This window comes from Panthera onca, chromosome E3, assembly GCF_046562875.1.
Source record: "Panthera onca isolate mPanOnc1 chromosome E3, mPanOnc1 haplotype 2, whole genome shotgun sequence".
Classification (NCBI taxonomy): domain Eukaryota; kingdom Metazoa; phylum Chordata; class Mammalia; order Carnivora; family Felidae; genus Panthera; species Panthera onca.
In genome coordinates, this window is record NC_138354.1 from 18,537,199 (window position 1) to 18,675,694 (window position 138,496).

A 138,496-nucleotide genomic window follows, 5' to 3' on the forward strand; every position below is an offset into this window, starting at 1 on the left:
CTTTGCCCCATGCACCCTTTGCCTTGTTGATTTTTATCTGTGTCTTTTTGCTTTAATTAGCTACAAACTGGAGGATAGAAATAAAGGGGGGGAAATGCAAGGCCCTGACCACTCTTTCACTCTTTCCCCAGCCATTTCTTAGGGTTGTGTTTGCATGAAGCAACTGTCAGGGAGAAATAGTGTCTCTACATGGGACAAAGAGCAGCTTCTTCCTACTTGCCATGAAACGCCAGGTTCCCCCAGCTCATTGTTCCTCCCCCACAGTGCAACTCTGTGTGTCTAGCATCCACTGGGCCCCTCCGTGTCGTCTCTGTGGAGCTTAGGAGGCAAAAGAGCCAATGCATACGTGATGCTCAGGTGACGTGTGCCATGAATAAGGTCTTTTGTCTCTGACATTGGAGTCTCTTGTCCTCTGCCAGCATCCATGAAACAACAGACTAATTTTTTTACTTTGTAAGTAGGGTAACCTTCACTTGCACACCTGACAGTAGGTATTATTTCCCTTTAATATAGGAGGCTCAGTGATATATTAAGGAACTGGTCCAGGATCACATATCTGGTACATCTAAGGGCCATGATTTCCAAGCCAGGTCTCACTCCAAACCTAGCTGCGAGACAAGGTATTACAACACAGAAACTGTCCTTTAAGACGCCTTGATGACTCAGCAAATCAATGATTTAGTTTTTATCTTTTTTACCTTAGTTTTCCTACCAGAGCTCTCATGTAACTTAGCTTTCATGCCTCATATTCTTCTAGTGTTCCTGGCATTTCTTGTGGTTCCTTCTAGTGTGTACACGTAGGAATTCCTTCTCAGTGTTTCTTGTGAAATGTACACGTTTTCCCAGATTCCAAGAACAATCCATCAAGAAACTGGGAAAGTGCAAAAAATGTATCATAATTCTCCTGTGAGCTAAAGCTTAACAATAAACATAGAGAAAGAAGGTGCTGGTTTGGAAGGGGTCATTAAAAGCAAGAGCAGGAAATGCTGACTGTGCAGAGTTGAAAGTGAATGTCAACACACCTGTGAAAGGGGCAGGAGCAACTAGAATAAAAGATATCACAACAGGGGCGCCTGGATGGCTCAGTCAGTTAAGCATCTGACTCTTGATTTTGGCTCAGGTCATGGTCTCACGGTTTCTTGAGTTGGAGCCCCGAGTCCCCGCGTCAGGCGCTGACAGGGTAAACCCTGCTTGGGATTCTTTCTCTCTCTCTGCCCCTCTCCCACTCATGCTCGCTCGTTCTCAAAATAAATAAATAAATAAAAGCTATCACAACAGGATCAGGTAATGTTACCTGTAGCTGTGGCCACGTTGGAAGCCTGTGTTCCTGGTCCTGTCTGCTGCTAATCAAGGGTCATTCTTGCAAATAAAGTGTTATATTCACAGGATACTTTGCACAAATCTATAAATGGTGTTAGAGAAATAAGTTTTGGAAGCAAAATAAGTTGGTCTCTTTAAAAAAAATTTTTGTTTAAATCTTTATTTTTGAGAGAGAGAGAGAGAGAGAGAGATACAAAGTGCAAGCGAGGGAGAAGCAGACAGAGGGGGAGACACAGAATCTGAAGCAGGCTCCAGGCTCTGAGCTGTCAGCACAGCGCCTGACGCGGGGCTCGAACTCATGAACTGTGAGGTCATGACCTGAGTGGAAGTCAGACGCTCAACCGACTGAGCTACCCAGACACCCCAAAATACTTTTTTTTTAAATTAAAAAAAAATTTTTTAACGTTTATTTATTTTTGAGACAGAGGCAGAGCATGAACGAGGGAGGGCCAGAGAGGGACGGAGACACAGAATCCGAAACAGGCTCCAGGCTCTGAGCTGTCACCACAGAGCCTGACGTGGGGCTCGAACCCACAAACCGTGAGATCATGACCTGAGCTGAAGTCGGACGCTTAACCAACTGAGCCACCCAGGCGCCCCCCAAAATACTCTTAAAGTACTGTGAGAGCTACAAAACTGTGGACTGTTGTGGTAAAATATACATAAAATTTACCATCTTAACCATTTTTAAGTATACAATTCAGTGGCATTAAGTACATTCACAATGTTTTATAACCTGCCACTATTTCCAGAACTTCTTCATCATCCCACAGACACTATGTACCCATGAAGTAATAAACAAATACGTGAATGTTGCATTTGCAATTTTGATCGTTATTACCAAATTGCTTTCCAAGGAGGTTGTATGAATTTACACTCCCATCAGCAATATGTGGGAGTGTCTCTACCACCTGTGAGAACACAGTGCGTCATTCATTGCTTCATTCAACAGATATTTTGGGCAACTGCCACAGGCCATGTAATGTCTGCCCTCATGGAGATTCGAGGCTAAAGAAAAAAATAAATAATGTCAGGAAGCGGTCAGTGCAGGATGAGGGGATGAAAGTGATGAGGGGGATTATTTTGGGACAGGAGTGTCAACAAACTTTTTTTTTAAGATTTTATATTTTTTAAAGTTATTGCTACACCCAACATGGGGCTCAAACCCACAACCCGGAGGTCAAGAGTCGCCGCACACTCCACTGACTGAGCCAGCCAGCTGCCCCAGCAAACTTATTTTTTAAATTAATTAATTTTGAGAGAGGGGTGGGGGAGAGAGAGAAGAGAGAATGAGTGGGGTAGGGGCAGAGAGAGAGGGAGAGAGAGAATCCCAAGCAGTCCGCCCCATCAGTGCAGAGCCTGATTCGGGGCTCGAACTCAAAAAAACTGTGAGATCATGACCTGAGCCAAGATCAAGAATCAGACACCTGGAGCACGTGGGTGGCTCAGTTGGTGAAGCATCCGACTTGAGCTCAGGTCATGATCTGGTTCGTGAGTTCAAGCCCCAAATCCAGCTCTGTGCTGACAGCTGGGAGCCTGGAGCCTGTTTTGGATTCTGTTACCTGTAGCTGTGGCCACGTTGGAGGGGCCATGTCTCTCTCTCTCTCTCTGCTCCTCTCCGGCTCGAACTGCCTCTCTCAAAAATAAATAGACGTTAAAAAAAGTTTTTTAAGGGGCGCCTGGGTGGCTCAGTCGGTTAATCGTCCGACTTCAGCTCAGGTCATGATCTCACAGTCCATGAGTTTGAGCCCTGTGTCGGGCTCTGTGCTGACAGGTCAGCGCCTGGAGCCTGCTTCGGATTCTGTGTCTCCCTCTCTCTTTGCCCCTCTCCTGCTCATGTTCTGTCTCTCTCTGTCTCAAAAATACCTAAAAACATTTAAAAAAATTTTTTTTAAGTTTTTTTTTTTAATATAAAAAAGAAAAAAAGAGTCAGACACTTAACTGACTGAGCCACTCAGGCGCCCCCCAGCAAACTTTTTGATCCTTACTCATCTGATAGGTGAAAAATACTATCATTCAATTTTAGTTTGCATTCCTCTATTAGGAGTGACTTTTAAAAAGTAGGCTCCACACCCAGCGCGGAGCCCAAGGCAGGGCTTGAACTCAAGACCCTCAGATCATGACCTGAGCCAAGATCAAGAGTCAGACACTTACCCAACTTAGCCACCTAGGTGCCTCTGATTAATTTTTCAAATGCTTTAAGAGATCCCTGTATTTTCTTTTACATGAATTGTCATTTATATTATTTTTTTGTTGCTAGTCGTTGTCTTCTGCATTTGTAGTTTTTAAAAAATTTTTAAAAATTTACAGTCAAGTTAGTTATCATAGAGTGTAACAGTGATTTCAGGAGTAGATTCCTTAATGCCCCTTACCCATTTAGCCCATCCCCCCTCCACAACCCCTTCAGTAACCCTGTTTGTTCTCCATATTTAAGAGTCTCTTTTGTTTTGTCCTCCTCCCTGTTTTTATATTATTTTTGCTTCCCTTCCCTTATGTTCATCTGTTTTGTATCTTAAATTCCTCATATGAGTGAAGTCATATGATATTTGTCTTTTTCTGACTAATTTCGCTTAGCATAGTACTCTCCAGTTGCATCCACATAGTTGCAAATGGCAAGATTTCATTCTTTTTGATTGCCGAGTAATACTCCATTGTATATATATGCCACATCTTCTTTATCCATTCATCCATCGATGGACATTTGGGCTCTTTCCATACTTTGGCTATTGTTGATAGTGCTGCTATAAACATTGGGGTGCATGTGTCCCTTCGAAACAGCACACCTGTATCCCGTGGATAAATGCCTAGTAGTGCAATTGCTGGGTCATAGGGTAGTTCTTTTAATTTTTTTGAGGAACCTCCACACTGTTTTCCAGAGTGGCTGCACCAGTTTGCATTCCCACCAGCATTGCAAAAGAGATCCTTTCTCCACATCCTTGCCAACATCTGTCGTTGCCTGAGTTGTTAATGCATTTGTAGTTCTTAAATAAGGAAATTAGTCCTTTGGGATATAATTTGCGAATATTTTTCTTAATTTGTCATTGTATATTGACTTCTTTTTAAAATTATTTTATTTTTAAATGTTTATTTATTTTGAAAGACAGGGAGAAAGAGCCAGTGGGGGAGGAGCAGAGACACAGAGAATCCCAAGCAGGCTCTGCGTGGTCAGTGCGCAGAGCTGGATGTGGGGCTTGAACTCAAGAAACCATGAGATCACAACCTGAATAAAAATCAAGAGTCAGATGTTTAACTGACTGAGCCACCCAGGTGCCCCTTTTTTAAATTATTTAAAAATTGAAAAAAAAGGTTATTTATTTTGAGAGTGGGGGGGGGAGGAGGAGGGGGAGAGAGAGAGAGAGAGAGAGAGAGAGAGACCCATGCAGACTCCAAGCCCTCAGTACAGAGCCCCACTTGGGGCTCAACCCCACGAACCATGAGATCATGACCTGAGCTGAGATCAAGAGTTGGATGCTTAACTGCCTGAGCCTCCCAGGTGCCCCTATTGTAAATATTTTTCTAGTGAAATGTTAGTTTTCATTATTCAGTGCCACACGTTGTGCTTTGACTCATATTGTTTCCTCCAAGTTCATCTGGGAAGGGTGGCGGTTTGCTGGGGAACCGCACAAAACATGGAATACTTCACAAATTTGCTTGTCATCCTTGAGCAGGGGTCACGCTAATCTTCTCTGTATCATTCCAATTTTAGTATGTGTACTGCTGAAGTGAGCCCTGTATGCCTATTTTTAATCTAAAATGAAAAATACTTTTGGGGTGCCTGGCTGGCTCAGTTGGAAGAGCATGCGACTCTTGATCTCTGGGTCATGAGTTCGAGCCTCATGCTGGGTGTAGAGACTACTAAAAATAAATAAACAAATAAAACTTAAAAAAATGAAAAATACTTTGAATTTTGGCCCTTGATTCCAACTGTTATAATTTCCCGGATTTTAATATTATAAACAAAACATTTGTTAGTTGTGCTGTAGTTGATTTGGGGGTACTGTAACTCAACATATAATTTCCCACCTCAGTGTCCAGGTTGTACCTTGCTTACTCTATCATGTTTTATACTTCATAATATTCTTTTGGTCCTTAAAAGAAAAAAAAATCATGTAGGAAAACGATGTGGAAAAAAAGAAACATGATGTGAGTAGCAAAATTTATATTTTTCTTTTTTAAAATGTTTATTTATTTTTGAGAGAGAGACAGAGCATGAGCAAGGGGGGTACAGAGAGAGAAGGAGACAGAGCGCGTGAGTGAGTGAGCAGGGGAGGGGCAGAGAGGGAGACACAGAATCCAAAGCGGGGCTCCAGGCTCTGAGCTGTCAGCACAGAGCCTGACATGGGGCTTGAACCCATGAACCGTGAGATCATAACCTGAGCCAAAGTCAGCTGCTTAACCAACTGAGCCACCCAGGTGCCCCCATTTTTCTTTTCTAGCCAATACTGGGCCCCTCTGTTCTGTTGCTTTTTCTTCCTCCACCTCCTTTCACTTATTCCACACTGCATAGCAAAAGATTAATGGGTGATAGTGATACAGTGCTTGTAAGGAAGGAACTTGCCATATTTCTTACAACAGACATTGTTGGACTATTTGCCAAGCACACTTGACTCGCTGGGGAACTTTTGTACTTTTTCTTGCAGGAAACACAGCCACCTTTGGAACTATAGTTTTCTTGGCCTTTGGGAGCAATGATGACTTCAGTTGGCAGCAGTGGAGCAAAGGAATCACTGATCTATCAGAAACTGGACGCTTTGTCATTTGGTGGCAAACAAGAGACAGGAATAATGCTAAACGAAATAATAGCAAACCTCTTAGGGTTGATATAGGTACTCACCTTTTACTTTTATTGTACACAGTATTTTCACAGGGACTTGCTAATGCATTTAAAAGGTTTTTATCTTTTGGAGGAAAAAAATAACCCAAATCTCCATACTATAGGCACAATAGAAGGACCTTACAACATTTGCACGTTAAGTCATTATGCTCCCATTTAGGTCACAGCACAGGCCACTCCCCAGCCACCGAGGGAGGAACTGATTAAATGGGAGAAATTTATTAAATAAGAGAAAATAAAATTTCCTTCTAGAAACCTTTACATTTATGATCAATTGATTTTGTTTCTTTCTTTTTGAAGTTGGCTCCACACCCAACAAGGGGCTTGAATTCATGACCCGGAGATCAAGAGTTGGATGTTCTTTTTTTTCCAACGTTTTTTTTTTTTTTATTTTTGGGACAGAGAGAGACAGAGCATGAACGGGGGAGGGGCAGAGAGAGAGAGGGAGACACAGAATCGGAAACAGGCTCCAGGCTCCGAGCCATCAGCCCAGCGCCTGACGCGGGGCTCAGAGCCTGACGCGGGGCTCAGAGCCTGACGCGGGGCTCGAACTCACGGACCGTGAGATCGTGACCTGGCTGAAGTCGGACGCTTAACCGACTGCGCCACCCAGGCGCCCCAAGAGTTGCATGTTCTACTGACTGTGTCAGCCAGGTGCCCCTATAAGCAACTGATATTCAACAAAAATTCGAAGACAATCCAAAAAGTGAAATAGTCTTTTCAACAAAGGGTGGTGAAACAACTGGATATCCACATACAAAAGAATGAAGCTGGATCCCTATCTTCAACCACAAACAAAACTTAACTCAAAGGAGCGCCTGGCTGGCTCAGCTGGTACAGCATGTGGCTATTGAATCTCGGGGTCATGGGTTCAAGCCCCACACTGGGGATAGACATTACTTACTTAATTTATTTATTTTTGATAGACAGAGAGAGAGAGACAGAGCACAAGTGGCGGAGGGGCAGAAAGAGAAGGAGACACAGAATCCAATGCAGGCTCCAGGCTCCGAGCTGCCAGCACAGAGCCCGATGTGGGGCTCGAACTCACAAACCGCAAGATCATCACCTGAGCTGAAGTCTGACACTTAACCGACTGAGCCACTCAGGCGCCCCGAGATTACTTTAAAAAAAAAAAAAAAAAATCTAAAAAAAAAATTAACTCAATATGGACCATAGACCTAATTGTAAAAACTAAAACTCTTAGAAGGCGGTGCCTGGGTGGCTCAGTCAGTTGAGTGTCTGATTCTTGGTTTTGGCTTAGGTCATGGGCCATGGAATGGAGCCCCGTATCAGGCTCTGCGCTGACAGCAAGGTGCCTGCTTAGGCTTCTCTCCCTATAAGTGAATGAATGAATGAATGAATAAGGAAATAAACACTCTTAGAAAAAAAACATTGGTGTCAATTTGCAATCTTGGGCCAGGTGGTTTGGTGTTAATTTGGATCTTGGGCCCTTTTCAAGTTTATTTATTTATTTAGAGAGAGAGGGAGCATGAGAGGGGTAGGGACAGAGGGAGAGGGAGAGAGAGAATCCTAAGCAAGCTCTGTACTGTCAGCACAGAGCCTGATGCGGGGCTTGAACTCACAAACTGTGAGATCATGACCAGAGCTGAAACCAAGAGTTGGATGCTTAACTGACTGAGCCACCCAGGTGCCTCTGGTCTGGCAATGGTTTTAGATGCGACACAAAAAGGACAAATGACAAAAGATATGCACTAATTAAATCAAGATTAAAACTTGTGTTTCAAAAGATACCTTGGAGAGAATTAAAAGACAATCTACTGAATGGGAGAAAATATTCCCAAATGAAAGGGATTTGAATCCATAAACTCTTACACTGACGCTAGACAAAGACATTATAAAAAAAGAAAATTCTATGGGGCGCCCGGGTGGCTCAGTCGGTTGCACATCCGACTTCTGCTCAGGTCATGGTCTCACAGTTTGTGAGTTCCAGTCTCATGCTGGGCTCATTAGCAATGAACAATCCAGAAAGGTAATTAGGAAAACAATTCCATTTATAATAGCATGAAGAAGAATAAAATACTTAGGAGTAAATTCAAGTAAGGAGGCAAAAGACTTGTACATTCAAAACTACGAAATACTGCTGAAAGAAATTAAAGACCTAAATAAATAGAAAGATATCCGTGCTCATGGATTGGAAGACCTAATATTGTTAAGATGCCAGCAATACCCAAAGAAATCTACAGATTCAGTGTAATCAAATCAAAATCCTAAAGGTGATGACGTTTTGAGAGAGGTGGTGGTTGCAAAACATTGTGAATGCTCTAAATGCCACTTAATTGTACTTTAAAAATGGTTAATCACAGGTGCCTGCCTCTGGCTCAGATCACGATCTCACGGCTCGTACGTTCAAGCCCCGCGACGAGCTCTGTGCTGACAGCTCAGAGCCTGGAGCCTGCTTCGGATTCTGTGTCTCCCTCTCTCTCTGCTCCACCCCGCCCCTCACCCTGCTAAAAAAAAAAAAGCATTAAAAAAATTTTTTTTAATGGCTAATCATGCTTTGTCTAGGCAATATGCAGTTTGCTTCTCTTTTCTTTTTCTCCCAACATTTTATTTTGAAAGTTTTCAAACACACAGTAAAGTTGAAGGAATTTTACAGTGACCACCCATATATTTACCACCTCACCTCATTCTAGCATTAACATTTTACCATACTTGTACTTGCCTTATCATGTAACTATCCATCTCTCTACCAGACCATTTCCTTTTTTGATGCACTTCAAAGAAATTGTCAACATCAGTACACATGACCCCTGAACATTTCAGCATGCACACTATTAGCTAGAAGGCAATAATATTTGCTTTACATATTTTTTAGTTAAACTTACATAGAATAAAATGAAAATAAATTTTAAGAATTTGCTAAGCTGGCACAAAAACAGACACATAGACCAATGGAATAGAATAGAAACCCCAGAACTAGACCCACAAACATATGGCCAACTAATCTTTGACAAAGCAGGAAAGAACATCCAATGGAAAAAAGACAGTCTCTTTTACAAATGGTGCTGGGAGAACTGGACAGCAACATGCAGAAGGTTGAAAATAGGCCATTTTCTCACACCATTCACAAAAATAAACCCAAAATGGATAAAGGACCTGAATGTGAGACAGGAAACCATCAAAACCTTAGAGGAGAAAGCAGGAAAAGACCTCTCTGACCTCAGCCGTAGCAATCTCTTACTCGACACATCCCCAAAGGCAAGGGAATTAAAAGCAAAAGTGAATTACTGGGACCTTATGAAGATAAAAACCTTCTGCACAGCAAAGGAAACAACCAACAAAACTAAAAGGCAACCAACGGAATGGGAAAAGATATTTGCAAATGACATATCGGACAAAGGGCTAGTATCCAAAATCTATAAAGAGCTCACCAAACTCCACACCCGAAAAACAAATAACCCAGTGAAGAAATGGGCAGAAAACATGAATAGACACTTCTCTAAAGAAGACATCCAGATGGCCAACAGGCACATGAAAAGATGTTCAACGTCGCTCCTTATCAGGGAAATACAAATCAAAACCACACTCAGGTATCACCTCACGCCAGTCAGAGTGGCCAAAATGAACAAATCAGGAGACGATAGATGCTGGAGAGGATGTGGAGAAACGGGAACCCTCTTGCACTGTTGGTGGGAATGCAAATTGGTGCAGCCGCTCTGGAAAGCAGTGTGGAGGTTCCTCAGAAAATTAAAAATAGACCTACCCTATGACCCAGCAATAGCACTGCTAGGAAGTTATCCAAGGGATACAGGAGTACTGATGCACAGGGGCACTTGTACCCCAATGTTTATAGCAGCACTCTCAACAATAGCCAAATTATGGAAAGAGCCTAAATGTCCATCAGCTGATGAATGGATAAAAAAATTGTGGTTTATATACACAATGGAGTACTACATGGCAATGAGAAAGAACGAAATATGGCCCTTTGTAGCAACGTGGATGGAACTGGAGAGTGTGATGCTAAGTGAAATAAGCCATACAGAGAAAGACAGATACCATATGTTTTCACTCTTATGTGGATCCTGAGAAACTTAACAGAAACCCATGGAGGAGGGGAAGGAAAAAAAAAAAAAAAAAGAGGTTAGAGTGGGAGAGAGCCAAAGCATTAGAGACTGTTAAAAACTGAGAACAAACTGAGGGTTGATGGGGGGTGGGAGGGAGGGCAGGGTGGGTGATGGGTATTGAGGAGGGCACCTTTTGGGATGAGCACTGGGTGTTGTATGGAAACCAATTTGACAATAAATTTCATATATTAAAAAAAAAAAAAAAAAAAAAAAAAAGAATTTGCTAAGCATACACCCAAACCTCCATCAAGAGATAGAACATCACTATCACCCTACAAAGTTCCCTCATGGCCTTTCCTAGTTAAACCCATTCCCCTCCCTCCAGAGACTACTGCTCTAATTATGTTGCCACTACAGATTCAATTACGCTGTCATAAAACATCACATAAATGGAATCCTAAGTGTGTGTTCTTTCATGCAGCAAAATGTCTTTATTGCTTCTCTTTTAGATCTTCAATTCTAGAATTCAGAGCTAGGAGAGTGCTCACATCCCCAACACAGTATTTGACAAAGCTCAGAAATTGCTATTCATTAGTGTTACCTGTGTTAGTTCCCCACTGCTACTGTAAGAAATTACCAAACTAAGAGGTTTAAAATAACACAAATTTATTATCTCACAATTCTGCAGGTCAGAAGTCTGAAAATAGGTCTTCCAGGACTCAAGTCAAGGTGTCAGCAAGGTCGCATTCTCCAAACTCTAGAGAATCCATTCCTTGCCCTTTCCAGCCTCTCGAGGCTGCCCCGAGTCCTCGATTTGTGGTCCCTTTCCAGCAACGCGTCACTCCCACCTCTGTTTTTGTTGGCACATCTTCTTTGACACTGATCTTCCTGCCGCCTCCCTCCCTTTTTGTTTACATAACTCATTTATTACAGGCTAGCAGTGTTTCAAATGAAGAAAGACTCCTCCGGTCCTCAGAATTCACTGTGACAACGGAAGTGGTCTTGTAGGTCCAGACACCACCGGCTACTCTTTTCATGCAGGCACTACGATGCCAGATCCCCACAGTTCACGTCTTCACCCTTGTTTTGCCACAGAAGGAGCAAACGTACTTGGAGTGCTGGCTTATTTCAATTTTCTTCACCATTTTCCTGAGGGAGGCAAATGGGTCCTGTATTTACCGACAATTCTGACCTTCTTGGGGCATTTTAGCCATGTCACTGCAAACTAGGTCTGAGCCCAGAGAGGACCCTCTTGCCTCCCTTTTATAAGGATCGTTGCGATTACATGAGACCCCCTGGGATAATCCATGATAGTCTTCCCATCTCAAAATCCTTGGCCTAATCACAACTGCAAAGTTCTGTTTGCCGATGTAACATATTCACAGGTTTCAGGGGTTAGAACATGGACATTCTGGGGTCCACTATTCTGTCTGCCATGTCACCTGAATAAATAAAAGACCTTAAAACCATGCTTCTCAAACCGGGTAGCCTGAAGATAGAAAAGAAATATGGTACATATTCTGGATACGCTTCTTATGGATTTGGGAGACAATTTTACTAACTTAAATTAATAAATGGCTTAAAACACTAGACTTCCCCTCTGAGTCAGAAATTCTGCTTCTATGATTTATTCTACAGACACGCTCATATATGTGCCTAAAGAAGTATATCTAAGGCGGGGGGCAGTGCATGTGTGGCTCAGTTGGTTGAGCATCTGACTCTTAATTTCAGCTCAGGTCATGATGTCAGGGTTCCTGAGTTCCAACCCTGAGTCAGACTCTGCACTGACAGCGCAGAGCCTGCATGGGATTCTCTCTCTCTGCCCGCACCCCAACCCCAACCCCCCTCTCTCTCAAAATAAATAAATAAACTTAAAAAAAAATCATATCTAAGGATGTGATTACATTATTTTATGGCAGTAAGACTGGAAAAAAACTAACTGACCATTAACAGAAAATGAACTAGATAGGGGCACCTGGGGGGCTCAGTCGGTTGAGCATCTGACTTCAGCTCAGGTCACGACCTCATGGTCAGCTGTGCTGATAGCTTGCTCAGAACCCTGGAGCCTGCAGGGGATTCTGTGTCCCCTCTCTCTGCCCCTCCCCCGCTCACGCTCTGTCTCTGTCACTCAAAATTAAATAAATGTTAAAAAAAAAAATTTAATAAATTTTTAATAATTTTTTTTTAATTACAAAAAAGAAAATGAACTAGACAAACTGTTCCATCCATAGTGGAACACTATGTACGCAGCCATTAAAAAAAGCAGATCTATATGTACTGAAATTGAACAATCTGCAAGGTGCATCAAGTGAGAAAAGAAAGCAAAGTGAACAGTGTGTTTATTATACTACTTATGAAAGGAAGAAAATGTATCCTTTCATGTACCTAAATTATCTCAGGAAGGACACAAGAAACTGGCAATAGAGGTTGTCTCTAGGAAGGGGGAAGGGGAGGGGAGTAGAGGAAGGAGACTTTTTTTTGTTTTAATTGAAGCATAACACACATATGTAAGTGTACGTACAGGTCAATTTTCACAGTCTGAACACATCTGCGTAACCAGTGCCTAGATCAAGAAACAGAATATTGGGGTGTCTGGGTGGCTCAGTGGGTTGAATGTCCAACTCTTGATTGTGACTCAGGTCATGATCCCAGGGTTGTGGGATTGAGCCCCATGTCAGGCTCTGTGCTGGGCATGGAGCCTGCTTGGGATTCTCTCTCACTCCTTCTGCCCCTCCCCCTTGCTCACAGGCATTCTCTAAACAAAAAGAAAAAAAAGAAAGAAAGAAACAGAATATTACCAGCACTGGGGCGCCTGGGCAGCTCAGTTGGTTAAGCGTCTGGTCATGATCTCATGATCTCAGATCAGCTCAGGTCATGATCTCGCGGTTCCTGAGTTCGAGCCCTGAATCAGGCTCTGTACTGACAGCTCAGAGCCTGGAGCTGCCCTCAGATTCTGTGTCACCCTCTCTCTCTGCCCCTCCCCTGTTCATGTTCTGTCTCACTCTCTCAAAAATAAATAATAAAAACATTAAAAAAAATTAAAAACAGAATATTACCAGCACTTTATTTTTAAATGTTTATTAACTTTTGAGAGACAGAGCGTGAGTGGGGGAGGGCCAGAGGAAGAGGGAGACACAGAAACTGAAGCAGGCTCCAGGCTCCACACTGTCACCACAGAGCCAGACGAGGGGTGCCAACTCACAAGCTGTAAGATCATGACCTGAGTTGGATGTTTAACCAACTGAGCCACCCAGGTGCCCTGCTTTATTTATTTACTTCAAAGTTTATTTATTTTTGAGAGTGAGAGAGAAGGCACACGAGCAGGGGAGGGGCAGAGAGAGAGGGAGACAGAGGATCCCACGCAGGCTCTGTACTGTCAGCACAGAGCTGGACATGGGGCTTGAACTCATGAACCATGAGATCATGACTTGAGCCAAAATCAAGAATGGACACTTAACTGACTGAGCCACCCAGGCACCCCTACTTATTTATTTTAAAGTAATCTCTACACCCAACGTGGGGCTCAAATTTATGACCCTGAGAGCAAGGCTCCACTGACTGAGCCAGTCAGCCACCCCATTATCAGCACTTTACAAACAAAAAGCTTGGATTAGTTTTGCCTGTTTTTATATTTTATGTAAATTGAATCACATATTACATACTATTTTTGTGTCTGGCTTTTTTTGCTCAACAGTATGTCTGTAAGATTCATCCATATTATGCATGTAGTTCTAGATTATTCATTCTCATTTCTAAATAATATTCCATGAATAGTATTCCAATGATTTATTTATTCATTCTTCTACTGTTGTGAATAGGTTGTTGGCTACTGCAACTAATGTTGCTTGAACATTTGAGTACGTGTCGTTCAGTAAACCTATGTATGCACTTCTTCTGATTATGTGAGTAGGAGTGGAATTGCTGGGTCATAGATAGGCATGCAAATCTTTAGCTTTAGTAGATACGGACAGTTTTCCAAAGTTGTACCAATTTACACTCCACCTGTAGTATAAGAACGTTCAACATGTTCAAAAGTTACTTTTGACTATGCACTCTATTGAATTTGACTATATTATGAAATAGAATGCATATCCACATGAATTGTATAGCTAGATTATGTCTTCAAAGTGGTTTCACTGTACGGATGGACAGCTTTTTGTTATATCCGCAGAACTTTCCTTCTCTGCTCCCATGAATACTACTTGGTTGGAAAAGTTTGAAAAACAGATTAAGAGGTGATTTGATTCATTTCCCAGTTTGATTACTCATTTATGAGCTGTAATTCGAACACAAAATTTCTGATCGAGACAGGGTACAGTAAGTGCTTAGCTAAGCACTTGGCTGAACCTGGGAGCCAGATGATTTTGAACCTGCTTTCTGTCCCTCAGCTGCTGCGTCTGTGAAAGGCAAGACATCTGTGACCTCGGGGCATGGGCCAAATCAAATACCGGGTAGGAATCGTTTCCGCAGCTCGCCCGGGCTAGCCCTGCCCAGGGTACCCAGAGCAGGTTGGGGCAGGCCAGCCCTCACTTCCATCATCTCCAGTTTTCAGCCTTTGGCTTTTACTCACCTTCAAGCCCGGGACATCTGCACCTGCTCGTAACAGGTCTCATGTAAGTAGAAGGCAGTAACCTCAAACCGTCAAAAACACTCTTTTAGATCCTGTCCCGGAAAAGCCAGGTCAAAAGAAAGCCTACTTAAGAAGAGAGAAAGAAAGAGAAAGAGCCTACTGCCTCTCAGCGCGCGCCACCTTCCAGACAGGTCGCTCCTTCTCCTCAGCCTTTCAAATAGGCCGCTCTGGAGAGACCAATCACAGCCTTCCTTCTTCCCCTAATCGCCGGCGCCGTCCAATCAACGTACGTCATCTACGACTTGCTGCCCTGCAGGTCCAACCTCCCTTCTGGTTTTCCCCTCGGTGAGGAAGGGCAGACCGGAAAAGCAAAGGAGGTTGAGGCCGAAGAGGCGCCATGTTGGTTAAGGGCAGGGCCGTGGCCGTTCAGGACTTTTTCAGAAGAAAGCTAGCAAAGCTCTAGCGTTTTCACATCTTCCAGAAGCCTCTCTTGGCGTAGCACTGAAGGGTTTTTCCATGACGCCTCCCGGGGAGGCCGGGCGTGAGAAAGCAGCCCTGGGGTCGTGAACTTCGCGGACGTGGCCGTGTACTTCTTCTGGGGGGACTGGGGGTGTCGGCGGCCAGCGCAGAGCGCCCTGTACCGGGACGTGATGTGGGAGACGTACGGCCGACTGGGCGCGCTCGGTGAGGCCCGGCGGTCCAGCTAGGGGGAATGACGGGAAGGGGGGGGACTGATGTCCCCAGATTCGAGTGGGATGGAAGTGTGGGGCACTGAGGAAGCAGCCTCATCCTTCCCTCTTGGGTTCTCAGCCGAACCCAATGTTTCCCCTCCGTAGGATTTTCAGGCCCCAAACCCGCTTCTATTTCTTGGGTGGAAGGAGAGGTGGAGGCCCAGGATCCAGAGGGTGAGACCCCAGCAGCTGTCATCAGAGACGGGGGAAAGGTAACGGGTGGGTACTTCACTCAAACCCAGTATTGGCACCTCTTAGACGCCCGTCCCCTAACTCGAATCTATAGCACACACTGTCCCCTCCAAAGCCCCATCGCGTATCCCTAAACCTCCTCTCCAGAAGGTTCCAATCTCACTGCAAAATGGCTCATAGAACAGCTAAATAGCACTACTTAATCATACTGGGAAACCCCAGTCTAGTACAAAATAGTGCTTGAGTTGTCAGGGCAGCAAAAGGAAAGGAGAAACACACACCTAATTTGATTTTTCTTGTGTAATAAAATGAAGATAAATGTTCCTTTTAGGTATTAATATGTGGACCACAATGCAAGGATAATGTCATTCATCAGAGATTCTAAAATAAAACATGTTAGGGTTCTTGGGTGGCTCAGTCGGTTAAGTGTGGGACTTTGGCTTAGGTCATGATCTCCTGGTTCAGAGTTCCAGCCTCGAGTTCAGCTGTGTGCTGAGAGCTCAGAGCCTGAAGTCTGCTTCAGATTCTGCATCTCCCTCTCTCTCTGCCCCTCTCTCACTCATGTTCTGTGTCTCTCAAAAATAAACATTAAACAAACAAACAAACATGTTTTCTCTGCTGTCACGTCATAATAAATGCTCGTTCCCAGGTCTTCCTGTGGAACCTGGAGTACAGTCCAAGTGTAGACTATTTGATGACATCCCCTTACTGGGGTTGGCCCAAGGGAGGTCATTTAGTGGCTGTTTTGCAAAGGGGTCATAAATAGTTTCAAGGTTGTAAGCTCCACAAAGGCTGAGACCATCACCACCCTCAGTGCCTGACAGAGTAGGGGTTCACCTCTGTTTATCTCCAGCTTTCAGAGCTTTCATGTGTTAACACCGTCCAGATGATGAAATTTGCTTTTACTCCAGGCTAGCTTTCTGGGTTTGATGAGGCCCCAGTCTCGAAGAGCCCCAGTCCAGCAGACTGCCGTATATTCAGACATTCATGCTGCTTCCCAGGTCAGGCCACCATATGGAATATACTAAGTTTGAAGTTTTATCTTTTATCCTGTCTCAGGATCCGGGGATGACAGTGAGGAAAAAGAACTGAACAAGAGTCCAAAACAAAGAGACGTGCATGAGGAAGTGTCTCTCGAGGAGTGGTTACCATCCAGCAGGCCACCTGGCCCCAGTCACAAAGCCACCTGCCCAGAGCTCTACTGGACTCTGGGAAGAGCCCGATCTAGCCTTGGTTCAAGGACATTACAACCCACAAATCACCCTACTCTTGCCCAAACTGTGGCCACAACTTCAGCTACCCCTCCCTCCTGGCCAACCTGGGGAGCGGCCCTGCCAGTGTGACCAATGCCAGGCTCGTCTCTCCCAGTGCAAACATCTGCTCCAGCATCAGCTCGTCCACACAGGTGAAAAGCCCCACTCTTGCCCTGATTGTGGGCAGCGTTTCCACCAGAGGGGTTCCCTGGCCATCCACAGGCGGGCTCACACCTGGGAGAAGCCCCCCCCCAGACTGCAAAAGTCACTTCACTTACCCCTACCTGTTGGCCATCCACCAGCGCAAGCACAGAGGGGAGAAGCCCCGACAGCTGTCCTGGCTGCAGCCTCTGTTTTGCCTACACCTCCCTGCTGGCTGGCCATCCTCAGGTGCACACATACAGGCGCACACACTGTGTGGACTGTGGCCTCCGCTTTACCTATACCTTTCTCCTCCTCAGTCACCGGCACATTCACTCTGATAGCCCGCCCTTCTCCTGCCCACGATGTGGGAAAGGCTTTAAGCGCAGGTATGCCTTGGAAGCCCATCAGTGGATCCATCGCTCCGGCGAGAGCCTGAGGGAGTAGTGGCCTGTGTTAGGGCTTTCAGAGCCGATCCCTGTTTTGGGAGGCCTCCAGTTCATTTCCGGTACTTTCCAGGTATATTTCAAGAAAGTGGGTGATGGAGCTCACAAGTGATGATTAGAGTTTTCTTTGGAAGGGAAAAGGCCAAGTTTATGCATTTGCGGGATAAGGAGTGGAAAGAAAGGAGGCATTTGAGGAAAACAAAGCTCTGAGTTCAGAGGGCAAGCTGATACCTTGGAAGGAGGCAGGAATCAAAAGCCACTTGAGGGCTGAACCCATTTTCTGAGGCTTCTGCTCCCAAGTCCCATGTGGAGTTTCTTCACTGCCAATCATTTCCCTAACTAGCTTTTCCCCCTGGGTTGTTCTCTCCCTTAGAGCATTCTGCTTTCTGGACTGTAGCTCTCCTGTTCCTCAGAGATGAGATCCTCTGGACGCAAGAGCCTATGGAAGGAGCCTGCACCCTCTCCGAGGACCCTCTGAAATAGAGGGCACACCTTGGGCCCATCCCCAGTGGGGGAAGCTCATCCAAGGATTCTTTTAGCCAGTGCAGGTGAGACACTTGGCAAGGAGACATGCAGTGTCAAGCCACTGTTGGCACTCTTTGGTTATAAGGGCCTAAAGGTGACGACAGGGAGGAGAACAGTGGCTTCAGCTGGGAAACTGCCCTGCCCTGTTCTCACTCTGTACATAGCGCACTAAAGTATCACGCTTAGCTGAAAGGTTTTTTTTCCCTCTTTTATGAATTAGTGATTACGATGTTGTGTGTTTTTGTTTTTTTTTTCCTCAGATATTCACATGTTCTCTGGATTTTACACCTTCTGAATAAAGATGTGTTCTTGGACCACAGCAGGCGGAAACAAAATGCTGGGACTTTTGTTTAAAAGAAAGAGTAGGGGCGCCTGGGTGGCGCAGTCGGTTAAGCGTCCGACTTCAGCCAGGTCACGATCTCGCGGTCCGTGAGTTCGAGCCCCGCGTCAGGCTCTGGGCTGATGGCTCGGAGCCTGGAGCCTGTTTCCGATTCTGTGTCTCCCTCTCTCTCTGCCCCTCCCCCGTTCATGCTCTGTCTCTCTCTGTCCCAAAAATAAATAAAAAACGTTGAAAAAAAAAAAATTAAAAAAAAAAAATAAAAGAAAGAGTAAATTACCGGTGATAAGGGTTGAAATCAAGGCTTAGTATCTCCAGTCTAATTTTTACTGTAACGTTTGTATGTGTCAACAGTTAAAAGGGGTCTTTGTGACCCACTTAGATCCGCTAGCCCTATTTTCGATTAGGAAACTCTTGAAGGAATAAGCAAGGAAGTGGATGGGACTAAGCATGTCTGCATGCCAGGCATGGTGCCAGGGGATTCAAATAGCTCTTTGAACAAAAGACTGCTCTCAAAACCCCTGGGTTCCAAAAATGATTATTTTCTAAAATGTTTATGTATTTTGAGAGAGAGAGAGAGAGAGAGAGAAAGCATGTGCAGGGGAGGGGCGGGGGGGGGGGGGTCGGGGAGAGAATCCAAAGCAGGCTCCACGCTCAGCAGGGAGCCTGACACGGGCTCGAACCATGACTAACAATATCACAACCTGAGCCGACATCAAAAGTTGGATGCTTAACCGACGCTTAACCACCCAGGAGCCGCCCCCCCCCCCCCCCAAATGATTATAACTGGGTGTTATTTTACCTCACCACATAGCCTCTCCTGAATTGGTAGACATGGATTCCAGGCTGGGCTCAGTCCCAAGTAGCTATGGGCCTTAAGCATGTCATTCAACCTTTCTAAGCCTCAGTTGTCTCACTTGTCAACCTCACAGGGTTGTTGGAGATAAAACGTGAAAGCACCTAGCATGTCTTCATAGTCTGAAGTGACTGAGTGCCCTCGTGTCACCGTATGACATTTTTTCAAACATTCAAAAGAGTTGTAAGAATTTTATGGTAAACACTCGCGCCCATCATTTAGATCCCACAATTAATCCAGATTCTAAAATTATGCTTTATCACATGTCGATCCATCTCTCTAGCCCCTGTCTGTTCGTTTATGCGTCGTATTTTATTTCACAGTAAGTTGCAGGCCTCATTACCCATCATTCCTCAGCTCTTCAACATAAGGCTGAGCTGTACGCAAGAAACTTCGGCGTTCCGTTATAACTAAAGCTATCTTCTGCATGTTTTATGAATTCTCATAGTCCTATGTGATCGAGATTCTGGAACAACATGTTAGTGGGCAATCAAAACATTTTGAAAGCGAGAGCATCTTTGTATTTTTATGTGTGGCAGGAAAAACAACATGACCTCAGCCACTTATGATGAAGCACAGTTTTAGTCTTGAAGGTGTGTTTCAATCCGATTAGTTAACACCCAAGTTTATTGTTTAGCTCTATCTCCTTCTTAAGTTTTCTCTATCCCTCGTGCAAAAAGAAGTGGTTTATAACATTGTACGTGAGTACACAAAAGTATTTTTTGGTCCAGGTGAAATCCTTTGTAGTTTCTCTTTAGGTAAAGTTGATTCTCTGCTTGGAAGGAGACTCCTATCTGGAGGCACATTTTTCCTTACTCTATTTCTACACTATTCATCACTGTGAGTGCAGTGAGGCCCCTCCAGGACTCAAGGTTTGGTTTTTTTTTTTTTTAACGTTTATTTTTGAGGAAGAGAGAGAGAGACAGAGTGAGCAGGGGAGGGGCAGAGAGAGAGGGAGACACAGAATCCGAAGCAGGATCCAGCACAGAGCCTGATACGGGGCTGGAACTCACGAGCCGTGAGATCACAACCTGAGCCGAAGTCGACGCTGAACCAACTGAGCTTGGGGCACCTGGATGGCTCAGTCGGTTGCGCGTCTGACTCCGGCTCAGGTCGAGATCGCGCGGTCCATGAGTTCCAGCCCCACGTTGGGCTCCGTGCCCATTGCTTGGAGCCTGTTTCGGATTCTGTGCCTGCCGCTCTCTCTGACCCTCTCCCGTCCATTGTCTGTGTCAAAAAAATAAATAAAGGTTAAAAAAAATTTTTTTTTAATTCTTTTTAATGTTTATTTTTAAGAGAGAGAGAAACAGAGCATGAGTGGGGGAGGGGCAGAGAGAGAGAGGGAGACACAGAATCTGAAGCAGGCTCCAGGCTCTGAGCTGTCAGCACAGAGCCGGACATGGGGCTCAAACTCGTGAACTGTGAGATTGTGACCTGAGCCAACGATGGACACTTAACCGACTGAGCCACCTAAGCGCCCCTCCAGGACTCAAGTTTTAAAAAATTATAAAATGAGCAAGTAACTGTTGAGGTGATATCAGTGGAAGGCACACCAAAAGCCAGAAGTATTCCAGTGAAAACCAGCAAAGGTGGGGCAAGAAAATACAAAGACGGAAAAAGGCACTAGCTTGGGCAGCAATGAATAATTTGTGAACACAAGGGGGGAGGGGCGGGGACAGCAGGTGCTAGCGCAGGCAGGACAGCCAAGCAAGGAGTGGTTCCAAGACCAGACAGTGGACTGCCATCAACAGAGAGGAGGGTTTTGTTAATCCAAGGACCAAATGGCACCTGCCTGATTGCAGGAATATTCCCAATGGGATAAAGCTATCTAGTATCTGTAGTCCAATGCCACAAACCATTAAGCTGATCCATCTCGACTGAAAAACTAGGAGGATTTTGAATCTAGGAGGCAGAGGATACAATCCAGGACAGTGGGGAAGTAAGACCCTGGACGACAGCTAAGGCCCAGTCCAGTCTGAGGGCTCAAGGAGGGAGGTTTCCTGGGTGGGGGGGGGGGGGGGGGGGGGGGGGGGGAATGGGAATTTGAGGTTTGATGCTATCCCTGGTAGTTCAGAACAACTTAAAGAAGCAGAAAGGGCAGATGATGCAAGGAGAAAGGAAATATAATTAGAAAGTTTTTAAAAGCGGGTGCCTGGGTGGCTCAGTCGGTTTAAGTGCCTGACTTCGGCTCAGGTCATGATCTCACAGCTCGTGGGCTTGAGCCCTGCATTGGGCCCTGCGCTGATAGCTTGGAGCTGGAGCCTGCTTTGGATTCTGTGTCTCCCTCTCTCTGCCCCTGCCCCGCTATTCTCCATCTCTCTCAAGAATAAATAAACATTAAAAAAATTGAAAAAAAAAGTTTTTAAAAGCAAACAATGACAATGGCAATATTACAATATGTAAATGTACCAAATCAACATGTTATACACCTTACATTTACACACTGCTATATGTCAAATACATTTTAATTTTAAAAAAGCAAACACTGACCAGAAAAGAAACATAATCACAGCATGTATAGGAAATTTCACAAATTTATTACCTCACATCTGGAAAAAAAGTGAGCAAAATGGGGCTAGAAACCAAGCAAGTATCATTGCAGGATGCTCACAAACAATTTCTAAAATGAGTCTATCAAGAAACAAGAAAAGCATATTTTTAAAAATGAAAGCTCCGGAAGAAGTGGCTAAGAGTTAAAAGTATATTGATCCAGGGGCACCTTGGTGGCTCAGTCGGTTGAGTGTCTGGCTCAGGTCATGATCTCCGTGGTTCATGGGTTCGAGCCCTGAGTTGGGCTCTGCACTGATGGTGTGGAACCTGCTTGGGATTCTCTCTCTCTCTCCCCTCCTTTCTGCTCCTCCCCTGATCCCACTCTCGCTCTCTCTCAAAATAAATAAATAAACTTAAAAAAAAAAAAAAAGTGTATTGATCCAGTTTGGGAAGATGAGAAAGTTCTAGAGAGGATGGTGGGGATGGTTAAGATGGCAGTGAAATAAGTCAGACACAAAAAGACACATGCTATATGGTTCCACTTACAGGATGTACCTAGAATTGGCAAATGCATAGACACATAAGGCAGATTAAAACTTAACCAGGAGCCAGGGTAGAGAATGGGGAATGACCACCTAGTGGGTTCCCGGTTTCCTTCTGCAGTGATGAAAATGTTTTGGGAGTAGATAGTGGTGATGGTTGCACAGCATTGTGAATGTAATTAACACCACTGAACTGTAAAATTAAAAACGGTTCAAATGGCAAACTTTATATCTTGTGTATTTTACAATTAAAAAAATAATGTAACATACAAAACCCATTAAACTGTACAATTTAAATGCAAGAGGTATCTATTGAGCTAATTTAATCTCAAAGCTGTTAAACAAAATGCCTTATACAAACGTTCACAGCAACACAAAAGGTGGAAACAACTCAAATTTCCATCAGCTGATGAATGGGTAAACAAAATGTGGTATACATGTGTCCCCTCACTTTTCAAAAGCTCCCATTAGGCCACTTCACTTTAAGAAAAACCTACGTTAAGGGGTACCTAGGTGGCTCAGTTGGTTAAGCGTCCGACTTCGGGTCAGGTCTTGCGGTTCATGAGTTCAAGCCCTGCGTTGGGCTCTGTGCTGACAGCTCAGAGCCTGGAGCCTGCTTGACATTCTGTGTCTCCCTCTCTCTCTCTCTGCCCCTCCCCTGCTCGTGCTCTGTCTCTCTCTCAAAAATAAACAACCATTTGAAATAATATATTTGTTAAAAAAAACACAAAAAAACCTACATTAGTACCCATTTTCACTAACTGAAAGAAAGCCAAAAAGAATTTTTGCTTTTACAGAGGCAGCTTGCACCCCAAGCAGCAAGAGTGGCCCCACCAAGCTCCTTCCCAGGGAACTACACTCAGCCCCTTGGCATCAAGCTACTATAGCTTTGAACTGTGTGAGTATCTGTTCTTGATCTAGATTTATTTTGTGCGTCCTATGGTATAAGTAAAGCCTAAGAGAGGTTATTTTTGGGGTCTGGAAATGTTTAAAAAAGTTTTCCATGTAAGTTAATGGTAATTGTTTCTTGGCTTTACACCATTTCTGGGTGGCTCAGTTGGTTAAGTGACCGACTTCGGCTCAGGTCAAGATCTCACGGTTCGTGGGTTCGAGCCCCACACTGGGCTCTGTGCTGAGCACTTGCTTGGAGCCTGGAGCCTGCTTCAGATTCTGTGTCTCCTTCTCTGTCTGCCTTTCCCCTGCTTGTGTTCTGTCTCGCTCTGTCTCTCAAAAATAAATGTAAAAAAAACCTTTTTTTTAAAAGAAAGGTTTCATAGAAACATTCTACTATCAGATAGCAGGGAAAACCTATATCCATACAGTAGAGTATTATTCAACCATAAAAGGAGTGAAGCACTGATAAATGCTACATCGATGAATCTTGAAAACTTTTTGCTAATTTCAGAAATCAGACATGTAAAGGCCACAGATTGCAGGATTCCATTTCTGTGAAATATCCAGAAAAAGTAAATGCATAGAGACAGAAAGATTCGTGATTACCATGGGATGGAGGAAGGGGAGAATGAGGAGTGGCTGCTCAAAGGGTTGGGGGTTTCCTTTAAGGGTGATGAAAGTAGTGATAATGTTTGCATATTATTAATGTACTAAATGCTATTGAATTTTAAGGTATAAAATTAGTTTTTGTTATGTGTATTTTACCACAATCAAAAATTGTGTAATGACTGGAAAGTGTGTACAAGGAGACATTCAGGGGTGACATCTAAGATGTGTATTTTGTTTTGAGTGATGGCTAACACGGTTGTATGCATTTGTCAAGACTCAGCGAATTTTACATTGAAGAGCTGTGCGTTTTACTTTATGTACATATAATTCAAATTAACAAAAGAGTTCAAAGTGGTCTTTAGGGAACAGAGTGAAAAGGGTAGGGGAGCTGCCTTTTTCATTAAAAACCTTTGCATTACTTTTTAAAAACCATGACTATTAGTTAATTTGGAAAAAATTAAAATGTAATTAAAAATGTCCCCATTCCGATTCCAACCTCACCAACCAAGTTCTCCCCCTAAGCTCCAGTCCAGAGACTGACAGCCGTCCCGCGATGCAAGGAGTCGGGCGCGATCCACAGCCGTGGTCCCAACGGTAAACGTGTACCTGGTTTCTACCTCGGCTGTACCCCAGGGCTTGGCCAGAGCATTTGCGTCTCTGGGGCTGGGGACCGGATTCCAGATCCTGCCGCGGGAAGGCGAGGAGGGACAACGTCGAGGACACAATGCGCAGCTCCACACGGGCCGAGGGCCGCCAGAGGTTCCATAGCCAGCCGAACCAGGGGCGCTTTCCAACGCTCCACTCGCCCGGCCGGCCGGGCGGTGCGGCCTCTTCCTGCTCTTGGAACCAATCACCGGCCGCCTGGCAGTGCAGGCAAAGAGCGGTGCTGGAAGCCACGGTCCGTCCATCCTTCTTGAAGGCAGGAAGGCTCCGCCCCTCAGCCCACCTCTACCCAGTTCCCATTCCGCCCCGTCCCGCCTATCTCCTCTCCCACCCCACCTGCAGCGGCCATTGTGGTTGAGGGCAAGTGGCCGCTGAGGCCGGAGAAGCCAGATAGGCGCCATGTTTGGTATGATCAAAGAATGGCGCCCTTAAAGAATCCAGAGACAACTGGAGCCAGGATGTCGCCATATTTTCTGAAGACACCTTCCGGGTCTCTTAACCCGGCTATCTAAATCCAAGCTGCCATGAAGTGAATAAACACCGAGGGGTTTTGTTTGTCCCCATCACACCCCCCCGAATCCCTAGCAGCCAGTCCCTGCTACCTCGGTGCCCTCGACTGCGTCCGGACGCTAAGGCTGGGCGGGGCCCCGGCCTCCGGAGCCCTTCCTGTGGACGACGAAAGCTGAGGCCGCGCGCGGGGAGGCAGTGGCCTGGGGGACAGGGCGGCCGCTGCTCGGGGCCGGGAGGCCCCATGGCGCCGCCCCCAGCCCCGCTCCTGGCGCTGAGACCGGGGGAGACCGGGGTTGGTTGTAAGAAGCCTGGGGCCGTGAGCTTCGCGGACGTGGCCGTGTACTTCTCCCCGGAGGAGTGGGGGTGTCTGCGGCCCGCGCAGAGGGCCCTGTACCGGGACGTGATGCGGGAGACCTACGGCCACCTGGGCGCGCTCGGTGAGGCCCCGGGTCAGAATCCCCCCCACCTCCTCCTTCACTGGGGTTCACAGGGGAGATGACGTGAGGACCGAGAGGATTGTGAGCTCTAATCCCGCACTATTCCACCAACAGCACCACAGCCACCTCCATTCCCAGGGCTTCAGGTTAGGGAGTGCTTCCATCCCGCATCCCCTTCCTTCAAGCAGGAGCGTTGCAGAACTTGTCCAGCTTGAGCATAAATTCTGAGGAGGTGCCCTTACCCTGGCAGGGGGATGCCATCTTCCCAGGACAGCCTCTCAGGCCAGCACTGTGATCCCTGTTCTCTCCCAGGATTCCCAGGCCCCAAACCAGCCCTCATCTCTTGGATGGAACAGGAGAGTGAGGCTTGGAGTCCCGCCGCCCAGGATCCTGAGGAGGGGGAAAGCCTGGGAGGAGCTCTGAGAGGTGAGGGATTGTCCCAAGTCCCCCCCCCCACCCCCACCCCCCCCTTGGCGCTCCAGGGCTTCCTGTTTCACAGAATTTTCTTTTGAATCCCCACTGCCAGCGTCCCTAAAGGAATTAAAGAGACTGCCAATGTTGGATATTAAAGAGGAAAGAAGACAGACCTGGTACAAAGTTTTCAGAACTTGGGACAGTAGTCACGTTAGGACCAGAGTAGGAGAAGTAGGAGCCCAAGTCGAAGACTCTGGTTTCTAGGTCCCACTTGGAGAAAACACCAGCCATTCTTCCCTTTTCAAGAACAATTAAAAACCCCTAGGAATGGAAGCGGCTTCAGGTCTGCCTTTCACATTCCTCAAGCAAGGCAAAGTGGTACAAGAGAAAATGCCCAGTAATCAACTTGGTTCCCCCCCATCACCATCCCCTAGCTGAATGCTCTTGTGCAAATGTTTCCTCGTCTGTAAAAGTCTTACCCTACAAAAAAAAATTGAGAAAACACAACAGTGATAGCTACTGTTTTCTTGAGCATTTACTAAATGCCAAACATGCTTCTACTGATTTAATCCTCCCGGAGACCATGTGAAGTAAAGAAACCTTTGAATCCCATTTGCTACATTGAGACACCAAGGCCCAGATAAGTCACTCTTCAAAGCTTGTGTTTTAATCGCTGGACAGTACTTTTCTGACACTTCCTAAGTAAAAGAATCCTATAACCTGAGACGGTGGAAGCAAATGTGTTTTAAAACGTATCTTAATTCCTGTTTCCCAGGAGGCACCCCAAACAAGAAGGAAGAGGCACCAGAGGAAGGGCCAGGAGCCAAGGGACCCAGAAAGACTCCTGGGAAGGAGCCTTCTAAAGAGCTGGTTAAACACAACCCTGACTGGACCGTAAGAAAGGTTTCGGCAAGAGCACAGCAACCCACCAACGCTGCCTGGAACCAGAGCACAGGTGTGCAGCCCTCGGTCCCGGTGCCCGGCGTGGACACTCAGGACAGCCAGCGGCGTCACGTGTGTGCAGACTGTGGCCGCCGCTTCACCTACCCCTCGCTGCTGGTCAGCCACCGGCGCATGCACTCAGGGGAGCGGCCCTTCCCCTGCCCCGAGTGTGGCATGCGCTTCAAGAGGAAGTTTGCTGTGGAAGCCCACCAGTGGATCCATCGCTCCTGCTCTGGGGGGCGGCGCGGTCGGAGACCTGGGATTCGGGCTGTGCCTCGGGCCCCGGTGCGAGGGGACCGGGACCCGCCGGTGCTGTTCCGACACTACCCGGACATCTTTGAGGAGTGCGGGTGAGCTGCTCCAGCAGGCTGGGGTGGAGCCTGACCTTGGACTGCCTGGGCCCCCCAGGGAGGCTCCCGAGTCAGGGATTTGGGAACCAGAAATTCATCCCTTGGGCTTCCCTCGAGGATCCCTCAAGTTTTCAAACTTGTAAAAAGAAAAGTGCCTGTAAAGATTCAAATAGATTAAACTTGATGCTACTCCCCTCTCAGGCTTTCTAAAAAACTGAAGAGGGTAGACTTTTCTCAAAGTGTTCATCTCAGCAGCACATGCCACCGAGATCTTTCTGGGGTCTCAGAAACCAGCCCTTGCTGCTTCTCTACAGAGGAAGCAAATGCTGAGGGGACTAAGGCCTGGGGAGGCCCCAGGGGGTGGCGAAGCCCTGGCTAATTGACAGCAGCAGGGAGTCTGGGAAGTGAAGTGGGTGGAAAGAACACAGATGCACGGATCTAGTCTCTGCAACTTGTCCCCAGGTACAGCTGGTAAGTCACATGCCATCCCTGAGCCTCAGCTCCCTCACCTGTAAAATAGAGATTCATAATATCTACCTCAGAGGGTTACTGTGAAGGCTGAAATTTTAACAAGGTAGTATGTACAACATAGTAATTGTGCAATAAACATTTGTGGGAAGAACAAATTATTGTTGATATTTTATGCATTTTAAGGAAAATGTAAAGAAGCCTGCTAAAGAGGCAGGGCATGGATATCAGCAGCCACATTTTGCAGATGAGTAAACTGAGGCTCTGAGAGAAAAAGTGATTTTCTCAAAGCGTCACTGCTATAAGGCAGCAAAGCTGGAAACTGACACAGTGCCTAGAAATCTGCCACTTTATTTTTCTTTTTAAAACTTATTTATTTATTTTGAGAGAGAGCGAGCGCGAGCAAGCGAGCGGGAAAGGGGCAGAGAGAGAGAAAGGGAGAGAGGGAGAGAGAGAGAGAGAGAGAGAGAGAGAGAGAGAGAATCCCAAGCAGGCTCCATGCTGTCAGCACAGAGCCTGACACCGGGCTCGATCCCACAAACCGTGAGATCATGACCTGAGCTAAAATCAAGAGTCGGACGCTTTACCAACTGAGCCACTCGGGCGCTTCTATCTACCACTTTCAATGCGCAGTCCTATCTGGACAGAAAACAGATCAGGGGCTCAGGTGTGGCTGAGGTGAGAAAGGAGGCCTGGGCGGAGGTCTAGCCCTGCCTTCCTGGGGGAGTCTCAGCAGGAAACAGAGTCCCATTAAGGCCGGTGACCTTGCACTTAGAAAGTGCCATCAACATTCAGTGGCCATATGTTGAGTGGCTTCTGTGGGAGACTGCTAGGTGGTAAGGGAATTCTGGGATAAAGTAGGCTGATCCCATTCATTCATTCAGCAAACACCCTATAAGGCCTCTGTGGGTTTTTGTGCTGGGCTCCAGGGACACTCAGACTCACTCGGATTCAGGTCCCAAGTTCCATGTGGGAAGATAGTGATTGGGGCTGTGATGGAGGAAGCCCAGAGGCACCACCTAACCCATCCTGGCTGGTGATACACCAGGAAATGCAGCTTGGAGGAGATGGTTGTGCTTCCCATGACATGAGTAGGAATTAGAGTAGAAATAGAGCAGAGTAGGAATTGATATGTGTGGGAGATTTTCAGGCAAAGGGAGCCTTGTTTCATAGAAAGGATAAAAAATCGGCACGGTGTGGAGTAGAGGTTAAGAGCATGGTCTCTGGAGTCAGACTGTCTAGGATCGGACCCTGACTCACTTGCTTTTTTTTTTTAATTTTTTTTTTTTAACGTTTATTTATTTTTGAGACAGAGAGAGACAGAGCATGAACGGGGGAGGGTCAGAGAGAGGGAGACACAGAATCTGAAACAGGCTCCAGGCTCTGAGCTGTCAGCACAGAGCCCGACGCGGGTCTTGAACTCACAGACTGTGAGATCATGACCTGAGCCGGTTGGCGGCTTAACCGACTGAGCCACCCAGGCGCCCCCTGACTCACTTGCTTTATAGCAGTGCAGTCTCTAGCAAGTCACTTCTTGCCCCGCCTCTCATGTGCCTTAGTTTCTTCATCCATGAAACCTGGATAATAAAAGCACCTACCTCATAAGAGTGGTGTAAGGATTAAATGAGAGGGTACAGGGGCCCCTGGGTGGCTCAGTCGGTTAAGAGTCTGACTTTGGCTCAGGTCATGATCTCACAGCATGTGAGTAAGGGCCCTGCTTCAGGCTCTGTGCTGACAGCTCGGAGCCTGGAGCCTGCTTCGGATTCTGCGTCTCCCCCTCTCTCTGCCCCTTCCCTGCTCACGCTCTGTCTCTCCCTCAAAAAGAAATAAACATTAAGAAAAGAAATTTTTAAATGAGATAATACAGAAGAGAACCTGGCACGTTAGAGTTTAATAAACAGTGGTTATTGTTATTCCAAAACAATACAAAATAGTATGTGAAGAGGGCAAGGAGGAGACCTGGACAGGTCTTCTGATTCAAGGAAGGTTTCCTGGAGGAGGTGGTTCAAACTGGCCTTGAAGGAAAGGAAAGATTATCAACCAGACGAGGCATGTATAGGGAGTGGTCAGGGGCTCCACCTGAGTGAAAGGTAAAGAACCAGGTACAGAGTCATAGAAGACACCTGCAGTAATCTGGGAAGGTCACAGATCCCAGCGGGAGGGCTTGGGGTTTACCCTGTAGGCACTCAGGAGCCATAGAAAGGTCTTGAATAGGAGCAGGGCTATTTGACTAGTGCTGTCTGAAGATGTCTTTGTAAAACAGTGTGGAGCGTGAGTAAGGAGACCGGACTAGGAATCCGTTCGGCATTTGCTCCCAGGTAAAGGTGAGCGAGAGCTGCGATCAGGCTAAAGACTTTTTCTTTTCCTTTTTTTTTTTTTTTTTTAAGGTTGGTTTATTTTTGAGAGAGAGAGACTTCAAGTAGGGGAGAGGCAGAGAGGGTGAGAGAGAATCCCAAGCAGGCTCCATATAGCACGGAGCCTGACACAGTGCTCAATCCCACTAACTGTGAGGTCTTGACTGGAGTAGAAACCCAGAGTCAGAAGCTTAACCGACTGAGCCACCCAGGTGCCCCCAGCAAGACTGTTTCTTGCAGCTGCTCTGGTTTGCTGACTTTTGAATTGGGGAGAAAGATACTCAGGAGAGGCTTCTGCCATAGAATCTGCATGGCTCGGTGACTGACAAGATGAGCTATGAACAAGTAAGCCCCAGAGGGTTCAAGCATGGAGAACTGGAGCAAGGGAGCCAGCAAGTGGGAAGGCGTAGAGGCCAAGGGATGACCAGTCCTAGAGAGGGATGAGTCAAAGAGAAAGGGAAGCTGGAGAGAAGAGGCCCCACCAGGGAGGGAGGAGCAGAACCAGGCACAGTGTATCAAACACAGAGTTGCCCAGGGCAGCTTAAGGCACAGAGGGAGTGCTGTCTGCTTTCTTTCTCATGTATCCATTTAACAAGTAACAAATAGTAAGCATTTGCCATGAACTAGGCACTATTCTGTGTGCAAGATACTGCAGGGAAAACAGACATAGGAACCATTTTGGAACTTACTTTTGAGAAGCGTGGGGAGAGACAAGTGATAAGCCAGTACCTAAGTAAGACAAGGTATTGTAACTAAATAATAAGTACTACAAAGGTACTAAGACAGAGATGTGCTTAAAGTGCCTGTTGCAGATGGGTACTTAGGCCAGGCCTTGGTACAGAGGAGACCTCTGAACGGAGTTCCAAACGATGAGAAAGAACCAAGGGGAAAGGGGTCAAGTGGCAGGATGTGGGAGTGGGGGAGCGCAGGGTTTCAGAGGCTGGGAGTCGGGGGCAGGCAGGGGTTCCCAGACAGACGGAATAGCGGACGCCATGCTCTGAGGTAGGGATGAGTTTGGGTGAGGTGCAGAAAGGACACTAGTGGCTGGATGGAGGAACTGAGTGGAGAAGAATTACAGGTGAGCTTGGAGGAGGGGGAAGGGAGTGGGTCACAGGACTCTGGCTGGCCACGGTGCCAAGTCTGGGCGGATTGATTCTAAATATATTGGGAAGCCACTGGGTTATGATTTTTTTTTTCTTTTTTTTGCCTTGTGATAAAATATACACAACACATTTTACCATTTTAAACATTTTTAAGTGTACAGTTTACTGGCATTAAGTACATTTACATTGTGTGCATCCATCACCACCATCCCATCCCTCTCTAGAACTTTTCCATCTTCCCCAGCTGAAACTCGGTACCCATTAAACACTGACTCCCGACTCCTTTCCCCAGGCTCCTGCAACCACCATTCCACCTCCTCTATGAATTTGACTGCTCTAGGGACCTCATAGAAACCACTGGGAGGTTTTGTTTTGTTTTGTTTTTTAATGTTTATTTTTGAAGGATGGGGGGAGGGGCAGAGAGAAAGGGAGACACAGAATCCGAAGGAGGCTCCAGGCTCTGAGCTGTCAGCCCAGAGCCCTACGTGGGGCTGGAACCCACGAGCTGTAGATCATGGCCTGAGCTGAAGTCAGACACTTAACCGACTGAGCCGCCCAGGCGCCCCACCGCTGGGAGGTTTTAAGTAGAGTGTCAAGGTGATGTGATTTGCAAACCCATTCTGGCTGCCCTAAGAATGGGCTGCAGTGGGACAAGCAGAGTGGAAATGGAGAGTAGCAGAAGGACCAGAGGTAACCACTGAGAATTAAAAGGACAGGACCTGTCTGTGGGCTGGATGTGGGGGCTGAGGCATCAGAGGAGCCTGGAATGATGATAAGGTTTTGGCTGAGTGAGGAGGTGGAATGGAGGAGCCAGTTCCTGGGGGGGGCCCTGGGGTAGGGGGTGGGGGCGACGACAGGGTGGACTGCAGCATTTTAGAGCTGGAAGGGAGAGCTTGGGAGCTGGTTCCAAAGGTTTAAGCAGGGTTTAGGAAGCTGTGGGTGGAACAGGTTTCTTTGCTGAGGAGGGGTGTGGGGAAGAATGCTTGTTCTTTCCAGAAGCTCTCCTGTAAATACTGTTCCACAGAATACGCTCTGAGAAAGGCTGAGGCCCGGTCTTAAAGACCTTATTTAAGATCACACAGTTGAATTAGGGGCAGAGGTAGGCTTGGAACCCAAAGCTCTCGATTTCTCAGTGGGTGAGCCTGCTCTTTTCACTACACCAGGCTGCAGCGTCAGATGGATGGGACAGGCAAAAGCTGGAAGCCCAGAGACCAGCCAGGTGACCCAGGCCCAAACCATCAAGGGCCTAAGCAAGAGGAGCCCACTGGTGACAGCTGCAACAGAGTGCCTTTTGGGAAGCCTGTCACCCTTCCTCCAGAGCAATTTCACATACCTCCTAAACACCTGAATGACACACATATATATTTTTTGCCCTGACATGACCCTTAAATACAACCCTTTTACTTACTTTCAATACTTACCAGAACCTGTCATTTTTTTTCTCTTTACATTTATATGACAGTATGGAATTGTACATGCGACCAGAAACAGCTCTTCTGCCCTCCTAACCACCTCGCATTACAACTGCATCTTGGTCACCTGGCTTGAAACCCTACCTCTCTCTGGTTGCTGAGGTTGTACGTTCAATTGTTTGAGGCATTACAACATGAGTTCTGGAGTTAGGCTGCCTGGGTTTGAATCCTGGCTTCACCACTTACTAGCTGTGTGGCCTGGGGCAAGGTCACCCCTCGGGCCTCAGCTTCCTGATCCAGAAGGGCACTTATATTTGAGGGATTGTAAGGGTTAAATGAGTTAACCGGAGGAAGCACTTAGAACAGTCTGGCATACAGTAAATGATCAAAGTAACATTATTGATGTCTTAGTCGTTATCACAGAACCCACTGCAGCCCCTGTACAGGCTGCCATTGTTCTCTTAGAGGAGCCTGGGCTTGGGAAATCCAGGAGCACCTTCAACTGGAGTATCAAAACAGTTGAGGGGCGCCTGGGGGGTCGACTTCAGCTCAGGTCATGATCTCACAGTCCGCGAGTTCGAGCCCCCCCCATCAGGCTCTGTGCTGACAGCCCAGAACCTAGAGCCTGGAGCCTGCTTCAGCTTCTGTGTCTCCCTGTCTCTCTCTCTGCCCCTCCCCTGCTCATGCTCTGTCTCTGTCTCAAAAATAAATAAAAATATTTAAAAATTTAAAAAACAACAGTTGAGCCATGTCTTTCAGTAACTCATCTACTTTTTATACAGTCATCACTTAAATGGAGAATGCTGTTCATTTTCAGTAGGTCAGCAGGGGTCAGTACATTCAAAGTCTTCAGCTGCTTTTCTGGAACAGGCCTGGAGGAAGCAGGGCGAGATGGTGGAAGAGGCTCGAATTTAGTAGGAGTCTCAAGACCTGGAGTCACTAACGGGTTGCCTGACCTTGGGAACAACTAGGTTTGTTTCCTCTTCAGTCAAATAGCTGAATTCTAAGGCATCCAGAGGCAACTGGCCCAGTGTCCTCCGTTAAAGACACAGCAAATGGGGGCGCCTGGGTGGTTCAGTCGGTTAAGCGACCGACTTCGGCTCAGGTAATGATCCCACGTTTCATGGGTTCCAGCCCCGTGTTGGGCTCTGTGCTGACAACTCCGAGCCTGGAGCCTGCTTCGGATTCTGTGTCTCCCTCTCTCTCTGCCCCTCCCCTGCTTGCTCGCGCTCTCTCTCAAAAATAAATTAAAACATTAAAAAAAAGCTTTTAATAAAAAAAAAAAAAGACCTAGCAAATGTATGGAAATACCACAGACAGGCTATATCTGGAGGCATTTAAGAAACGGTGAGGAGGCGTCACAGAATATCATGCTGTACCTTGCAAATGAAAAAAATATTTTTGAGCAATGAACTAACTTGCTAAACAAAATCTTTCTTGTAAGACCGGAATGGGCCCTCTGACCTGGATTGAGAGAAGGTCACCAGGCCGGCAGCTCCTAGTCCTGGCCCCCTTTCCCTCCGTAGGACCCCGGGCCGCCGCCGGCGCTCACGCACCGGAGCCTCTTCCCCTTTGCCTCGCCAAACGGGAGCACAGACGCCGAAGCGGCCACGGCCATCTTAACTATGGGCAAGAGGGCCTCCCAAGAGAGCTGGCGGAACAGCAGAAGACAACTCGAGGGCGGAATACACCAGGTTATTACCACCAGACCCATAATGACGCTATTAAATGCTTCGCTCTAAAATTGGAAGACGCTGGAGTGCCACCATCTTTTCTGAGGGCGCCTTTATTTTCTCGGACCTGGGACCACCAAGTTCGCGTAACGGACCGTTTCTCGCCGTCCTAGAGCGGCCCCGCCGAGGCTACTTCCGGCCGCCTAGGCCCGGAAGAGCCCAGCTCCCCGGAGGCGGAATCCCGGGCGTCTCTCCTTGGTGGGTGGGGGTGGGGACCCCGACTCTGTCCTTGGCCCAGTTCCCGGCGCCCTGCTGAGGTGCCCGCTAAGGCCGGTCAGGAAGGAGAAGGGGAGAAAAGGCCGAGGGTTGCGAACTTCGTGAAGGTGGCCTCGTATTTCTTCCCCGAGGAATGGGGATATCTCTGGCCCGTGCCGACGGCCGTGTGCCGGAACGTGATGCGGGAGACCTACACCTACTTGGGTGCGCTCCGTGAGGTCTGGTCGTCCCGCATCTCAAGGGAAGGGGGCGGGTGAGGTGCGTAAGTCTGGGTGCCAGACTCGCCCCCACTTCTCCCCTAGGTTGGGTTCGTTTCCCGTGATCCCCGCCAGATCGGCCTGAAACGTATAACTGATCCTCTTCTACCCGACACCTCCAGTGGCTCCCCAGGACTTACGCAAAAAGTTCAGAACCTGTGTACCATAGCGTGAAGGCCCGTGGCATGCTAATCTCCTCTTCCAATTCAAACCCAATCTCTCCCTACAGGCGAATGATCCCATGGGTTCCAGCTACATGAAATCTGTGTTTTGGAGGACAGACATCTAACTAGATGACCCTAATGCAACATCTTTTGTGAGCTCTTCTGTCTCATGTAGGAAGACTCAACTGCAGCTTTTTAGCTCTGTAGCTCTGCCTGAAGGTCTCCCTACTGCGCCCCCATAGCTAATAGGTGACATCGCTCTCCCTTAGTTTAAATTTAGAGCTTAGTGTAAACTTAGAGCAGGAATCTTATCTTGGTTCACCAACGTCTCCAACACCCAGAACATCTAGAACAATGCCTGCCACACAAGAGATGCCCAATATGTTTTCTTTAAATAATGAGTTGTTTCTTGAGTGCTTTGGGTTCTTCCCCAGGACTCCCAGACTCCAAACCAGTCCTCATCTCCTGGGGGGAGCAGGAGGCCCAGCTGTGGGGTTTAGATGCTCAGGATCCCCAAGAGGATGCCAGAGAGAAAGAAGGATGAGAGGTGGGGGCAATGTCTCAGTTCCAGCTGGAAGGGAACATGTTTTGTTGAACAAGAAACACCATCTACGTGTTCCTTACTACTTTTTGCTGACCTGAATTTATGATTACCCACTGGAGACTGGAGTCTTGACCTTCTCTTTCTCAATTGACTGTGGCATCCAGTGGTCCCATGGCCAGGTCACAGTATGAATCATCCAAACTCTGACAGTGGCAGTGTCTGAATTAAAGCTTAGGATGGAGGCCGTTCACCTTTTTGTCCCCAGGTGCCTGTACCTTGTAACAGCTGCTCCTCTGGATGAGGGTATCTCTTCGGGTTGGTTTCAAAGTAGAAATGGCCCTGACTTGTGACCCCCTCGATTGTGACCAACACAGTCTAGGTGGGTGCTTCCAGGGGCTAGGTACCCATCTGCAGTTGTGAAGGTTGAGTAGAGTTTGAATCTACTGTGTTTCACAACAGCCACTCAGAAAAATGATACGTTTGGAAGGGGTCAGCAGAAGGAGTCTATTTGGGAGATGTCATGAGCCCCTGGGGTGAGAGACACTAGCTTGGCTTCGAGCCTGTGGCCAAGGGTGCCTGTATGTAGCCAGGCCTTTCCCAAGCCCCAACTCTACACCCAGCCTCAGTGTCTGCTACTCACATAGCACCCTACACCAAGTGCAGGCATGATTTGGCATGACCTTTCACCTGGAGAGGGACTCTGTGCCTGCAGCTAGTGTGGCCACTCCTTCTGCCATAGCTAGTACCTTTCATGCTCCCTGCTGACTCACACAGGCAAGCTGTTTTATTCCTGTCTCCAGTGTGGGAGGTACTTTAGTCAGAGAACCACCAGGAGACCCCGGCCTGGTGCCATGGACCTCAGGGGCTGACATGGGTGTGAATCCTGCCCTGGGTTCTTCCTCAGGAGCATCCAGACCCCTCTGTGGGTTTTCAGCACTCCCAGAGCTCTTCTAGGCCTGTGTGTGAGAGGCACCACCATGAGGAGTGGCACTGACAGATGAGAAAACCCCATTAGTCTTATGGAAATCTGTTTTTCTTTCTTATGTCCTTCAGTGGTGTGAGAGGCTAGGAGGAACTACGGCTCAGTCGAGTCCCTGGGCAAATCTGCATGCTTACCTTTTCCAGGCTTTTCGTCTTTTCCTTTTCCCCTTTTCTGCTGTGATCAACTCTACTTGCCCAGCTCCTCCGATGTGGGGAGACGTGTCCACCAGATACAAGGTGTTGGGCGCAAGGCTCAGGGAGGCCTCTGGAAGGAGGCAAGCAGAGAAAAGCTCCAGACTAGACCCCAGACCTGCTGAAGGGAAGTGCATTCCCATGAGGTGTGTGAAATGCTGTGATTTAGCTGACCAAAGGAAAATGATCAAGTCTTCTTAGGGAAGGGTATTTATGAAGGCAAGTAGGGACACAGAGTAAGCTGTCAATTAAATGTGTGGAGGGAGGGGGGTTCAAGGTAGAAATGATGGAGAGAGTTGGTGCCGTTTGCTGTGATAAAGACCCCAAGAGGAGCAGGCTGGAGGACCAAAGGGATGAGTTCAGTTACAGCCGTGACTAGTCCAAGGTGCTAGTTAGTGGGACATTCACGCAGGGCAAGGGCGGCAGGAGGCTCTGTGATGAGGAGTTTATGAGCCAGGCTGGAGCTAGAGGTAAACAGACGTTAGAGAGGCCTCCTGCAGGGCAAGTGGGGGAGAGTAAGCTTGCAGAAAGCGGGTCCTTCTGACCTTTTACAGACCCTATCCTACTCTCCCCCAGCTGCCCCCACCATCTCCTGAAATAGAAGCTCCCAGAACATCAGGCTCGAACAAGCGTCCAGTAGAGAAGGTTCTCTTTTACCCCACTACATTTTTCTCCTTTCAACATTCGGAAAAGGCTGCTGTCATCCAGTGACGGGTGGAAACCCATTTAGGAACGTGGAATTCACAAAGGCAGAGCGGGCGGGGTCAGGCCGGACCTCCCGCCGCGCCCGTGCCTTCTGCAAACCCTGGCGGGGCTGAGACTGCGCCTCCCGGCGTGACGGGTGCGGGAACCGATGCGGGGCAGTGGTGGCCCGCCGCCCCTCCGTGGGCCGGGCGGAGCGGGCCGCCCTTACCGGCATTTGTAGCCGTCGCGGCCATTTTGGCTGAGGGCTCGAGGACAAAGCCACCTGGAGACCCCGGGGGAGGCGTCATCTGGGCACGGTTGCGTAGGAGCAACGTTCGCGCGGCGCGTTGCCGCCATTTCTTTCTGATGGTCTGTGTCCCTTCGGCTGGCAGCTCTTGGTCGTTGGCCAGCGGGGTGGGCCCTCGAGGGGCCGGCTGCCGCGCTCCCGGCCTTCCGGCCCGCACCCCGGCCCGGAGGCTGCTTCTGGCGCGGGAGGCTCCCCGGGCCCCGGCCCGGCACTTTCCATGGCGCCGCCTCCGGCCCCGCTCCCCGTGGGGGAACCGGACGCGGCCGGGCGCGAGCGGAGGAGGCCGGGCGCCGTGTGCTTCGCGGACGTGGCCGTGTACTTCTCCCCGGAGGAGTGGGGGTGTCTGCGGCCCGCACAGCGGGCCCTGTACCGGGACGTGATGCGGGAGACCTACGGCCACCTGGGCGCGCTCGGTGAGGCCCCGCCTGCTCGCCTGGGCCACCTCCCCGCCCACCCCGCCCGGCCTCTGGGCCGGCTCGGGCAGTGGGAGGCCCTAGGTCCGGGAAGTCGGGACCGCAGGGGGAGGGCCTCCCGGCAGCGTGGGGTTTGCATTCTCCTCCCCCAGGGTTCCGAGGCACCAAGCCAGCCCTCATCTCCTGGGTGGAGGAAGAGGCCGACCTGTGGGGCCCGGATGCCCGGGATCCGGAGGTGGGAGAGTGTCTGACGACGGCAGACACAGGTGAAGTATTGGGTTCTGCGTCTCCTGGGACCTCCTCTGGGCCTGACCCATCCTGCTCCCCTGTGCCAACACCTACCCTGCTTCTCATTTTCTTCCCTGAATTGCTTTCCCAGCTGAGGTTACCATGCCGGCCTCTGCCTAGGCCTCTCCAGCGAATCTGTGCCCCTCACCACTTGTTGGTCCCTAAGCTCTTTTGAGCTTCACATCATCCCTCCTGCCATTTTCCTACCCTCCAGCTTCTCTGCCGCCTTGTGTTTCAGTTTTCTTTCTTTTGGTTATATTTTTGTGGCATCTCCATTCTCTTGGCTTCCACTGTTTTCTTTCTGCAGTTCATCCTTGCACCGTATCCTGTCCCTGTGTACTTGTCAATGCCAGCCACATTCATCCCTCTCTTGTACTGTTCCTGCTGCCTGGACAGCATCCTTAAACATCCACTCCTCCTCCGTGATCCAGCAAAAATGTCCTCCCCTCCCCCATTTCCCTAACTCTGAGGTAGAATGTACGGTGCCCTGTTCCTTCCTTTTTTGTCTCTGCGTCTTTTCTGTCCTCTGCAGCTTAGGAAAAGGTGTCACTCTGAGCTTCCCCGCCTGTACTGAACCGAGTCCCAGAAGCAGCAGCGGTGGGTCCAGAAGGTGGCTCTGTATCTAAGAGGCTTCTCTGTCACCATTTGGGGTTTGGCTTTAAGGACCAGGACAAGCCAGAGTCTGAGCTCTCTCTCCCCTTACCTCCCGGCAGATTCCAGAAACAAGGAAGAGAAAGGACAAAGAGAAGGGACTGAGGCACTAGAGAAGATCCTCTCTGCGGAAGCTCGGCCTGCTGGGCTGACGACTGTGAAACACCCTTCTGCTGGGCTCCCTTATGGCTTGGAGCAGCCATCCAAGGCACCTCGCCGGGGTCGCCCCCCACTCTGTGCCCATCCCCCTGTCCCGAGGGCTGACCAGCGTCATGGCTGCTACATGTGTGGGAAGAGTTTTGCCTGGCGCTCTACCCTGGTGGAGCACCTGTACACCCACACGGGTGAGAAGCCCTTCTGCTGCCCTGACTGCGGCAAGGGTTTTAGCCAGGCCTCCTCTCTGAGCAAGCACCGGGCCATCCACCGTGGGGAGCGGCCCCACCGCTGCCTGGACTGTGGCCGGGCCTTCACCCAGCGCTCTGCCCTCACCACTCACCTTCGGGTCCACACAGGCGAGAAGCCCTACCGCTGTGCCGACTGCGGCCGCTGCTTTAGCCAGAGCTCTGCCCTCTACCAGCACCAGCGGGTCCACAGTGGCGAGACTCCCTTCCCCTGCGCGGACTGTGGCCGTGCCTTTGCCCACGCGTCAGACCTTCGGCGCCACGTGCGCACCCATACGGGCGAGAAGCCCTACCCATGCCCAGACTGTGGGCGCTGCTTCCGACAGAGCTCCGAAATGGCAGCCCATCGGCGTACCCACAGTGGTGAACGCCCCTACCCCTGTCCTCAGTGTGGCAGGTGCTTTGGCCAGAAGTCAGCCATGGCCAAGCACCAGTGGGTCCATAGGCCTGGTGCTGGAGGGCACAGGGGCCGGAGTGCCAGTGGGTTGCCTGTGCCCTTGGCCCCTGGCCAAGGGGAGCTGGACCCACCTGTGGGCTTCCAGCACTACCCGGAAATATTCCAGGAGTGTGGGTGATGGTGATGGTCTGTAAGATGGCAAGGCAAAGGGTGAAGGTCTAGGCATTGCCTGAGGCCCAGGCTTAGCTCAGGGGCTTGAACCTCTGTGGCAGCTCCAGGGAGGTCACAGAATTCTGGACAAGAGGTGGACCTGGGGGACGAGGACCATCTTATCTTAGGCCTTCACAAGCTTGATCTGTTGACACCTTGCTCCCAGATTCTAGAAGCCCCCTTTGCTGAGTTAGGGCTGAGGTAAGCACTTCCACAAGACATCCACTGTGGGGGAAGAAAAGACCCGTTTCTCAGCCTAGACGTGTCAAGAGGATTGAGGTAGAAGAGAACTTTATTCTACCCGTTGTCTTTTTACTGCAGGGCTTAAAAACTGATGGCCGTGTACTGAATCTGGCTCGCAGCAACATTTAAAACATTACTTTTGGCCCAACCAGCATTTTCAAGTGTCCCAAATTCTTGGTTAAGATTTAAAAGGATATTGCGCGCAAAAATTCAGGTTTCTGGGCTCTTTTGAAAAATCCAAAGATTTGGCAACTTGACCTGCGCTCCCACGAAACCTCAATTGGAGGAGCCTAGGAGCAGCTGTCCAGCACGCCCACCACTCCATGTCACCTCCTGACTAGCATCAGCTGGCACTTGTCATTACTTGTCCATGCCCCTGGGTAAAGCAGGCCCTCTTTATCTGGCATTTCCCCCTCATTTTACATGACCTCTTGGTTTCTTCTAGTCATTTGAGTTTGCAAACCGGTCCACAGCATTCATGTTCTCCTGAATCAGGGATTCAGGTAGCATGTATGTGAAAGGGTGGCAGGAGAGAAGTAAAAGCAGGCTTTATTTCAGATGTTTGCTGTATCACATTCTCTGATTTACAAAGTACTGTCTTGTCCATCAACTCATTTTGTCCTCATAACCACCTGAGGAAGGAACCATCTTGCTTGGAAAGGACAGTCCAGTCAGGAAGAGGCTGTCAGGATTGTATATTTTGCCCCAGACCGAGTGGTATCTCTGTCAGGCCACGGTATGACTCTCAGCTGACCGGCAGTTCCTGTGTTTGAAGAGGAAGGCTCTGAATGTGCCCTCCAGTCTTTCTCGGGCCACCCTGGGAGAGCCCTTTTGCTCAGGCTTTAAGCCACCCTCGAGCCAGCGAGGAGGGCCTCGTCATCTTTTTGAACTGGAAGGGATCTTGGCTTTTCCATCCTTTTTTCATCTGGGGACTCTGAGACTGGGGGAGGCCAAACAACCTGTCCAAGGTCACATACAGAGTGATATTCCAGGGTTCTTGGTCTACAGCTGTCTTGGCCACAGCACTCCTGAGTTCCTTGCCAGTGTCTCAGCCAAGGTTCTGGAGGCATCTGCTCACTCCCTATAATGGCTCTAAGCAATGACCTGGACTAGGGACAGAGGAACCCAGTATCGGTGAAGCCCAGGCACAAGATGACTGACAAAACACACATAGCAGAGCAAGGCAAGAGAGAAACCAGCCTAAGATGAGAGTTCCAGGGCAAACAGAAGCAAAGCTTGCCTCTTCTCCTTTTTAAGTACTGCCCATCACAAACAAAGGGGTCAGGCCAGGAACATGTGGGATTAGCAGCCAAGGGACCCGTGCTCATCTTTATTCCCAAGCTGTATCACCTGTGACTCCATTATCCACCTACTACCAGTTCCTCTGTGGTCAAGTCCAGCCTTGCCCAGGTGATGAAGCAGCCAGCCAGGAGTGGACCCGTTCCTGCCTCTGGCCAGGATGACCCTTCACCTTCGCCTCAAGGAGTAATACCAGGGTCTTGTGTCTTCTGCTAGCCTGTATGCACTTGCTTTCTTCACCCAACTCAGCCCCAGTCGTGTCTGGCCTACGTTAGGAAGAAACCAGATTTGTTGTAAAGGAAGAGGTAGAAAATTTGGTGAAAAGACACTGTTCAGGTGAAGTAATCAACTGACTTGATTCCAACTTAATCTTCAAATCGGACCTTACCAAGACCTGACTTACCCTAAATTTTACTGGGAGGATTGGCTTATGCGCCACCTTGTCACAAGGGGGACGTGAAGTGAAAAGAGCACCTTGGCAACAGGAGCTACATTTGTATCAGCTTTTAATTCCCTAGAGAAGCCAGTGTACAACCCTTCCCTTGCCTAAACCCTCAGCACTGCCTGGGGAAAGCCCAGCCTGCAACACCAGTTGTCAGCTCAGCTTCAAAGCCAGATCTGGACCCTGCCCGCAGCTTACCAATTAAAGGTACCATAATTACTACTTTCTCTGAGTGCTTTGAAGTTTGCAAGGCTTGCTTAGGGGCCCAAAACCAGACCCAGCTCCTCTGCTTCCTGCCTTTGTGACCCAACGTTCCACCATTTAATCTAATTAAAAATTTTTTTTAAAAAACATTTATTTATTTTTGAGAGACAGAGACAGCACAAGCAGGGGAGGAGCAGAGAGAGAGGGAGACACAGAATTTAAAGCAGGCTCCAGGCTCGGAGCTGTCAGCACAGAGCCTGACGCGGGGCTCGAATTCACGGACCGCGAGATCATGACCTGAGCTGAAGTCAGCTGTCTAACCAACTGAGCCACCCAGGCGCTCCTAATCAATTTTTTAGTGTAATGAAATAACTTATGGCTCAGCCTCACTCTGTTCTCAGCTCCTCATTTCTTGGCATGAATACCGCCACCAGGGATGGAGCTCCCTTTTCTCTCTGCTACCACAGGTCTTTGAGGCTCAGAGCCTGAACAATTTAAGCCAGGAAAACAGTTTTCCTAGGGCTTCCTGGTGCATCAGGAGAGACGCTTGTCTGCACTGGACAAAATGAGCCCCATCCACGTAGCTAGAGTGAAAGGTTGAGGTCATGACCACGTGACCCATTCCTAGCTTGTCCAAGGCATGTAAAATAAGGACAAGTATTGACTTGAGCTTTTAAAGACCCCTAAACAGTTTTGAATGTTCATGTGCATCTTTCTAGGAACAGGATGTGCAAAGATGTTTACAAGCCAAAGAAGCAAAAACCTGCTCTAGGGCAGTTTTTTTTTTTTTTTTTTTAATGTTTATTTATTTTTTGAGAGAGATGGGAGTGCAAGTGGGGGAGGGTAAAGAGGTGGGGAGACAGAATCCAAAGCAGGCTCCAGGCTCTGAGCTATCAGCACACAGTCTAACACAGGGCTTGAATTTGTGAACTGTGAGATCATGACCTGAGCCAAAGTTGGATGCTTAACTTAGCCATCCAGGCGCCTCTATGCCAGAATTTTTTCAAAATAAGGCCTTTCTGCCACAGAATCCCATGCAGTAACTTTAAAATGTAGCTAGCTTCCTGGGTTCTGTCTCTAGCCTATTGAATCAGAATCTCCTGGGATGGAATCTTATGCCTGGTAATGATGTGCTGAGCAAAACATTACTTTCTAGCTGCTCTTAATTTTGCAAAATGTGTCAGGTCAGAGGATGACCTAGCCATACACAAAGACTCCCATTTTCTTTGTTTGTCCCAAAGGGGCCTGTGCCATGGCTGAGCTTTTCCTGGGGACCTGAAATCTTGAAAATACAGGGGCATCTCTTGTAGCATCTGACAGAAGGCCTCTTAGAGGGCTTGTCTGTTGCATGCAGGGAAATGACAGTTCACGCAGAAGCCCCCTCACACTGAGAAACTTTGCTCGGGTGTTGGCTAAGTTGGCTGGACCATAAGCCTTGGCCGCACAGTCAATAGCTCTGCCCCAGTGCTGCTGCACACCAGGGATGATGCTGTGGACAAGGTGCCCACCCCCCCACCCCCACCCCCAATTCAGGACACACACACAGCTCTTCCTCACCAGGGCACAGTGATAGAATAAGGTCAGTGGACTCCTGCCTTGGATTAGTTGGTGCTGGGTCAAGTTGGAACCTGCATCAGAGGATTCCCTGTGCTTAGAGCCTCTCACTGCTATGGCTGGTTGCTTCTCAAAGGTCCATTGCGTGGATAGGACTGGTACTGGAGGAGCCTACCAGGAAGTCAGCCAATCTTTCACTCTAGGCACTAGTAAGACTGAATTTCCATGGGGAAATGCTATGGTGCCAGAGGAGCCTGAAGCCCTGGCCTGACTCCTGCTACACGTGGGGCTTGTGGAGAGTATAGGCGATGGGACCACTTCAGAGCTGTGGCTGGAGGCCTCGCCACACACTTTGCAGGGAACAGCTGCTCTCCTGTGTAAATTTTCTGGTGGGTAAGCAGCTTGGCGGTCAGAGAAAAAGCGTCTAATGAAGGAGACTTGTTCTCATTTGTGTGAGTGCGTGAGTACTGTATTCTGCCCACGTGGACCATCTAGTGCTGGGCGGTGTGAGCCATCCTTGCCAAAGGCTTTAGGATAGGTGTGGAGGTGGAAGCTGTTCCTCTGGAGGGGAAACTACTCCTGCTTTATTTCTAGGAAGATAATTGTGATTCTGCTTGTAAGCCTGCTTTCTCTAGGCTTTTACCGCTTGGAATTCTCCAGATTCTTGTTCTCATCTCTTTCAGGAGAATAGAAGATGCCATCTTTCCTCCTAACCACTTTCTTCCCTTCATTTGTCTGAGAAGGCAACAAGAAAACACAATCATGGCTCCTGATCATGCATACAGGGAGAATTTGGCTCATCAACTGTCAAGAACACTACCAAAATAGTTTCAGCAGCAAGGGTGAGAGAAAAAAAAAAAAGGGACAAGCATTGGATCCTATGAAGTTGTCTTTCCAGAGTCACTTTTTCCTTGATTCAGAGCTGCACGTAGGGCAGTGTTCCTCAGGTTCCCTTCCTCTACAAGCTTCTATCCCAAGTCAGACAGGACTGGAGAGTTCTTAGCTCCCTTAAAGGCCAGATGGTTCTCTCCTTCTCCTGAACTCCATCACCCTCACGTGGAAGTAACTCCCATAGGATCCCTGTCTCCCTGTGAGAAAATCCAGGAACTAGGGACTAAGGATCCCACTTCAGGGAAGGTGGAAGGGAGAAGCAGGTGATAGAAAAGAAAGCCGCCTCCTTTCTGCGGGAGGATCCGCCAACTGGCCCTTTCAGCACCAGAAACGTGTGGGAGAAAGGAAAGTGCTGGGAAAGGAAGTATGCGGGAGACCGGGGTAGGAAGGTTGTGTGTCTCCAGGTCCCTGGCTTTCTTCAAAAAGGCGAGACGGAATGAAAGGTAAATAGGGGCGGGAAAAGTTCTGAAAGCATACGCCCGACTCTAAGGCAGACGCCAAGCGCCTCCCACTCAGCCCGCTGGCGCTTCTGGCCGCGGGGGTAGGTGGAGCCAGCCTCCGCCCCCTCCACCCAATCAGAAAGGTGCCTCGCGTTCCCTGGCGACCATTAGTGCCTAGCAGTTGGTGTAGAGGGAGGAGGCGGGACGATCGAGCTCTACCGGCCAATCGCTGTAGTCCCTGGGAGGTAGAGGCCGTGTCTCTGGAAACCGGAGGCGGGGCTGTTTCCCTGGCAACGATCCTAGCCCTCCCGGAGGGGGTAGGGTGGAGATTAGGAGGAACCGAGAGGGGAGGGGGCCAGGAGGAGTCGGGGTGGGCGCGCCGATGTGGAGAAGTAGAGTTCGGGTTTGGGGGTGGGAGGGAGGTCCCAGACTCAGGAGCACAAGACGGGAAGTCCGTCCAGGTTCCCGAGGCGCGGCCGGAGCTGACCCTAAGGCCCGAGAGGGGAGGGGAGCTAGACACCGCCCCCGCTGGCGCCGGGAAGCGTCGCTCCTTCTCGCTGACCTTGGTCTCGCTTGTCGCCTCGCCCTTGGCCACAGGCACTGACGGACGCAGGGCTCTGGAGACGGATAGATAGGCTCCTGGATGGACGGAGACCTAGGGGACAGCACACAAAGTGCCCCAGCCTTTCCCGCCGGCTCCAGGGCGCCCCGTCATCCCCCACCTCAACCACGGGGCCATCCAGCCCAGGGTTAATGCCAACGAGTTTCCACCTCCAGCCGCTCCTAGAGAGGCCGTGGCGCTAGCCAGCGGGGGAAACTGGCCGCGGACGGACACTTCCTGTGCGGGAGGGGGAGGGGGTCGGACAGCCGCAGCCCAGCCGGGGCTGGGGGGCCAGACGGCGGGGTCGCGGGCGGGGAGCGACGTTCGGGGGCGGCAGGGCGAGTCGTGAAGACCCTCATCTCCGAGGCCACGACGCTCGGGGGCCTTTGAGGGCCCCAGGGCAAGGCGAGACCTTGTGGGTGGGGGCGGGGCCGCGGGTAGGGGAGGGGCCCGGCCGGCCGGAGAGGCCCAGGGTCAAGACGTCCGGCCTCAGGGGCCCGGGCTGGGCAGCCGGGTCCCCTGGGCGGCGCTGAACAGGCGGGCGGCGAGGGCCCGGGTCTCAGGGCACTCAGGCCTGGTCGCAGGATCGTCCGCCATCGCCGCCGCCGCAGCACTGGGAGCCGGCGGGGATGGAACGGGAGGCGTCGCCGTGGGGCCTCGAGCCCGGGGATGTGCAAAGTCCTGATGAACTGGGGAGCCCTGAAGGGTCCCTCAAAGGTGAGGGAGGGAACGCCTCTCCGGGGAGCGTGCCTGGGAGCGGGAGAGGGGGCTGTGGGCCGTGGGAGGGGTAGAGAGCCGTTGGCTTGGACACTTGGGACTTGGAAGAGGCGGGGGCGGGGACTGGATGTCCTGGGTCGGCTAAGGGGGAGGTGGGAATTTCAGCACTTGCTCAAGGGCCAGCGACCCTGCTGGAGGAGGAGGGAGAGGTTTGTGACAACTAGTGTTGGGACCAAATGACCTTCCAGGCCCCACGCAATATGGGTTTTCTGTAATTCTCTGATCCTGCAGGCAACGTGAGTGAGAATGAGGAAGAAGAAATGTCTCAACAAGAAGGCACTGGGGACTATGAGGTCGAAGAGATACCCTTTGGGCTTGAGCCCCAGAGCCCTGGGTTTGAGCCACAGAGCCCCGAGTTTGAGCCCCAAAGCCCCAGGTTTGAGCCTGAAAGCCCAGGTTTTGAGTCCCGAAGCCCTGGGTGTGTGCCCCCAAGCCCTGAATTTGCACCCAGAAGCCCTGAATCAGATTCTCAGAGCCCTGAGTTTGAGCCCCAAAGCCCTAGGTATGAGCCCCAAAGCCCTGGGTATGAACCCAAGAGCCCTGGATATGAACCCCGGAGCCCTGGGTATGAACCCAAGAGCCCTGGATATGAACCCCAGAGTCCTGGATATGCACCCCAGAGCCCAGGATATGAGCCCCAGAATCCTGAGTTCAAAACCCAAAGCCCTGAATTTGAAGCTCAAAGTTCCAAATTTCAGGAAGGTGCAGAGATGCTTCTGAATCCGGAGGAAAAGAATCCCTTGAGCATCCCCTTGGGAGTCCATCCCTTGGACTCCTTCACCCAGGGGTTTGGGGAGCAGCCCACAGGGGCCCTGCCCCTAGGGCCACCTTTTGAGATGCCCACAGGGGCCCTACTGGCTACACCCCAGTTTGAGATGCTCCAGAATCCCCTGGCCCTAACCGGGACCCTTCGGGGGCCAGGCCGGCGGGGTGGCCGGGCCAGGGGTGGGCAGGGCCCTCGGCCTAACATCTGTGGTATCTGTGGGAAGAGCTTTGGGCGGGGCTCCACCCTGATCCAGCACCAGCGCATCCATACGGGTGAGAAGCCCTATAAATGTGAGGTCTGTAGCAAGGCCTTCTCCCAGAGCTCTGACCTCATCAAACACCAGCGCACCCACACGGGCGAGCGGCCCTACAAGTGTCCCCGTTGCGGCAAGGCCTTCGCTGACAGCTCTTACCTGCTTCGCCACCAGCGCACCCACTCTGGTCAGAAGCCCTACAAGTGCCCGCACTGTGGCAAGGCCTTCGGTGACAGCTCCTACCTCCTGCGGCACCAGCGCACCCACAGCCACGAGCGGCCCTACAGCTGCCCCGAGTGCGGCAAGTGCTACAGCCAGAACTCTTCCCTGCGCAGTCACCAGAGGGTGCACACTGGGCAAAGGCCCTTCAGCTGTGGCATTTGTGGCAAGAGCTTCTCGCAGCGCTCGGCACTTATCCCCCACGCCCGCAGCCACGCGCGTGAGAAGCCCTTCAAGTGCCCCGAGTGCGGCAAGCGCTTCGGCCAGAGCTCTGTGCTGGCCATCCATGCCCGCACCCACCTTCCAGGCCGCACCTACAGCTGCCCCGACTGTGGCAAGACCTTCAACCGCTCCTCCACGCTGATTCAACACCAGCGCTCCCACACGGGCGAGCGGCCCTACAGGTGCGCCGTGTGCGGCAAGGGCTTCTGCCGCTCTTCCACGCTGCTGCAGCATCACCGGGTCCACAGCGGGGAGCGGCCCTACAAGTGCGATGACTGTGGAAAGGCCTTCTCGCAGAGCTCCGACCTCATCCGCCACCAGCGGACCCACGCAGCTGGCCGCCGCTGACCTGGGACCCCTCCGGGGGCGGGGAGGCAGTGGGCTGACGAGAAGGGGACAGGAAGCTAGAGAAACCTTTAGAAGGAATAGTGGAAAAGCTGGAGGAGGTTGGAGGAGTGGAGGGCCAGGGTGGAGGAAGTCACGAGCCCTGGAGACTTATGGGAAACGGGCTATGGAGAGGGGTTGGAGAGTGGCCAAGCAGGCGGTGGGAGGCTCTGGGAGAGATCCAGAAAAGAGGTCAGCAGAGATCTGGCCTCGGCGGCAGCATGCCCCTTGGTGGGTGCCTGGCTTGGCGAAGTGCTAGGCAGGGAGGGGGGAGGGGGGAGGGTTACTTAGAGCGGGGTAGCTTAGATTGGTAGCTACTGAGACCCTCGTTGAGTCAGGAAGGGGTGAGGGTAAGTGGGGTGGGGAGTGGGACCCTGGGGTGGGGCCTGGGCCTCGGTGCAAACCCCAGCCTCCCTTGTCTTCCTCAGGCTTTGGAGCCCCTGAATTTGAGTTCAATAAAAACCTTTATGTGGTAAAAGAGACTTGTCCTTAAAATGTGTGTATGGACAGTGGCCTGGGCAGTGGGAGACACTCGGTGGCAACTATACAGTGAAAGCCATAGGGCCTTGTTTGGGAAGTGCTTTTATGTTCCACGTGTCACGAGAATCTTATAATCCGATGCTCCGGAGACATGAGCTTCCCATATCTTCCCAGGTTCATGTCTCATGCTTTGAATCCTGCACACGGAGGGCGCTCAGTGTGGGAGGTGCGAGAAAGCCTTCAACTCTGTGGGATATCCGTCTTACCAAACAGGGTCTGGTCTGTCCTTGGACCAGAGAACAGACCCCGTTCTCGTATCCAGGCCTAGAGCCTGGGTTCCATCTCCATCGCTCTCTCCTCTCCCCAGCGGGAACCTCTAACCCTCACTTTGGGCGGACCCTGAGTCACCAGAACTGCAGGGAGTGTGTGCAGTTCCGACCCCACCTGTAGGGGGCACGTGCGGGACCAAGCGTGAGGATTGGACAAGTCTAGCCTTTAAAACCCACCCACCTGGGGCACCTGGCTGGCTCAGTCAGTTAAGGGTCTGACTCTTGATTTGGCTCAGTTCGTGATCTCGCGGTTTGTGAGATAGAGTGTCGGGCTCTGAGCTGACAGTGTGGAGCCTGCTTGCGATTCTCTCCCTCTTTCTCACTCTGCCACTCCCCTGCCCTCTCTCTCTCAAAATAAATAAACTGAAAAAAAAAAAGACCTACTCCCCAGGCTGTGCCTGATTTGCTACAGCTCTGCCTGTTTGGGGGAACCCCTAGACCTATTGGGATCACCTTGCTCCCACCCCACCTTTAGCCTACTTTTCTTTCGTAAGCCTCAGCCCTCCTAACACTTGGCTCTTAGGAAAGGACGAGGAGTTGGTGCTGTGGGTGAGCCTGGGAGCTCCTGGGGCGTAGCCTGCCTTTACCTTAGTTGAGTAGGACTCATTCTTTTTTCATTCTTTTTTCACGGATGAGGAAAAATGAGTTTGCAGAACTGCTCAAAGTCACTGCATGGATAAGAGGCAGTGAGACATTCAGACCACGTCTGCCTGGCTCCATCGGCCCCCGGTGGCTCGGCCACGTAGGCAGGTGAGGAATCCTCGCTCTATGAGGGCTCTCGGGCCTCGGAATCCTCACCTCACCCCCAGCCCCACGCCCGTCTATAGGGCCTTATAACTTGTCAGAAGCAAATAACTTCTCTGAGCACATTTCAGTTCAGCGTCTCCTGTTCTCCAAGGTTTAGAAGGAGACTTAGAGATTATGCGGTTCAATGCAGTTTGGTTGTGTTTAGTGTTTTTTTTTTAAAGTTTTAGTTTTGGAAGTGGGACATTATTTTTCAAGTAACATCTCTTGGTCTTTTAAAGACCTTTGTGAACTTTATGCCCATTCTTGTACAGACATCCTACCACACGGAACTTCAAATATTAAATATTCCACCTCCCCCACTTGATAGACTTCATATATGTACCTATATGTGTTAAATAGAACTGCATTTGACCACCTGACATATTACATTTATAGACATTTGTTTTAACATTTATTCCAGTTATACAATTTAATTTTCATATTTTGGAGTTGATTTTCTTTTTCAACTCCCAAACGTGTTTGTGGGCCACTGAAAGCTGGGAGGCCCCGGGCACGGTTCATTGATGAAGTAGCCTATATGCTATTTCCAGAACTTTAATAGATTAAAGCAGATCAAATGACAGGGGGAGACTCAGCTGCTCCGCCCCTACCCCTCTCTTCCCTGTGAGAGCTCCTGAGGTACCTTCAGATCCCAGGTGGGGCAGGCCAAGCCCGGAAAGGGCACGCGTCGTTCCCGAGGTCACGGTGGAGAACTGGGACTCCAATACTAGGCCGTTTGACCTGCAGTCCAGTGAGCCGCTTTTACCAATCATCTTGTACAACTGAGCTATATTTTAATGTTTATTTATTTTGAGAGAGAGAGAGAGAATGCACGAGCAGGGGAGGAGCATAGAGAGAGGGAGAGAGAGAGAATCCCAAGCAGGCTCAGCACTGTCAGGGCAGAGCCCAAAGCGGGGCTTGATCCAATGAACTGAATGGTGAGATCGTGACCTGGAGCTGAAATCAAGAGTCGGATGCTTAATCGACTGAGCCAGCCAGGCGCACCTAAACCATGTTTTAAAAAGTAATCTCGGGGCGCCTGGGTGGCTCAGTCGGTTAAGCGGCCGACTTCGGCTCAGGTCATGATCTCGCGGTTTGTGAGTTCGAGCCCCGCATCGGGCTCTGTGCTGACAGCTCGGAGCCTGGAGCCTGCTTCAGATTCTGTGTCTCCCTCTCTCTCTGACCCTCCCCCGTTCATGCTCTGTCTCTCTCTGTCTCACAAATAAACAAACGTTAAAAAAAAAATTAAAAAGTAATCTCTACGTCCAGTATGGAGCTTGAACTCACAACTCCAAGATCAAGAGCCGCGTGCCCCACCAACGGAGCCAGCCAGGCGCCCCGCAATGAAACCATTCGTATCTACCACCTTTATCAAGCACTTAGGTGCTAGCAACAGCTTGCCAGTGTTATTTCGCGTTCACAACAGCTCTGAGGTCTATGCAGCTATGATTCCCATTTTACAGATGAAGAAATGAGTCCCAGAGAGGTTAGGTACTTGCCCTGTGCGGCTTAGTTACAAAGCAGCAGCGCCTGGACTCCAACCTAGGTCTGACTAGGTTTTGACTCTTTTCCCAAGGAGACCAAGATGCTACTTTCTCACTTTGTGCCATGAGTATAGTGTTTTCTAGAGGCGGCATGACATGTGATAACATGTGTCATCATTCTGACAGCTTGCGGGGAACGTGGGCTGGGGTGTCCTGATGTTTTTTCATTTTTCTCCCTTTTAATTTCTTAAAAAAAATTTTTTTTAACATTTATTTATTTTTGAGAGAGAGAGGGGGAGAGAGGGAGAGAGAGAGAGAGAGAGAGAGAGAGAGACAGAGCATGAATGGGGGAGGGGCAGAGAGAGAGGGAGACACAGAGTCCAAAGCAGGCTTCAGGCTCTGAGCTGTCAGCACAGAGCCCAACGCGGGGCTCGAACTCACAGACTGTGAGATCATGACCCGAGCTGAAGTCGGACGCTTAACCGACTAAGCCACCCAGGCGCCCCTCTCCATTTTAATTTCTAATCGGATAAACACCGATAGATATAACCCATATAAACAAAAGCTCTTTGGGGATCTTTAATTTTTAAGAGTATAAAAGGGTTCTGAGACCAAAACACGTGAGGGCCACTGAATCAAACGCTTACTTGTGCCAGCCTTGGTGAGGGGTCAGTGTTGGTCACACATGTGAGTGAAGACTGAATCCTGCCTTTTAGAACCTCCTAGTCTTGAGAGAGGAGCCCACACAATCAGCGTTATGTGTTCCAATGAGGTATGTAAAGTGGAGATTAAATGGGTCATTTTGTCCAGGAGCTGAGGGGATGAAAAAAGCTGTGAAGTGCTTCGAAGTAGGAAGATTTTGTTTTATTTTTTACTTTTTAAAAACATTTTATTTATTTTATTTTTAATTTTTTAAACATTTATTCATTTTTTGATGAGAGAGACAGAGCACGAGTGGGGGAGGGGAAGAGAGAGAGGGAGACACAGAGTCGGAAGCGGGCTCCAGGCTCCGAACTGACAGCACAGAGCCCAACGCGGGGCTCGAACCCACGGACCGTGAGATCACGACGTGAGCTGAAGTCGGACGCTCAACTGACCGAGCCACCCAGGCGCCCCTAAAAATATTTTACTTTTAAGTAATCTCTACACCCAACATGGGGCTCGAACATACAACACCAAAATCAAGAGCTGCATGCTCTACCGACTGAGCCAGTCAGGCTCAGTAGGATTTTAAAGAATAGAGAAGAGGTGGGACTGGGCAAGGGGAACAGCACGTGCAAAGGCACAGAGGCAGGGAAGGACACATAGGTATTTGAGGACAGGAGCTGTTAAGCAAGTTGGGATATAGATTCCTGGGCATGACGAGGGCAGGTCTGTTCCTGAAATGAACCTCCCAGATTTTCTTGTTTCCAACCTTAGTGAAAATATTTACCTGTTGTTTGTGTGTCACAGAGTATCACTGAGGTGAGAGGATCCTCTCCATCACTCTCTAACCTGCTATCCTGCTTTTCTTCACAACACCCTCACCATCTGGAATCACGTTTCTACTTTAATTTTTTACGTTTATGTATTTTTGATAGACACAGAGAGACAGAGCACAAGTGGGGGAGGGGCAGAGAGAGAGAGGGAGACACAGAATCCAAAGCAGGCCCCAGGCTCCGAGCTGTCAGCTGAGAGCCCGACGCAGGGCTTGAACCCACAAACCGTGAGATCATGACCTGAGGTCGGACGCCCAACCGACTGAGCCACCCAGGCGCCCCACATTTCTACCTTATAACTGTTTTCCCAGCGGGGCGACGCTTCCTGAGGGCAGGGACTTCTCCCTGGTTTTCATCACCAGGCCCTCGGCACAGAACAGGGCCTGACACAAAGCTCTCAAGAATCAGTGGAAGCCGGTGGGCTTCTCGAGACCTAGAGATAATCTCATGTCTTTTTAGCAGTTTTGCCTTCCCTGGGACGCGGGCCTCACTTCTTCCTTTCTCAGGTCTTCCCTATGAGGAACCATGGGGCTGGACCAGAAGGGTGCTGCCGAAGCTGAAGAGGCAGGCAGGCTTTGAAAGACTGCTCCGGGCCTTGTGGGCTCAAGAATGTTCGCTTACTCTCCTGCAGGCAGAAGGGAGCCATCAAAGGTCACCGCTTGGAAGGTCAAATGTTGCTTCTCAGCTCCCATTGTTGGACCCAGAGCTGGCTTCAGAATTACTCCGTATTCTGCCGCACCCCACCCCCGCGCCCCCATCCTACTGACACAAGAGGGCAGCAGTGATGAGCCCCCATCCTTCCTAATGCTGCGGGCCTGGGGTCAGGCTCTACCAATTGTTGCTTAAAAAAAACAAAACCAAACCAGGGAGGGCCTATTCTCACACCTAAATGAATTGTCAGGGTCAGAATGTGCACTGGCATGAAAACATCGCACAACTGGACAGATTTTCACATTTATTGGGTACACATACGCAGGCACCGTGAGCCAGGTGGACAGCCGTGGCCTGCTCCCTTGAGCTCACAGCCTCCCAGCGGGGGCCGCAGCGGGGTGGGATGGAGTCCTGGTGGGGGCTGGGAGCAAGGAGGCAGGAGCCTGGGGAAGACCTTGAAGGGTGGAGACGCCAGGGGCCCATCCGAAACGCTTTCTCGATCTTTTCACAGGCGCTAGGTTCAGTGAAATCGTGTCAAGCGCCTACTGGGTCTGACTCTGTGATGTCACCGAGGGATCCCAAGGTGAACATGACCTACCTATGGTCCCTACCCTCTCGGAGTTCGATGTTTAATTTGAGAGGCAAATATTAAGTAACAGTGTGATCTGTACTGTGAGGGGCAAATGTAACACGGGAACCCACCTGGGTTGGGGTTGGGGGCGGCCCTGAGGCAGTTATACGCGAGCTGAGATCTGAAGGCTGAGAGAGTCAGCCAGGAAAAGGGCTGCGGAGGAATGTTCCAGGCAGAGGGAGCAGTCTGGGTGAAGGCGGTGAGACAGGAAGGAGCCTGGCTAGGGAGAAAGGCTGGTGTAATCGGAGCTTAGAAAGGGAGGCGGGGAGTCTCTGGAGGAGGCCAGGAAGGCAACAGGGGCCCAATTCTGCACGGGCATGTTAAGGCTATTTCGCAGATCGTGGAAGGCGTATTAAGGAACTTGGTCTGTAGCCAAAGAGCAGGGGGTTTGCGGCGGCCATGTAGTGACACAGATCGGATTTGCTCTCTGGCGGCAGACTGGAAAGCTGACTGGACTCCAGGCAGGGGAGAGTGAAGGACGAGGTTCTGGGAGTCTGAGGCCTCTGGGGACGTCCAAGGGCAGGTGGGTGTGAGGGCCGGGAGGGTCACTAGGTCCTGAGATGACAGTTTTTCCAAATTTAGATCAGACAGTCTCTTCCAGGGGAGGATACTAAGAAGGGCTGGGGGAAGCCAGGACCAGCCGAGAATTACAAGGCCTCGCCTCCGTAGCCTTCCTGGCCCATCCCTCACCATGAACCTGCAAAGCAGGCCGGCAGGAGTGAGCTCCACGTGCAAGACAGCGAAACTGGGGCCTAGGTGGGGGCAGTGACTTGCCCGAAGACACGCAGTGAAACACAGGTAGAGGCAGAGTGGTACCAGGCCTCCCGAGTCCAGTCCTGGGCCCTCTGCATCGGGCCTGGGCCTCAGTCTTTGTCATTTCCATCCTGGGTCTCCTCCTCCTGGAGGGGCTCCAGGCAGCCCGGATCCCCACCCTCTTCCTTGGGCTCTGGTTGTCCAGAGTCTTCTCTAGGGATTCCATTCGAAGCTTCTACGGTAGCCTCCATCTTCTCCTTCAGGTTCCGTTTGAAGAAGCCGAGCTGTAGGAAGACAAAAATTGAGTGAGCCACGGTCCCCGGAACACTCTGGACGAGTCAGCCTCGGCAAAACATGAAAGCACCCTTAATGTTAATGAGTCACACATGCCACAGACGCGTGGTATCTGCCCCAGGGACAGGACGAGGGTCTCTGCCACACCCAGCTCCTGGCAATATGTTAAAAAGCTGTACATTTAATAGTGCGTTCTTTAGGCTCATCAAAATGTCACAGAGCAATATTTTAGGTGGGCGATTTGACCATATCCAGTGATACTATTAGCGAGAGCCTGCTCTCTGTTGAAAGGTCAAAACATATATGTTCTTTGGCTCAGCCATTCCAGCTCCAGGAATTAATTTTTTTTTTTTAATGTTTGTTTATTTTGAGACAGAGAGAGAGAGAGAAAGCATGAGTGGGGTGGGGGAGGAGCAGAGAGAGGGGAGAGAGAGAGAATCCCAAGCAGGCTCTGTGCCATCAGTGCAAAGCCCGATGCGGGGATCCATCATATGAACCATGAGATCATGACCTGAGCCGAAATCAAGAGTCAGACATTTGGGGCGCCCGGGTGGCTCAGTCGGTTAAGCGGCTGACTTCGGCTCAGGTCACGATCTCACGGCTTGTGAGTTCGAGCCCCACGTCGGGCTCCGTGCTGACAGCTCGGAGTCTGGAGCCTGCTTCGGATTCTGTTGTGTGTGTGTGTGTCTCTCTCTCTCTCTGCCCCTCCCCCGCTCATGCTCTGTCTCTCTCACTCTCAAAAATAAATAAACGTTTAAAAAAATAAAAAAAAATAATAATAAACATTAAAAAAATAAAAAAAAAAAAAAAGGTGGGGCATCCAGACAGCAGCAAACCAGCCAATTGAAAAAGCAAGAGGCAGGTCTGATTGTGCAACACACACAGAGACATCAAGATATAGTATCCAGTGGGAAATATAAGCTCCCAAGCAGTATATATGGAATTATTCCATTTGTGTTTTCTACACATATACATAGACACTGACTTCTCTCTTTTTCTCTTTCATGCTCATACATATACATATGTTTAAACAACAAAATTAGACCCTGGAAGAATAGAAACAAAATGGTTGCTAATGACAGCCCTCTGAGGGGTGCAACAGGGAGAAATTGATTTTCTGTGTTGTTTTCTGGAGTATTTGAGGTTTTCATGTGGAACAGCTGCCCTCCGGCACTATTCACCTGCCTGCTCCTTCTTCAAATCCCAACTCAAATGCCTCCTCTCCTGGGAGGGCTTCCCGGACTCCCCCAGCCTAAGTGAGGCTCCAGCACCCAGGCCCCTGAGTGGGGCCCTTAGCAGGTGTGTTCCTGTCTGCCTCCCCCGTTAGACTGTGGGCTCCCCGAAGGCAATGTCTGTGGTACGTGCCCCTGCGTCCCACTGCCTGGCCCGTGATACGTGGGAAAACCCTCCTTCCCTAGGTACCCAGTCCTGGCTCTGCCAGTGCTTAGTGGAGGCTGGGGGAAAGTCTCCCTTGCTCTTTGGGCCTCAGGAGTCCTAACTACAGAAGGAGGGAGTAGGCTGAGGACGCTTTTAGCTTTAATGCTCCCTGATCTTGGTATGTTCCTGCCCTTTCCCTAGCCTGGCTGTCTCAGCCAGGCCCATTACTCCCAGAAGCTCCCACCTTGTAGAGTACCCCGAGAATCACCAGGAACAACAATAGTCCCCCAGTGCTGCTCAGCACGTAGACGTAGAGCATGTCCTTCTCATATACGATGTCCACCTTCATGATGACCTGGAGGAGGGGGGGAAAGGGGACCGTAGGAAGAAGGCTTTTCCACCTTTAATATTCTTGTGAACGCCTAGGCCTTAGCAACTTCTGGTCGGGGTTGCTTCCTGACACTACCAGGCTCTGGCCCAGACACTTCCCTCCAGCGTGCACCCCCGTGCGGCCACCGGAGTGAACTGGCGAACTTGCACATGACCCACCTTCAGCCCTTAAATGGCTTCCCTTCGTCCCAGGATAAAATGCCAGAATCTCAGCTCAGCGTGCAAAGCCTCCAGAATCCGGCTTACGCTCACCTTGTTAGGCGCAGCGTCCCTTCTGCTGCTCTGAGCTTCCTGCTCTTCAACCTGCCTCGCCCACCCGCTCAACTGGGTGGCCTGGGCCCCGCGCTCTCGACCCACGCTGCTCGGAGCGCTTGCCCATCATGCGCAGAGTGGGTATGGGGTGGGTACCCTGGCTGAGCTGCCCGCAAGTTGACCTCCGCCCGACACATCTCAGACAGGTGACCTTGGGGGCTGCTTGGCCACCAGTGGTGGTGGGGAGCCCCGGGCATCCACCGAGGCCCTCGCCAAGGCTGACGGCTCTGATGACGGCTCTGATGGCCGGGAAGCTCTTCCCTGTGCCGAGCCTGGACCTCCCACGTGGCTGTCCCCCTTCTGGCTCTAGCTCTTCTAGCTCGACCCTGGGGCTCCTCAGATGCCCCTGCTGACCTCTGCTGCCGGGGCTTCTGAGGAGGCAGAGACATACCTGGGCCAGGGAGGCACTGCCGTCATACAGGTGGAAGTGCTTGCTGCTGTTGAAGGAGATGGAGAGAGAGCTACAGAGGCTGAGCATGGAGGAGGCCTGTGGGAGGGTGGGGGAGGGGTCAGGCCAGGGAGAACAAGGGCCGGGACCCACCAACGTCCGCATCCCACCTCGACTCAGCGTAGAGAAGCTGAGGAGCACGGGACCCAGTGGGGTGCGCCACGGCCACCGTGCTCTCTACTGTAGCGTCCTCACGGACCACTCCCCGCGGCTGGAAGGAAAGTTTTCCTACGGAGAACCCAGAAGAACCATCCGCAGGCCCGTGAACACAGCCGGGCGAGTTTCAAACAAATCATGGTTCTCTTTCATCCGCCACTATGTAAATATCAGAGCTTTTCATCAAGGTAGTAAAGAAAAAGGCAGGAAGACCAGGTGGTGGGGAAGCCCACCCTCGAGCCGTCGAGGTCCCCCCACACCCTCTGGACCATGGCGTCTGCGGCCGGCGGGTGCTACCTTGATCTCCTCCACCAGCTCCATTGTCCCGATCACTTGGACGAGGATCTCCTGCTTGAACGTAAGTGGGCAGCGGAACTTGGCTCCGGGCAAACAAGGCTGCCAGGAATAGAGAGAGCAGCGGTCAGAGAGGCCCGTCTTCCCACCTACACTCTGCCGGCCCCGGCCCCGACCTCTGAGCCCGTGCCCCTGTACCTCAGCCACAGTGGGCAGCGTCTCCGGATCCTCACGGTGGCAGGTCACAGAAGGATCCTAGGAATGGTCTTCAGTTAGTCCAGAGCAGAGAGAGGACGCCGGCCCCTTAAGAACCTGGCTTCCTCCCCCACCTCCCCCGGCCTCCTGGGGTATGGCATCTCCCACAGTTCAGTCCCACTGGCTCGTGGCGGATTCAGAACTCACTGAGCCCAATGGGATTCGTCCACCCTCACACCCTACACATCCGTCCCCCTTTAGGAGCTCCCCGCCACAGACCTGGGTGCGTTGCCCTCCTCTGGGCAGGATCTGCACAGTCCACTCGTGTTTGATGGGCCCCTTGCTGTGTGACTCTGGTACCCCGACCAAGGCCTCCAGGGGGGGCACGTTGTGGTCATAGGCAGAAGGCTGAATCGTCACCTAGGACAGAGGACGAGGGGCTGCAGAGCCCTAAATGCCAGCCGCCCCCCAACTGCCACTCCAGATGCCATTCTCACGGGCTGAGGCCTGAGAAGCCATGCTCTGTCGGGCTTCACCCGGCCCCTGTCCTCAAAGCCTTACAGCGTGGGCTACGGGTGCCTCCGTGCTTTCTCCCACGGGGCAGACCCTTGCACATCCAGCAACGTACTGCTCCAACATCATTTTTGAAGGTCTGGCTGATCCCCTCAGCGGCAGGGCGGCTCCCCCCGTGTGCATCTCCACTAGACCGCGTGCTTCCTGAGGGCAGCAGCTGTGGCTTATTTCGCTTGCAATTCCTTGCTGCTTGACATCCTACCTAGCATAGCAGGCCTCCCAGAAAGTCATTTTTTGAATGAATGACATTTAACAAGGATAGATGCAAAAATTATTTGCACGATGCAGGTTGCGAAAGCCTCCTTTTGGCAAGGGCCTTGGTTTAAGAAACATTTCCTGAGTACCTTTTATACGAAAGAGCCGGGGTGCCTGGGTGGCTCAGGCGGTTAAGCGTCTGACTCTTGGTTTTGGGTCAGGTCGTGATTCTGTGGCTCACGGGATCGAGCCCCACGTCAGGCTCCACTGCACAGTACAGACTCTGCTTGGGATTCTCTCCCCTCTCTCTTTGCCCCTCCCCAACTCGTGCTCTCTCTCTCTCTCAAAATCAATAGACAAACTTAAAAAAAAAAAAAGAAAGAGCTATCTGTGCTAAGGCTGGAAGACCCAGATATGGACAAGAAAGTGACACAGAAATAGCACCGGTGAACGTCCCAGGGAGGTCAAGCAGGGAATCAGATGTCCAGTTTGAGAGGTTCTATCATTTATTCACTCAACAAACATTTGTGGACACTTGAAAAATATCAGTCAAATTAAATTGAAAAGGCCTAATGTCAGAGGCAGCGTTTGAATTTAACTGTGAAAGGTAGAGAGGAGTCAAACGGATAAAGACAGAGAAGGGCATCCAAAGAGAGAAAATGTAGCAGTTAGGGCAGCACCAGGGGAGTATGATGCGGCTGGAGGTGCGGTGCCTGGGGACAGAGATAGGAGGTACGTCTGGAAAGGAGACTCGGGATGAGACAGTGTGCCCGGAAGGCCTAAGGGCGAGAGATCAGGGGACCCTCGGCTAGGCAATGGGGAGTCATGGCAGGCAGCTGAGGGGGGGCGGGTGGCTCCAGGGAGACTCACTCACTGCAGCTCAGAATGGAAAGGAGTGGGAAAGGCAGGTTGAGGTCCACGCTGGGAGCCCGTGCCGACGGTCCAGTTGCAAGAAGACAAGGATCCGAGTCCGAGCAGGAGCGGGGGCAAAAGAGAGAAGAGAATACAGAACGGAAGCTGAAGAGGCAGGGGCCCCAGGCACAGAGGAGGGAGAAACTCCCCCAGGCTTGGAAGTTTTGCTTGAGGAAAAGGGTGCCTTCGAGGGATTCTCAGCAAACCGGAGGTGATGCTGGCTTAGGAGAAAATGATACATTTGGTTTAGAGCATGTTAAGAGGAACATCAAGAGGAACCACTGCTCTCCTAGGTGTATATCCAAGAGTTTCTAAAACACGTCTGCATCAAAACTTGTACAGGAACGTTCGAGCAGCGTTGTCTGTAATAGCCAAAAAGTGGAAGCCACCCAGATACCCACCAGTTGATGTGTGGATAAATCAAACGCGGCCTACCTTGCCGTGGAATATTATCTGGCAATAAAAATGAATGAAATACTGGCACACGCTCCAATGTGGATGAACCTCGCAAACACTCTGCTAACTGAAAGAAGCCAGTCACCAAAGACCACATACTGGGGGCGCCTGGGTGGCTCAGTCGGTTAAGCAACTAACTTCAGCTCAGGTCATGATCTCACGGTTCGTGGGTTCGAGCCCCGTGTCGGGCTCTGTGCTGACAGCTCAGAGCCTGGAGCGGGCTTCAGACTCTGTGTCTCCCTCTCTCTCTGTCCCTCCCCTGCTCGTGCTCTGTCTCTCAAAAATAAACAAATGTTAAGAAAAATTAAAAAAAAAAAAAAGACCACATACTGTATGATTCCTCCTCCACATAATACCCAGAACAGGCCAGTCTATGGACAGAGACTAAAGTTGTGGTTGCCGGGAGCTGGGGGAGCGTGGGGGAAGAGTGACCGCAAATGGGTACAGGGCATCTTTCTGGAAAAAGGAAAATCTTCTAAAATTATACTGTGCTGTTAAGTAGTAGAGCTGGCATTTTAGCCTAGGCTGGGACTCCAGAGGCTGGAACTGGCGCGCTCTATCGCCTTCCTTGGATGACGGCGATGACGACAATGCCGACAGCAACCACCGTTGACTGGTTGACTGGTCCCTCGTGGGTCAAGGGCTACGCAGGACACTTAACAAGCCTTTTCTTATTTGCTCCTTATAACGACCCCATACAGTAGATGCTATCAGCGTCCCCATTTTACAGATTGAAAACCTGACACTCAGAGAGGCTAAGTAAACTGCCCAAGGCCACACAGCTTTACATGGCAGAGCTTCAGAAAGACTTCAGGTCTGGCTGAGGCCTATGCTCCTAACCAGCCAGGGGAGAGGGAGACCATGAGGAAGAAGACCCCGTGGCCCAGCTGTCAAGCTCTCACTGGATTACCATGCCTGTCCAGTTTACTATAAACCTGAGCTGACCTCCTGGTGGCAAAAAGGGCCTAATGGGACAGCTTCAGGCAAGAGAGAATGATCCCCGGGGTGCCTGGGTGGTTCAGACGATTAAGCCTCTGACTTTGGCTCAGGTCACGATCTCACAGTTTGTGAGTTTGAGCCCACATCGGGCTCTCTGCTGTCAGTGCAGTCTGCCTGGGATTCTCTCTCTCTCCGCCCCTCTCCCGCACTCTCTCCTTCTCTCTCAAAAATAAACAAACAGTAAGAAAAAAAGAGGGAGTGATCACCAACGTCCCAGGCCATGTTGGGTTGTAGTTAAAACAGAGTTCGTTAGGGGCTTTGGCAAGAGTGCCAAGAGGGGCTGCGTGGTGGGTCAGGCAGCAGGGAGCCAAATGCAGAGTTTAAGACGCTGATGATGGTGAGGTGGACAGAGGCATCTAGCCCCGACAGAGAGATGAATGAGGTGTGTGTATGTGTGAGGGGAGCTCAAAGGGTTTGAGATGGCTCCCTGAGGAATGGCATAAGAATGGAGGCAGGCTTCCACAGTAGCTTGGGAATGTCAAGGCCACAGCCCAACACCTGCCTCAGCTATTAACAACCTCCACTTCCTGGGCATCACGCCAAGCACTCCATGAGGAGTAAGCAACCCACTTAAACCTCACGACACCTGGAAGTTCTCGTTCCAAATGCCATTTGTCACGGCGGGGAACAGAGGCATGGGTAGTCAAGCCCTTGGCCCAAGGTCACACAGAGCTCGAGTGGTAGAGTTGGGGTTTGGATCCAAGCCTGTCCAAGTCTTTCCCACTATTCTGGTGGTAAAAGGACTGGTCTGCCAACCTCCGTAGGGAACCCAGAGCCATCCCGCTGAGCAGCACTAGAAACCAACTCAACTGGCCATTCTCAATGCAAATGGGCATCTGACCTCCCTGAGGGCCACTCTCCTCCGTTGTCATATCCAGGTGACATGACTGCAGCCTCTGTTCTAAGGGGGCTACCTGCCTGGGGTGCCTTTCCTGCTGGGTTCCTGCTCCAGCCTGCCCTGATACCAGTGCGGCCTTGGGTGAGACAGTTTCTCTTTGGGGCCTCAGTTTCCTCCCCAGAAAAACAAGAATGCTCTTGGCTTGGTCAATGCCTACTCCTCCTTAGAGTCCTTGAGCTTTAGACTCAGCGGCTGGCCTCCCTCTTCTTTGTTACCACAACAAAGATGTTATCACGGCCCCAAGCATATGGCGTGAGAAGTGACACATCGTTAACTTAGAGGTTAAACACGTGGATTTGGGTGTTCAAACATGTGCTTGAATCTGACCTTTCCTCCTTATGAGCTGTGTAACCTGGCAAGTTACTGGACCTCTCTGTGCTGTGGATTTCTCATCTGTAAAATGCGAGTGGCAACGCCTCTACCTCACGGGTTGGTGGAAGATCACAGGGGGGTCGCACATATAAAGCACCAGGCCCAGAACTTGGGTTGGGTGAGCGGTCAGGGGCTCCGATTTACTTATGGCTGCCCCAGCACCTAGCAAAGTATCTAAACTAGAACAGTGGCTCATTAAACGGGGGAATGGAAAACAAGGTTCTCTCTCAGAGCGCTTCTCCCAAGCGCTGCGATCCCACAGACCATCCGTCCGGGTGGTGGCGGAAAGGAGCTGCTGAGTGTGTCGCTACCGGAAGCGTGTGAGGCTCTACCGGAAGGATCACGGGATGAGGTGGAGGGCGCTGGGTTTGCTGAGGATGGGGCCGTGTCCCGCTGGTCTCTGCAGCCTCGGTCCCCAGGACGGGGCTGACAAATGTGTGGCCCAGAAGGGCCTTTTCACACGGGGGCTCCTACCTCGTAGATGTGTTTGGCATGGCGGATCTTGGGACCCTTGGGGGTGAAGTTGACATACAGTGTGGAGTTTTCCTGGCTGTGGAGAGAGAAGAGCAGAAGTAGAAAGTGGAGATGTCGACAGCCCCGTTTCCAGAAGAGCAGGGGCCCCGGGCCAGGGGAAGCCTCTGCGCTGCCAGGCCCTGGGATAGCGCTCTCATAGGCATGACCCCCCGTGACCCTTCCAGCGTTCTGCTGTTTCCCTTGGGAAGGTAAGGCTGGTGGGAGGGGTCAGTCTGTTGCCCCACGTCCCGCGGCAGCGGACGGGGCCGGAACCCAGGTGGATGTGCCTTTGGAGCTGCATTCTCCCTGCTCCATGGGGTTCCCCGCCCCCCTTGAGGGTCTCCACTGTCCTCTGGTTCTTCATCTCCTGCATAACAGCACAGCCTCTGGTTTCCTCTCCACCCCATCCTTCCAGGGACCTTCTTACGTCACTGTCTGATCCTGCCACCCACCTACTCAGAATCTGCCACTGGCTCCCTGCTGCCCATGAGGGTCGGGTCCAAAGCCTCCCATGTCCAGGCCTGCCCACTTCCCAGCCTGCCTGCTCACCAGGCCCCACGCATACCTGCCGTCCCCTGAGCCTGCACACTCCCTACTCCTCAAATCCACCCCACTGCTTGCTGCTTCCTTTGCCTGGGCTCTTCTTCCTGCTGGACCATCCTTCCTCCTCCTTGGCCCTTATCTGATCCCCTCATTCTCCAGACTCCAGTTCAAGCCCCTACTTCCTCCACGAACCCTTCCATCTCTCCTCAACCCACATCATCTTTCCTGCCTCTAATTTCACACGACACTTCAGACAATATCATTGTGTTTGGCATTTATGTTCAAAGCACCAGAGACGTTGGCTCGGTCACTGTCCCTGTCCTTCTCACTGAGCCAACCTGAGAAAGTTCCTCTGCTTTTCTGGCTTCGTCCTCTTTTCCGTAAATGAGAAAATCCAACTAGTGATGCCCATGGGTCACTCCTGTTATATATAACCTCCTGAGACTCACTGATTCTGTGTGCGTATGAGCTTGGCCTCTCCTACCGGACTAGGAGTTCTCTGTGGGCAAGAGCCACTGTGAACACCTTGTCCTAATCTCTTCCAGCATGTCTGACCCCCCAGGACGGGAGGGCATCCAGCACAGGGTTTTGGAGTTGGACAGACCCAAGTTCAGAGGGTTCATCAGTGCTTCCTAGCTGTACGCCTCTGGATGAGCTCCTCCCTTCTCTGATGATCCTGTTTGTTCATCAGTAAAGTGGAGAGAGGCGTGGCTGCCTCATGACACGTTGAAAGTGTTGAAAGCTTGGGGGGGCGGTGGAGGGAGCCCCAGCTGCACAGTGCAGCCGGCACAGCATCTGACATAAGGTCAGCACTCGCTGTGCCTTTTCTCCCATCGGTAAACCGCTGATCTGACTCAGAACTCTTAAAGGGCCTCCACTCTTGTGGGTGTTGAAAACCGTCAGGGTTGTGGCTGGAATCAGTTCTAATTACTCCTGGCGGGGGGGGGCCCTAGAGAAGGAGGGGGCTTTGAGGGAGGCCCTGGGAGGCTGAGGCGGGGAGGACAGCGCTGGCCGGCTGCTCAGGACTTACTCCTTGGTGAGGATGTTGATGGGGTACAGGACTGGGATGCTGGTGGTGGCAGAGTTGTCCTCCAAGAGGTCTGAGTCCTCATTGTCACTGTGTTGGGGCGAGGCAGAGGGCAGTGTTAGGAAAAGGGCTTGGCCAGGGCCAGGCGGCAGTCTGAGAGCGAGCGGGGCAGGTACGCTGGTGGGGGTCCGGTGGGGGCCTGCTCACCAGTTCACACTGGCGTGCAGCTCGACAAAGTCCCCCCAGGAGCTGTTCAGCAGCTTGTGGAACATCACCTGGATGGCAACCTGGCAGGGGAGGAGAGGGGAATGAAGCACCTCACGGCCCCCACGCCCAACTGCTGTAATAATAGAGACCACTGTTACCCCTGAAAATGGTGCTTTATCCCCATTGCACAGATGAGGATACAAAGTTCCAAACGGTTAAGTCACGTGTGCAAGGTCATTCGTAACCCAACCCCAGGTTTGTCTGATTCCAAAGTCCAGGCTGTTGTTCCCGTTGGGGTTGGACCTGGGGTGAGTCCGTCTTTACCATCACCTGCACCCTTCCCTCCCCACATGAGCTCACAGCCCCTTGGTGGCTTGGTTCTTGGGGGCCTGAAGCACTCACCAAGGTGCCCGCTTTAAAGATCGGAGAGCTCACGTTGCAAGAGAGGGTCCTGGTCAGAAGCTTGGATTCTTGAGGAAGCTCCTCGCAGCTCACAGGTATCTGGCTGTGGGGCTGCATGTGAGAAAAGAAAGAACAAACTGAGTGGGCCAGGCCACCAACCCTTAGTGGGCCACCAACACTCTGGGGCCACGGTCCCTGGTAGGGACCCCAGCGGTGTCCCTACCAGGGCACATTCTCAGAGAGGTGGGGCCAAAGTTTAGTTCAAAGATGTTCACTGCACCAGTATTTATAATCATGAAAAACTAGAAGTGATCAAATAGTTCAAAGAGATAGGAATGGTTCCGTGTGTTGCACAATCACAGGAGAGGATACAGTGAGATTGTTAAAACGCTACTACATCCACACAGTCAGCAACCATTTTTATTTATTTTTTAAATGTTTATTTATTTTGAGAGAGAGAGAGAGAGAGAGAGAGCGAGGAAGGGGCAGAGAGAGAGGCAGAGAGAATCTCCACATTGGCAGCACAGAGTCCGACACGGGGCTCCAACTCACGAACCGTGGGATCACGACCCGAGCGGAAATCGAGAGTCAGACACTTAACCAACTGAGCCCCCCAGGTGCCCCGTCGGCAACCTTTTTAAAAATGAGCTTGCTCCTGGGCTAAGCAGTATAAAACCAGTCATCTTCATCATCTGTGAGGACAGATTTCAGCCTCAGATAGGAAATGGAATTAGACAGGGAAATAGAGACTTGGGGAAGTTCAGTGACTTCCCCAAGTCACACTACAGGGCAGAAATCTAGAAGAAATCTGAACACAGGTCTGTCTGACTCCAGATCTCAAGTTCTTAATCACTCTACTAGATGACCCTTCCGGAAGCATTTAATGTGTCTGTATAAAGAATAATTCAAATGTCCAACAGATGACCGGATAAACAAAATATGGTCTATCCATACAATGGAATATTGTTCAGTCTTAAAAAGAAAGGAAATTCACCCATGTTTTCACATGGATGAAACTCACAAGCACTATGCTAAGCGAAAAAGACAGACACAAAAGGACAACACCATATGATTCCACTTCCGTGAAAAATGAGAACAGGCAAATTCATAGAAATGGAAAGTAGATTAAAGGTTACCAGGGACAGGGAGTGCGAAGGGGGAATTATTGCTTAACAGGTCTACAGCTTCTGTTTGAGATGATAAAAAAGTTCTGCAAATAGATGATGGTTGCACAACATTGTGAATGTACCTAATGCCACTGACTCGTATGCTTAAAAAGGCTTAAGATGGTACATTTTCTATTACATATATTTTACCACAGTAATTTTTTTTAAACATGGAGGAAAAATAACCATATGGAAAACAAAATGCCAATTAGTTAAAACAAATATAGAGTGAATAAACATACAATGTAATTTGTATGTACGTGTATAGATACACAGAAGAATAAACATCGAAATATTAAAAGTAGGAAGTGCTGAGTTATAGGAGAATAGGTGATTATTTTCTCTAAACTGCTGTGTGGTTTCCAACCTTCTATGGTGATCATGTATTATTTCTATGATAATAATTTAAAAAATAAAATTGTGCTTAAAACAAGTTAAAAAAATTTTAAGTTTATTTATTTATTTTGAGACAGACAGAGACAGTGCGAGTGGGGGAGGGGCAGAGAAAACGGGAGAGAGAGAATCCCAAGCAGGCTCCAAGCTGCCAGTACAGAGTGCGTCACGGGGTTTGAACTCACGAACCTGTGAGGTCATGCCCTGAGCCAAAACCAAGAGTCAGGTGCTTAACCACTGAGCCACCCAGATGCCCCTAAAACAACTTTTAAATACAGGCCAAGAGGTGCCTGGGTGGCTCAGTCGGCTAAGTTCCTGACTCTTGGTTGCAGCTGAGGTCATGACATCACGGTTCATAAGATCGAGCCCCGCGTCAGGCTCTGTGCTGACAGTGTGGAACCTGCTTGGGATTCCCTCTCTCCCTCTCTCTGCCACTCCCCCGCTGTATTCTCTCTCTTAAAATAAATACATAAACATTAAAATAAAATAAAATAAAATAAAATAAAATAAAAATAAAACGATCCAGGCCATCCTGCAAAAACACTTTGGTCACCTTTAGGAGGGAGGGACTTTGAGTTTACTGTATCTATGCACACCTTCTTGGTCACCAGATCCACGAGCCTGTGTCACAGTCTCCATTCCATGTGACCCCCTCACTAACCCTGCGGGTGTCCCCAGCCTCACTGATGGTGTAATCTGAGGCCCACAGAGGGTGAACCTTGTGTCACAGGCACACAGCTGGAGGGTGGTCATCAGGCTGAAAAGTTGGATGTGTCCCTAAACTTTCTGCAGGCCAGCTTTGGCCTCTCTTTAGGCTGTCTTGTCTGCCCGCCCGAGGCTCCTTGAGGGGAGCAGAAGCTGCAGGGACCAGTGTGGGCGCTCACCTCGAGTATCTCTACTTTGCGGAAGGAGAGTCCCTGGGGGAAGCTCAGGTTGAGCTGGACCCAGTAGGCATCTTCTCTCAAGTTACTCAGCATCAACTCTACGGAGAGGCTGGCAGAGGGCGTCAGACGTAGGACTCTGGATCTGGGGGGCAAGACCAGAGAAAAGTTACAGGGGCCAAGGTGAAGGAAGCAGGGTCACAGGCAGGGGTTTTCAGAACGCAGGGATCTTCTAGGCTAGAAAAAACGAATACACAAAAACCAGCTCTTGTGCACAGGCTTTAAGTGGTGTGACCTTGTCTAATCCTGCCAGGAGTGCACAAGGCACGTGAATTTCTCAGAGAGGGGGCTAAGCCCCAGAGGACAGATCTAGTGAGTACAGATGGGGGTCTTCTGACTCAGAGCCCCCTATCCTTTCTGAGACACGAGCTGCCTCAGGAAAACACCAGGTGGAACAGGAGGGTCCGGGGGGTTGGAAGCCTCACCTTGCAGGGGAGAAGGACAGCTTCAGGTTCGCCTCACACTCCTTGTCCTCCCCACAGTTCTTCTCAAAAGGGATCTGAAAGGCCAAGAAGAAACACTAGGAGGCTCAGGCCCCAGACCCAGTGGGGAGGGACCCCGGCCTCTCCGGCTGCCCCTTGTCCCTGCTTACCTCCTTGGTCTCTGCATGCGGTAAGGGTCTCAGGATGGGCTGAACGTCTCGGCCCTGCTGAGCATGAGTGGTGGGAGGGCCGGGAGACAAGGCAGGTTAGTTGAGGCAGCAGAACTCTTGGAGGAGGGCTGGAAGCAGGGCTCAGGGCTTGGGGCTCAGCTGGGTTGGCTTGGCTGGCCCCTCTTAGGAGCCAACGCCTGCCCCAGGGGGACCTCACCCTTCTGACTCGGCTCAAGGCCACCCTGTGCAGCCCTCGGGCAGCAGCTCCTCGAGGAAAGCCGAGGCTCAGGGTGTCCGTTCTCCTGAACAGATCTTGGCCTTGACACAGCAGCTCCAAAGCTCCTCCCAGCCCATCTCCTTCCCTGGGCTCGCCTGCCTATGACTAGCTCTTACTGTGCTTCTCCTCTGCGAACCCCATCTCCCCGCTGGAAAGTTCCATCTCTTCTCAGATCAAGGCCAGTTTTCCCCAACGTTTCCAGGGCTTCTGCTCTGGGCCAGGCCCTGTTATGGGCACCGGGTATACACCAGAGGACAAAACAGACACACTGCACTGCTGTGCCCCCAGTCTGGTGGGAGAAATGACGTGGCATCTTCAAGTGTTTGATGGGACAGATACAGGTATATTCAGAGCATGTAGAAGCGAATCCTACCCCCGACATGGGGATCGGGGAAGCTTCCTGAAGAAACAGATCTCAACTGAAATCTAAAGGATGGGCAGGAGAGAGCCAGACGAAGAGAATGGAGAGGGGCAAGAACGGACGGCCCCACACAAAGGCACAAGGCGGGAGGTTGAGCCTGCGCACGTGACAAGAAGATGCTCAGACGAGCCGCTGTGCTGTGTGTCGGGGGCAGGAGATGGAAGCAGGGTCTAGGTTCCCCTGGGCCTTGCAAGCCACGATCGAAAGTTGGGACTTTATCCTGAGGGTAATGGGGTCATAGAAGTGTTTATGAGTTATAAGCTGAATGCTTTAGAAAGACTCCAGCCTCCACTTGCAGGCCACCCGCCAAATAACCACCAGACTCCTGAGTCCCGGCAGCCTCTGCTGACTGCTCCCACCCACGCTCAACACAGATTCCTGCTACCCACTAGACTGCAGCCAGTCCCCAAATGGGCATTCTGGGTCTCTGTCTTGCTCAGTTGTCCTTCTACCAGAAGCTAAGCCCACCTCCGCATTTCCCTTGAACGTACCACTGTACCTTTCCTTATGCTGTTCCCTTTGCCTCTCCTCAATCCACCTACCCAAAAGGCTACTCATTCTGAAAGATCCAGAAACAATGACGCTCCCCCCAGGAAGCCTTACTTGTCAACTCTGGGCTCAGGTCTCTTTTTTACCCCGAGTTCCTACTCTACACAGCTTGGCTTAAAAAAAAAAAAATTGGGGCGCCTGGGTGGTGCAGTTGGTTAAGCGTCAGGCTCTTGATCTCGGCTCGGGTCATGATCTCATAGTTCATGAGTTCAAGCCCCGCATCAACTCTGGGCTGATGGTGTGAAATCTGCTCGGCATTCTGTCTCTCCTTCTCTCTGCTTGTGCTCGAGTTCTCTCGCTTGCTCTCTCAAAATAAATAACTTAAAAAAAATTAGTGTCAACGGCAGAGACTGCTGGCTGTCTCCAGACATCCTTCCTCACTATCTGCCCTTCAAATAGAGCCTCCACTTTTTTTTTTAAAATTTTTTTAACGTTTATTTATTTTTGAGACAGAGAGAGATAGAGCATGAACAGGGGAGGGGCAGAGAGAGAGGGAGACACAGAATCGGAAGCAGGCTCCAGGCTCTGAGCCATCAGCCCAGAGCCCGACGTGGGGCTCGAACTCACGGACCGCGAGATCGTGACCCGGCTGAAGTCGGACGCTTAACCGACTGCGCCACTCAGGCGCCCCTAGAGCCTCCACTTTTTATCTGGTCCTATGGCCACCTGGACAGGAGACTCTGTTTCTCCGTCTCCCTTGCAGTTAGGTGTGGCCATATGACCAATTTCTGACCAATGAGATGTAAATGAAAGCATCATGTGGATTTCCAGGAACTAGTCTTTTTTTGTTTATTTATTTTTGAGAGAGAGAGAGAGAGAGAGAGAGAGAGAGAGAGAGAGCATGAGTGGGGGAGGAACAGAGAGAGAAGGGGAGACAAAGAATCTGAAATAGGCTCCAGGCTCCGAGTTGTCCGCACAGAGCCTGATGTGGGGCTCGAACCCACGAACCACGAGGTTATGACCTGAGTTGAAGTCAGACACTTAACCGACTGAGCCACCCAGGCGCCCCTCAGGAACTAGACTTAAAGGGAAGGGGTGTGCTCTTCTACCCTTTCTAGTGAGCCGTGCTCCCAACACCCACAAGCTCAGGCATCTTTACTGCCTGTGCTCACACTACGCCATCTTGCTGAATGCCCACCCCCCTTCTCTAGCTGGGGACGTTAAGGATCCCGTCTTGTGGGAAGACTTTCCTTATCCCCCAAACACGTGGCGTGAGATTGTACCGCCACCCTGTATCTAACTTTACCGCAGCCTTATCACAGCATGTTGTAACTGTCTGTTGACTCGTCTGGCCTCCAGAGCAGATTGCGAACCCCTTCCGGGGAGGGACCGTGTTTTGTCTACTCCAGTGGAGCTAGTGCCCCGAATAGGGCTTAGCACAGGCAGGTGCTCAAGCAACTTCCCTTAAGTGCATGATGAGCGTCTGGTGGGCGGGGGCTTTAATTTTGGTGAGCACGTCACCGTCCTCATCAGATCTCAGGAGAGTGAGCGCGCGTGGGGGAGCGCTCGGTGCATGCTGCCAAAAGCCACGAGAAAGAGTGCACTTAGCAGCCACTGCGCTCCAGCTCTGAAGAGGCCTCATAAGGTCGGGACTTCTTTTACAGATGGGGACACAGTCCCAGAGAGGGATGGAACCTGCTCGTATATGCTCATGCCAGGAAAAACCAATCCACATCCTCAGGCTGGGGGGCCCAGGCTCTTTCCACCAGACCCTGCTGCCTTCAGACAGAAGCTAAACCACTGAGCGTCAAGGATTTAAGGAGATGGGATCTGGCTTTGGCCCCGGGTAGGGAGTATGCGGTCCGGCAGATGAGGGTAGATACTGTTTTCCTCTTCTTTGACACCATGACGACACCCCAATTTGGCTTTGAGGGAACTACCTGCTCTCAACTGGATATGCTCGGTGGGAAGGCGGATCAGGGCGCCCTGTCTTCCCACGAGTAAGGCTAGGCAGGGTGCCGTGTCCCCCCTCGAGTGTACACTTTGAGCAGCGCTAGGGGCCTGGTGAGGTGTAAAGCTGACGCTTGGCAGGGACCTGGAGCAGATTCACCGAAGGGGCCGTGCCCTGAAGAGTCCATCCATTATCCCTTCCCCTCAAGAGCCCCTGGCGCCTCCACCCTGGCTCCCTTTCTTCCCAGTCTTGAATGGCCAAATACAAGCTCCCATAGGTTCCCTTCCTGCTGAAGTCAGCTGTATTTGGTTTCTATTACTCAAAACCAAAGACTCCTCTATGATACAGTCTTGCTAAACTGAAATTCTCCTCTCCCCAGTTTCCTATCAATTCCCCTAGGTGATCTCTTCTTACCAGCCATTGGTCCCTTGGTGTCCCTTCTTCTTCCCGGAGAGAGAAATTTAGGGAGACGTTGATGGGAGAGATGAGGTCTTGAATGCACACCTGAGGGTGATGAGAATACCACCTGTGTTGTGAGTTTAACCTTCCAGTTTAATGCTCACCTTGCCCATACTTTACAAATGATGAGATTCTAGTATCTGGTGTTTATAATGTCTGGGGTCACTTCTCAGCACGAGTGTCACTCTCAGCCCCAATTCCCATGGCAGACATCACTAATCAACCACCCCACTTTCCCCACTGAGTCCTGATCAAAGCCCCTGAATCTCTGCCAGGCCGCTCTAGGCAGCCATTATCGAAGTTTGCACAAGAAAAGAATATTCTAGAATAACTAGAATATCCTAGTTCCTCAAGAACAGAGCTGGGGATTGGCCTTTTATGTTATTACTGGTCCCTCACAGTGGCACTTTGTAGGCACTCAAATCATCTTCACCTGAATTCCTACCAACCCGAAGATGTAGGCATTATTATTCCCACATTAGAGATGAGGAGAATGAGTTCAAAAGAGATGACCCAAGTTTCCTAAGGACTAGCACTAGGAAGTGAGCCCAAGTCCGTCCAATTCCCAAGCCTAAGGTCTTCCCATCATAACATACTGCTTCTTCTTTGGAAGATTTGTGTTGAAAATTTCCAAATCTTTGGGTGGGTGGGGGGTGCAAGGAAGCAGAAGAGAACTGAGTGGAGCTATGAACGAGCTGAGAAAGTGAGCTCAGAATTGTTGACACTGGGCGATGGGTATTTGGGGGTTCATTAAGCTATTTTTTTCCTGCTTTTATAGATTTGAAACTTCCCACAACAAAAAATTGAAAACATGGGGCGCCTGGGTGGCTCAGTCGGTTAGGCGTCCGACTTTGGCTCAGGTCATGATCTCGCGGTCTGTGAGTTCGGGCCCCGCGTCAGGCTCTGTGCTGACCACTCAGAGCCTGGAGCCTGTTTCAGATTCTGTGTCTCCATCTCTCTCTGACCCTCCCCCCGTTCATGTTCTGTCTCTCTCTGTCTCAAAAATAAATAAACGTTAAAAAAAAAAATTGAAAACAAATTTCAAAATCTTATACACCAATCCCACACTCAGTCTCTTATGAAATATTTAAAAGACTGGAAGAATTTACCACCATCCTTACTTCACACAGGACTGTTAGAAGCAAACAGAATTTGGGTATTATGGCAGTTGTTCAAATGATATTTAAAAAAAAACCTTTTTCTGTGATAAAACCTTTTTCTGTGATTTATTTAGCAATGACCATGTACCTGGGAAATAAGGATGCACACGTGACTGAATATTCTGCAGCTATTAAAATAATCATGAAAAGCCGGGTAGCAGCATTGATATATGATGGGTGGAAAAAGGGGAAAAAATGGGAAGTATTTTACAATGGTAATTATGTTGAAAACACCGATGTACATAGATTAAGGACTAGAGAAAATATGCGACGGTATTATCACCACTATTACACAGTAGAGGAAATGATAGTATAGAGAGATCCAAGAGACCTGTGACCCCATGGGACGTGACCGAGCTGTGCCTTGCACCCAGTGTCTCCTGTCACTGCAGTCAGTTCTGCCGCCCCCTCACTTCCCACAGCAGCTCTATGGCTCCCTTACCGGGAAGTGGAACCAGAACTTGATGCAGGACTCATCTTGGGTGACCTCTGTGTTCCTGCTGAGTTCACGTCTGCCTCCTGGGAACAGCCCCCGGCTTCTGGTCCGATGGCCATCCAGTTGCAGAGTGTAAGTGAGGGCGGCAACCAGGTGCCCTGGGCAGGGTGAAAAGCAGGAGTCGGATGGTGGCAGATCCTGGGGCCATAAGCCTGCATCTGGGGTGGGCAGCTGCTCTGGGGAGCAGGAGAATGGCACTGACCTTGAAATTGGGGGGTAATAGGCTTAACCTGGAAACAGACTGTGATGTTAACTCCTTCTTTCTTCTTGTTACTGGCTGAATAGGAGCATTCCACTTCATGCACTGGGATCTCAGCCGGGGAGAAGGACATCAGAGTGAGGACATCTACTACAGGCCGGGAGCTGCAGGGCAGAAAACCACCAGCTCTCTCACTCTCGGCCTCAACTTCAGTCCCCAGTCAGACCTGGGACTCCAGCCACCAGAGTCCAGAGGACTCTCCTTCGTGAAAGCAGACCTCAACGTCCCTGTCTCCTTGAAATGGTAATAATAATTATAATTCACTAGGGCTTCCCGGTTTCTTCTAGCAACCTTCTGATCCGCTTTCCATACGGAAGGATGAACTTTCAGAAAGAGAAAACATAGGCAGCTACTTCCACGCTTATAACCCTTCACTGATGCTACATGATATTCAGAATAAAATCCAAACTTGTTCCTATCCATGCCACACTGGCTGCCTCTCCACTCTTATTTCCTCCCACCCTCTCCCTTGGTTGACGTTCCCGCCAAGTTAAACGTTTGCCTGCCTTATGGCTTCAGCACATCCTGAGCTTTCTACCTAGAAAGCTCTCATCCCAGATTTCTGCAAGGCTGGATCCTTCTCATCTTTCAAGTCCCAGCTCAAATATCACCTCCTCAGAGAAGCCTTTCTTGGCCACCCGATCTAGAATAAGTCTCCCCTAGTCTTCTGTCTCACAGAACGCTGTTCACTTCCCCCATGGCACTTACCACAATTTGCAATCACCTACTTGTGTGTTTAATCTTGTATTATATATTTCGCCACCTACACAGTCTGTACCCAGTGGCTGGTTCAGTATTAAGACACAGCAGGTGCTAGGGTGCCTAGGCGGCTCAGTCGGTTGAGTGTCCGACCTCGGCTCAGCTCATGATCTTGTGGTTAGTGGGTTAGGGCCCCACATCGGGCTCATTGCTGTCAGCCTGTCAGCACAGAGCCCACTTTGGATCTCTGTCCCCCTCTCTCTGCCCCTCTCCCGCTTGCGCTCTCCCGGCCCTCCACAGCAGGTGCTCAGTAAATGTCTATTCACTATATGATGTTACATGATGCCTCCAGTAACTCTAAGATATGGTCAAGACAGGAAATGTCTTCACCAGTTCAAAGATGAGGAAACTGAGGTCCTGAGAAGCTAAGTGACTGGGGTGCGATCATCCAAGAAGTAAATGGCAGAGCTTCAGCCTGAATCCAGGTGACCAGGTTCTAAAGCCATCACAGGATCTTTAATGTCAGACAGGCCTGGGTTCAAATCCCAGTCTGTCACTGAATTGTAGCTGTTTAAACTGGAGTAAGACAGGGGCTCCTGGGTGGCTCAGTGGGCTAAGCGTCTGACTTCGGCTCAGGTCGTGATCTCACGGTTTGTGAGTTTGAGCCCCACGTCGGGCTCTGTGCCGACAGCTCGGAGCCTGGGTCCTGCTTCGGATTCTGTGTCTCCCTCTCTCTCTGCCCCTCCTAGCTTGTGCTCTGTGTGTCTCTCTCTCAAAAATAAATAAACATTAAAAAAATAAATAAATAAACTGGAGTAAGACATGAAGCCTGTATAGGAAGGGTACCTATGTGACAGGGTTGGGGGAAGACCAAAAGAGTCCTGCTACGTAGTAACTGCTCCAAGGATGATTAGCAGTCCCGTCTTACCTGAGTATGATCACCTGCCCTTCGGCTCCCACAGCCACATCTGTCAAGCCATCTCCTCCAAGGTCTTTCACCCCATGAATGGAGCGTCCAAACCACCGAATTCCTGAGAACACCTGGGCCCCTTCTATCCGCTGAGACCAAGAGAAAAATTCATGCTAAGCTAGGGAGAGGACAGGCTGGAGTGGGAGGAAGAGTCGGGCTGGGGAGTGGGGTCTGGGCTTGGAGGCTTCTGGGTGCCTGGGAAGAGGTTTTGGTTGGCGGGCAGGGCGCCTCTCACCTGGCTTGGCTGGGGGCTCAGCCCACCACGCTGCCCGTTGAAGATGTACACAGCCCCCTGCCCCTCCAGAGGGGCCCCCACAGCCACGTCCGCCAGCTCATCCCCATTGATGTCGGTCAGGGCCGTGATCGCTGCTCCAAATCGCCCAAGAGGGTAGCCAGGATCCCCCTGCAGTTCTGAGACCACTTCGAACCCCAGCTGGGAAGGAGCAAAGTGACAGGTCACTCAGTCACTCTGCAAGCATTCACAGCGTGGGGCACCGTGAACAGGAAGAACGCTGAAGAAAGGCCAGACGTGGTCCCTCAAAGAATCGGTATGGTGCTGGCAGACTCACCCGGGTTCAGGGCCCAGCTCCACCCCTTGCTGTCTGTGTGACCTTGGGGCTTTGGAAAGTGACCCAGCAAGGCTCCCGTTTGTGAAAGAAAGCTCGGAGCTACTCAAAAGGTGACTTGGAGGACCCAACGAGGTCTCGTGTAAATAGAAGGTTTGACACTTGCACACAGCCCTCCCACCCAAGGGTCAGCGATTATCTGTCGGCTGTTCTAAAGATCTGATTCCCCACGATCAGACAGAGAAAGCCTTTCAGAATAGCTGGGACCTGGATCGGCCGGGGGATCTGTTTCTCCCACCCCTTCAGGTCAGGGTCCTGGTCCCCACCTGTTTTCTCTGGTAGACAAACACCCTGCCTCCCCTCTGCTCCCCATAGAACAGGGGGGCTCCAATCAGCAGCAACTCTGTCTCCCCATCTTGGTCCATGTCAACGCCACACAGCTCGCCACCGAAATAAGAGCCAATCTGCAGGGAGAGGAAGACATTCGAGGAAGCACCTGCGAGCTGGACACCTGCCTCCCCTCAGCTGGACCGTGTCTGTCTCACTCCAATCCCTCAAACGAAGGTTGAAGTCCTGGACTCCCCCGCCTAGCACCTGTATGAATTAGGACAAGGTGGGTTCTCTGAGGTTCCGTTTCTTCAACTGGGAAGTAGAGGTGACAAAGCTTACCTCAGAGGGCTTTGTGAGGACCGAACCTAACAGTGCTTGGCATAGGGCCTGCTAGCAGACGGCAGGGAGCATGACCAGTGCCCCACGCGTCCCTGATCCCCTAGGGCCATGCTCACCTGGATCCCGTCTATTTTCTGGACCTGGCTCCAGTGTCCTCTGCCCTTCAGCTCCTGGAACAGCAGCACCCGCCCCACATGCTGGTATCTGGGGGCTCCAACCGCCAGCAGCGATGTGAGCGTTTTGTCGGAGGGCAGCCAGGTCACAGTGTAACCTGTGGGATGGGGGGAGAGAATGAGAGAATGGGAGGGGGCTGGTGCTTGGAATTAGGAACACAATGGCTGCTGCAAAAAGGTAAAACCCAGGGGCAAACAGGGCAGAGACTGGAAAACTGGGTTAGTAGCAAAGCTACATTGAAACAGCCAGAGAACCTTCTCCTGAGAAGAGCAGCCACATGCTTCTCGTGGCACAAATCCCGCCATCCTGGTCGAAGGTTGCATTTGTCAAACTGTGGACAACACGCAAGGAAAGAGCAGCCATGCAGAACAGGGTAACCATGGCGCATCTTCCCGAGGCTCAGCTGACCTGAAGGTTGGTAAGGGAGACTACACATTTGACTTGTTGTTGTTGTTTTTACTTTATTGTTTTGAGAGAGAGAGAGAGAGATCGGGAGCAGAGGAGGGGCAGAGGGAGAGAGAGAGAGAGAGAGAAAGAGAGAGAATCCCGACCAGTGCAGAGCCCGACACAGGGCTCCATCTCATGAACTGTGAGATCATGACCTGCGCCGAGATCAAGAGTCAGAAGCGTAACCAACTGAGCCACCCAGGCGCCCCTACACTTCTTAAAAATCAAAAAATACAATGAGATATATTAGCAAGAAGAGTGCAAAATCTGCGCGGACATTAAAAATAGAGCAGGAGACCTGAAAAAAATTTGTTGGAAGTTATCACTCCAGGCTATCTTCCTACTTCATTGCTAGTGTGTGTGGCAAGGTTTTCTCGTTGCTGGAATGTCTGAGGAAATGTTGCAGGAAACCGGACCAGGGATTGGGCTCGAGCCAAGATCCACCTAGTAGGAATGCTCTGATTCAAGAGATGACTGGCTCAATTTCATCTTCTCTGCTTAGAGTAGTTGCAAGTGAGTGAGAAAACAGAGACAACCGAGATGATATGGCACAGACAGGAAGGGCGAAGAGGCTGAACCACTTTCCCATTCATTCGTGAACATTCCTGAAGCACAGGGGTTAGGAACTTGTCCTTTGAAATCAGAGACGAGGTTATTATTCCTTGTGCTGATACTTCCTAGCTGTGTGATCTTGAATCGATTATGCCTCGCCACTGAGGCTCAGTTTTCTCGTCTCCCATCCAAGTACTAACCAGGCCCGACCCTGCTTAGCTTCCGAGATCAGACGAGATCGGGCGCGTTCAGGGTGGTATAGCCATAGACTCAGTTTTCTCATCTAAATAATGGGATAATAAGAACCTCATAAGGTGGTTTTGAGGATTAAAGAAGACCACGGATATAAAATGCTGTGCTATGCTAGTGATATCTAAACTAAGATCTGAAGGATAGTGGCATCACAGGCACCCAAGATTATATTTATTTTTTATTTTTATTTTTTTAGCAGGAGTTGAAAGTTTTCTTTTTTTCTTTTCGAAGTATAGTTGGCACAAAGTTATACATACACAATCATATACCTGTATATACATATAAAATATACATATATATACATATATATATGTATATATACATCTATAATCACATCCCTCTGTCCCTCCCTCCCTCTCTCTCCATATATATATATATATATATATATATATATATATATATATGTATATATACATGCAGTGTGTGTGTGTGTGTGTGTGTGTGTGTGTGTGTCTAGTGTGACAGGTGCTTAACTAGAGATTAAACTTCGGGTTATTTCTTCTTCAGTGAGTGAAACCGCCAGCTAGCTTGCAGTATACTGGGGGACACAAAAGCACCCTGAAGGCACTAGGGTAGAAGCTATAGGGTAAGTGTGGTGGTTACCAGCACAGACTTTGGGGCTACACTACCTGGGTTCCACCTACTAGTTTTGTGACCCTGGGCAAGTTATTTAAACTCTCCTGGGCTCAGCTCCTTCATCTATAAAATAAAGGTAATAAAAATACTCGCAGGGTTGTTATAAGAATAAAATGAGACAAACTAAGATAAAATATGTCAATACATCCCATGCACTTAGAACAGTGCCTGGCAGGGGCACCTGTGTGATGCCTGATGCCCCTGATGCAAATGGCTCAGTTGGTTGAGTGTCCAACTTAAAAAAAAATTTTTTTTTACGGTTTATTTATTTTTGAGAGAGAGAGACCAACAGAGTGTGAGCAGGGGAGGGACTGAAAGAGAGGGAGACATAGAATCCAAAGCACGCTCCAGGCTCTGAGCTGTTAGCACAGGGTCTGACGTGGGGCTCGAACTCATGAACGATGAGATCATGACCTGAGCAGAAGTTGGATGCTTAACCGAGTGAGCCACCCAGGTGCCCCAAGCGCCCAACTCTTGATTTTGGCTCAGATCACGATCCCAGGGTCGGGGGATCGAGCCCTGCATCAGGTGCCGCACTGAGCATGGAACCTGCTTAAGATTCTCTTTCTCTCCCTCTGTCCCTCTCCCCGACTCACATGCTCACTCGCTCGCTCTCTCTCTCTAAAATAAAAAAAGGAAACAACAAGAAGACAGTGCCTGACACATAATACTCAGTAAAGAATATCGAAAGAAAAAAGAAAAAATTGTGGAGAGCAGTCTCCCTCAGAAGGGTAGATGAAAGGGGCACCTGGGTGGCTCAGGCGGTTAAGCGTCTGACTCCAGCTCAGGCCATGATATTATGGTTTGTGGGTTCGAGCTGCGCATCGGACTCTGTGCTGACAACTCAGAGCCTGGAGCCTGCTTCGGATTCTGTGTCTCCCCCTCTCTCTGCCCCTCCAATGCTCATGCTCTGTCTGTCTCTATCTCTCAATAATAAGTAAATGTTAAAAAAAAAAATGTACCCGGGATTTAATTTATGGGTAAGATGCAAAGATGACACAGAGAGGTTCGCTGCCATTGAAAGAAGTTTATTATGCACAGCTCTCCATAGCAGGAGGCATGGGCACGACAGGCCATGCAGGGCCACGTGGCAGAAGCACCAGGGTCAGTGAGGAAGCAGAAGGAGAGAGGAGAAAATGGCCCAGAGCCCTTATTGTGCTTTTGGTAGGAAGGAATGTGAGGTAGCATAGGCCAGCTTGAGCAAGCTTAGGATGGCATGGTTTGAACAATGTTGGCCGGCTCTGGTCTATAGAGCTGGTCCTTGGCTGACTAGAGATTTAGGTCAGGGAGAATATGGGCTTGGTGTGTGAAAGTTATGGTAAAGGAGGTGGTTGGGAATACAGGCTCAGGGCTGGCTGGTTGGCATGTGGAAGGCCTGCTCACAGGTCACTTGTTTACTCTCTGTGGGAACTAGCTAGCCCTGGCAGGGGCAGTCTCTCCAGGATTCATAAGGCTTCAAGATGTCCGAGCATCAGGGTTACCTGGGTAGCTCAGTCAGTTAAGCGTCTGACTTTGGCTCAGGTCATGATCTCACGGTTTCTGAGCTCGAGCCCTGTGTCTGGCTCTGTGCTGACAGCTCAGAGCCTGGAGCCTGCTTTGGATTCTGTGTCTCTCTCTCCCCCTCCCCCTTTTGCACACTCTCACTCTCTCTTGCAAAAATAAATAAACATTAAAAAAATTTTTTTAAAAACCCGCTGTCTAACCATCATAAAATACAGAAAATAAAAACATGATTACTACACAGCAGAGGGGCTACTAGGGGAAAAATTAAGAATGTTACGGCTATATTTAAACTCTGAGTTTGTTCATGCTGGTTGCTTAATTGCTTTCATTATTATTTTGAAAGTTGGTCTCGGTGACTCTGGCCCCTAAGATCAAAAGAACCCAGCAGAAAAGAAAAGTACTTACCTAAATATCCTGCTCTTGCTTCTGGTGTCAGCGGTTCATTCCCAACAAATCTATCATCCTGCAGTTTGGCATCCATGTCTAGAAAGCCCCCAGCCCAATCCTTGGCTCCGACTGCCCCCACGACACCGTGACCCTGCCCAGGGAAGGAGACGAGCGGGCTCAGCCACATTCCCATAACGTCCGCCAGCCCCCTGCTTCAGGCCCGCCACTCACCTGGCTGAGGTCAGCGCTGATCCCACTGGAGGACAGCTCCATGTTGAAGGAGGTCAGGTCCTGTTTGCTCGTGCCTGGGGGACAAGGTAAAGAGCATGGGTGGACCCCCAGGGAGCAGCAGGGACAGTGATACTGGAGAAAGGACTGAGAAAGAAGCATGGGACCGACCTTCGGACACAGAAGGAAGAGCCCACATCACAGTCAGACTGGGCAGTGACTTCGGCAGAGTCTGATGTGAAAGTGCACGAGCCCCAGACTCGGCACGGCCAAGATGGAGCCCTGGAGTTCTGTTCCCGCTCAGGCTTCCCCGCTGCAAGGGCTGGAGCCGCCACCCCTCCTGGCGAACCAGACTGATTCTCCCCTTCCTGTTCTTCCTCCAACGCATCACCAAGTCAAGATGGTTCTACCTTCAATGCGTCTGCCCCCTTCTCTGAAGGGTCAGTATTGCCGCCACAAGGGTCCAAGCCACTCTCCTCCCTTGCCTGGCTACTGCAGCAGCTTACTTACTTGGTCTCTGACGTCTTTCTTCTTGTCATGTCTATTTTCCACAGAGCAAGCTGGAGTAATCTTTCTTTGTTTTAATTTTTAACGTTTATTTATTTAGTTATTTTGAGAGAGAGAGAGAGAGAGAGAGAGAACAAGAGGGGGAGGGCCAGGGAGAGAGGGAGAGAGAATCCCAAGCGGGCTCTGCACTGACAGCAAGGAGCCTGATGTGGGGCTTGAACTCACGAACTGTGAGATCATGACCCGAGTGGAAACCAAGAGTTAGACGCTTAACCCACCAAGCCACCCAGGCTCCCCTGGAGTAATCTTTTTTAAAAATGTATATCAGACCACACATTTCCCTTTCTTAAAAAGCTCTTCATTACTTGCCATTGCTCTTTGTTGTTTATTTAAAAAACATATTTTTAAATGTTTATTTATTTTTGGGAGAGAGAGAGAGAGAGGAGGGAGAGGGGCAGAGAGACAGAAGGAGAGAGAAAGAATTTCAAGCAGGCTCTGCACGCTCAGCACAGAGCCCAACTCAGGGCTCAAACCCACAAACCATGAGATCATGACGTGAGCTGAAATCAAGAGTTGGATGCTTAACCGACTGAGCCACCCAGGCACCCCTGCCATCACTCTTTAGATTAAAACCCAAGCTACTGATGAGGAAATGGAAGGCCCTTGCCTCTCTCTCCAACCTTCTCTCATTTACTCACCACACTGCTATCACCGTGACCTTTTTCTGTTCCTCCAGCTTGCCTGCCCATCCCCCACCTCCGGGCCCCTGAGCTGATGATAAGGCTCTTTGCCCACATTCCTCACATGGCTGTTTGATTCTCATCTTTCGTGTCTTGGCTCAAATGTCATCTCAGAGTGAATTTCACCTCCATTAAAGAAAACAAAAAGGCATCTAGAAAGGCCTTCCTTGAAAAGCCTATCTATAGTGGCTCCCCCCACTCCCCCATAAACCTTTCTATCCAACTTATTCATTTTCTTTATAACACTTATCATCATCTCTAATTATCCTGTTTGGTTTTTTTTTGTTTATCCAACCCGAATACGAGCTCCATGTTGACACTACCCCTGAGTGCCTTGCTCACGGCCCCCGGTACCTGGTTGGTGCAAGCATGAATTAATACAATGAAAATCATCCCACCAGCCTTGCAAGGCTCCTGAGAGCGATGAATTAAATGATACAGATAAACTGTCTATTACCTGTAAGCTTTCAAGAAACGCACTGATTACTGTGAAGATTTGTTCATTCACTCTTAATAAATGTTTAGAACAACTATATATTTGGTGCCACGGATACAACGGTCAAAAGGCAGACACAACGCTTGCCATGACAGACCTCACAGTGTGGCGTGGGAGGCAGACACGGAGCGGATGATTCAATACAACGGAAGTCTCGGGGGCCAGGATAGGGAACACACAGCCGTTACCGCGACACCCAACCTAGACTCGAGTTCAGTGAGAGCTTGTCAGAGGCAGTGACATCTGAAATACGATCTGGAGACTTTCTGGCAGTGCTGACCTGCCCAAGAGAACATGCCTCTCGCGAAGGACCTCCTGCCCCCGTCCCCGGAAGAGGAGGAGAGGAAGCCCAAGAAGCAGCGCCTGGCGCAGAGCCCCAACTCCTACTTCACGGGCGTGAAGTGCCCAGGACGCTACAAAAACTCACGACCATGTTCAGCCACGTGCAGACCGTGGTGCTGTCTGGGGGCTGCTCCACCGTCCTGTGCCAGCCGACAGAAGGACAAGCAAGGCTCACGGAAGGATGCTCCTTCAGATGGAAGCAGCACTAAAAGCCCCGAGTCAACATGAGTGGGGAACTATCCCAACAAACAGCTTTAGGATTAAAAAAAATAATAATAAAATAAAATAAGATAGAATAGAATAGAATAGAATAGAATAGAATAGAATAAAATAAAATAAAATAAAATATGATCTGGAGCATGAGGAAAGGCAGGCCAGGATAGGGGATCAGAGCTCGATTTGTACACAGCCTACGAGGTACCAAGCACTTTGCTAAGCAGTGGTTAGGGCCTGAACTGTGTTCTGTAAAAAAAGATATTTTCACGTTCTAACCCCTAGTACTTCAGAATGTGGCCTTGTCTGGAAATAGGGTCTTTGCAGTGTAATTAAACTAAAATGAAGTCAGCGGGGTAGGCCTTGATCCAATATGACTGGTGTCCTTATAAAAAAGGGAAATTTGGACACAGAGAGACAGACACACACAGAGAGAAGATGGCCAGGTGGCAGGAGGGATGCAGCTACAAGCCAAGGGATGCTAGGGACTGTGGGCGAACACTGGAAGTTAGGAGAGGCAAGGAAGCACTCTCTCCTAGAACCATCAGAAAGAGCACGCCCCTGCCGAACACTTCATTTCTGACTTCTGGCCTCCAGAACTGCAAGACGGTAAATTTCTGTTGCTTTAAGCCACTCAGTTTTTGGTACTCTGTTACAGCAGCCTTAGGAAACTAAAACAACAGTTAAACCTTCCAGTGCTGTGAGATTGGTATTATCCCCATTCAGCAGAGAAAGAGCCTCAGGGAGAGAAACTGACCTGGCTGAGGTCACACAGCATAGGCAGAACGGATTCTTTTTTTTTTTTTTTAAGTTTATTTATTTATTTTGAGAGAGAGAGAGAAAGAGTAGGGAGGGGCAGAGAGAGAGAGAGAGAGAGAGAGAGAGGAAGAGAGAGAATCCGAAGCAGGCTCCACACTGTTAGCCTGGAGCCTGATGAGGGGCTCAAACTCATGATCGTGACCTGAGTCAAAATCCAGAGTCAGACACTTAACTAACTGAGCCACCCAGGCCCCCCGACAGAGTGGATTCTTGAGTGGTCTACCCAATCCAGTTATACATACATAGCTTCGGGGAGCCTGGGTGGCTCAGTCGGCTGAGCGTCTGACTTCGGCTCAGGTCATGATCTCACGGTTCGTGGGTTCAAGCCTCGCGTCAGGCTCTGGGCTGACGCCTTACTCAGAGCCTGGAGGCTGCTTCGGATTCTGTGTCTCCTTCTCTCTCTGCCCCTCCCCTGCTCGTGCTCTGTCTCACTCTGTCTCTCAAAAATAAATAAATATTTTAAAAATCGTATATACCATTGCTTCTTCAACTGAACTGAACACCGAGCCTGTGTCCTAGCAAAGGGGCCTTCCCAGAAAGAATCATGTACCTTTCAGCAGACTAGGATTCCTGGGGAATTACCCTTCCAAGGCAAGTGTTCTATCCAGAGGCTACAGTCATAACCTTTTATTCTGGGCCAAGAGGGCCCATGGGCTCCCTGCGCTCAGCTGCTGTCCACTTGCCTGTCTTAAGTAATTTGAAGATAAGTAAAAATGAGGGAGCTGGCAGAGGAGGGGGCGGAATTATAGTCTTTCCAGAGCCCTCGGTTGACACCAGCAAAATAGGGGTCAATTCTCACTCCACCCCAGACCAAGCTGAGCTTTCCAAAGAAGATGGAATTTCAGAGGGAAACAGAGGCTGGTCCTTAAAGCATCCTCTCCTAAATTTCCTCCTGAGGTCCTATTCCAGGAGAGCTCTTGACACAGCGTTAGATACTCCATAAGCGCTCATTATTTTTTTATTTTTTTATAAATTTTTTTTTTTCCAAAGTTTTTTATTTTTATTTTTGGGACAGAGGGAGACAGAGCATGAACGGGGGAGGGGCAGAGAGAGAGGGAGACACAGAATCGGAAACAGGCTCCAGGCTCCGAGCCATCAACCCAGAGCCTGACGCGGGGCTCGAACTCACGGACCGCGAGATCGTGACCTGGCTGAAGTCGGACGCTTAACCGACTGCGCCACCCAGGCGCCCCAATAAGCGCTCATTATTATTACTGTGTCTCTAGTCTGATGTCCCAGAAGTGTCTCTGTAAACAACTTCCCAGACTCTCTCTCCCCGGGTCTGCCACTCACCCTCAATGGCATAGATCTTCTTTTGCAGCTCAGTGAACAGATCTTTAAGCTTCTCGAACGTGGCCAGAATCTTTACAAACTCCTTTGCAGGTTTTGAGGCAAACTTGTGGAGCGTTTCCTGACTTTCCTTGGTTTCAAAATGCTTTCCGATCTGTGAGGGAGTAAAGAGTGGAGAGCTGGCATTCCCAGAATCACAGACCAATTTTCTAATATTTTCACAAAGCCCTGGCCCCAAGGAGAAAGGGGAGTGGGGGTTCAGGAACAGGAGAGGAAAGAGGGGACAAGCCAGGGGCCAGGGGCCGTACCCCAATGATGTAGCGGATGATGTCTTTGGTGGCTGAGTCAATGTTCTGATCTGAGTCAGTGGCTTCCCCGTCAGTGATGATGATAAGCACTTTGGTGGCATCTGGCCGGGCCCCCCGGTCTTGCTGGAACACATTTTTCCTGTGTCCAGGAAGGCGGGCGATGTGAAAGACTCCTCCAGATCATGGTCTCCCTGACTCATCCAGCTCATTAAGTCACTGTCCTGCTGATTCTGCAAAAGCCCTTCTCCCATTCCCCAGGCAGGTATTCCCAGCCTTCAAAGTTCTCTTCTGAACCGCCTACCTAACCCTACCTCGCCCTGGCTGCCACACCTCTCCTCCCTACGCTGCTCTTCCACAGAATTCTGGGCGGCCAGGGGGCTGTCCCCAGAGCCCATGGGCAGCGACAGGGAGGCTTTCTGAGGAGCTGTCTGGGCTTCCTACTCTCCAGTTCAACCACATGCAACTACTCTTTCACCAGTTAGACATGCTGGGGATCCAGGTGAGATTTCAGTGTGGAAAACGGGCTCCACGGCTGGAGAAAACTGGGAAGTCACTTTTCCAGAGCAAGCTAATCTAGCACTCCCTATCCACCCTGCCTCCCCCACCATCGCCAGGCCACCTGTAGACCTCTGCTACAGCAAGTCTCCCAGGGGACTGAAGTGACTTGTTTCCATGTCAGTTTTCCCCAAACCGTGAGTTCCTCAAGGAAGGACCACGTCTGATTTGCTGCTGTATCCCTGGCTCCTGACAGAGTAGGCACTCAGTGCATGTGACATAAAAGGAGGACGGGAGTACTGAATGTCGGACAGGCCAAGGCGCCAAAGTCCCACCTGTCCACAGCCTCCTTCTGAAGCAAGATAGGGTGCCCATGGCTTCTGTTGGGACAGCAGCTCTATGTGTACCATCTGATCCTTCCCTCCCCACCCCACAGCCAACAGAGATGGACGATTAACCCAAGAGTAGCAGGTCTACAACCCCTGACTTATGACATGACCTGCTTTGGGAGCAGAAGCTCAAAGTCACACAGAGGGGCTGCGGTGGCAGGTGGAGGAGAGACGCAGAGAGAAGGGCAGGAAAGCCCCCTGGAAGCTTTAGAATGGAGGAGCTCTGACAGGCAGGGCTGAGACCCCTGTTCTATCTTGGATGCAAACCGTTTCCTCAAACTCTGTCCGCACGGACATGGCCTCTCATGGCTGTTCATGGATTTCCACCCAAGTTTCAATTTTTTTTAAATGTTTGTTTATTTTTGAGAGAGAGAGAGCAAGCAAGCACACGTGTGAGTAAGTGAGCAGGGGAGGGGAAGAGAGAGAGGGAGACACAAAATCCAAAGCAGGCTCCAGGCTCTAAGGTGTCAGCACAGAGCCCGACGTGGGGCTCAAACTCACGAACCACGAGATCATGACCTAAGCCGAGGTCAGACACTTAACCGACTGGGCCACCCAGGTGCCCTGATTTCCACCCTGGTTTAAACCACCATCACCTCTCATCTGGATTTTTCGGTAGTCTCCTACCTGGCCTCCCTGCTCCCATCCTTGCCCCCTCCACAGGCTAATAGCAGCCAGAGGGATCCTTTTAAAAACATAAATCAGATGATCACCCCTCTGCTCAAAAACTCCAATGGACTTGTCTTCTCACTTTGAGGGAAAGCCAAAGTCCTCACTATGGCCTCCAAGTCCCTAAGTACTTGGATTCCCAGGTTCTCTCTGACCTCACCTCCTACTACTTCCACCCCTATTGACTTCTCTCCAGCCACACTGGTGTCCTGGTTGTTCTTGGAGCCTCCCAAGCACATTCTCATCTCATGGCCTTTGCTATTCCCTCTGCCTGGGACAGTTTCCTCACCTTCAACGAGTCTTTGCTCACAGGTAACCTTCCCTCATCTTCCTACTGAATATTGCTTGCTTTTTCTTTTTTCTTTTTTCTTTTTTAATCTTTATTTATTTTTGACAGAAAGAGAGAGAGACAGAGTGAGAACAGGGGAGGGAACAGAGAGAGAGGGAGACGCAGAATCCAAAGCAGGCTCCAGGCTCCGAGCTGTTAGCACAGAGCCTGACGCGGGGCTCGAACCAACAAACTGCGAGATCATGACCTGAGCCAAAGTCAGACGCTTAACCGACTGAGCCACCCAGGCGCCCCTGCTTTATTTTTCTTTATAAAACTTACATCTTCTACTATATTATCAAATTGACTTCTTTATCCTATCTGTTGCATTTCTCTCCCCTAATACAATGTTGAACCTCAAGAGGGTAGAGGTTTTTGTTTCAATTACTGCTCTATTCCCAGAACCTAGAACTCGGCATACATGGCCAAAACCAGCCCACAGCTTGTTTCTGTATGGTCCATGTGTAAAAAATGGCTTTTATATATTTTTTAAAAGAGTTACAAAAACAAACAAAGAAGAATATGCAAGAGATACTAGATGTGGCCAGAAAGCCTAAAATATACTACCCAACTCTTTTCAGAAAAAATTAGCCAAGTCCTGGCCTTGAATACTGCCTGGCACACAGTCAGGTAGTCAAGAAATATTTATAAAATATATTTCTATGGCTGCTCCTTTTTGCTTCTACAGCTGACACCTTTTGGGGTACCTTTCCATCCTATCATGACCTCTTTCTCTAAGAAACTGCCCCCTTCCCACAGAGGTGGGACCCCAGAATCCACATCTGTGCTATGTGACTTTATGCCACAGAGCAGAGCTGGATGGACCCGTGGACACCTAACCCAGGCTCGGCCAATCAGCTTTTCTCTCCTGGAAGCTGGAATTCGGGTTGCTCATCTGAACTGAGGAGCTGAGGCTGCTATTTTTTCCATGGACATGGCTTGCCACGGACCCACCAAAGCTGTCCATAGACAGGGAAGAATGAAGCCGACAGGACAGGTCAAGTGAGCCCCAGAAGAAAAGAGGTGGAAACACATCTGTAGAGTCTTAAGGACATGCATCACTTGCATGTGTAACTAATGCAAATTCAACTATACCTGCCCAGCAAAGGAATGAAAATGTGAAAAACAAGCATCATAGCACAGGAGGCCCATGCTGCTCTTTCAATGGATTTGAGTGTGTGCCCAGGGGAGCATGAGACGGAAGATATAATTCTCTTATTCCCCAAATTGCTTCCATGTTTCCACGTTTCCAGTTTTCATAGCCACTTTAATGTTGAAAGATGGGCATTTCTGGCTCAGTCGGTTAAGCGTCGGACTCTTGGTTTTGGCTCAGGTCGTGATCTCATGGTTTCGTGGGTTTGAGCCCCGTGTCGGGTTCTGTGCTGGCAGTGTGGAGCATGTTTGGGATTCTATCTCTTCCTCTCTCTGCCCCTCCCCCATTCTTGCCGTCTCTTTCTCTCAAAATAAATAACTATAGGTCTTAAAATTTTTAATGTTTCTTCATTTTTGAGAGAGAGACAGAACGTGAGAGTGGGTAGGGGGAGAGAGAGGGGGACACAAAATCCGAAGCAGGTTCCAGGCTCCGAGCTGTCAGCACAGAGCCGGATGCGGGGCATGAACTCACAATCCGCAAGATCATGACCTGAGCCAAAGTGGGACGTTTAACTGACTGAGCCACCCAGGTGCCCCAGGAAAGGTATTTTTTTTTTTTAAATGTTTATTATTTCTGAGAGAGAGAGAGACAGAGCATGAGCAGGGGAGGGGCAGAAAGAAAGGAAATCACAGAATGCGAAGCAGGCTCCAGGCTCTGAGTGTCAGCACAGAAGCCCGATATGGGACTCAAACCCACGAACCATGAGCTCATGACCTGAGCCGAAGTCAGACGCTTAACTGGCTGAGCCACCCAGGCACCCCCAAGATAAGTATTTTTTTTTTTTTTAAATTTTTTTTTTCAACGTTTTTTATTTATTTTTGGGACAGAGAGAGACAGAGCATGAACAGGGGAGGGGCAGAGAGAGAGGGAGACACAGAATCGGAAACAGGCTCCAGGCTCCGAGCCATCAGCCCAGAGCCTGACGCGGGGCTCGAACTCACAGACTGCGAGATCGTGACCTGGCTGAAGTCGGATGCTTAACCGACTGCGCCACCCAGGCGCCCCAAGTATTTTTTTTAATATACAATATGGGGGAGCGTGGCTGGCTCAGTTAGTAGAGCATGCAACTCTCAATTGAATTCTCAGGGTTGCTAGTTCAAGCCCCACGATGGGTATGGAGCCTACTTAAAAAAAAATAAATGAAGTGAATGAACGAACGAACGAATGAATGAATGAATATATACATAAAATAAACAAACAAATGGGCTCCTGGGAGTTGTAGTTTGGTCCGCTTGTGCTGGCACTGCTATTGGCTCGTGCTAGCCTCTGTCTGTCTGTGGGCAAGCGCCACTGTGGTGTTCAAGAACAGCCCATGGGAGAATCATTTGAAGAGGTGGTGACGAAGGTCATACAACAGGCGTGGACATGTTTGGATTTCCAACAGCTACCCTGCTGGATTGCCGTGGCAGATATGCCCCAAATGTAGCATTTTTCAGTGCACGTGAGGACAGAAGCCCAGCACAAACATGTTCACTCCGAGGCCGCAGGATTCTGAAAGGGATTTCCAGAACCCTTTCAGAAGAGAGAAGCTGGAACAAAAATCCCCAGAGTCAAAGACACTACAGGAAGATTCACCTGGAGTGAGGCAGAGGGTCTGTGAGTGTCAGGGCTGTGGAAAATCCTTCAGGCAAAAAGGCAGTCTAACCTTGCGTGAGAGAATCCACACTGGTCAAAAGCCCTTTGAGTGGACCCACTGTGGATAAAGCTTCAGGGGCAAAGGCAATCTTGTCACATATCAGCAAAAACACACAGGAGAGAAGCTTATCAGTGCAAGGAATGTGGGACAAACTTTAGTCAACGAGGTAGTCTGGCCGTTCATGAAAAACTCCACACTGGACCGAAACCCTACGAGTGTGCTATTTGTCAGAGAAACTTCAGGAATCAAAGTAACCTTGCTGTTCAAAGAAGAGTTCACAGCAGTGAAAACCCCTACAGATGTGATCAGTGTAGAAAAGCCTTCAGTCAGAAAGGAAGCTGAATTGTTCACATCAGAGTCCACGCTGGCCTGAAACCCTATGCTGCATACGGTGCAGGAAGAGTTTCTACACCAGAAGGAATCGTATCTTGCAAGGCAAAACACGCAGGAGAGATACCCTATCCGTGTGGCCAGTGTGGGAAAAGCTTCACTCAGAGAGGGAGTCTGGCTGTGCACCAGCAAAGCCGTCCACAAAGACTCACCCTTTGATCACTCTCGTCAAAGGAAGTTCTCTTCATGAATTAAAAGTACAAAAACCCTCAGATCAAGCAACTTATCCAATTCTATGGGATGAACGGTGACTCCTTCAGAAAGACCATCATGGGGTAGGGCAAACTGATTTTTCTCCTTTCCCCCGAATGAGTATGAAAAGTAAATGTCTTGTTTATTACCCTCAACAGTAACAACAAAATAAATAAAATATATAATATGGCCCTTCAACACACCCCAGCTACATTCATTAGGGCCTCACTTTAAACACAGCCATCTGGCATCTCTTTCTGTCCATGCGTCCTGTCCCTGTGCTTTAATAAAACCACCTTTTTTTGCACCGAAAACAACAACAACAACAATAACAATAAAGCCATCTGGTCCAACTCTGGGGGAAAAAAACTTCTATAGTAGATTTAGGAAATCAGGATATGCTAGTTTCCAACGTGGACTTGAATATGTCGAATTTTAGAACAGGTCAAGGAATTCTTCAAGGACAATTTTGACTATCAGAGATTTTTGTTCACACACTGACTCCAGAAGCCGATCACCATCTATGATGGGACTCTACCATGGCTTCCATGTTCACAATCACTTTCCAAGTCTTAATTCTAGTCCCTCATGAGGTCTGGCCATACTTCCTGCCCCAAAGGTTTATGAGCTATCCCTGCATCCTCCCAAGAACTGCCCTGGGGGATTTAGTTAGTATAAAGTAGGTTTCTGTTACTTACAATTAGAAGAAACTGTAGTAAAATAGCTTCACTTGAATTCTTCCAATAACCCGCCCCTTGCTGAGCCCACCTGTTGAGTTCCTACACCCTGAAACCTGAAGAAGCCAACGAAGAGTGGGCTCTCTCCTGCACAAGGGGACTCACGTGACATAGTTGATGGCACGAAAGGTATTGGTCAACAGCCGCATATGTTTTACTTTGCCCAGCAGAGCAGCAGGGTTCTTCACCCTAACATAATCCAAGAAATCAAATTCTGTTTTGCATTCCGTGGAAAACTGAACAGCAGCAAACTAGAAAAAGAAGAAATGAAATGGCATTACATATCCCTTCCCACTTGTCTGTTCCAGTCTATTTCTTTTAATTAATTAACTAATTAATTAATTTTAATTTTCATCCAAGTTAGTTAGCATATAGTGCAACAATGATTTCAGGAGTAGATTACTTAGTGCCCCTTACCCATGTAGCCCATCCCCCCTCCCACACCCCCACCAGTAACCCTCTGCCTGTTCTCCATATTAAAGAGTCTCTTCTGTTTTGTCCGCCTCCCTGTTTTTATATTATTTTTGCTTCCCTTCCCTTATGCTCATCTGTTTTGTATCTTAAATTCCTCATGTGAGTGAAGTCATATGATATTGGTCTTTCTCTAATTTTGCTTAGCATAATACCCTCTAGTTCCATCCACATCGTTGCAAATGGCAAGATTTCATTCTTTTTGATTGCCAAGGAATACTCCAATCTATTTCTTATCTGAGACCTGGGGAACCCAACTCCGCATCCCTGCCTCAAAGCATTCTTTTGAAAATGAGGTAATATATACACAAACACAGAAATAAAATTAAATAAGCCTCTGATCCCTTACGTCGTGCTGTCTGCTGAACTCCTATCCTCTGGGTCAGCCTGCCTCACCAGTGGGGATGGCTTCTAGTAACCATATTTGTGCTGAATGACCCTGCTAAACTGACTACAGCTGGTTGGGCCACGGAGAGAGAGCCACTTGACTGAGGCTAGGCCAGTCAGAATCTATTCTCCGGGAATTTGGAACTTGCAGAGGGAGGGGTTGGTTGAGAGGCCAAAAACAAAACAAAACAAAACAAAAAAACCCATCCTCCTGAAACCTTCACATGTGAACTTGGGAGCTTTCCACAGTCTCATGTGATCCAAAGAAGCTGAGGGAGCTAGTCTGCAAGAGAGAAGAGGGAAGCAAAAGCCAAAAAGAAACAGAAATGAGAACTAAGGAAAATCCTACAAGCTTTTTACTTCCTGGTTCTTGACTCTTCCAGAGGTCCAGTTACACTGTGGCTTTAGATTCTGGAGACACCTCATGCTAAATTTTTTTTATGCCTTAAGCTAGCTCAAGTAGGCATGTATTGCCTACAAACAGAAAAGCTAATTAATATATTTACCTGGTAGGAAGAGTTGCTGAGTTTCCTCATCACATCCTTCATGAAGTCCAGAATTTTCTGAAATTCATCTTGCTGCAGGCTCATTGAACCATCAAACAGAAATACCAAGTCTACGTTGCCCTTTATACATTCTACAGAGGCCAGACACAAAGGGACTTAATGAAGTGTCTCCATGGGTTGGCCTGCCCATGCTGGTTCCCTCGTATGAGCAACCACTTGGGAGAGATTTTTACCCATGAGATCCCCAGCTCCTTACCCTGATAACCAGGATGACTTTGCAGCACAGGACCCTTCAGATTCTGGTCGAAAAGGTAACACAGGCCACTCAGATAAACATTCTGGTCACATGTCCGAGACAGTCCAGGGTCACAGGCCTGAAGGAAGCAAAGGTTAAAAAAAGAAGGGTTAGGGCTTCCTTTTCCTGTGTGTCTTTTGGGCATCATCAGTCAAGAACAAGAACCTTCAGAGTCATCATCCCCTATCCTCACTCCCCACATCCAACTGGTTATGCCTAGAGGACAGAGTCTATACTCTTGAGTTTGGCATTCATATTGTTTACAGTTGAGCACTACCCCACATTTCCAGGCCCTTCTTCTCCCATTCCCAATCACACATTCTGTGTTTGAGCCAAATCACTCACTATTCCCGGAATATACAGTGTTGCTTCTTTCATTTATGACTATCCCTCCTGCCAAGCTGCAATTTTTCTTGAAAGTCAGAGCTCATGTCATCTTTGTATCTCACTCCTCTGACCCCATCAGAACCCAGCACATCGGCTGGCATGTTAATAACAGCTAAGTAAACAAGCTCAAATTAAATACTGGGTAAATATTTCACTCAGCTAGCCTTCTATCTCTCACATACCTGTGTCAGAAGATGCTGCTGGGATGAACTGTAAAGACCAATGGGCTTACAATCAAATGGGAATTTGACTCCAATCCTGGCTCTACCTCTTTAAAACCATGTGACCTTGGGGCACCTGGGTGGCTCAGTTGGTTGAGCATCTGACTCTTGATTTCAGCTCAGGTCATGATCTCGTGGTTTGTGAGTTCGAACCCCACGTCGGGCTCTGTGTTGACAGTGTGGAGTCTGCTTGGGATTCTCCCTCTCTCCCTGCCTCTCTCTCTCTCTCTCTCTCTCGATAAATAAACTTGATAAAAAATAAAATAAAATAAAACCATGTGACCTTGGCCAAGTCTCTTAACCTCTTTGGTTTTGCTTCCTCATGTATAAAATGTGTATACTGATCCCTATCTACCCAAGTGTCTCAAGGGTTAAAAGAGATAAAGCAGTGATTCCCAAACATCAGGCATTTGTGTACCATGGGACAATTTCTGCCATGTGGGTGTCTCAGGCATATTATTATTTATTTGATATTTTATTTACTTTAAATTTACTTTCTTAAAACTTTAGCCTCATCCCAAGCAATTCAATCCAAGAAATCATGAATTTGATGTGTTGTATATTTTTCCTAAAAAAAACCATTAAATGAAAATGTAACTATAAAACATTAAACGCTTGCATACCACCAAAAATCATCTCTGTACATCAGTGGTCACAGATATTTCATATTTGGAAAAAACTGATATTGGGTCTCAAAAATAACTGGCTCATATTCAATTCTTAATAAACACTGATTGAATCAGAATCTCTTTGATGCTTTTAATCTTCTACAGGATCTTTACTCCATCTTCCTTTCTTCTTCTCAATCTCTCCTTAGCATCAAGCTTCACTGGCTCTCATATCACACTATACAAAATTCTTACCAAAAGGCTTCCCTTTGTGGAGTCTGTCGCCAGGGTCATTCCCAAGTACTTGGAGGTATAGTTGGAACCTGTAGACACCAGGAGATTGGGCTGGAGGAATTTAGGCAACCCAGGTGTGGTGGGCCAGCCTCAATTTCCCTGGGACACCATTCCTCCCAGTTTTCTGACCAGTTACTCACCATGCAGGCTGACTGGGATGCAGTGGCCAGTGCCTGCCTGGCACTGATAGAGGTTTCCTGTGCTGTTCCCCTCACCTGGAGCTCCTACGACCACCCTGATGAGAAATCTCGCCTGTGAGATTGAGTTGTCCCCGTTTTTTACCCACCCACTCCCACCCACTGAGGGTTCAGATCCACAAGAATCTCAAAGCAATGCAGCCACTCTCTTTCAGGGAGGCTCCTCAGCTCCCACCCCTTCCCTGTGGAATCCCAGATAAGATAAGCCAATACGTCAAAATTCTAGAAAGTTAAGGATCTTTTTCCATTTATAGTCTAGAAAAACTGAGGTCCAGAGAATGATGTGGGACAATGTCACATTAGGAGTTCGTTCAATCAGTCATCAATTCAAATTCAATTCAGTTCATCAGTAGCATCAATTCAGTAGCATATCTACGATGTGCTAGGCTGGGGTATACGCTAGGGATGAGGTGGGGGAAAGACGAGCGAAATCTCTGCCGTCAGGGAGCTCACTGCCTAGTCGGAGCGCCAGGGGCAAATCTAGGAAGCGTTGCAAAGCCTTTTAGGGGCTGTGATATTTACTCTTCCATCAGACACTTATGTGGAGCTTTAAAGATGGGCTGTCCTCGTCCTATCTGACGGCCTCGCTTCTGTTTCCGAGAAATCCCACCCCGACTCCGTGAGACGGCAAGACCCTGGGGATCCGCTGGTTCCCCATCTGGCCCACCCGGGGCTGGGGTCCTGGCCGCCTGTCCTGACTCCGCAGGGCAGGGAGGGCCTGGGAGGCAGCTCACCAGTCTCCAACCTGCAGAACGCGGTACCCAAAATGCCTCCCGGCGTGTGGGAACGAGAAGTTTTGCACGTGGCGGACTTCCAGGTTGTAGCTGGAGACCTGGGCTGAGGGAGACGGCGGAGGGGGGGTGGAGGGGGGGAAGGTGCGGTCAGTCACTTCCGCTGGCCGGCGACCCCGCACGCGCCCCCAGAGCCACGGGCGCCGATTGGCCGGCGCCCACGTGCCCTAAGTGGGTGGGTCCACCCACAAAACCCTGGCGCTGTCCTCCGCCGCCTCCGCAGCCAGCTGCCTACGCCCCAGAAGGAGCCGGACCTTTCCCCTTGGGCTTCCCCTTTGACTGCCTTGACCCCGGGGAAATTTGGAAGGAGCGACTCCCTACTACCCAGAGCCCCATTTGGCCTCCCTGCAAAGAAGGAAGGATGAGAAGGCGGAGGTCCGTGAGATAGTGGCAGATGGAAGGCGCCCCCCAGGCGGTGCGGTTGCCCCATAGCAGGGTGCATCTCCCTACACACCCACTTCTCCCTTGGGCCGCGGCCCAAGATAATTAGCCTCCGGCCTCCTTCCACAGACTCAGAGTCAGGATCCCCTGATTTCTGTGAAGCTGCCTCTCATCTCATGCTCCCTTACTGCCTACGCCACCATGCACCAGTCTCTTCCTTAGCTCTCAGATTCCCCCATGCCACCCCCCCACCCCCCACCCCCCAAGCAGCCTGGGCATCCTCTTCAAGCCCCTAACTGTCCATTCTGGCCCTGCTTTCCTTCCAGGCACCAGGCTTATTTCCACAGCATCCTAGGATGGCAGAGATGCTGCCCGCCATTTGTTCAGGTGAATGGACTGACCCCCAGAGAGGGCAGGCCCAGACCCCAGCCCAGCTCCAGGTACCCATTAGCCATCTGCCTTTTTCTAAGACCTCACTCCACATCTCTACTGCCACCTGTGTCTCCCTTCTCTGTCTTTCCCTCCATACCTTGCCTCTACTTCGGACTCTTTCTTTCCTTTCCCCCTTCTCCCTCCAAGATTCCTGATCCTCACATCGGCTAAGGCCATTCCCACCCTTAAAGCCGCTGCTCAGTACTCCAGTTCCACAAAGCCCTGCCCTTCCCCTGGCCACAGACACATGTCCCCTCCCCGACCCTCCCCTGTTCCCTTGCCTACCAAAGAAAAGAGGCCCAGACAGCAGCAGCCTCACTACGATGGTGCAGGAATTCATCCTTCCAGCGGCTGCAGGGACCTGACCAAGGAAGGCTCCAGGTTCAGAGAGCCCTGGGGATTCGCTGACAACCCACACAGGGTGAAAGAGGAAAATGACAATGCCCCAGGGCCTCTTGCAGTGGGACTTTCTCACAGAGGCGCCAGCCTGGTGACACTGGGTGGGGGTGAGCCTGTAGGGGTTGTGAAACCGCATGAGTTGAGAGGAAGTGTAACCAGGTTAGAGACATTTCCTGTGCCTGCTTGCATTTTCACATCATCCAGGAGCAGACAACACGGTAGGTAGATGACCACCTCTTCTGCCCAAGGCCTGCTGATCCATTGTCTTTCACCAACACAAACGGAAGACTCTGTAAAGGTCAGTAAAGGACTGGTCAAATAAACTGTGGTACAAACATAATGGGATGCCACCAAAAAAAAAAACAAAAAAAAAAAAAAAAACAAAAACAAAACAGTAAGGAAAGAAATAAGGTAGGAAAAAGAAAAAGAATGAGATAGCTTTCTCTTCACATTGAAAAATGCCCATAATACACTGTTGAAGAAAAAGAGCAAGTTACAGACAGTATAGTTAGTGACTTATTTTTCTTCTAAAAAACAAAAAAGCAAAAAAAAAAAAAAATCCACAGAAAGGGAGAAAATATTTGTAAATCACATATATAACACAGGACTTGTATCCAGAATATACAAAGAACTCTTGTAACTCAACAGTAAAAAGACAAATAACCCAGCTTTTCAAATGGGCCGAGAGTTTAAATAAACATTTCTCTGAAGATGACATGTAAATAGCCACTAACATAGAAAAGATGCTCAGTATCATCAGTCGTTAGGGAAATGCAAATCAAAACCAAAATAAGGGGCACCTGGGTGGCTTCCTTGGTAAGCGTCCGGCTTTGGCTCAGGTCATGATCGCACGATTTCTGAGTTTGAGTTCCGCATCAGGTTGACAGCTGACAGCTCAGATCCTGGAGCCTGCTTCAGATTCTGTGTCTCCCTCTCTCTCTGCCCCTCCCTGCTCACCCTCTGTCTCTCTCTCTCTCTCTCTCAAAAATAAATAAACATTAAGAAAATAAATAAATAAATAAATAAATAATAAAATGGTGAGGTTCACAGTATGTGAATTCCATCTTTAAAAAATGAAAAATATGGGAACGCAAGCTGGTGCAGCCACTCTGGGAAACAACACGGAGGTTCCTCAAAAAACTAAAAATAGAACAACCCTAGACCCAGCAATGGTACTACTAGGCATCTATCCAAGGGATACAGGTGTGCTGTTTCGAAGGGACACATGCACCCCCATGTTTCTAGCAGCACTATCAACAATAGCCAAAGTATGGAAAGAGCCCAAATGTCCATTGATGGATGAATGGATAAGAAGATGTGGTAGATACATACAATGGAGTATTACTCGGCAATCAAAAAGAATGAAATCTTGCCATTTGCAACTACGTGGATGGCACTGGAGGGCATTATGCTAAGTGAAATTGGTCAGAGAAAGACAAAAATCATATGACTTCACTCATATGAGGACTTAAAGAGACAAAACAGATGAACATAAGGGAAGGGAAACAATATAAAAACAGGGAGGAGGACAAAACAGAAGAGACTCATAAATATGGAGAACAAACTGAGGGTTCCTGGAGGGGTTGTGGGAGGGGAGATGGGCTAAATGGGTAAGGGGCAGTAAGGAATCTACTCCTGAAATCATTGTTGCACTCTATGCTAACTAATTTGGATATAAATTTTAAAAAAATTAAAAATAAAATTTTAAAAAAAGGAAAGCTGAATTCAATCTATAATATTTGGCAATTTATAGAGAGCACCCATAAAAGCGAATCACTGTGTCATGAAAGAAATCAGATTGAAAAATTAAAAAATAGAAGTTGAAATTGTTTGCGTGTGTGTGTGTGTATAAAAAATCTGAAAAGACACGCAACCAAACTCCCAAACAGTGGTTACCTCTGAAGAATAACATTGACACATTTCTGTATTGTCAGATCTTTTTTTACAATGAGGATGTATAAGTTATGTAACTTAAAAAAATACAAATAGTTAAAAGCACAACAGAATTGAGGAACTTGTCTTCACTTATGGGAAAGTGGGAAGGACCTTCAGATTCTCCCTCTGTTGTGAAGAAATCCTGTTCAGCTTGCAAAGCCACTTTCAGTAGCTGTCCCTGGGGAAGGCTTTTGCAGACAGATTATCTATAATCTGCTGCTAGGCAGCTACAATGTGACAAGTTGCCTCCTGGTACTTAGATAATATCAGGTAGTCTTTTTCAAATTCAGTTAAAATCAGATTATTCAGACTGATTCCTTTGGTCCTCTCTGCCACGGTTATGATTTACTTCTGACCAAATTCTTTTCTATTGTTCTGAGATGACAAAAAAGAACATACACCTAAAAATTCAAACATTACAGGGGCGCCTGGGTGGCTCAGTCGGTGAAGGGTGAAGCGTCCCACTTCAGCTCAGGTCATGATCTCACGGTTTGTGAGTTGGAGCCCCACGATGGGCTCTGTGCTGACAGCTGAGAACCTGGAGCCTACTTCAGATTCTGTGTCTCCCTCTCTCTCTGCCCCTCCCCCCCCCACTCTCTCAAAAATAAACATTTTTTAAAAGTATAAAATTAAAAAAAATTTCAAACATTACAGAAGCATGTAAAGTAAAAGGAAGAAAACTCTCTTTTAACATCCACCCCAACTCCTAAATCTCAAAAATAACCACTGGTAATAATTTAGAGCCATACATTCTTTGTGACAAAAAAAAAATGTTAGTTCTAATTATTAACCGTACAGGTTGGACGTGTTTGGAAAAACTAATTATCTTCCCACAGAACATCTAACCCAGAATTAATTGTCAAATCAGCCCTCTCCAGAGTAAAGGTTTTCTTCTAGGCCATCTTCAAAATTTAGATTCTTGAATCAGGGCTTATGTTTATAGAAACTTCAAGTGTATCTGTAACAACCCCAGGGATAGAAGGAATTCAGCAAATGATCTCAAAGTCTCTACTGCTTGGATTATAGTCTATGTGTATGCTTCAGCAGGTAAGTATACTCATTTACATATTTATCAAATTTTGTTTTTCAGTTTGTTAATTCATTTAATTTATTTATTAAGAGACAGCAAGAATGAGTGGGGGGAGAGGGGCAGGGAGAGAGGGGGGGGAGAGAGAGAAAGAGAGAGAGAGAGAGAGAGAATCTTAGCATGGAGCCTGATGCAGGACTCGATTCCACAACCCTGGGACCATGATCGGAGCCAAAATCAAGAATCGGATACTCAACCAACTGAGACACCCAGGTGCCCCTGGTTTTCAGTTTAAAAGAGCAAAAGAACATTTTTCCCCCTTCTGTTTGAGGGCTATAAATCTGAGGAAGCCTCAAAAGTACAAGGAAGCCCCAAGGATTCTAGGGAATCAGACGTTCCATGTTGGAGAGAGCAGATGACTCCCTGAAGAGTTGGGTTGCAGACATCTGAGGTTGGGACCACGTGGGGAAGTCCTGAGACAGGATGTTCCTTGCACACTTGTGGGCGCGCACGCACACACACACACACACACACACACACACACACACTTCTTCCTTAGTCACAGGCCTTCATCATATCTCAAATAGTCTGTTCTCTGAGGGCTCAGTTGGGTCTCTCAGTTCCATTCCATTTGCCCAAACGCCCATCAATTCTCACGGGAACAATTTACTGCCACTGTAGCTCTTCCTTTCTTCACTCTCCTGCCTCTAGAGAAGGTTCCACCTCCTGGGGAAAGTCCATATTAACCTTGAGAAACCTGAGCTTGTCTCTCTTAGGCTTTAAAACCTCTGATGATTCTCCTTTTGCATACACACGATCATCTCCAAGCTTGTTGGCATGGCTTGCAAGGGCCTTGTTGCCTCTCTAGACTCTGTGCTCCAATTTAGCAAATGATTCATCGGTGTTCAAACAGATGAAGCATCTAGAGAGGACTTTATGAAACTCAAAGCATTGGCCTTACTGTCACCCACTTCTGAGGAAAGCAGCTGCAGTAGGTGCCTTCTGCTTGATGTTATCTTGGCTGCATCAAATGAGCAGTATGAAACTGACAGGCCAGGGGTGCCTGGCTGGCTCAGTCAGGGGAGCATGTGACTCTTGATCTCAGGGTTGTGAGCTTAAGCCCCATGTTGGCTGTAGAGATTACTTAAAAATAAAATCTTAAAAAAGAATAAGAAAGAGGGACGCCTGGGTGGCTCAGTCGGTTAAGCATCTGACTTCGGCTCAGGTCACGATCTCACGGTTCGGGAGCTTGAGCCCCGCATCAGGCACGCATCAGATGAGCTCAAGGCCTGCTTCCGTGAATATGAGCCCTGCTTAGGGTGAGCCCCACTTCTCTCTGTCTCTGTCTCTCTCTCTCTCAATCTGCTCCTCGCCCACTTGCACCTTCTCTCTCTAAGGAAGAAGGAGGAGGGGCGCCTGGGTGGCTCAGATGGTTAGGTGACTGACTTTGGCTCAGGTCATGATCTCACAGTTTGTGGGTTCGAGCCCCACGTTGGGCTCTGTGCTGACAGCTCAGAGCCTGGAGCCTGTTTCGGATTCTGTGTCTTCCCCTCTCTCTGCCCCTCCCCTACTCACTCTCTGTGTCTCTCTGTCTCTCAATAATAAATAAACATTAAAAAAATTTAAAAAAAAAAAGGAGGAAGAGGAAGAGGAGAAGAAAGAAAGAGAAAGAAAAAGAGAAAAGAGAAGAGAAGAGAAAAGAAAAGAAAAGGAAACTGATCGTGCTGGCAGGGAGACAGCTGACCAAGGGCAAGGTAGCCTCAGATAGACTGAACCCAAAAGATGCCAGCTTTCTTCAGGATGGCTTAGTTGCTCCACTTACCAACTGTTCCATGAAAATGGACTCAAGCATATCATGTCACAGAGGAGTGACAAATGAGACCCCACGCTGGGAAGTTCTGGGGTACCCAGGATCTGTGCATCTAAGATGAAGCCAGCGGCCTGGATGCCTCAGCTCTTCTGTGTCCATTGTAAGGTAAAATGATTTCAAATATGTCTTATTTTTCTATAGGTCCATCTGTAAACGATGAGAGAGAATCTTCTCTTGCTCCGCGCAGGAGAGTAAACAAGATTTTGTGTGCAGCCATTTCTCATCTTCATCACTGCTCATTCCCTGGCCCAAGCCACCATCACCTAGGGCCAGGATTTTGTGGCAGTCCCCTAACTGGTCCCCTGCTTCCAGTCTTGCCCCTGCTATAGTCTGTTCTCCATACAGCAGCCAGGAGGATCCTTTAAATATACAAGTCATGGGGCTGAGCCTGGATGGCTCCGTCGGTTAAGCGTCTGACTCCTGGTTTCATCTCAGGCCATGATCTCATGGTTCATGGGATGGAGCCCCATGTGGGGCTCTGTGCTGACAGCAAGGAGCCTGCTTGGGATTCTCTCCTCTCTCTGCCCCTCCCCTGCTCTTTCTTTCTCTCTCTCAAGATAAATAAATAAACATTAAAAAAAAAAAATAAAAATATATGTCAGATCATGCTGCTTTCTTGCTCAAAACCCTTCGGTGGTTCCCCATTTCACTCAAAATACAAACCAAAGTTCTCATTGTGGCCTAGAGGGACTTAAGTTGTCAGATACATCTCACTATCTTTCTGAAATTTAGTCCCCATCTTGCTCACTCCTTTTCAACTACACTGCTGTCCTGGCTCTTCATTCAGTCCAACACACCTTTGCCCCAGGGCCTTTGCACCTGCTCTTCTCTTGCTTGGGTTTCCCAAGAAAGCCTCATGGCTCATTCCTGGATCATCTCCTCTGAACTTTTCTCCTTAGCAGTTATAGGGCTTCAGCTTATAGTATTTAATTTACTTATCCATCTGTTTTACTGTCCACCTGTTAGAATATGAACTCCACCAGGGCAGAAATACTGTTTCTTGTTGCCATTCACTGCTGTATCCCCGGTACCTAAAACAGTGCCTGGAGCATAGCAGGTAAATATTTAGTCAGCAAATATTCACCGAGGAGTGAATGCTTGGGGCTTCCCTTGTCCCTAAGGATAATTAAGCTTTCCAGGGTCTAGACTCTTAGGACCAAAAAGCTGTATTGTCCGAAAAGAAGAGGTTGAAGGAGTTGAAAGAAGAGGCCTGAATTCCCAGAGTCAGGAATTTATTTAATATAGGGGCGCCTGGGTGGCTCAGTCGGTTGGGCGTCTGACTTCGGATCAGGTCATGATCTCAGAGTCTGTGAGTTTGAGCCCCGCGTCAGGCTCTGGGCTGACAGCTCAGAGCCTGGAGCCTGCTTTGGATTCTGTGCCTCCCTCTCTCTCTGTGCCCAACCCACTCACATTCTGTCTCTGTCTCTCTCAAAAATAAATAAACATTAAAAAAAATTAATATATAAAATTAAATGATACACTGGTGGCAGGTTAGAAAGAAGTTGGGTCCCTCCAGAACAGAAACTTGGAGGACACAGAGGGGACAGTCATAAGTGAGGGGAGAACAGGGCAGAAATGCAGAGAAATAGATGTCACGAGAGAGAATTCATGAGGTCTACAAACAGGGAACGGTGACAACTGAAAGGCTACCTCCATTCCCGATGCCCTCTCTCGTTCCAGTCACAGTAGGGCCACACTGAACCCTTTCTCCTGTGCTTAAATGAATAACATGTTGAATAAGCAAGGGTGTGGCAGCAGGGAGCCTCGGGGCATGCCTGGCTGATGTAGAGGGCAGCTGGAAAGGCAGGCTGGTGCCTCTCTCTCCCCCTTACCCCCCAATCCACCAGGCCTGACTGCCTACAAACCCAGGACGAATCAGGGCAAAGTTCTCTTTTCTGATTCACACAGAAGATTTGCTGGTGCAAATGGTGTGCTTGCCCAGCTGCTACCTCCCAGCCCAGGCTCCCCACACACCACTTCCTCCTGGGTACAGTGACATGGGCCCCTTTGGTCAGGATGGTTCTGACAGAAATATCTGGGTCACCACAAGGCTCCTTCCCCTTCTTCCCACCTGCCAGGAGAGGGAGAAACTCCCCTACCCCCGGAAGGGGGCCTCAGGGGAGGGGAGGATACGGAGGCCCAGAGGGGCTCAGAGGCCCCCACCCTATTGCAAGACCCTTATGATCTCATGGCTAGGCACACCAGAGCATTCTAAAGTTCTAGAAACTCTACCTGGATTTTCTGAGGGAGGGCTGAGCTGAACATACCACAGGTAGGGATTTCCTACAGATGGCACTCTTGAGTATTCACGTGCAGTTCACGGGGCCCTGATGTCACTGGGTGACCTCACTCCAGGGCCTCTGTTTCCAGGCCCTCAGCGTATGGTTGATTGTAGCCGAAAGAGCCCATCATTCAGGGCCAGAAACCTGGGAACCAGCTCCGAGCAGTACTGTCTTGCTGTGTTGTGCCAATGACCCTCTTCACCTCTCTGGGCCTTTGTTGCTTCCTCCATACCCAGATCCCAGGCTTCTGCAGGACTCACCAGTCTATGAGTCCAAACAAGATCATATTAATGTTACCACCGCCATGTTGTTGCCGTATTACCCCCACTTGCTAGTACAAGGTCTCCGGCTTCCTGCAGAGTCTCTGCTATTTCAGAAAGTCTTTAGAGGTATTTCACCTGTGCTCTACTCCCTGGTATGTGAGCTGCTCAAGGCTTCACATTTTGGCTGTCGTTCTATAACCAAAACTGGAGCTAGAACATTTCTTGGCGATTAGCCCAAGCCCTTGAAATACCAAGACTGGGGTAGAGTCGGGAAGAACTTCTCTCCCTGCTTTGAGTGACACCAAGCTCCAACTGTTTGGGCTCCAGGGTGTGCAGGCTAGTAAGGCAGCTCTTTCAAGTTTTACTTATGTCTCTCTCTCTCTCTCTCTCTGTCTCTCTCTGTCTCACTCAAACACGGGATTTATGTTCAGGGGTCTGAGCCAGACTTATACTTGCATAATAGCTACTATGTACAGGAAGGATCACTACTCCCATCTAATGGCTAAATGTTCATTCCTGGGTCAAGTTCATTCTGGTCTGAGCCTCCCCACTCAGGACACTCCTACGCTCCCTCTTGAATAGGAACCGCATTAGTTCTCCAGACACGGCCCACTTGTTCTTGAACTTCCAAAATGACCAAAACCCACATTTGGCCTACAATGGGGATCTTGGTAACCTCAAGCTGTCTTCTTTGTTACATCAAGGAAAGCAAACTCCCTGCCATCGCTCTACCCCAGTGGGAAGCAGGAAAACATTTCCTGTCTTCTGACCCGGTCTCTTGAGTCCATCCAGAAAACAAGTCAAACAGAACCTGGAGGACTTGTCATTGTATGATGTGTTTGCTCCGTACAACAAGGTGGAGGGCTTGGGGGAAGCAGAAGCTCTCTTGATTATCTAAATGATTAGGAAGGCTTCCTCCCTTGTCTCACCACCTTTTTAACCCTTTCCGCCACTCCTCCAGCTGAATGTTCCCGAAGCTCGTTCAGGGGGTTATGGATGAGTCCCTATTAATTTAGAGGGTCCGGGCCAGATGTCATACTGTGGCAAGTCACGGGCACCCATGTGGGCTTACTGAATGCAAACAAATATATTTGTCTCAAGGATATCACAAAACCCTTAGAAGAACCCAAATACGATCAGGTCTTGCAGGCGGCTGGAAGAGGGCATCACATGCTCCCCATCCTTCTCTCTGTAAGCCACCTTTCCCCACTTCTTCAACGAAGTTTGGAGAAGGCTGTCCTCCAGGGCCAACCGCAGCTCCACTTCACACATACTCTGAATTCCCACACTCTTAGGAAGGAGAATTTGAAACTGCCAACCTCTTTGTGTCATCCTTCATGACACCTTCGATTAGAAGTGTAGTAATAAAGTTTCAGATCTGAAAGAACTCTTGAATGTCACCTAATTCAACTTTGGCCTGCTGCACAAAAGTCCCTTATATAATACCTCCTATTAAATCTTCAATCAAATTCTCCTTACACACCTACAGAGACAGCATGCTCATGACTGTGTCCCAAGGAGATCCGCTACGTCTCCGGCAGCTCTGCTTGTAGGAAAATTCTTTTTTTTTTTTTAAGTTTATATATTTATTGAGAGAGAGAGCACACAGGGGAGGGGCAGAGAGAGAGAGAGGGAGAGAGGGAATCTCAAGCAGGCTCTGACAGCGCAGAGCCAGACATGGGGCTCCACGTGGGGCTCGATCCCACCAACCGTGAGATCACACCCTGAGCTGAGATGAAGAGCTGGACACTTAACCGACTGAGCCACACAGGTGCCCCAGAAAATGCTTTCTTGTATTACGACACGCAAGTTTGCCTCTTTGTGACATCCGTAACTTAGACCTGGTTCTGTCCCGCAGAAATGCCTGGGGACAAATCTGTTCTCTATCCCATCTGGAAGCCCCTTCAGAAATACAGACAAGACTTACATGTCTCTCTTCCAGGCTGAGCACCCTCAGTTATACCTAATAGTCCCCATGAGGCCAAGTCTCAAGTCCTCCGACTGCCCCAGGACGAACACCTGTTGCAACTATCCTCCTAAAATTCTGGTGCCCCAAGAAATAAACGCAACAAGGATATTCAAGGAAATCCTTTAATTAAAAAAAAAAGGGGGGGGCGTGGGGGAATATCTAACAATAACAGGAAGTTGGTTATACCAATTACATAAATCCATTTTATGCAATAGTATTCAGTCTTTAACAAAATATGGTAGATTTACAAGTACTAGCATAGAAAGATTGTCATGATGATCTAAGTAGAAGAAAAGCAAATTACAAAATAGTGTGTGTTACACCTTACTTGCCTGCTAGGAAGGAGGTCTGCCTTTCTCATCCTGTCTCTCTCCCACGTCTCTACCTCTTAAACCCTTCATTGTTTGGTGTAGACATTTAAAAAATTGGGGGGAGGAGGGGCGCCTGCCTGGCTCAGTCGGAAGAGCATGTGACTCTGAATCTCCAGGTTGGGAGTTCAAGGCCCGCGTTGGGTGTAGAGATTACTTAAGTAAATAAACTTTTTTAGAAAGTTGGGGGGAGGATATTTAATGAACTCTACATAGTTATTTCTAGATTCTAGAGATGTCCTGAGTTATTTCTAGAGTATAGAGGATGAGGTTTTAGAGATCTTTTATTATTATGTCATGTTTGGCTTTTTAATAAAAGGCACAGATAACTGTTTGAACCAGAAATCAACAATAATAAGGGATTTTAAAAATGCTTTAGTGAGCCCCAAATAGCAGGGTGCTGATCTCTTACCTCATTCACATTCTTTGCATTTATTCATTCAAAAAATGCTCTCTCTAAGGGCTTCTCTGTGTCAGAGCTCATGCTGGGCCCTGAGCAGATGGAACCCAGTGAGGTGTGGTCCAAGCTGTAAGGAGCTCGCAGAAGTCAGAGAAAATCTAGATGGTAACTGTTAGAACAAGGAAGTTCTGGGGTCATGGGATCACAGGGGAGGAACTTCCTGAAGTCTTGAAGACAGTAGTGGTCCTATGCTGCATCCTTCCCCTCCAGTGTGTTCTTTCACTCCCCACAGAGTGATCTCTCAAAATCACAAATGCAGCCATGTCATGTCCCTGCTTAAAACCAATCCTGTGACTTCCTTTTTCTCTGAGGACAAAAAGTCCAAGATTCGTTCACATGGCCCATCAGATCTTGTATTGAATCCATCAGGAAGTCTGTTGGCTCCACCTTCAAAAAATATCCAGACTGCGACCACCTGTCACCATCTCCAGTGTAACCAAGTCACCATCGTCTCTCCCCTGGGTTTTTGCCAGAGCCTTCGCACTGTCTCTCTGCATCCACTTTCCCGACCCTGTCTACCCTCACTTCAGCCAGAGTGACCACGTCACTCCTCTGGTCTAAACTGCCCCATGGCCCCCATCTTACCCAGAGCCAAATCCAAAGGCCGTGCCAAAGCCCAAAGCCCATGAGCCCCGCACATCTGGCCCTTCCTTGCCTCTCTGGCATCACTTCCTCCTGCTCCCTCCCTCACCCACTTGTCACCAGCCACAATGGCCGCCTTGCTGTGCCTCCAACACATGGAGCTTGCTCGTTTCGGGCCCTTTGCCACGAGTGTTTGCCGGAATGCTGTCCCCCCAAGTTATCCTGTGACTCTCTCCCTCAGCACCTCCTAAGCCACCTTCTCACTCTTTATCTCTGTCTCCTGACCCTCCATTCTGAGTTCTGCCATCACTCTGAGTCTCTCTTTCTGTGCTGTGTCTCTCTTTCTCATTCTTATGGCAAGCGATGACTCATTAGGGCTTCTCACATTTACCTCAGATACAAAGATGAAACTTCCCGCCACACAGGCTGCTGTTAGGTGGTTAAGAGTGTGAGGGGCTACGGACATAGGTCTCGTTTCTAGAGCCTCTTGCTGGAAGCCCCAGGGGGCAAACCCGGGAGAGGCTGTGTCTTGCCTGGGTCAGGCTCAGGTTCAGGGACCAGCAATGGGGATGCTGACCTGGATGTCGGGGCCAGAGTGGGGGGGCTCAGACCAATGGGGAATGTTTTGGACCTGTGGGGTTTGAATGCAGATTCAAAGCTATAGCAAAGTCAGATTACATCAGTCCTGTGATGCCCTAAGTCCTGTGTCGTCTTCACCAACACTGTGACGCATCTGTCTGACCTCATTTCTTATGGGTCTTTCCACTCACTACGTACCAGTCATCGTGGCTGTCTTTTGCTCCTAGAACACCCCAGGTACATTCCTGCCGCAGAGCCTTTGCACTTGGGCCATTCCCTCCCTGAAACACTCTTTTCCAGATAACTGCACACTATTCTTCTCTTTATTCAGGCTTTTACTTCAAAGTCACCTTTTCAGCGAGGCCTTCCCTGGCGTCAGTTACGCAAAACACATATCAGACTTCCTATCCTCCCTCTCTCTAGACTTCATTCCTCCCTCCTCAACATCTATCCCTAATTGACAAATGATTGATCTTACCTATCGCCATCTCTTCCCATTAGTACGTCAGCTCCACGAGGACAGGGATTTTTGTCTGGCATTCATTGCCATAGCTTTAGTATCCAGTGCACAAAAGTTTTCGACAAATATTGATGAAGGAACCCAGCAGGAGTGCTGAGCGCCTATCACATGCTGGATTATTTCCATCCATTATGTTATTTCTTACTAGAAACACTCGGAATGATCCCTTTTTTGTTTTAAAAAATTAAAAATATATGCAAGTACACAGAGCACACAGCACACTGGTCCATGTGGCCTGGAGGAAGTGACAGGGCGCCGCCTGGAGTTCAGTGTGAGGTGATGGCCCTCCTGACACGTAGAGCAAATTGTCTAAAATTCACTCTGTGAAGCTATGACTAGTACTTCTCTCTGGGAAGAGGGATTTCAAGTTCTTTTAACTTTCTTCCTTTTCACTAAGCTGCATTTTGTGATTTTCCTCCAGGGACAACAGAATAATTTTGTAATGAGTTTACTGGCTCAGTCAGTAGAGCATGCAACTCTTGACCTGGGGGTTGTGAGCTCAAGCCCCACATTGGGTGTAGAGATTACTTAAAAATAAAATCTTTATTTATTTTTAATGTTTATTTATTTTTGAGAGAGAGAGAGAGAGAGAGAGAGAGAGAGGAGACAGAGCATGAGCAGGGGCAGAGAGAGAGAGACACAGAATCTGAAGTAGGCTTCAGGCTCCAAGCTGTCAGCACAAAGCCCGATGTGGGGCTCGAACTCACGAACCGCGAGTTCATGACCTGAGCCAAGGTCAGATGCTTAACTGACTGAGCCACCCAGGTGCCCCAAAATAAAATCTTAAAAAAAAAAAAAAAAAAAAAAAAACAAACGTTAAGGGCACCTGGGTGGCTCAGTCGGTTAACCTTCCGACTTTGCTCAGGTCATGATCTTGCAGTTCGTGAGTTCGAGCCCCGTGTCAGGCTCTGTGCTGACAGCTGGGAGCCTGGAGCCTGCTTCCGATTCTGTGTGCCTTTTTCTCTCCGCTTCCCCCCTGCTCGTGCTCTGTCTCTCTCAAAAAGAAACCCTAAAAAAACTTTTTTTTAAAAGGGTGCTAAACTTACTGAAATATTCTCAGTATACTAGAAATATACTGAGTGTATATTTACCACAATTAAAAAGACTTCTTTAAAATGTGCTGAACCTGGGGCCCCTGGCTGGCTCTGTCGGTGGAACTGCAACTCTTGATCTTGGGGTTATGGGTGTGAGCCCCACGTTGGGTGTGGAGATTACTTAAAATCAAATCTTAGGGGCGCCTGGGTGGCTCAGTAGGTTGGGCGTCCGACTTTGGCTCAGGTCATGATCTCGCGGTTCGTGGGTTCGAGCCCCTCATCGGGCTCTGTGCTGACAGCTCAGAGCCTGGAGCCTGCTTCAGATTCTGTGTCTCCCTCTCTCTCTGACCCTCCCCTATTCATGCTCTGTCTCTCTCTGTCTCAAAAATAAATAAACATTAAAATAAAATAAAATCTTAAATTTTTTTTAAGTTAAAAAATAAAGTGTCCTAAACCTTTAAGCGTAGTGTTATAACTCTAAATTATCATAATGTGAAAAACTAGCACCAGCCTCAGTGCTTTTGTTGTATGTGAAAAGCAAATGAGGGGCTGGTATTCAGGCCCTCCTCCTCTTCTTCTTCTTCTTCTTCTTCTTCTTCTTCTTCTTCTTCTTCTTCTTCTATGTTTACTTATTTTTGAGAATGAGAGAGAGAGAGAGGGAGAGAGAGAATGAGCAGGGGAAGGGCAGAGAGAGAGACACACACACAAAGAATCCGAAGCAGGCTCCAGGCTCTGAGCTATCAGCACAGAGCCCGATGTGAGGCCTGAAGTCACCAACGGAGAAACCATCATCTGAGCTGAAGTCGGACACTCAACCCACTGAGCCACCCAGGTGCCCCAGCTTTGGTCTTGATCTCAGAGTCACGAGTTCAAACCCCATGGTAGGTTTTGAAGCCTACTTAAAACACAAACATGGGGCTCCTGGGTGGCTCAGTCAGTTGGGCGGCCGACAACAGCTCAGGTCATGATCTCAAGGTCTGTGACAACAGCTCAGGTCATGATCTCAAGGTCTGTGACAACAGCTCAGGTCATGATCGCGAGGTCTGTGACAACAGCTCAGGTCATGATCGCGAGGTCTGTGACAACAGCTCAGGTCATGACCTCGAGGTCTGTGACAACAGCTCAGGTCATGATCTCGAGGTCTGTGACAACAGCTCAGGTCATGATCTCGAGGTCTGTGACAACAGCTCAGGTCATGATCGCGAGGTCTGTGACAACAGCTCATGTCATGATTTCACGGTCTGTGAGTTTGAGCCCCATGTCTGGCTTTGTCCTGACAGCTCAGAGTCTGGAGTCTGCTTCCAATTCTGTGTCTCCCTCTCTCTCTGTCCCTTCCTGCTCTCTCTCTCTCTCTCTCAAAAATAAACATTAAAAAAATATAAAAAAAACATACAAATAAACAAAAACCACCTCTTTTCCTTTGCCTGCTTTTCCAACCCCACCTCTAGGTTTTTACTCTTGCAATCTTTGACCCATATGCTTTCACCCAAGTGGTAAATGTGATTCAATGGATCTTTCAGTGAGAAACAAGAAAAAGATAAAAAGGATGCTTTCAAATGCTCATGATACAATCATAAGGATCACCCTTGTGACTCATGTGGATCACCTGCACAAAGGCACATGAACTTGTTCTAAGCCTAGTGGGTTGGTCACTGACCAAGGCAAATTCATGACTTTTTTGACCTGAGTGAACATTTTGTCCAAACAGAAGCAACAGGGAACTATAGGGATGAAACCTTCCCTTCAGAGTCCTGCTTTTTCTGGAGGCATGTTGGGGGTTGTTAGTATTCTCAAGGGGGGGCCCCAGGATGAGGGATAGAACACCAGTCTTCAGGTCAAAACAGACCTAAGTTTGTATTCTCCCTAGGTTGATTCCAGCTGGTGATCCTGTGCACCACTCCTGACTTATCGGGGTCCTCAGTTTCCTCATCCCTAAAATGGATAATACTGCTGATTTCCTGGGGCTGCTATGAGGATTAAAAGAGGAGATGGGGGCGCCTGGGTGGCTCAGTTGGTTAAGCATCCAACTCTTGTTTTCTGCTCAGGTCATGATCTCTTGGTTCATGAGTTCGAGCCCCTGAGTCGGGCTCTGCACTGTCACACTGGCAGCGCAGAGCCTGCTTGGGATTGTCTATCTCCCCCCACCCCTCTGTCCCTCCCCTGTTCTCTCTATCTCCCTCTCAAAATAAATAAATAAACTTTTTTTAAAAAATAAAAGAGATGAATGAGTACAAGATGCTCAGCACCGGTCATCACATGAGCCCAGCAAACTGTATTTCATAAGATGATATATTCATTCATCAAATGTCATTGCCATGTAAGGTGCTACAGAAGTCAGGGTGGACGAAACAGGGCAGCCCCTGCCTGTGGAGCTTACAGCCTAGTGGGGCGGATAGTCATGGCATAATCACATGATTATCAAATGAATAAAGAATTACAAATTGTTCTAAATGCCTAGAGGAAAAAGTCCAAAGAACAAAGAGAGCGTATAACCAGGGGCACCTGATCTAGTCACTTTTTAACCCAGATGAGGTGACTGCAGATGTACTGGGATGTTTTCATTTTTCCCTTAGTGATAGGAAGATCCTTCACATGTACAATGTACTGAATACTTTGCAAAGAAATCTTCATAGTTGAGATTTTCATATGATCCTTACGCCAGATCCTAAGCAGAGATTATAACCTTCATTTTACAAAAGTGGAAACTAAGGCATAGACAGTTTATATCAGTTCTTCAAGGCTAGACAGCTCATTGACAAGTCCAAAGGTGAGACAAAATCCAGATGTCTGTTGCTTCCACATCTATTGCTTTTTGACTATTTTGTTTTTCTTTTTGTATTTTTAATTCTGAAATATAGCACGCTTTCTCTTTTTTTTAATGTTGAAATATAACTTACAAAGAGTGTGGGAAAATAGATGTGTGCAGTTTCAAGAACATTATGTCCAGCCCAAGAAACAGAAGGAAACGGAACCCAGGGGTCCCTTATGCACCCTACCCCAGGAGTAATCCCTATGCTAAATTTTGTTAATCATGCACTCTCTTACCTTTTAAAAAAGTGTTTACCATTTTGCATATCTTATCAATATATTATTGCATTGCCTGGTGTTGAATTTTATTATATGAATGGCATCTTAGTTTAGGTACACTTCTGCAACTTGCTTTTTACTCCCAACATTTTGTTTTTGAGATTATCCATATTGATGATCCCTATACCTATCATTCATTTTCACAGATAAATAATATTCCACGTGTGATTATACCACAATTTGTTTATGCATTCCCTGTTAACAGATGCATGGGTTGTTTCCAGTTTTTTGTCGAAGAATCTCCCATCCCCAACCACCTCATTCTCTCCCCAGAGGCAATCAATTTACCAGTTTCTGGCGATTATACTCCCAGAAATATGCTATTGCATAAATTTCCCCCTTTTACAACAAATAGTAGTATTGTATAAATACTGCTCTGAAGCTTGCTTGTTTCTCTTCACAAACATCATCCGCAGTATAGCCTGGTAGTCTTTGGAACAGATTGCTTGGATTCATATCCAGCTCCATTCTAAACTGGCTATGACCTTCAATAGGGCATTTAATCTCTCTGTGCGTTATATTCCTTTTCTGTAAAATGTGGAAAGAATCGTAACTCAAAGAGTTTTATAAGGACTAAGTTAATATACATAAAGCATTTAGGACTGTGCCTATTAGAACTGTAACTATTATCAATAGAATTACATCAATGTTCTCTCGTTCTGTTTTACAGTTGCTTGAATGGATAGTCTATTATATAAACGTACCACAATTTATTTTAATCATAATTGATAAACATTTAGATTGTTTCCAGTATGTTGATATTACAAACAGCACAGAAAACAAAACATCCCTACCATTTCCCACTCACAGCTCACGAGTACATCTGTAGAATAAAGTCCTAGAATCGGAACTGCTGGGCCAAAGGTATTATATGCATTTATAACCTTAATGGATATTGGCAAATTGCTCTTCAGGGTTACATCACAGATTCTCATATATACTAACTTAAAGACATACAGAAACCTGAGGACAAAAGAAGGTAAGCTACTTTGTTGTCCAGATAGATACATCACTGATTCCAGAGAGGGAAAGTGACTCACACAGGCAATTAGTGGTGGAAACAGCACCAGAACCCAAGCAGGTGTCTGCCCTTAAGAGCCTTAAAAGATTTTTATTTTATTTTTATTGTTTATTTTTTTAATGTAATCTTTACTCCCAATGCGGGGCTTGAACTCATGACGGGGAGAGCAAAAGTCGCATGCTCTTCCGTCTGAGCCCGCCAGGCGCCCCTGAATCTTACAATTTTTTGGAGCTCATTTTAACATTTCATTATTTTGATGCTACAGTTTGCTTGCTTAATGGTAGTAACTTAATATCTAATTTTTCATTATTCGTTCCGAATTTTTCCCTGGGCTATTTTCCTAACCTGGATTGGTCACGTGCGCTGTCATGTGACCCTTGGACCTTTCTGACCTGTAATAGATCTACCAAGTGACCCCCAAATTCCTCATCTCCGAAAATGCAGCACTTGGTCAACTGCCTCTAGGGAGCAAAGTCGCACCAGCCTCTCCCAAGAGATCGTTTAAATTACAACTAGCGGAGCGAACCAAATAGCAAACGGGTAACCTAGTCCACACCAGTTTCGCAAACTGCTGGTTGATTTGTAATTCATCTCTTAGATGAAAGGAAGCCCGCCCTCGGTTGCGAAGTCCTCATTGGATGGCACGGCTGTCAATCACCGGGGCTATAAGTACGGGAGGCCGGCGGCTCCTCCCCCAGGAAGGCCAGGAGCGCGCGGTGTGGCGTGAGTCGGGCTGCGCGAGTCGTGCGGAGGAGACTCTCTGCGGTAATATCTGTTAATCCATATTAACTGGAGTAGAAAATAAAAGGGAGCGCTCCTCTCCTCTTTTCCCCTCCCTGCCGGGCAGGCACGATGGCGGAAGCGGCGGCGACGGGCGCCGGCGGAGAGGTGGCGGTGGCGGCGGCGGAAGGCTCCGGCTCCGCCGGCTTGTCTCTGGGCCGCGGCTTCTCGAGCTACCGGCCCTTCGAGCCCCAGGCGCTGGGCCTCAGCCCGAGCTGGCGGCTGACGGGCTTCTCCGGCATGAAGGGCTGAGGCTGCAAAGTCCCCCAGGAGACGCTGCTCAAACTCCTGGCGGGACTGACGCGGCCAGACGTTCGGCCCCCGTCGGGTCTGGGCCTGGTCGGAAGCCATGAAGAGGCGGCCCAGGAAGGCGGCCTCCCGGCCGGGGCGGAACCCAACCCAACCTTTCCAGCCCTGGGCATTGGGATGGACTCCTGCGTCATACCCCTGAGGCACGGGGGCCTGTCACTGGTGCAGACCACGGACTTCTTTTACCCCCTAGTGGAAGATCCCTACATGATGGGGCGCATAGCGTGTGCCAACGTGCTGAGTGACCTCTACGCCATGGGTATTACTGAATGTGACAACATGTTGATGTTACTCAGCGTCAGCCAGAGTATGACCGAGGAGGAACGAGAAAAGATAACACCGCTCATGATCAAAGGCTTTCGCGACGCTGCTGAGGAAGGAGGGACTGCAGTGACTGGTGGACAGACAGTAGTAAACCCTTGGATTATCGTCGGAGGGGTTGCCACTGTGGTATGTCAGCCAAATGAATTCATCATGCCGGACAGTGCAGTTGTTGGGGATGTGCTCGTGTTAACCAAACCCTTAGGAACCCAGGTTGCTGTCAATGCCCACCAATGGCTGGATAATCCTGAAAGATGGAATAAAATAAATATGGTGGTCTCCAGAGAAGAGGTAGAGCTAGCTTATCAGGAAGCCATGTTCAATATGGCTACCCTAAACAGAACTGCTGCTGGACTAATGCACACGTTTAATGCACACGCAGCCACAGATATCACAGGCTTTGGCATTCTAGGACACTCTCAGAACCTTGCAAAACAACAAAGAAATGAGGTGTCATTTGTCATTCATAATCTGCCAATCATTGCCAAGATGGCTGCCATCAGCAAGGCCAGTGGGCGCTTTGGGCTCCTTCAAGGAACCTCAGCAGAAACTTCTGGGGGATTACTGATTTGTCTGCCGAGAGAACAGGCAGCTCGCTTTTGTTCTGAAATCAAATCTTCCAAGTATGGAGAGGGTCACCAAGCATGGATCGTCGGTATTGTAGAAAAGGGAAACCGGACAGCTCGGATCATTGACAAGCCTCGAGTTATTGAGGTCCTACCTCGCGGGGCCACTGCTACTGCTCTCGTTCCTGACAATTCCAATGCTGCCTCTGAACCTGGCTCCTGAGACGGAATAGCAGAAGTTGTGTGGACCTTAGAGTCTTTGTACACAATCATGGACAATTCTCAAAACTTTATTTTAAGAAGAAATTTCCAAAGAAGGCTGCCTGCATAGTCGTTCCGGCTGCCCTTTCTCGGTGATTTGAATCGGCTCATCACAAGCTGCACATTCCAAGGCCCGAAGTAACATTTTGGACTTCAAGGTGGGGTTTGTTCATCTCTTACATGGAAGAGAAGCAGAAAAACCTCTGTTACTTCTTTCCAAGAACAAGATGAGGCTCTTCTGGTTTGAGGGATTTTTCTTAGCATTGGGTTGATTCATGTCTGCACAGGGGGTGAGATTATTGAAATTACATACATACCAAAAAAGGTAAATTGCAAAATGATTTAGATCAGAAGCAGATAAGTTTGGACCAATACTGTTGATAGAACTAAATTGTTAAGAGAGATCTTACATTGCAATGTCAAATTCTTTATTAGATTTGTTTTCAGAAACACTGGCTCTTTCCTGCTCTGGGCAAGAATTGAGCAGCTTGTCCAATGACTGGGAAAGGAGGACCTGCGACCATCTGATTTGGTCTCTGTTAATGACGTCTCTCCCTCTAAACCCCTTTAAGGACTGGGGGAGGCAGAGCAAGCCCCAGAGCCCAAGCCTTGATGGTCATTGAGATGTTAAATCTTGCACTGAAAATTTCTGGCGATTTAATCAATAAAGTAATTTCTAGTGAAATAAATAAAAGGGACTTTGTTGAAAAATTCTTCTGACTACTATTTGGATTCTTGGGAGTTCTGAATCTTTTACAGTGTTATAAAATGAGCCAAATGATACATTTAGAATCTGGCAAGTTGAGAGTGAAAATGTTTTCCCTGATCCTGGACCAGAGCTTTAACACCTAGATTTAGTTTTGCGCCCTCCCCCTCAGTTGATAGCAAAGGACTCAAAAGGCAGAAAGCCCAAGGACTAGAGGGTGGGAAAGGAAATCGCAAAAGAAAGGTATCAACAATTCTTTAAACATTGGAAGTAGGCGGGAGAAGGGTAACAACTGACTTAGCAGGATAGGGGAAGCCAAAGTAAATGCTTTCAGAGTTGGGGAATACTAATAGGAAGCAAGGAGCTAGGCTCTGAGGGTACTAAGGGGTTAAGGGGAGGGATGAAGACAGATACTTTTTGAAAGTTTATATACAGCATAATTACAATGAGATCTTTGAAGTTCTCAAACCTTTCCCCCATGTCACATAGCCAGATGACTGCCTCTCACCTCTGTAGGTAAAGGGAGGTTTACTTTCTGAGGAATGAGTTTTAAAAATACTGCATAGTCAGAGACACCGCAGTAGAGAACAGAGGCCTTACCAAAAACAAGAATAAAGACAAAAATGAGACTGTCCCAGGCCCCTCCCCTAGCTACTAAAAACACCATCCAGGAAGCTTATACCACTTTTTGCTCCTCTGGAGAAAAAGAATGTGCCCAGAAAAAAACCCTATAAGTATTTAGGGAGCCCCCGGTGAAAATCCCTATATCAGGAAGACTCTCATATGGAAAGTTTCACCCAAGCACGTTCTTTTCGATGCCTCATTCTTAAATGTAAGCAGTTAAGGATCACCAGACATTTGAGGCAAGCCTCTAACGTGAAAGACGTCAAAGCAAAAAGAAAAAAAATAAAGAGACAATACAGGGAGCAGAAGAAAAAAAAAAAAAGGTAAAAGAATATAAAGTGTCCATAAAAAGATATGAGAACAAAGCACTTAGAATATAAAATATTGCTAAAATTAAAAAAATCAGTAGAAGACTCAATAAAGTTGGGGAAGTTTAGTGGCTCAGTCAGTTGAGCATCTGACTTCGGCTCAGGTCGTGATCTCGCCATTCATGGGTTCGAGCCCTGTATCTGGCTGTGTGTTGACAGCTTAGAGCCTCAAACCTGCTTTGGATTCTGTGTCTCCCTCTCTCTGCCACTCCCTCGCTCGCATTCTGTCTCTCTCAAAATAAACATTAAAAAACAATATTAACTTAAAATTGAGTAAGTTTATCAGAAAGTAGAATAACAACAAAAAGATGTATGATAGAAGAAAAAAAATGTGATGGAGATTAGAGGTAAGTCAGGAGGTTCAACATCTAGAAGGAATTCCAAAAAGAGGTAATAAAGCAAATGGAAGAAAAAATTATATAAAATAATACAAAAAAAGTTTTCTAAAATTTAAAAGGTTGTAACTAGCACACGTCTTTTGACTTTCCAGCATAGTGAGTGAAAAATGACGTACACTAATTGTATTAAACTTTAAAATGCCAGTGGTAAAGAGAACTGTTTTATATATATTAATTCATTTGAACTGCGAACAATCCCATTTTGCAAACAAGGAAGCTGAGGTGCAGAGACATTAAGAAATTTGTCCAAGGTTGCACAAGCCATCTGCTAGGCAGTGTGACTCCAGAGCCCATTCTTCTGGGGAGGGGAAGAACACATAGAAAGGTCTGGGGATGGGTGTCTGGGTGGCTCAGTCAGTTGAGCGTCTGACTCTTGATTTTGACTCAGGTCATGATCCCACGGTTCATGGGTTTGAGCCCCACATCAGACTGGCAGTGTGGAGCGTGCTTGGGATTCTCTCTCCCTCTCCCCTGCTTGCTCACTCTCTCTCTCTCTTTCTCTCTCAAAAATGAATACATACAACTTAAAAAAAAGTTGTGGGGATAAGAATGGTATCAGACTTCTCAACAGGGAATTGGAAGCTAAAAGACAATGAAGTAATGCCTTCAAAATTCTGAGGGTAAATGATTTTCACTGTATAATTCTATACCTAGCCACATTTTTCAAACAAGTAGAATAAAGATATTTTTAGACATGCAAGGTGTCAAAGTGGTTTCATCCCAGGGACTCTCTCAAGAAACCACTGGAAGATATGCTCCAGGAAAACATGGGGGCAAACCAGGAAAGAGAAAAACCCAAGCCAGCACAGAGAAGGTGAAGGGAGGTCTCAAGGTAATGGCTCTACAGCAGGCCTAGAGACCAACCAGTCTGGAACAGACACAGCACACGGGAACAGGAGCCTGAAGGCTCCCAGAAAAAGGAACATGGACCTGATAAGAGTATTGATACATTTAATTTTGTGGAAAATTGGAAGGTTAATGGAAGATGTAAAATGGATCAATGCTAATTATATAGAAAATTAGCAAATGAAAATAAAAGAAGGAGACAGTTATCAACGCCAATGAAGAATGGAACCTTGTGTGATAAATGAAATGTAATCGTATATAGTATGAAGGAAGTCTACCTTCATTTCACTACCTTGCTAAGAGCACTGGGCGGGGGGGGGGGGGGGGTGCTGGTGAATTTCAGCCTTCACCTTCCTGGGTGATCTCAGATAAGTCTCTGGGCCTCAGTCTCTTCACCTGTAAAATAGGCATAGCCATATCCACCTACAGCGAGGAAGTCATGGAGGGGATCCCATAAGACATGCTCCTATGAATTAGTATTTATTAGATTACTCAAGTACCAGGCCCTGGAGAAATAAGAGCCTACTAACTACAACAATTAATCAATTTAAAAAATTCAATCAGTTTTTCTCTTGCCCAAAGCTCTTACATCGCTTCCATAAAATCCCTGCTATGTATCTCCAACTTCATCTCATGGCACTCTCCCTCCCTCTCTCACTAAACTCTAGCCCATTAGCCTTTCTGTGTATGTCCAAACAAATCAGGATCTTTTTATTTGCAGTTCCCTCTGTCTGGAACCTCACCTCTCAGGCTTACCTCATAAAATAAATAAAATAAAACCTCAGAAAAGCTTTCTCTGACGTCAACCAACACCTGGCTACTCTCCAACTCATCACCTTGTTTATTGGCTTCATAGCTCCCAACCTAATGTGTAATTATGTGTAATTGTCTTGAGAATGTGTTCGTTTACTTTATAAGTGTCCCTTTTTGCCAGTATGTGAGCTCCACGATGGCAGGGGATGTTCTGTATCCCCAGTACCTAGATCACTGTCTGGTCCGTAGTCAGTGCTCAGAATATATTGAATAAATGAATGAGTAAGTGAGTGAGTGAGGGGTACACACTGGGGACCCTAGCGCCCTCTATGTCCACACTTTCCTTGCTCTTGCTGTCTCCTAGTGGTGGAGGCTGGTACCACCAAGCTCTTAAGACCAGGTTTTGGAGGACAAATTCAGACCTTAGTTCTGTTTGTTCTCATACACAGCTCTTCCAACAGGTTGGAGTGGGCGGTACAAAAGGAGGAAACTGATTGGGTGCTTCCCTGGCCTGAGTTCTCTTAGTTAACCTAGAAAGGGTTAGGGGTGGAGAGCAAGATAGGCATCCAACTTCTCCTTGGGGAGGAGCTGGGCAGCAGGTGGGGTGGGGGACAGGGCCTTGGAGAGAAATCATAACGGAATCACAGGTACAGAGGTAAGGAAGAAAAGAAAAGAGGTATAGAATAAAAGAGAAAGGAAACCAAAGCAAAAAAAAAAAAAAAAAAAAAAAAGGAGAGGAAGTTGAAGCTAGAAGAAAAGAAAGAAGATGAAAAGATAGGACAGATGGGCAGAAGAAAAGGCAAGGTGACCTCAGCACATACCAAGCATATGGAGCTGCCTCTTTTACTCCCTTGCAGGGGGGTAGGGAGACTACCTTCACCTGCTAAGAAGCCCTGGGGTGGGGTGGTGCTGGTGAATTTCAGCCTTCCCCTTCCTGGGTGATCTCAGATAAGTCTCTGGGCCTCAGTCTCTTCACCTGTAAAATAGGCATAGCCATATCCACCTACAGTGAGGAAGTCATGGAGGGGATCCCATAAGACGTACTCCTGTGAATTAGTGTTTATTAGATCTATTCAAGTACCAGGTCCTGGAGAAATAAAAGCCTGACAATGCTTCTGTTCTCCAGGAGACTCAGTCTAAAAGGAGATCTAGAACAGGGACATCCATCACCCCAAAACCAATTGAACTCATTACCCTTAGAGCAGGAGTCACATGCTCTACCAACTGAACCAGCCAGATGCTCCAGGAAGGACTTCTGAAGGTGGTGGGGATTCCTTGGCCTAAATGAGCTAGTCTACAGATTTCTCAAAGCCTCTGTCATGACTCCCCGCTGAAAATTTTAATAAGAGCAAATACTTATAGCAGCACCATTTCTGCCACCCCCCAGTTCAAAACCAACAAGGTCTATGGCTCTACTTCCAATAAGAACAGCACTGCGGTACAGACAAAAAAACACATTGTCCCTGTCCTCCCAGCACACACGTGAAGGGTCCTTGGAGGCCCCCTAGGCCAGAGCCCCATTACATAGGTAGAGAAATCGAAGCTCAGAGAAGAGAAACAATCTTCCCAATCACCTGACTCTTGGTTTGCCATGATACTCTATTGTCTCTGGGACCTCAGTAGTCTAGGTTCCCCCACCCCAACACCACCATGGGTCTCTGCTATTTTGTTCTCCAGTCACTGTCATCTCTTCCACTCCAGGGTTTCTCAAAAGCCTTACTGGGACCAGTTGCACCGGCTTGGCTGTAGTGGGGAAGGCGGCCAAACTCTTGAGTAGCAGAAGGCCGGCGTGTGCATGTGAATGCTTGCTTGTCCCAGCCCGCCCATCCTGTCATCAAACATTTATTGGCCTACACTGAGAAAACACCTTTGGTTTGAAGACTAGGGCACCCAGTCCCTGGAGAGATAGGCTCATGAAAGGCTAATCACAAACATGAACCAAAAGCCACGACCACGCACACTGAGGCCCTGATGAAAGCAGGGAGGTTGGGTTGCTAAGATGTGTCGGAGGAGAATGGAGAAAGGTGAATTAACATGGGGGTGAGGGTGCAGAAAGAGTTTGGATGAGGGGTCCAGATCAGGGGACCAATGATATGTTCACGCCTGTTCCCTCTCCTGCGTGAGGGCCTTCCCCACCCCTCCAACACTGTGCCTCCCACAAAAAGTGCCTCCTCCTTCCTGTCAATCACCAAGGACCATCTGACCTGTGAGCTCTAGAGGTTCTGGTCCCTGATTCTTCAAAAATCTGAGATGCAGAGGACTCCTAAGAAAGCTATGTTTTATATTCCAGTAAAAGACTTTGGGTTCTTGTGCAGAGAAGCTTAGCGAACATCAGGGTAGGTGCTAGGGAAGGTACTTTCAGTTCCCAGGTCCATAGGCAGCTCAATGTTCTGAACTTCAGACCTGTATGGCCACTTGCCTACTGGACATCATCCCGATGTTCTAGAGCCATCTTGACCCGAACATGCTCCAAACTGATTTCATTATCTTCCTTTCCACCCCAACTCCTGGGTCTTCTGTGTCCTCATTCCAGCAAACGGCAAAACTAACTATCTATTTACTCAAGCCAGAAACCCAGGAGTTACCCAGAACTTCCTCTTTCCTCCCAGCTCCCATATCCAACTTCTGTGTTGCCTCATCCATCAGCAACTTCTGTGCTCTCATCTTATCCAGTGGCTTAGTAGCATCTAAATCAGATATTTACTCATTCTGGAACACTCTCCTCTCTTAGCCTCCCTAACACCACACTCTCTTGATTTTCCTCCTGTCTCACCTGCTTTTTCTCTTTTGCTCAACTGCTAAATGCAGAAGTACCCCAAATCTCAGTCTTGTCTATCTAGACTCTTGTATTAATTATTCCTCTTCAGGCCCATGACTTTAAGTGCTATCTAATAACTGAGACTACCAAATCTGAGTCTGAGCCCTGATCTCTCCTCTAAAACTTAGGCTCATAAATCCACCTGTCAGATTGATATGTAGCTTCACCTTGCTTTGCTTTAAACCAAACTCCTGATGCCACATGTGTTCCTTACCTTCCTCATCCCAGTATGAGTCACCGTCCATCCACCATGTTGCTCAACACTCAAAACCTGTAAGCCACACTCGACTCTACCCTTTCTCCCATGCCTCTTAATTCAAAATCAACAAAGACTATAGATCTACCTCTAAAAACATCTCCCCAATACATCCACTTCTCTCCATCTTGACTCACCATCAAACTGGCCCAGAGTCAACATCATATAACCCCCCCTGCCAAAACCCTCCAAAGGGTTTCCATAATACTTAAAATTCCAAATCAAATATAGGATAAAATTCATGGTTGGCTGATCTGATCTAGCCTCTTGTCACTTCCCTAATACCATATCCAACCACTCTTCCTTGCTCACCACATTCCTGCTACACTGGAATTCTTTTTGTCTTTAGAACATGCAAAGATTTTTCTGCTTTAAGCATTGGTGTTCCCTCTATCTAGAACTCTATTCCCCTTGATTTTTACTCAGATTAAAAGTCACTTTCTTAATGACAAGTAACAGAAAACCCAAATAAAAGTGGTTTAATTAATAAAATGATTTATTTTCTTATATAACCAGCGTCCTGAATTAGGACTTTTCTGGAACTTGTAAAAATAAGTGTCCCCACAATTTTATCAAGGATCCAGGTCCTTTCTATCTTCCTATCTGCCAATCCCCGTTTGTGGGCTAGCTCTCCACACAAAGATTCCTTCACATACTAACATCTAAAGGCAGAAACATCTTGTGCTTTTTTTAAACAAAAGAACTGAGAATCTTTCCCAGGAGTCTCCAGCAGACTTGCTCTAACTTCTCATTGTCAAGATCTAGGCCACATGCTCACCCATAAACTGATGAGGCCAGGGCAATGGGACATGATCAATCAAGTAGAGGAGGGTGAACCCGAGAATAAAATCACAGTTGTGCAAGCATGGAGAAGGGGAAAGTGAAATTGAGCTGGTAACCAACAGCGCTTACCGCCTCATCCCTGGACCATGCAATCTAAAGTTACTCGCACTTCCCATAGTGTTTAAATAATTTTCTTCTTATTTTTTAATAGCTTTTTAAAATGTTTTTATTTATTTTTGAGACAGAGAGAGGCAGAGCATGAGCAGGGGAGGGGCGGAAAGAGAGGGAGACACAGAATCTGAAGCAGGCTCCAGGCTCTGAGCTGTCAGCACAGAGCCCGATGCGGGGCTCGAACTCACGGACTGTGAGCTGAAGTCGGACTTTTAACCGACTGAGCCACCCAGGCGCCCCAATACTTTTATTTTTCATAGTACTTATCATTTGAGGCAATATAGCGTAGAGGTTAATAAAACAGACTCTAAAACCAAAATTGCCTGGATTTGGAACCTGGCTACCACATTATTAGCTGCGGAGTTAAATTACTCCATCTCTCCGGGCACCTGGGTGGCTCAGTGGGTTAAGCCTGGGACTCTTAATTTCGTTTCAGGTCACAATCTCACGGTTAATAGGTTTGAGTCCTGGATGGGGCTCTGCGCTGTCAGTGTGCGGAGCCTGCCTGGGATTCTCTGTCTCCTCTCTCTCTCTGCCCCTCCCCTGTTTGTGCTCTCTCTCTTTCTCAAAAATACACTTTAAAAAATTACTTAATTTCTCAGTTTCTTTACCTGTAAAATGGGGATGACGATGCTATTACCTTATAAGGTTGTTATGAAGATTAAATATGTAAAATGCTTAGAACGGCTACCCTACTTAGTTCCTGTATCCTGGTGACATTCTTGTATCCTTATAATAAATTTCCCTTTCTTGTTTAAACTCTCCATTTCTGGGGTTTTCCCCTGGGCGTCCCATCCTCGCCTCGGCCCCATCCTTTCTCTTTGGCGCCATCTGGCGTCCACGAGAGAAATGACGCGCCTGCGCTCTCCTCGCCTTCTGACCGTTGTCTCTTCCCGGGCAAATCTGGTCCCTATACCTTTAAGATGCCAGGCCAAGTCGCAGGAATCTAGGGACTGGGGCAAGAGGCGAGTGTAAACTCCACACAAATAATTGGTCTTTCCCGTGGCTCCGCCCCGGGAAGTAGTCGTGAACGCCTGTGATTGGTCGGGGGTCCTAGAGGCAGGTTCTGAGCTTGGCGCGGTGTTTTCTAGCGCATCCCGGCTGCTGTGTGGTGGGTGGCATGTCTCGGCCAAATGGGGTCGCGCGTGGGGACACGGGGGGAGACGGCACTGCTGCTGCCGGCGCCTTCAGCTTCAGCCCGGAGCCCACGCTTGAGGACATGTAAGCCGTCCTTGCCCCAGCCTGGGGAGGTCTCCCCCTCTTTCCCTCCTATTGGGACGGGTCACTCCACGTGGTCTGGAAGAAGGCTATGCTGGGGGGCCCAGCTCGGCTGGCTGTCCTGGGCGAGCCATCTTAACCTCTTTATCTGCAAAATGGGTTTAGTGATGCACACCTGAGGCAAGGGAAATGGTGATGCCCGGTGAGGGATATTAGAACCAGCCTTGGGGAAATATGGCTATTTCCGGTGCTGCTTCTGCCCGGCCCCTGCCCTCCAGGAGTGGGTGGTAGGATGGGGGCAAAAGCAGTGCTGAGAGGTGGGTGACATTATTTTTTACTAGAGGAAATCAAGGAGGGCTTCTTAGGGGAAATGTTCCTGGAGCTGCACTTTGTAAAATCAGCGGAAGCAGCATCAAGAGGTGGAATAATGGAAAAGACAGTATTGTTAGGTTTTGATAGAGTTCAGGGTCTGAGTAGGGCGCACCCACTTTAGAGATGCGGAGTCCAAGGCCCATAGAGAAGAAACGGTTTGCTTAAGGCCATCCAAAGAATTAGGTGCGGAACTAATGCCCCCACTAAGTATCACTGAGATACCTGCCTGGTCGTCCGCATTCTCTAACCCTGGGACCTGGGCTTCTACTCCTTTCTTCTGTTCTAGCCGCCGCCTCCATGCTGAATTTGCTGCTGAACGAGACTGGGGCCAGTTCCACCAGCCTCGGAACCTCCTACTGGCCTTGGTGGGGGAAGTGGGGGAGCTGGCAGAGCTCTTGTGAGTAGATGGAAGTCTTTTTGGAAGAGTCTGTGTTGTGGGGGAGGGGAACATTTATCTGATCATTAAATATCCATGCCAGGCTGTGTCTGGGGATACAGAAATAACTCACCTGTCCCTGCCCTCTTGGGGCATCCATTCTTCTGGGAAAGAAAGGTGTGGAAACAGCAAGGCAGGTCCAGGTCTTAAGAAGGGATGGTGACAGCCTACCTTGACCTCTGCCTCTGGGGTGGAAAGGAGAGTATTCTTTAGGAGACCTGCCTGTGGCCTTCCAGACCGAAGAATCCTTTCCCAAGGTAGTGAGTGGGAAAGGGCAAGTTAAATTAAGGGAGTTTTTTGTTTTGTTGTTGTTGTTTTAAAGAGAGCTCAAGCAGGGGAGAGGGGCAGAGGAGGAGACAGAGAGAGAGAGAGAGAGAGAGGGAGAGAGTCTTAAACAGGCTCCATGCTCAGTGCAGAGTTGGACACAGGGATTGATTCCACGACCCTTGGATCATGACCTGAGCCAATCAAGAGTCAGACGCTCAACTGACTGAACCATCCAGGCACCCCATTCAGGAAGATCCTGAGACTCCTCCAGGGTAAGCTTTTCAAGAGAGAGCAGGATTTTGTATCTGTTTCGTTGTCTAGTGTGTCCCGAGTGCCTCACACATAACAGAATGAGTGGCGACCGTGGAAGAGAGAGGTGGCGTATGAACCTGGATTGACAAAGTTGGAGTTAGGAAGTGATGGAGTTTGAACAGAGGACCTGACAGATTTGAAGGGTAGAAAGATCACTGTGTCTGCAGGGTGGATTGGGTCACCAAGAGAATCAGGGCAGGGGAGACCTGTGAGGAGGCTGATACAGATCCGTCAAAGAGGTGGGAAGGCCTAAATCAAGGCCTGAACTTTGGGGATGGAGAAACGAGAGCACAGAGATGTAAGGGCAAACCATTCATTTATTGCGGTTTTGTGAGCATCAGCTATGTGCTAGGTCTTCTAGAATTAAGAGATATAGCCTTCAACAAAATAGACATGGTTCCTGGGGTGCCTGGGTGCCTCAGTCAGTGGAGCATGCAACTCTTGATCTCAGGGTTGTGAGTTCAAGCCCAATGTTGGGTATAGAGATGACTTAAAATCTTGGGGATTAAAAAAAAAAAAAAAAAAGACATGGTTCCTGTCTTCAGAGTGCAAGGAGACTAACAATAAATAAGCAAACTAATTTTAAAAGACCAGGAATTGTGATAAAGTTCTATGGGGAAAACAACCCAAAGTGATGAAAAAGAAAGTAACAAGGAGAAGGCTTTTCTGAGCAGATGACATCTGTGCTGAGACCTCAGGAAGGAGCCAGCCACAGGAAAGATCTGGTGGGGGAGCAGGGAGAAGAGCGTTTAACGCAGAGGAGGCAGTAAGTGCAAAGGCCCTGTGACAATACGGCCGGTTTGCAAGACAGGATGGGCCAGAGTGGCTTTAGGTGGGGGGCAGGAGGGAGAGTGGTGGATAATGACTTTGGAAGAGGCAGAAGACAGCTCATACAGGATCTAAAGGGCATGGTCAGGCGTTTGGATTTTATTTTAAGCCCGGTTGGAGGAAATTGTAGCAGGAGAGGGACAAAGTGTAATTTCTGCTTATAAAAGATGGTACTGAGCAAGAGCAGAAGATGAGCTAGCAAGCTTTCGCAGGTCTGAGAATTAGTCTGGAGTGGCAGTGGCTAGGGCTGGAGAGAGTACAATTGGGTCTTAGCAAGTGAAATGTTCTCTTGACCACTCCTTGGCTCGGGTTGGGGCACACAGGTCTGGATGAATCATCTGTCGGGGTCTCTTCCCCACCCTGACTCTGCCTAGGGTGCAGGTGGGTTGAGTTGTCCTTGAAGGAACTTCCTAAGAGGTGGGCGTTCCTTGCTGCAAGGACTAGGCTGCTCCCAAGAGAGGCGGAGTCTGTGGTCTTAGCATCTGTGTTTGTGCCTGTGTGTTCTGCCTCCAGTCAGTGGAAACCTGATGAGGAGCCTGGCCCCCAAGCCTGGCCCCCCAGGGAACGGGCAGCCCTTCAAGAGGAGCTTAGTGATGTCCTCATCTACCTGGTGGCATTAGCAGCACGCTGCCATGTGGATCTGCCCCAAGCGGTGCTCTCCAAGATGGACATCAACCGGCAGCGCTACCCAGCACATCTGTCCCGTGGCTCTGCCCTCAAGTATACAGACTTACCCCATGGGGCCACCTCTGAAGACCAAGCTGGGGGGCCTGCAGACCTTGCCTGTGAGTCCACAGGCCAGGCCTCAACCTAGAACCATGCGCACAGGACCTGCAACTCGGCGTGGCATCTGAGAAGCAGAGAGTGGCCTGGTCACGGAACTTTTTCTAGTCCTTTCCTAATAGGTCACGGGCCAAGGGGCCCTACTTCCTAAGGCCTGAGGCCTGAGAACCTCCAGAAGACAGCCTCCTGGAATTTTCTCTCTCAATAAATGTTTTGGTTAGCAACTTCTAGATTCTTTCTGGAATAACTGGGAAGGCTTTATCCCAGCAAGTACTGGAGAAGGGCACCAGGGATGTCTCTGAGCCCAGCTCCCATGTTTCTTTAGTGTACCTCCCACCTATAGGGCAGAAAGATCTGCTTTCTACCAAGATCACTGATGTCATGCAATTCCCTGACCCCGTCTGGGCATCTAAAGGGGATTGGAGGCTGTATGTAGAGTTGGTTAAGAGCCCAGCTTCTGGAGCTAGGCTGTCTGGGTTCAAATGCCATCTTTGATAGTTATGAGCTGGATGACATTCATCAAAGTACTTCATCTTTCTGCACCTTGCTTTCCTCATCTAAAATGAAAATAATGAGATCTACCTCATTGGGCTGTAAGGTTTAAGTAAGCTATTTAAGTAGAGTGCTTAGGACAGTGCCTGGCACATAGCAGGGACTTTCCAAGTCTGCAGTTACCTGTTTGCTTTTTCAACTCAGAATTTTCAGGCCCCCAGAGCAGGAAATGTCAACAGTTAAGTTGGAGCTGGGCCTAAAACCCATCCCTGTCCATCAGGACCCCAGCCCTGTGAGAGCCGAATGCCCCTCTTTGTGGGCCCCCATCACAGGGATCCCCCTCCTCTTGGAGAGGGTCTCTTGCCTCCTCCCATCCTACTAAGGCCAATTTCCACTTGTATACCTAAAGATAGTGTTGGGTGTGTATGATTTGCCCGTTGTGTGACCTCGGGCACATCACTTCCCTTTCTGGGACACCCACAGCCTGCCTCCCTCACAGTGCAGAGTAATGCTGGGGAAAAAAACTTTTAAACTATTTTTGCTGCCCCTACGAGCCATTTCCACATCAGCAAAATAAGGCATTCCTTTTACTGATGACCTCACTCCTTTAACCAGTGACCTCTTACTTGCCAGGTAAAACACAATCCAGATTGGAACCGCTTCAGCTTTGTGTTCCCAACCTTTCCTCCCTACCAGTGACAGCAGGACTCTCATCCTTACTGATTGATCTCTTATCACATACCCTCTCCATGGTGAGTTCTCTCCTATCTCCTCTACGTAAGCAACTTCCCTTCCTTTCCACTAGCAGATATAAAGCATCATAGAGTCTCTTTCCTACTGACAAAACCCCAACAAATCTCCAGCCACTGCGCTCTTGCTTTTCACAGCCAAGCCTCTTAAAATGGATTGTCTACACCCATCCGCTGGGCTTCCTCATTCTATTTATACTCTAACCCACTCAAGGATGGCTTTCACCCCCACGCCTCTTCTCACCACTTTCCCGGAGCTACAAATACAGCATCTAAGAGAGCTGACCACTCCCTCCATGAAACACTTTCCTCTAGATTTTCCAGACAAGACACTTCTGGTTTTCTTTCTAGCTGTGGCTGCCCTTTCACGAACTCTTCTTGGGTACCCTCTCATCCACTCCAGACCTGATATCCCCAAACTACTATTTCCAATCACCTCTCTGACCCCTCTGCGTTCACTTCACCCTCAACATGTCCAGACTGGGGTGTAACCATTGTCACCACAATTCCTGCCCTGCTCCTCATCCTGTGCCCTCATCTCTGACTCTGCCCGTCATCCAAGCTGAGAAATGAAATCAGCCGATCTCTCCTAGACTGAAGTTCATGCCTGCTCACCAACGAATGCAGTGGCTGTTTGATCAGAATGTGCAGGATTTGTGCACCCTTCCAGACCTGAAGTTATGAGGACAATCAAGGGCCAATTCCCGCCCCCTCTCCCCCGTAAAGCCGGTGCAAGAAATCCTTTTGGGTTTATAGCCTCACTTGGCTCCATGGTAACTCGTTCATATCACTCAAGCTTGGGGAAAACCCCAACTTTCCTCCTCCCCTCCCTCACCTCACTCACAGGCACGGGTGGGGTGAGGATTTAATACTTTATTCACTAACACGGGCCAAGGGGTTGTAGTGAGAGGGAGTGGGCACTGCTTCCTGGGATCGCAGTAGGGCGTTCTCCCGGCCTCCCAGTTCCAAGGCAGTCAGGCCTGCTGTCCCACCCCTTTCCTAGTGGGGCGGGGAGATCCAGGGTAATGCAGCCCCAGGTAGGGGTCCCAGCGTGTCCCTGCCCCCAGCCGGACGCTAGCAGCCCCACAGGGACGAGAACGGCGGCTCAGCTGCCCTCGCACTCTGGGCAGCGCTCGGTGGCAGTGGCGGCCGTGGCGCCAGGGGGTAGCTTGAAGTCCCGGCCGCAACCAGCGCAGATATAGAGACGACGCCGCATGTGCGCGCGACGGTGACGGATGAAGTGCGAGCTGAGGCGGAAGCGCCGGCCGCATTCGGCGCACGGGTAGGGCCGCTCCCCTGTGTGCGTGCGCGCATGCTCCGCCAGGTTGGAGCGGTGGCCGAAGCGGCGACCGCAGACGGCGCACCTGTGCGGCTTCTCGCCGGTGTGCACGCGTCGGTGCTTGGCCAGAGCCGAACTCTGAGCGAAGCGCGTGCCGCAGTCGGCGCAGGCGTACGGCCTCTCGCCCGTGTGCGTGCGTCGGTGGCGCGCCAGGCACGAGCTGCCGCCGAAGGCGCGTCCGCAGTCCGGGCACGCGTACGGCTTCTCGCCCGTGTGCACGCGCAGGTGCTGTGCGTAGTTGGAGCTCTGCGCGAAGCGGCGGCCGCAGTGCGCGCATGCGTACGGCTTCTCGCCGGTGTGGCGCCGCCGATGCTGCCGCAGGTTCGAGGCGGCCGAGAAGCGCTTGTCGCACTCGGGGCACTCGTAGGGCCGCTCGCCCGTGTGCGTGCGGCCGTGTTTGGTCAGTGCCGACTTCTGTGAGAAGCGCCGGCCGCACTCGGTGCACGCGAAGGGCCGCTCGCCCGTGTGCGTGCGTGCGTGCTTCGCCAGCGTGGAGCGGCGCGCGAAGGCGCGGCCGCAGTCCGGGCACGCGTGTGGGCGCGCCGGGTCGGCCGACGGCGCTGGCGCCTCGCTCGGGACCTGCGGGGAGAAGGGGTGGGGAGACGTCAGCCCTGACTGCGGGCGGCGGGAGCCGGAGACCCGGGTCTCCGCAAGCCGCAGCCTTTCAGTTCCCCGTTGTAAAACTGAAAAAGCAACGGTGCCCGCCTCGGGACGGTTGTGCGCTTTTAATGAGACAGTATGTTAACGCACGTATCACAAGGCCTAGTGATACTCAAGCTCTTTGTTATTAATTCGACAAATATTTATTGAGTGCGCAAGATATGCCGGACTATGTTTAGGCACTGGGGATTCAACATTAAAATTTAAAAAGTCCCGCTACAGGGAGAATAGATAAGAAGTTGCTGGCATTGGGGCAGGGAGGGGGAGGCTTCATTTAAATAGGATTGTTAAGAAACCTTACTGATAAAACGTGAGCAGAGGGACCTAAAGAAGGTGAAAGAACAGGCTACACAAGGAAGCAAGGCCCTGCAGGGGGTCTGCCTGTTGAGTTCCAAGAAGGGCAAGAAAAAGTGCCTAGGGCAGAATGCTTGAGGGGGAGAGTGATGAATGGGATGGTCTTGCTGGGACTCTCTCAGCTTAGGGTCAAGTAATATGAATGAGATGGGGAACCAAAAGAGGAGATGTCAGATGATTGGGAGCAGGGACCTGAACAGATCAGACTCAGGTTGCTGGGGTTGAGAACAGAAGCAAGGAGGGGAGAGGGCAGAAGCAGGAGCCCAGAGAGGAGGCCACTATACTGCAGCCGTCTCTGAAGACGGTGGCTCACACCCAGGTGACAGGTGGAAAGTGGAAGTGGCCTGCTTCTGGGTATATCGTGTAGTTGAAGACCACAGATTTGACAGTAGATTGGCTCTGAGGTATAATGAAAGAGAGGGGTCAAAATGACTCCACCCAGATTTTGAGTTTGGCCACTGCAAAAGTGGGGTGGCCATCTACAGAGATGAGGGCGGTAGGAGCAAGGCGGTAGGTGAAATCTGTTCTGGAGCATATCTGCAGTTCTCCTTGACACATCTGGAGCTCAAGAAAGAAGCCTATGCTTGGAGATGTTAATTGGGAAGCCGGCAGCCTATAGATGGTTTTTAAAGCTGAGTCTGGATGAGATCACCCCAGGAATGGGGAGAGAGAACCTGGGGCAGCAAGGTGATCAGCTAGCAAAGAAGGCTGAACGGGAGCAGTCAGTGAGGCAGGAGAGCCAGGAAGGCATGGTATGGTGTCTTAGAAGCCAGGCCAGGACCAAGTCCAGGCTCTTTAATAAACTTTTCAGAGCAAGCACCTATCATTTTTTAAGTTGTGAAGGCAAGGCCTGAAATGGAAAGTTTTGAAAATGAGCCAGTTTCATGAGGTCTGAGCCTCCAGAGATACAATCAGAAGAAATGCTTTGTAAGAGACAGGTGAAGAGAAAACTTTTTACTAACAGCGGAGTGAAGGGGAATACTGGGGGCACATTATTCCCTCCTTAGAAAAGAGAATGTGGGGCACCTGGGTGGCTCAGTCGGTTAAGCGTCCGACTTCGGGTCAGGTCATGATCTCGCGGTTTGTGAGTTTGAGCCCCGCGTCGGGCCCTGTGGTGACAGCTCGGAGCCTGGAGCCTGCTTCAGATTCTGTGTCTCCCTCTCTCTGTGCCCCTCCCCTGCTCATGCTCTGTCTCTGTCTCAAAAATAAGTAAAACATTAAAAAAAAAAATTAAAAAAGAAAAAGAAAAGAGAATGCTCACCCCAGCAGAAGTGGTATTGAGCCCCTACCATGAACCAAACAGGCACATTAATTCATGACCAAATGAAATACCTGGCACATATTAAGGACAAGAAAGTGTTAGCTGCTCCCCATATTCAATCTCCACAAAGTAGTTACTACTATTCTCACTTTATAGATAAAGAAACTCTCTTAAAAGGGTGAGTGATAAGAACAGTGAGGCTTTTTTCTTTCTGAAGTGCAAGGATAGCAACTTCAGGTCCTTCAAGATCCTTTGTAAATAGTCAGTGGCTTTTCTGTAACCAACTCAGAAACTGGAAAACAAGGCAGTTTGGGAAATTAATGATCAACCATGGGAATTCTGGTTTAAATGTACATATAATAACAGTGATAACGATACAGTTAAGGCTTTGACAGTGCTACTTTATGTACATTATTGCATTAAATCTTCCTGTCATCCCCTTGAATTGGGTGTTATCTTTTGATAGTTGAGAAAACAGAGGCTCATTGAGATCAGATTCACAAAGCCAGAGGGAGTCAGCACTTGCCCTTAACCAGTAGGCTACGCTGCTTCCCTGTACTAGAACAGCCAAGACGTGACAGAGGCTGGACTCCAAGCCTCTGGTGCTCTCCAAGAGGGATTCGAGGTTAAAATACAACTTGATACTTTAAATCAAGAAACTCCCCACAGCAGATTTGGCACAGTCTGAATTCAAGGTCATACTTTCCAGTCTTGCCCTGGTTTTGACATCTGTTGTGTTTGTTTAAACGTGTCGGCCATTGTGGAGAGAATTTTTCTCATTATATTTACATCTTTTGGACCCATTTTTTCTTTGGCACCCTTCTATAAGATAACTGACCAGCCTGAGGGCTTTCTTATGCTGGGCTCACTGACTCAGGTGAAAGGAAATCTTCACATGAGTAACCTTAGTATCGCCAGCTTAAGGACTCAGGGCCCCAGAAAGAGTTTTTTTTCTTTTCTTTTTTTTAAGTAATCTCTACATCCAACGGGAGCCTCAAACTCATGACCCTGAGATCAAGAGTCACATGCTCTACTGACAGAGCCAGCCAGGAGCCCTCCAGGAAGAATCTTGGTAAGACAGGTAGGGTCTAGCTCATTAAGACCCCAAGCAAGTCACTTCCTTCCCCTGCTTCAGTGTCCCAAGGAAGGTGGTAGATAGGCTAGGTGAGATAAAAATTTCCCAACTTGAGGCATGCACACCCCGTACATGCAAGAGTACTCTAGGTGTTATGTAGGGAAACTATCTTATAACCGTTGTGTATTTATTTTCATGGACATTAGAAAAACAGTAGATCACATGAAATCCACAATTCCATCAGTATTATTGTTTAGATGAAGGCAGATTTATTTAACAAAATGATGTGAATATATCGGAAGAAAAGAGTACATAAATGAGCACAAGAGGTGAGCGACACACAGGTCACTGAGGCTTGGCCAGTACCAGACTAAGGGATCATTAAAGGTCCTTCCATGCCTTTAATTCTGCAACTAGTAGACTTAGACATTAGAATGGCATTTGCACTATAACAAGAGGGTACTATGAGGAGACAAATATAATAATATGAAAATCCAGGTAGCTGAAGTTTGTGATTTTTGTCTTCCTGCTTGCGTATTTTTTTTTAAACTTTTAAAATGTTTATTTATTTTTTGAGAGAGAGACAGACAGACAGTGAGCAGGGGAGGGGCAGAGAAAGAGAGGGAGACGCAGAATCTGAAGCAGGCTCCAGGCTCCGAGAACCCGATGCGGGGCTCGAACCCACAAGCCGCAAGATCATGACCTGAGCCGAGGTCAGACGCTTAACTGACTGAGCCACCAGGCGCCCCCTTGCTTAAGTATTTTTTTTAATCACTTTTTAAAATTCATATTCTCCTCAGCCTTTACTTTCCTAATTAACAACAACAACAACAACAACAACAACAACAACTACTACTACCATCCACTGAGCATTCACTATGTGCCAGGAACTGTGCTAAGTGCTTTTCATCCATGTTCTCATTTTAAACTCTCACAACCTTTTGGGTTCGGTATCATCTGCTCCGTTTCTGAGTAAGGAAATAAGGCTCGGCAGTGAAGTGATCACCCGAGGCCATACGGCTAATCAATGGCAGAGCCAGGATTTGAACTGAAAGTCTGTCATCATCCAAAATACCTCTTCTCTGCCATGATGCCATTCTATCTCACTGACAAGTTTGAGATCACCTGCACAGCTTGTCTCCCTCCCCTGGACTCTTTTAGCAATCAGAATCTCCCCTCTTTTTGGTACAAAGTATAAAATAAGACCCTATCCTCTTGCTCCTAGCTACAGGAACTGTGGTCCACAGATCAACATCAGCATCACTAGGAATTTGTTAGAAATGCAGAATCTTGGGGCCCCTGGGTGGCTCGGTGGTTAAGCGCCCGACTTTGGCTCAGGTCATGATCTTACATATCCTGAGTTTGAGCCCTGCGTCGGGCTCTGCTGACAGCTCAGAACCTGGAGCCTGCTTCCGATTCTGTGTCTCCCTTTCTGCCCCTCCCCCACTCATGCTCTGTCTCTCTCTCGAAAATAAATAAAGAGTAAAAAAAAAAAAAAAAAAAAAAAAAGATGGGGTGCCTGGGTGGCTCAGTCAGTTGGGTGTCTGACTTCAGCTCAGGTCATGATTTCACAGTTCCTGGGTTCGAGCCCCACATCAGGCTTTGGGCTGACAGCTCAGAGTCTGGAGCCTGCTTTGGATTCTCTGACCCCCTCTCTCTGCCCTTGGCCCGCTCTCACTCTGTCTCTCTCTCTCTCAAAAGTGAATAAACGTTAAAAAACAATATATTAAAAAAAAAAAAAAGAACAAGAAAGAAGGAAATGCAGACTCTCAAGTCCCACCCCAGACCTGCAGAATCAAAATCTCCATTTTAACAAGATCACCAGGTGATTTGTATGCATGTTAAAAGTTAAGAAACCTGATCTAGAAGAGACAAGAGCAGCTCCCGAAGAAAACAGGTAGAAAAGGTGAAGAGGGGTTTACAGGCTGAAAGACCATATGGGCAAAGTCTTAGAGATGAGAAAGGGTCAGGTGTGTTTGAAGTCAGGGCTTGGGATAGGAGCTGAGTGATTAGAGATAAGCCAGGACATGAGGTCAGATGGTGAGGAGCTCTGAATGCCAGGCTTAGGGAGCTGAGACTTTATCCTGAAGGAAACAGAAAACCACTCAAGGGTTTAAGCAAAGAGAGAGAGGACTGGATGTGCATAGAGCCCTCTGAGAAAATCTTTTCTATTCATTAAAGATAGATTGGGTTTTGATGGGCAGTGACAGGATACTCCAGGCCCTGAGTGCAGCATAATTAAGGCCTATTTTGGACAATGACTGGCCATGAGCCTGGGTGATAGCTAAGAGTCACAGAATGTTAGCACTGGGAAGAGCTTTTGAGGTCACTATTTCATAGAAACTGAGACTCAGGGAGACCACACAGCAAGTTAATGAGCTATGCTGCGGGCACAGTTCGTGGGATGTCTGTGTGTCATCCTCAATCCCAACCCCCGCCACCCCCCCAAATCCAGTAACCCAGATGATATCTTTCAGGTGGGCAGTCAAGGATTTTAACTCTCATGACTCCTCTATACAGACGAGAAAGCCAAGGCAAAGCTGGTGACTGGCAGTTAGGATTGGAACCGATGCTTTTCACTGCTACATGATACCATTTAGAGTCTAGCCCTACATACCTTTGATGACTAGACATGCCCACTCCCCATATCCTCATCCTTACCTCCAGCCAGTCCAATCAGGATTCACAAATGTCCCCTTCTCTCCCTCTTTTCCCCATTGCTGTCAAAACCTTAGACTAGGCTACCAGCCTTACCTGGCTTGGTACCCCACGGCAGCCAGTGTTTCTTCTAAAGAGAAAATCACTCATGTCCCTCCTCCGATTTGAGACTATGTCTAAATTTCTATGTTGGCTTCCAATGCCTTTTACACTTTGTCTCCGCCTACTTCTCTGGCCTCGTCTCCTCTGAGCCTTTGCGTTTGCTATTTCCTTCTGGGAGGCCTTTCTCCTCCTCCATTTACCAATCACCAAGTCTTGAAGGACCAAGTCATCTCCCTGAAGCCTTCCCCACTGCCTTGAGTTGTCTGCTCTCCGTCCTCTGTCTAGGCCTCCGTTGGCTTCTCTGTCCACTCCCAGCCCCAGGTTTCAGCCCACAAAGTTCTTTGATAGAAAGGACTTGAAACATCTCCAAAAGGATTACCTAGTGTCCGGTCCTGAACCCCAGGGAGAAGAATGAATGTCAGCAGCATATACTTACGTAGTGTTTATTATGCACCAGACACAGTTCTGACTCTTTACATGTATTAATTCACTCAGTCCCCACAACCTCAGGAAGTGAGTGCTGTTATGATCTCCCTTTTACAAATGAGGAAACTGAGCCACAAAGAGGTTAAGAAGCTTGCCCAAGGTCACACAGCTGGAAAGTGATAGAGTTGGAAGTCTACACCAAGCCCTGGAGTCTGAGGTCTTAAATTATAGGCCAAAGGTGGAGATGAGGGGATCCACAGAGCCAGAAGACACAGGCTGAACTAGGATGACAGGCCAAGGAGGCCTGAGGAAAACGGAACTAAACAGTTATTTTGACTGGAAGCAGTTGCCAAAGCAGCCAGCCCCCGCCCCCTAAGGCCCACCACACCCACTAGGGGGCAGCAGAACTGTCTTTCCCAGAGAACTGGCCCCTAGCAGAACGAAATGAGAGGGAGCCTGGGCCCAGAAACCCCGCCCAACAGGAGCCCTCCAGTTGGACTCAGGGCTCCTCTGTCTTGGGGTGAGAGTTCTAGGGTTCTGGAAGTGGAAATATATACCTGGTGGCAGTTAGGATCTCCAGTGGGGAAATCTAACTCATATTGAGATCTCCTTAAAATTCCTTTCTTTAAACCTTCAAAACCCTCAGGGTAAAACCAGAGGTTCCCCCGCCCCAGGCTGCCAGCCACCCTACTCTCATCCATGCTACAGCCTGATTGAACTACTTCTCCCAGTGCCTTCCCTTCTCCCAGTGCCCCACCCACTCCCCTGGGCCACGTAAGGGGTCATTCCTTTTATTTTATTTTTTTATTTTTTTTTTTTTATTCTTTTTTTTAATATTTTTTTTTAACGTTTTTTATTTATTTTTGGGACAGAGAGAGACAGAGCATGAACGGGGGAGGGGCAGAGAGAGAGGGAGACACAGAATCGGAAACAGGCTCCAGGCTCCGAGCCATCAGCCCAGAGCCTGACGCGGGGCTCGAACTCACAGACCGCGAGATCGTGAGATCGTGACCTGGCTGAAGTCGGTCGCTTAACCAACTGCGCCACCCAGGCGCCCAAGGGGTCATTCCTTTTAAATCTCAGACCCCCACTGGCCTCAGCTAAGCCATCCCCTTCCTAACTTTGAGACCTTGGGCCAGTC

At 48.9% G+C, this 138,496-nt stretch overlaps 8 protein-coding genes, 2 long non-coding RNA genes, 1 other non-coding gene and 2 pseudogenes across 17 annotated transcripts in view; 9 read left to right on the plus strand and 4 right to left on the minus strand.

Moving 5' to 3' along the window:
* Positions 1 to 4,943: 4,943 nt before the first annotated feature.
* Positions 4,944 to 5,050, minus strand: LOC132689814 (U6 spliceosomal RNA). Its single transcript, XR_009615163.1, has one exon. It is a non-coding gene; the product is annotated as a U6 spliceosomal RNA (small nuclear RNA).
* Positions 5,051 to 15,146: 10,096 nt separating this feature from the next.
* LOC132676797 (zinc finger protein 785) lies at positions 15,147 to 18,356 on the plus strand. The gene is given in 8 exon segments (XM_078440447.2): positions 15,147 to 15,159; positions 15,296 to 15,433; positions 15,586 to 15,699; positions 16,732 to 16,868; positions 16,871 to 16,988; positions 16,991 to 17,077; positions 17,886 to 18,060; positions 18,298 to 18,356. Coding segments are annotated over 7 exon segments (717 nt in total). The 3' UTR covers positions 17,996 to 18,060; positions 18,298 to 18,356.
* Positions 18,357 to 24,329: 5,973 nt separating this feature from the next.
* Positions 24,330 to 27,707, plus strand: ZNF688 (zinc finger protein 688). 2 transcript variants are annotated; one of them, XM_078440073.2, is made up of 3 exons: positions 24,332 to 25,375; positions 25,688 to 25,801; positions 26,565 to 27,707. In XM_078440073.2, the coding sequence occupies exons 1-3, from the start codon at positions 25,180 to 25,182 to the stop codon at positions 27,083 to 27,085; spliced, it is 831 nt and encodes a 276-aa protein (XP_078296199.1). In that variant the 5' UTR covers positions 24,332 to 25,179; the 3' UTR covers positions 27,086 to 27,707. The 2 variants fall into 2 exon arrangements, with proteins under 2 accessions (XP_078296200.1, XP_078296199.1); XM_078440074.2 differs by lacking the exon at positions 25,688 to 25,801 and having other exon boundaries at positions 24,330 to 25,375.
* Positions 27,708 to 37,523: 9,816 nt separating this feature from the next.
* Positions 37,524 to 42,062, plus strand: LOC144614772 (zinc finger protein 764-like). The gene is made up of 3 exons (XM_078440095.2): positions 37,524 to 37,909; positions 38,062 to 38,175; positions 38,911 to 42,062. Exons 1-3 carry the CDS (start codon positions 37,714 to 37,716, stop codon positions 39,822 to 39,824), a joined length of 1,224 nt encoding a protein of 407 aa, XP_078296221.1. The 5' UTR covers positions 37,524 to 37,713; the 3' UTR covers positions 39,825 to 42,062.
* Positions 42,063 to 45,328: 3,266 nt separating this feature from the next.
* Positions 45,329 to 48,631, plus strand: ZNF768 (zinc finger protein 768). Its single transcript, XM_060648972.3, has 2 exons — positions 45,329 to 46,247; positions 46,539 to 48,631. Exons 1-2 carry the CDS (start codon positions 46,160 to 46,162, stop codon positions 48,113 to 48,115), a joined length of 1,665 nt encoding a protein of 554 aa, XP_060504955.3. The 5' UTR covers positions 45,329 to 46,159; the 3' UTR covers positions 48,116 to 48,631.
* Positions 48,632 to 53,168: 4,537 nt separating this feature from the next.
* ITGAL (integrin subunit alpha L) lies at positions 53,169 to 97,154 on the minus strand. Of its 3 annotated transcripts, none has more exons than XM_078439932.2 (31): positions 96,953 to 97,154; positions 95,798 to 95,900; positions 95,007 to 95,101; positions 94,828 to 94,895; positions 93,318 to 93,435; positions 93,062 to 93,192; positions 91,803 to 91,948; positions 85,709 to 85,847; positions 85,404 to 85,554; positions 80,997 to 81,070; positions 80,784 to 80,916; positions 76,931 to 77,085; positions 76,472 to 76,609; positions 75,815 to 76,012; positions 75,538 to 75,668; positions 73,854 to 74,014; positions 73,598 to 73,749; positions 71,951 to 72,040; positions 68,399 to 68,452; positions 68,232 to 68,305; positions 67,750 to 67,891; positions 65,307 to 65,417; positions 64,905 to 64,984; positions 64,701 to 64,787; positions 63,089 to 63,164; positions 58,489 to 58,629; positions 58,213 to 58,269; positions 58,018 to 58,116; positions 57,508 to 57,603; positions 56,659 to 56,769; positions 53,169 to 55,027 (listed from the first exon to the last, which is right to left on the minus strand). In XM_078439932.2, the coding sequence occupies exons 1-31, from the start codon at positions 97,005 to 97,007 to the stop codon at positions 54,854 to 54,856; spliced, it is 3,540 nt and encodes a 1,179-aa protein (XP_078296058.1). In that variant the 5' UTR covers positions 97,008 to 97,154; the 3' UTR covers positions 53,169 to 54,853. The 3 variants fall into 3 exon arrangements, with proteins under 3 accessions (XP_078296058.1, XP_078296057.1, XP_078296060.1); XM_078439931.2 differs by having other exon boundaries at positions 68,399 to 68,455; XM_078439934.2 differs by lacking the exons at positions 94,828 to 94,895; positions 95,007 to 95,101; positions 95,798 to 95,900; positions 96,953 to 97,154 and adding an exon at positions 93,702 to 93,831 and having other exon boundaries at positions 68,399 to 68,455.
* On the minus strand, positions 59,519 to 63,082 carry LOC132689334 (uncharacterized). The gene is made up of 2 exons (XR_009614970.3): positions 61,186 to 63,082; positions 59,519 to 60,443 (listed from the first exon to the last, which is right to left on the minus strand). It is a non-coding gene; the product is annotated as an uncharacterized LOC132689334 (long non-coding RNA).
* Positions 83,031 to 83,287, plus strand: LOC132689333 (small ribosomal subunit protein eS27 pseudogene; annotated as a pseudogene).
* Positions 90,108 to 90,927, plus strand: LOC144614758 (uncharacterized; annotated as a pseudogene).
* LOC132675662 (uncharacterized) lies at positions 96,105 to 102,476 on the plus strand. The gene is made up of 3 exons (XR_013552871.2): positions 96,105 to 96,229; positions 96,562 to 96,622; positions 102,040 to 102,476. It is a non-coding gene; the product is annotated as an uncharacterized LOC132675662 (long non-coding RNA).
* A 12,264-nt stretch (positions 102,477 to 114,740) lies between these two features.
* SEPHS2 (selenophosphate synthetase 2) lies at positions 114,741 to 117,013 on the plus strand. The gene has a single exon (XM_060648973.3). It carries the CDS (start codon positions 114,916 to 114,918, stop codon positions 116,260 to 116,262), a length of 1,347 nt encoding a protein of 448 aa, XP_060504956.1. The 5' UTR covers positions 114,741 to 114,915; the 3' UTR covers positions 116,263 to 117,013.
* An 8,047-nt stretch (positions 117,014 to 125,060) lies between these two features.
* Positions 125,061 to 128,463, plus strand: DCTPP1 (dCTP pyrophosphatase 1). The gene is made up of 3 exons (XM_060648987.2): positions 125,061 to 125,244; positions 125,900 to 126,010; positions 127,970 to 128,463. Exons 1-3 carry the CDS (start codon positions 125,144 to 125,146, stop codon positions 128,268 to 128,270), a joined length of 513 nt encoding a protein of 170 aa, XP_060504970.1. The 5' UTR covers positions 125,061 to 125,143; the 3' UTR covers positions 128,271 to 128,463.
* Positions 128,464 to 130,338: 1,875 nt separating this feature from the next.
* ZNF771 (zinc finger protein 771) overlaps positions 130,339 to 138,496 on the minus strand; it is a 9,716-nt gene continuing 1,558 nt past the window's right edge. For all 4 annotated transcript variants that reach the window (XM_060648978.2, XM_060648976.2, XM_060648974.1 and 1 more), the window contains exon 3: positions 130,339 to 131,398. In XM_060648978.2, coding sequence (XP_060504961.1) covers positions 130,586 to 131,398 — 813 coding nt within the window. In that variant the 3' untranslated portion in view covers positions 130,339 to 130,585. The remainder of the gene's footprint in view (positions 131,399 to 138,496) is intronic.

Excerpts from the sequence above, each read along its gene's own strand:
- ZNF768 (XM_060648972.3), top strand. The coding sequence starts at position 46,160 with ATGGAACGGGAGGCGTCGCCGTGGGGCCTCGAGCCCGGGGATGTGCAA. Across the intron at positions 46,248-46,538 it reads CCCTGAAGGGTCCCTCAAAG|GCAACGTGAGTGAGAATGAG; the intron begins GTGAGGGAGGGA and ends CTGATCCTGCAG.
- ZNF688 (XM_078440073.2), top strand. The coding sequence starts at position 25,180 with ATGGCGCCGCCCCCAGCCCCGCTCCTGGCGCTGAGACCGGGGGAGACC. Across the intron at positions 25,376-25,687 it reads CGGCCACCTGGGCGCGCTCG|GATTCCCAGGCCCCAAACCA; the intron begins GTGAGGCCCCGG and ends GTTCTCTCCCAG. Across the intron at positions 25,802-26,564 it reads CCTGGGAGGAGCTCTGAGAG|GAGGCACCCCAAACAAGAAG; the intron begins GTGAGGGATTGT and ends CCTGTTTCCCAG.
- ITGAL (XM_078439931.2), bottom strand. The coding sequence starts at position 97,007 with ATGAATTCCTGCACCATCGTAGTGAGGCTGCTGCTGTCTGGGCCTCTT. Across the intron at positions 81,071-85,403 it reads GAAGATCTATGCCATTGAGG|GCACGAGCAAACAGGACCTG; the intron begins GTGAGTGGCAGA and ends CTTGTCCCCCAG. Across the intron at positions 72,041-73,597 it reads AGTTCTGGTTCCACTTCCCG|GTGTGCATTCAAGACCTCAT; the intron begins GTAAGGGAGCCA and ends CATCACCCTCAG.
- DCTPP1 (XM_060648987.2), top strand. The coding sequence starts at position 125,144 with ATGTCTCGGCCAAATGGGGTCGCGCGTGGGGACACGGGGGGAGACGGC. Across the intron at positions 125,245-125,899 it reads GAGCCCACGCTTGAGGACAT|CCGCCGCCTCCATGCTGAAT; the intron begins GTAAGCCGTCCT and ends CTTCTGTTCTAG. Across the intron at positions 126,011-127,969 it reads GGGGAGCTGGCAGAGCTCTT|TCAGTGGAAACCTGATGAGG; the intron begins GTGAGTAGATGG and ends TTCTGCCTCCAG.
- LOC144614772 (XM_078440095.2), top strand. The coding sequence starts at position 37,714 with ATGGCGCCGCCTCCGGCCCCGCTCCCCGTGGGGGAACCGGACGCGGCC. Across the intron at positions 37,910-38,061 it reads CGGCCACCTGGGCGCGCTCG|GGTTCCGAGGCACCAAGCCA; the intron begins GTGAGGCCCCGC and ends CTCCTCCCCCAG. Across the intron at positions 38,176-38,910 it reads TCTGACGACGGCAGACACAG|ATTCCAGAAACAAGGAAGAG; the intron begins GTGAAGTATTGG and ends ACCTCCCGGCAG.